A 144179-nucleotide genomic window follows, 5' to 3' on the forward strand; every position below is an offset into this window, starting at 1 on the left:
AATGAATTCATGTCAGCACTGTGGTCACAACTAGTAACAGCAATGGAAAACATTCATCCCCCAGACAGTGGGACTGTGGGACAGTGACATGTGTCACATAGCTTCTGTTAACAGAGAAATAAAAGGTGCTGTGCAGCAGGGACACAGTAAATTATGTGGGAGCATTACACTTACAGATACTCCTTGACAAAGTGCACATCGCAAATCAAATGCATACATCACTGTATCCTTCTGATCTGCATTTCACCTGTAAGTCTTATCACCAGACTCTCTCAAAAGCAAAGATAAGGTTGTGAGGTGAATGTAAGGATGAATGACAAAACAACACTTGATAGCCCTTTTGAAAATAATACCATATTGCACAAAACTGTTTGTCAGACATATAACAGCCTCTTGCAAATTTTACACATAACCCTGCACTTAAAAAGGTGCTGTTAATAGAACATTCTGGATGACTAAGATATTCGTTGGAATGAGATGAATAACCGTGTTATCTGTAAACATGCACAGAATAAGCGTTCATATCAGTTAATAGTTATACAGAAACAAATATTCAACAATGTGTGAAATAAACAAAGATAACAATGATGATATGTTTCCTCTATTTGTCTAAACGTGCGCTAAACTCTTGGCTAGGCTTATAAGGGCCTCAGGGCCAATAGCCTAGTAACCTTCTATGATCCTATGATCCTGTGTGGAGTTGAACCCAAAACACACCAAAGTATAAGCATGCAGGCCAATTTCTTTACAGGACAGGCTAAAAGGCAGCACATGTCTTCTTAACCAACAGGTACTGCATATGTTTATTCATATTCCTGCAGATAACGGATGAATATGGAAACGTCCGACACTAATTGGCCATTATCATCTAAAGAAATAATAGCGATCAACATATACGTGAAAATGTGTAATGGGACTATAGTTAGAATGTGCACTTTATTAAGTGGGATGAAGTAAAGACGTTATTTATGAGTTACTAGTCAGACATATACAGCTAGAGTAGGTGACACTTTTGTAGTATAACAGAGAACTATGAAATGCATAGTCATGAGCGGCCTAGGTGCTATACATCAGTGATACATGATTATAGTGAATTGTGAAATAATGTTATTATATGTTGGAAAACATGCTGTCCATCTACAATGTTCAGTAATAATTTTATTATAAACATCAGTAAATAAATGAACAGCATGGGAATAGAATCCATACTTATATGGAGCACAGTCCTGTTTTCTTTATTATCTAGATCAGCTAATTGTTGGAAGAGCTACTTAATGGTTGAAAAAGCAATGTATCTGATATATTTGGGACACAGCTAAATCTCTAAATTCTGTAGTAATGCTCAGATATACTTTAGATTGTGACACTTACTGTAGGCATCCACTGACTGTCTTCGTACCTTGGTGACCCTCCAGTGAAGTTCTCTGCATCCCTCTGATGCAGGTCATCGTAGCAGTGGTGAACCTGCACTCTAGTCCAGTAAATCCCATATGTCATCAATGTTCCCTCACAGTCTGCTTCCAAATGTCAATCATTGCAAAGTTCTTTGGTCTGCATCTCATCCAGTGCTCCACTCTAGCATAGACAGTCAGCATCTGGATAGTCTCCTACTAAGTCCAATTAGACGGCTGGACACCATGAAGCCTCCTGGAAGTAGCCATCTCAATAATGTGGATACGCCAATGGAAAATGCAGTAAAACTGGACAAATGCTCAGAGGTCTCACTCAGTTCTCAAGTTAGAAATGGTCTGATCTGTAAATGTATCAAAATCAATATTTAAAAGTGGCTGTTATGTCATGTTATCAGATCATTGCAAGATGATGGGTACTTGGTACTGTTTATCAATACGGTGCCATACCTCTCAACTGTACAGATTTTCTCAGAATGTCCAGATTTTTGTCTCATATTTTTCTTCCATTTCTCATAAAATTGTGGTTTTCTGGCAAATCACTGGCAAATTATTGTGGGTTGAAGTCAGAAAATAATGACAGTATTTGAGTTTCAGACTTCACACCCTTCAGAAGATTCATACTAATGCAAAACCCGTTGTTCTACTTTTTAAGTTAGTAAGAGCAATATTTAAAAAGTGTACCTATTTTTGGGTCTTTGTCCCCCCATTATTAATTGCTCTGTCTAGATATCTTGCTATAACAGGTTGAGAGGTATGTTGATACCTATTGGATACTTGCACAGAACACCTTGCAGTTACACTGAGCTATTGGTTAAGGCACCGCATTTTAAGAACTTAAGTGGACGTATGCAAATGGGATTCCAAAACCTGGAATTTTAATGACCTTATTAATTATGTATGGCACAAATTGTACTTAAAAGATGGATGCACATTAGGTGCTCTTACTTTCAGTTATACCTGAGTCATAGGTAGCTGATAAGGTAAATTGGCACATGCTAGCCTTTCTGTTTTGGTTCTTAGGGTTGTAGGCTCATAGGTGTTTATAGGTGTTTACTAGACTAATGACCACAGGGGGCATTTTTAAACCTAGCCATGCATCCCAAAATTCTGACAAGTTCTGGTATCCTTGATAAGTGTAAGCACAGGCTTGTGAGATGAAACATTTACAAGCAGGGGCCTGGGAAATGAACCATTCACAGGTTGCCTGTGTCTATTAGAGACATTGGTGCCAAGCTGTGGTTGAATTTCCTGTTCCCCATCCAGTTGTCCAAGTTACACTTGAACTGGGTTAGGGAGGAACTCTGCTTCACATGGATGAGGAGCCTGTTCCAGAGACAGGGTAGTCTCTGGGATACATACCTGCCTGTGGGATACATACCTGGGGAATATTACCTCAAATGTATCGTGTTTAGATTTATTTTTATGGAAAATGTGTGCATTAAAACAAATGCTTGTAACTTGCTGGACTGCTGTTTGATTTACCTGTATGCATGTGGGTGTTGCCATCTGCATTAAGTACATGCATTCATTTCCTATATGCAGTTGTATAGACAGATTCACATAGCAAAGGTAAATAAAACATAAAGTCAGATTTAGAGCTGAAAGTCCAACTGCATAAAAAAGAATGGTGTACCATTTGTGACTGCAATGTTCATCTTTTGCTTCTAGCATATTACTCAGCATACAGTGTTGAGCAATATACTAACTTTGTCAAAATGTCAAAAGCAACAAAAAACATTAAAGCAAAAAAAGCTCCATATCTCCACTGCATGTCAGAAAAATTCCTTCAAGCTGCAGAGATCCCTACACTTCAGGTAAACCTGCTAGTATATGCAAACATGTCTTCTTGTTACGCAATGATGCTGGAGAGTTTCCACCAATCACAGCTTGCACATAACCAGATCCCCTGATTCATACATTATGGTCATGAGCTTAGCTTCATCATCATAAATAATGACTATGATTTCTTTATAAATCACAGTCAGACAATGGAATATAGTGCAACAGTGGACATCGATGAATTAACGTATGTTTTTTGTACATAGATCTCTGCTGTATTGTAATGACAATATCATGTAAGACAGCACAGTAGAACAGCTGTTTGGCTGTGAGGGTTGTGGTTGGATTGGGAACAGTTGTGCATTGTACCCTGTTGTGTACAATGGAATTTTGTGTGCAATGAACAAACAGAAATAGACATCTGTACACTGCTCTTAGGGACTGAGATCCATGTCTATGAATTACAGTCTAGAACAACAACCTACTAGATGTAGCGCATGGATGACTTGTATACTTTTATGCACTATGTTTAGTGATGCTAAGGGTAAAATTTTTGAGGTTCCTAATAATCCTGAGTGGTGCATTTAAAACCGAGTGTAAAGAAATGTTGATTGTCAGTGAGGATTATATTATTATCTGGGCTTGCAATCTGCTAACTGATAGTGCTTTAGTTTCTAATGTTCATTGAAATTACTAATAAAAGGTCCAGCAGCACTGAAGCTAATTTCTAGACATTTGCTGTGACTCTATGTCACTGCTCTTTTATATCCTTTTATCAGATCATTCTTTCATTGTCACTGAAATGCTAGACTATGCAGTCCTTAAAGAGGAAATGCAAATGGCTGCCTGACAGCCATTTGTTTTTACTTTCCTCCACGGCCGGCCTTAGGCATAGGCCAACTAGGCGACCGCCTAGGGCGCCGATCTAGCAGGGTCACTTTCCCAGTGTTTATTTGGTGTAGGTAGATCAGGATGGGGGCACCAGGTAATGAGTTGGGGGGTGCCGTGGAGCCCTTTTGCCTAGGGCACCAGTTGACCTAGGGCCGCTCCTGCTTTCCTCAATAAATGGTTTTGGTTGTTTTATATGATTGCTGACCTTCTTACCATGAGTGAATAAGGAGTTCACTCATGATACAGCGACAGTTTTCAATCAATGGGATTTACTAGAATAGATGAGCCAGAGTATAATAATATTCTATAATAACTCACCCTGGTTAGTGTCAGGGATTTTAAACTTTTTGGAATCTTGATCACTAAAATGGCTGTTGGAATAATGAACAAATAAATGTATAATTGGTGTTCACTGAAAATGCTGTGATGAACTGTAATCATTTCCAACATTTATCTATATAAAGACCAAAAAGGACGAAATTATTAATGATTATGGTTGATCAGTTTATTTTTCATACACTACAGTAGTTGTGTTATATTCTGTGCATTTCACTGTCATTACTTTGTTACTTGTTTACTTGTTATTTTAGATGGTATCCATTAGTCTACATTTTTGATCTGAGGAGAAAGATTTTATGGCATTCAGTGACATTTGAAAACTGCTACCACTCATAACAGGTAGTAACTGACTTATGCTGCTGGATTTCTCATAAATTAAAGACTCATGTCATTTTCTGGATTTCATCACTAACTTTTAAAATCATATCCCTAAGGCTTGCTGTTAGTTAGCCACCCTACTCCCCTTATGAAAGAATGCCATCACATTTAATTATTACCTATATCACGTGGAGCCATGCTCCATTTAAGTCAAACATTGTTTACTATATTATAATAGCCATATGCCTATTAAAGCATTTACAGCTTGATTTAAGAGATCTTCTTAATCAAGTTGTGTGATATGTTAACTGGAACGTGGTTGTTATAAAACATCAAACACTGCACTTTACAGAAGCTCCACTGAGATGACTGGAATGTGTCCCCACATGATCCAGATAACACCTAATTAAGCATTAACTACTCTCTTCTATAAAGGGGCTTATGGTGGTGAACCAGTGTTAAACTTCATCACTCGGTTTGAGACGTGGAGGAAATCCTAAGATTGCTTCAGTCTCTTACAATGAAAGAATTACAGCATTGTGTGTCTGATGAGAAAAAACAGCTGTAGTGTGGTCAGTGGTTACATTTATCAGAGCATTCTTTTAAGTGATGAGATCTGCTGGATCTTTCCTGTATGGGTAAAGATGAGATTTATTTATTGGGAAAAGGCATTCTATCAAAATAGTGCTTTCTTGTTTCCATTGCTGTGTCATGAATTGTATATTGTAATTTTTTTCCTTCCTTCTTACCATATCCAGGTGACATCAAGCCCTAAAATGACCAGAACTCTTAATACACGAACATCTAAGTATACGCTGTCAATCTGTCTGCTGTCAATATTACCTATCCTTTATCTCCTAACCTACTATGAAGGCTAATACTACCTTGGATTCCACTACCCAAATCATCACACTGTTACCCCCGACTTCTCAAATAAGACATCTTATTTAGCTATCCCCCACACATCTAATCTAACATCCCTTTAAATTACCACCCAATTAAAACCATAAACTCCAACCCCAAAAACAAATGCTATCAAAAGCTTATAAATAAAATTCTAAAGCTCATAATCAGAATTCGCTACAACCTCGTAGCAGACGGGGACATACATCCCAACCCTGGCCCTTCTTCACCTAGTACCACTAACTCCTACAACAACACTCCCACCATTACTCTGCCACTTAATAGAACCACTAACTCTCTTCTGAGCTTTCACCTAAACATTAGAAGTTTAAACAATAAAGTACATAACCTACATGCCCTATTAGCAGTCCATTCCCCAGATATAATGTGTCGCACAGAAACCTGGCTAAAACCTACTACTGTTGATAATGAGTCCAAAGCAGCAAATAAAAACCTTCTCACCAAAGGTTGTTCTGCCAAGACACCAGTACAATTCAGAGCAAAACAAATAGCAGCAACCACCACTCAGATTTCTTGTTTTATTCCAATAAAAAGCGATAAGTACCAGCAAAATACACAAAAGATAAGCGCTTTCAGGCTGTGCCCTTCTTCAGATAAAAATGTTGTATGACACTGTTGTTTAAAAATGGAGCTGCAACCAATCATGTCTTAGTACAAAACCCGTCTTTTCTTGAGTACTGGTTTTAAAGGGACTACCTCATTTAATCCTGGAAACCTATGTGCTGTCAATTCCACTATCCATCTAATTTCTTCCAAGTCTGTATCATTCACTATGTTCCCACCTCTATGTGCCTTCCTTATAATCCAGATAGCCTTAAACTTAAAATAATGAACCTTCATTATTAGAAAATTGCCTAACTAGGACATTATGTTCATTCCATTTTCTTATAGCAGACAGGTGATTTAGAATCCTGACCTTAAATTTGCAGTTAGTCTTGCCCACATAGTAGCATGTGTACAATTGACATGTGACAAGGTATACCAAATTGTGAGTGTTACAGTTCGCTTTTGCCCCAGAATAATATTCCCTGCCTGTGGCTGGATGTATGAAAATGTTATTCTTATCTATGCTATTACACGCTTTACATGTCCCACAAGGTTTAGTTCCTTTACTGATTATTACCTGTTTAGCCACTTTTTCTTTTTCATTACTCAAAATGTCCTTTAGGTTCTTATTCCTTGTAAACCCAAAGAATGGTTGGTCCGCCACACCCTTTCTCAGTTTGTCATCTGACAATAAAATCTTCCAGTTTCTCCTAATGATCTCACACGCCCCCTGAACATTGTTACTGTGCGTTAACATAAGTCTGAGGATATCATTCTCTTTCCTGCTGTTAACCACAGGTCTACTAATCCCCTCTTGTTTGAGCCAAGGTTGCACTTTATTACCCCTAAAATCTCTGTCTCTGGGTAATATTTTTGACTCTATTACTATCATAACCTCTTGTTTCAAAATGTCCTATCATTTTGGTTATCTCCTCCTCGTAATTCGATTCCTCTGTGCATAATCTAGAAATACTTCCCATTCGACCCGTAACAATGTTATCAAACGTAATTTCAAATTCGATCTGCACGTTAACAAAACTATCAAAACCGTCAATAAGAAGCTCGGCTTATTATATAGAAATAAACCTTTTCTAACCCTAATAGCTAGGATTGCAATCACCCACTGTCATCTTCTTTCTACCCTTCTATATGCTTCCCCTATACTCTGTAAGCTAAACAAATCAGAGCTTACCAAACTCTCTCACTGTTAGCACCATATTGCCAGATTCGCCACCGGATCCACATATAGGACACATCACTGCCAAAACATCAGTCTCCTAGGGTGGCTAGAACTGCCAAGCTTATTTCAGTTCAATTAGCTAATAGTAGCACATAATATTCTCAACCAACCTGAAAACACCCCTGCACTTAAAAATATGATAAAACCAAATAGTAACTCCAGACCATTACGCTCATCCAACAAGCTGTTAGTCCAAACACACAAAGCTAATAACTCAGCTGGAGACTCCCTGTCTGTCAACTCTGTTGGCAAAGCTTGGATCTTAATTCCAGTTTAAAAAAGGCATCAAGCAGTATTATAAAATGCACTGGCTCTGTCCATGTACCAACCCCGATTAATCTCCATAACAACCGCCTAACTTAACAGTACTGTATTAGCTTCTTGCCCACAAATGCTTGCTGTGACATTCTTGTTCTGTACATTACTTTGTAAATAATAATTGTTGCTGTCATCCACCTGTTTAATATAATAATTGTTGCTGTAAGCCACCTGTTTAATATTTTATATTCTACTACACACTGTTAAAATTGTGACTCCCTCTTGAGGGACACACCTTACTTACTTTGTAATATTTGCTTGGCATGTATGTATGTTTTTTTATCTGTGCAATTGGAGCTTTTCTCCCCTGGTAAAATTGTGAATTCCTCTTGAATGCCAAACCTTACTGACTTTGTAATACCCTTGGCATGTATGTATGTTTTTATCTGTAGATTTGGAGCTTTTCTCCCCGGGCCTCCTCTGAAAATGGACATGTATCCAGTCAGACTATCCCGGTCAACAAATGTAAAATAAAATAAATAAAAATAAATAAATAAGTATAATCCCATATTATCATTTTGTCTTTGGAGCCACACATAAACCAGCCATCTGATATAATATGAAAAATCAAACACTTTGACTACCATACCTTTCAACCTCTTAAACATCTGGACAAAGCCATAAATAATGGGTGGACAAAGGCCCAAAAATAGGGGCAATTTTTAAATATTGCTCTTACAAGTTTAGAAAGTTGATAGAATAACAGGTTTTACATTAGCCTGAATTTTCTGAAGGGCACAAGGTTTAAATCTCAAATGCATGCCATCACTGAGGATTGAACTCAGAAAATGATTTGCCAGAAAACCACAGTTTTATGAGAAACAGAGCAAAATTATGAGGCAAAAATCTGGACATTCTGTGAAAATCTGTACAGTTGAGAGGTATGTTGAATACACACTGATTTAGCGACAGGTAAAGATGGTAAAGGTAACTGGAATAATTTAAAGACAGATTTAAGAAGGGAGACTCAATTTAGCAGAGACAAATGTGATTGTTTTCAAAGGAAAGACATCTTATTGTGGTTATGTGATTGCAAAGATGATTTACACGAGGTGCAAGACAAATGGGGGGATGATAAAGGCATTATGTAGGACTGGCCAAATGTTACCACAGTTCCTTCTGAAACTTTCAGTAGTGCTATGTCCATTGAATGCATTGTTATGAAATTGGTCTGGGTGGAAATGGACAAATCGCTGTGCATGAGAGAGCATCTTGGCAACCAGAAGATGATAATGTTCTATCACATGTTCTCAGATGGTACTAAAAACATTAGGGCATTTACTTTATGACCACTGAGAACAGCCGGTTATACTCTTCTCCCCTCTAACTCAGTCACTAAGATCCTTTACCTCCTTTCACACTTATAATTTATTTTACTCTAATTTCTCAATTTTTTGAAACTTTTGTACTTATTGTAGATTAGTACATTGGACTTACTATGGATGCAAAGCATTACTCTACCATTGTACTGTTTTGTCAAGTATATGTTATTGTTATCTTGTCTATTTTGTATGTCTGGTCAGTTCTTGACCACAGACTGAGAGTGAAATTGGTCAGAACTGATCAGTGCCCTACCCTGGCAAATAAACTCAGATAATTAAATAAACAAATCAGTCAATCAATCAATCAATCAATCAATCAATCAATAAATAATACAATGACAGAGAGACTGTTCTAGGGGTAAAGAAATGTAACCAATACCCTTATGGAACAAAGCTCACATTAGGGACATAATATTCGGTGTCCATTTTAATCCCTTTCATTACTGATAACAGTAATACACCTGCAATGACAATCATGTTTCCTAGGAGTATATTCATATCATACTGAATTAAAAGGCATCACAAAAATGTTAATTAACTGCCATGCCTATTGATAGCTGAACACTTACCTGTCTTATTGAAATTAAACAGGGAATGATCATCTTCTATTCAGAGAGAGAGAATGTTCTTATCCAAAGGGAGATAGGGAATGATCCTGTTCTGTTCAGATATATAACACTCTTATCCAAAAGGAAACAGGGAATGATCCTGTTCTGTTCAGAGAGATAGCACTCTTATCCAAAAGGAAACAGGGAATGATTCTGTTCTGTTCAGACAGATAGCACCCTTATGTAAAAGGAAGCAGGGAATGATCCTGTTCTGTTCAAAGAGATAGCACTCTTATCCAAAAGGAAGCAGGGAATTATCCTGTTCTGTTCTGAGTAATAGCACCCTTATCCAAAAGGAAACAGGGAATGATCCTGTTCTGTTCTGAGAGATAGCACTCTTATCCAAAAGGAAACAGGGAATGATCCTGTTCTGTTCTTAGAGATAGCACCCTTATCTAAAAGGAAACAGGGAATGATCCTGTTCTGTTCTTAGAGATAGCACCCTTATCCAAAAGGAAACAGGGAATGATCCTGTTCTGTTCTGAGAGATAGCACTCTTATCCAAAAGGAAACAGGGAATGATCCTATCTTGTTGAGAAAGATAATGCTCTTATCCAAAAGGAATCAAAGGTTGAGCCTGTTCTGTTCAGAGAGATAGCACTCTTATCCAAAAGGAAATGGAATGTTCGTGTTCTCTTCAGAGAGACAGCACTCTTATCCAAAAGGAAACAGGGAATGATCCTGCTCTGTTCTTAGATATAGCACTCTAATCCAAAAGGAAACAGGAAATGATCCTATCTTGTTGAGAAAGATAATGCTCTTATCCAAAAGGAATCAAAGTTTGAGCCTGTTCTGTTCAGAGAGATAGCACTCTTATCCAAAAGGAAATGGAATGATCGTGTTCAGTTCAGAGAGACAGCACTCTTATCAGAAAGGTAACAGGGAATGGTTGTGTTCTGTTCAGAGAGACTGAACTCTTATCCAAAAGGAAACAGTGAATGATTGTGTTCTGTTCAGAGAGAGAGCACTCTTATCCAAAAGGAAACAAGGAATGATCCTATCTTGCTGAGAAAGATAATGCTATTATCCAAAATGAAACAAGGAATGAGTCTATTCTGTTCAGAATGCAAAATCTTGTAAAATGATATCTGAAAAAAAATCAAATGATTACCACCCACCTTTGCAGTTAAAAGGGCTCTGTTTCCCTTGTGTCAAAGAACCTTACTGTATAAAACAAAATTCCTTCCAAGATGCACACTGTAAACATTGCACATGAAAAGCACTTGTGAACTGTATTAAGTTTTATACATAATCTAGATACTGAGAAGCAAACTGAGGACTTAGCCAGGAGATGTCCTAGATGCCAGATGGGGCAAATGTATTGCCACAAGTGCCTCTGCTAATCATAAGAGCAACCATCCACACCAATGCAGGCAGTCCAAAGTGATGTCACAGGACCATTCATGGAGTCTGTACTTTCTGTTTGATGAAGATGCACACTTCATGACAACTGCATGTACCCTACTACCTATGAAGAAACTAATGTTAAAGATAATGTTTCCAAGGGATGGTGTAAAAGTACAGCTCTGCATAGACAACTGGCCAGTTTACTTGTGAAGACTTCAAAACCTACAAAAACAATAATGTAAATGTACTGCACATTTTTTTCTCTATCATCCAGTCACAAATAAGTAAGAAGAAAGATTTGTATGATGATTCAAGAAAGCTTTTCAAAGCTATGAGTCTCAATAACAACCCAAAATAGTATAACTTAAACAATTTCCATATAGCACATCAAAGTGTAACTCGTAATCAGTGATTTAAAACCAATAATGTTGATCCTAAACTAAACATTGATGTTGTGCTTGGACACCTGCTATACAGAGAGAGAGAGAGAAGTCTTTCCTAAACTGAAATTTGATGTTGTGCTTAGACATCTGATATCCAGAGAGAGAGAGAGAGAGAGAGAGAAGTACAGAATACGGAATTCAGGGGTCTATATCAAAATCATGAAAGACGGTAACCGTGAATACAAATATGTCAACACGTAAAGAGTGAACTACCAGAAGAGTGAATCACCTATTGAGCGAAAGGCAAAACATTGAACGGATTTGTTTGGCCAGCAGTGCAATTCTGAGGATAAGGGAATATACCCTTTCCCTCACTGTAGTGCAATCTCGGAGTTGGTATATTAAAGTAGGGGGGGGGTGTGGGGGGTTATGTTACTTTTTTGTACTTAGTTTAGGTATACCTGCATGGTGCTGTTGGTTAGGGAAATCCGTTCGATGTTTTGGTTTTTGCTCACTAGGTGGTTCGCTCTTCTGGAGTTCACTCTTTATGTGTCAACGTATTTGTATTCACGATTTCCTTCTTTCGTGATTTTGATATAGACCTGGAATTCAGGCACATATAAGAGAACACAACAAAAAGCTTTACTACTGGTCATACTAATATCTGAGCTAGAAATAACAAATGGCAACCAGGACAAACTGCCTTGAAGACAGGGCTCCCCTATAAATAAATGATATTGAAAGTTGCTCATTAATGTAGCATATGTACCATATTCAAAGTACTTGGATAACAGAAGTCCTTTAGCCTATTGAAAGATATATGAATTTTGACAGAGTAATGGATTTTCATGAGTATATTCCATGATTTACACACCACAACATTCATAATATAAGAGTGATGGATAGCTACTGTTACATACTAAAAGGCGCAACAAACAATACTAAACCCCAAGAATGGCATAAGACCAAAGCCATACCCCCAAGAAGGATGGATGACCCAATATATCTCAAAAAAGATAAATGGTCTGTTACTGACAGATTATTAGTACTATCCTTAAAGGTAAAATATTATAGAGCACTTGTAACAGTCCTCCAACTAAAAGACTCTAAAAAAGGATGATTTTTCAGATGAACGTATTGAAACGACCCTCAAGGTCAACAGAGTTAAAATGATACTAAAAAAAAAATAAAATAAAATAAAATGTATGAGTTGCTGCACAAGGATATAACTTTATTACCAATCAAAATATCAATATCAAACACATTCAAATGCATAAATTGACTTTCTGATTCAACCCCTGGGGGATAAAGTTCTATAATTTCATGTTTGAAAACATTTCCATTAGTTAAACATTTGACAAAACAATTGTTAAGTGATTACATTTTTGTTTAATGATGCGATTAACTGGGTTCTCTCTCATATAAAAGCAAGTAGTGTTGTGATGTCACATCCTGAGAAGGCCGAGGTACCAGATTGGTAATAAAACTATATGCTTGTGCAGCAACCCGTGGATTTTATTTATTTATTTATTTGTTTTTTTTTTAGTTTCAGTTTAATTTATTACTGATGTTATAAAGACACTATCCTGATCACCAGATGAGACCCCAATTCTGAAGTGACTAAGAAAAGAACAGAAGGAAATGAAAGAAAAACAAAATATATTATGATATCCAGAAGTGGCCTCATTATTGAATGACATCCTACTGCACAACAAGAAGTGTCCCCTCTTCAAGAAGTTGAAACATTTGTTAGCAAAGCAGGTCGCTCCTATTATGTTTAACTATTCATGACATATTGAGGTTATAACGTCAATGAGGAAACACTGAAAAGAAGCAAATCAAACTCCATACACAGTATGGCTGCCTTACAAATCAAGTTACTGCTGCATTTATAAATATCCATATATGTACTTTTGAAAATGTACCAAACAAATCAAAAGACTAGTTTATTATGCATATGTGACTGTATGTATCTATTATCTGCGACCAACTATGAATATTTTATTCTGTCGTTTAGGATATGGTGCATTTTGTCAACAGGCCCATACGTCTCGACCTCTTAGAGCAAGAAATCTAGACAAAGCCTAAAATAATGCGGAAAAAATCCTGAAAAATAGGGACATATTTTAAACATTGCTCTTATAGGTTCATAGGTGTGTACTAGGCTAATGGCCCTGGAGCCTATATAAGCCTAACCCAAGAAGATTCCCTGGCATCATGCCACCCAAAGTTAGCTTCCAGTGCCCCTGTCGAGCAAGGCCACTGAACTGATCCCCGGGATGAACTTTCTGTTGTCCATCCACTGGTCAAAATTTTTCTTTTTTTTTTTTTCAATAATTCGACTTTTATTATTTTCCAATTACATAACTACAGACTACAATATATATACAATATGTACATGATTGCTTCCAAAAGTTACACAAACATTGTATATTAACACAAAATATTAAGAAGGAAGTACATCATAAAAAGCCATCAGTCTATATTATTATTATAACCTATATCTAATCTAAGATTGAATCTGTGTTATAAATATATATCCTGAGTAACAGTGGATAAGAACCCCTAGGCCAACACAATATTAAAGATTTGCTCCCATATTTTAACATTATGTATGCTTTTCTTATGGTCATTGATTAACAATTTGTGCGCTAATATGTGTCTTATTGCTAATGTTCTAAAATTTTCCCAAGATGTCTGGGTCGGGTTCAACCAGTTTGAAGCTATGTATAGTTTCATTAATAAACAAATATTCATGATTATGATCTTTTTTGATTTATCTAAGTTATCTGGGGGAATATGTAGGATCATAAATTCCCAAGAGAGTGTTGAGTGTTGGTAGCCCATTTTCTGTAACTGTAGTTTTAACGAATTCCAAAGTTTAAAAATGCATTTGCAACTCCAAAACATGTGAAACAATCAGCTGTCTGGTCAATGCAGTATGGACAATTAGGCGATTTCTTTGAGTCAAATTTATGAAGAGTAAGACGGGTATAGTAGGCATTGTTAAATATCATCAATTGTGTAAATAGTAATTTTTGAAGGCATACTGACTTTAATGTGAGATTGAATGCTTCCAAGATCTTGCTGTCATCAACTAATATTAATTTTTCCCTCCAGTAATTCGATAAGAGAATATGTTTATTATGTTTTATCTCTTTTATCAGTTTATATGAGGTAGTTATATATTTTTTGTCTTGTATCAGAGCATCCCACAAATTACGACATATATTTAATTCCTCTTCTTTAAATTCAAGGTTATTGAACAAAATTTTTCTTAAAGAGGACCAGTGAAGTGTTTTGCTTGTGGTGAATGGGAAGTTTGTTCCAGAGTATGGGAAGTCACTGAGTTAGGAACCTGTCCCTCCAGCATGTTCTATTTATTGTGGTAATGAGGTTTAGGTCCCTTGAGTGTGTGGCATGGAGGGATTGGGATTTCTTTGGGTGTAGCATATCTGGCAGCTCTGGGTCAGACATGGCTTTGTAGGTCAAGCAGAGATCACCTCTAAGTAGGCGATAAGAGACAGAGTATAGCTGGAGTTTTTTGAGTCTGTCCATATAGGGCATGTGTCTAAGGCCTAAGATCCTCTTAGTGAGGTATTTTTGTGGCCTTTCCAGTTGTTGCAGGTGTCTAGTGAGGTGCATACCAAATGAGGTGTTGTATTCTATAATAGGTCTAATGAGGGATGAGTAGAGAGGGATTATGACCTCTTTCTTCCTGGATGAGAAACCTTTTGTAATGAGATGTGCCACATAGAAGGACTTTCTGACTACAGTGGCAATGTGGTTATCAAAGGAGAGGTTGCTGTCAACCTGTGTCCCCAGGTCTCTTATCACACCTTCAGTGTTTAGTGGACTACTGCCTATGTGGTAGTTCATGGGCACCAAATTTTTCCCAAAGGGAATGACAATGCACTTTTTGACATTGAGCTTAAGGCCATGGTTCTGCCGCCAGTCCCTAGTGTCAGTGAGGCCTTTTTGTAGAATGTCTACATCAGTTGGAGAATCAATAATGGCTCCAAGTTTGCAATCATCTGCAAACCTGGTCAGCCAGAGTACCTTTGTTTTGGCTTGAACTTCAGAGAAGTAGATGCCAAACAGGAGAGGGCCTAGGACTGATCCCTGTGGGACACCACTTGTAACTGGTCAGTAGTCAGATTTGGAATCCGCTGCTTTCACAGTGTGGGTTCTATCAGTGAGCCAGTTGGAAACCCATTTTATGACATAGGGGTTTATACCTAGTTTAGTGAGTCTATCTATGATTCCTGCATGAGGGATGGTGTTGAAGGCCTTGGCAAGATCTAGGTAGGCTGTGTGAACTACCTTGCCCACATCCACAGCTCTGGTGACAGACTTGAAGAAGTCTATTAGGTTGAGCAGGCATGATCTACCTTTCATAAACCCAGATTGTGTTGGGTCCAGAGTTTGGAGATTCCCTATGTCCTTATTTATAAGGTCCATGATGATGCACTCCATAGCCTTACATATCAGACTCATCAGGCTAATAGGGTGGTAGTTCCCAGGGTCTGTAGTCGCTCCCCCTTTGTGGAGTGGGATGACCATAGCAGTGCACCATTCGGTAGGAACAAAGCCTGAAATGAGACTGTGATTGAACAGGGTACTCAGAAGTGGTGCCAGTTCACTTTGTAATTCATGTAGAACACAGCCAGGGATATTATCAGGTCCCATGGAAGCTGTATTCTTGACTTTAGACAGTGTGGTTTTTACCTGTGTAGCTGTGATAATAGGGACTTGGCTTTCCTCGGGTATTGTTATAAGCCCTTATAAATTTAGAAGGTTGCTAGAATAATAGGATTTGTGTTAACATGCATTTTCTCAAGGATATTATGTCTGAAACTCAAATGTATCTCATTATTTAATTACTTCAGTCCTTTGATTTGCCAGAAAACCACAAATTTTATGAGGAACAGATCAAAAATATGAGGCAAATATCTTGACAGTTGAGAGGTATGTCAACAGCTAACTCATTGAGCACAATCTAGTTATGTTTAATCTCCCAAAAATACTGATCAGTGATATTCAAGAGCCAGTTGAATGTTTCAGATTCATATTTATCAAGCATGCAGTATAATGTCAAGCTGAAAAAAAGAAAAACAACACTATAAGAAGCAAAAATAACTGTCAAAATCAACCATAGTCAAGACCATCTGTTTCTTTTTATCAATACAATTTCCAGTGCTGAACACAGCTTTCCACTGTAACTGCTCCTTCACATCATCTTAGACATATATTGTCTTAATTTTTGATACTGGTTAAGCATCCAGTGCAAATTAAGTGACTCGTAACACACATATGCACTTGCATTTAGCTATTATAGTCACAACAACAACAACAGTAACAATAATAATAATAATAATAATAATAATAATAATAATAATTGTGAAGATTGGACAAAGACAGACGAAGGCTGCCAGCCTAGTCAAATAGAATTTGATACATAATTCTATCAACTGTATAAATAAATGTAAAATACGGGCTTTAGTTTTTAAATGTAATAAAACACTGTAAAATGTGAACTTCCAAGATTGTTGCAACATTGCCATCTGTAAGGAAAACCAAGCCATGTATTTCAAATGTGTCTTTTAAAGTTAAAAAGATCATATGAATTTATTTAATGTTTTACAAGTCGGTTCCAGTGTGTCTGGATGAAGGTTTCATGCCCATTGTTTTAAGGCTAAAGTTTATGACCAGAATTTACATATGGAAGGTGCTTTATTGCTCTGGTTTCTGCTAGAGTGTATATGTAAAATGCCTTGTATTGTTGTAAGTTTCTGAGCAGGTGTTAGCTTGCTAAATAATGCAGTTTGTGGCCTGGGAACTCCAGACTAAGTGTCAAAAATGATGTAATTTGGGAGGGCCTTAGGGAGCTGTTGGTTAGTGTTTAAAAACTATTGTCGAATGAGAGACTAAAGAGCATTTTGATCTTGATATCCAACTTATCAGCACTCTGCCTTATGCTCACATGTAAGTTTTAGCACTGTGATTTCTTGTAGGAATAGTTAAAGCTAGTGAAGATTAATTAGGCATTTTTCTTTGAAATCAGACCTGTACTACTGTATTATTTTAAGTTTCTGTATGATCTCTGAAGTCTTAGATATCTCTGTGGTGTAGTAGTTTTGTCTTGTGTTTTAATTATTTATTATTAAATATTTTTAAAACCTTCTACCTGTGGCTGGTTTATGTAGAGATAAAGTATGCTTTAGAGTACATTATAAATTTATAGAGTTTATTGTAATAAGCCCTTCCAATAAGCCTTGATACTGATTAGTCATACTACCATTGGCTTATAATATTGCACAGTAATAATTGGACACCCTTTTAAGGGACTTTTAGTAGCTGATAATTAGCTGGGTGGTGGCAGGAATTACTACCGTATGGTCTGGGTAAGGGGCACAGCTGGAGAATCTATGTCAGCCTTCCCCAGGAGTGTCTGTGAAGTTGTATAAATACTTATCTCAAAGTGTGTGTGTGTTGTGTCAGCTACTTAGGCATGGACACGAGGCACTGGTTGGACAGAGAGGGTACTGGTGGTTTTAGCTTGCCCAGCTAGGCTGAGATCTGGACCCTATAGCTGTGCCAGTGGGGAGTCTTATTGGGGACCTGGTGAGCAAGGGAGCAACTAGCCCCAGACTGACTGTGATCTCTGTGTGCACTTAAGGGAAATTGTACTTTACTGTGTGTATTAGTTATCCTTTCCTCTTCTAGGAGACAACCTCCCTGGTGTTAGTGGTGAGGATTGAGGCTCCCTGATTGCTGGGCCAGGGCACGGTCATCACAATAATAACATCCAAAATATAGAACATTGCAGTCACACTGTAAGCACACCAATAACTATTTATAAGATAGGAAATGAGAATGGGTGGAAGGCAGTGGGACAGTGTATTTACTGTCATTGAAAATTTACTAATTTGAACATTTCACACAAAGCTGCTGGCATCCTTCAGGGAAGACTCTTGAAACAGTAAAACAAAGGTGCATAATTTTAAGCAGTGTAGTTCTTGACCAAGCTAGGGTGGGGGACAGTTCGAAACAGAACACCCTGCAGTACTATTCTTTCTTTGTCAGATCTGCCACTACAATGTACTTCTAAATCATAGTATTGTGAGACTGTATGTACAACTGTCCAGGTCAAATTTCTGTATATGTCTTCAACAAGAGGATTTCTGAATTTTACCACAAGAGTACCTACTCTGCTTTAATGCATCCTGAATTTTGTTGCATTTTTAAATAAAAAGCACTATTTTGGCAAGCCATATATGTTCATAGGTAAGTACTTGGCTAGCTGCACTTGCAGGCCATTGTAAGCCAAACCAATTTCCCTTTTTATACTTGAATTACCTTATCCTTTTTGGTATTAGATTGGCTTTAGCCACCCCATGGTTGATAATTATATATTACCCCTAGTGGGAATACAGAATTTTAGGGGACCCATGAATGGGATAAATAATTTAAGAGCTGCCTCCATTCATTTGTAGTATAGGGGACATACCTGGGGTAAATGTTCTAGTACCCATCCATAGATCCAAGTTGTGTTTAAATATGGATAGAGATGAGCCTTGTTTTATGTGGATGGGGAGACTGTTCCATAGCATTCGTATCCTCTGCAAGATATACCTGTCTCTCCAAACTAGTCTATTGATATTGCAGAAGATGTTTAGAACCTTAGACCCAACATTTCGGATGCCATTATGCTTGTTGATATTCAGTAGGTCCATCAGTATTGGGTTGGAGGATGTCTTGTATGGCAGACACAAGTAATCTCTTAGCAGTCTGTAAAATACAGAGTATAGTGACAGGGCTTTGAGTCCATCTGGTCCATATAGGACATATTGTTTAGTATTTATTTATTTATTTATTGACATTTGTTAACCGGGTTACTCCAGCTGGGTCAGAAACCCATTTTCAGTGGAGACCCGAGGAGAAAAGCTCCAGTTATATTTAATGTACATGTTAACAGAGAATACAAGATAAATTTAGTTACATTCAGTTTACCTTTTACAGAGAAAACAAGTTTCAGTTAGTTACATTCATTTAAAATTTTGCAGAAAAAAGATTCCAAATGAATTTACAGTGTGGTAAAAGAAAGCAGTGCAGTAATGGTAAAACAAGGTCAAGTTGCATCTAGAATTCTACTAGCCATATCTAAAGATAAAGCCAAAAGAGGGATAAGATAAATATATAATAGGATGAGCAGAGAAAGGATAAGAGTAGGATAGTATACAAGCATAAGGCATTATATATGTAACAATCTTTAGTGATAAAGAATACCATGTGATTTAGAAACTGTATTAGTTTTATACTTTGAGAGATTTGGTAGGCTGTTTTTTGCAGTCTAGGTAGAATGGGTGGGAGTTATATACTCTGAAAGTGGGGGTTAGGTGAGGTTATGGCAGGGACAAGTTTTGAAGTTGAGCAGATGATGTTTGATTTCCTTTTTAAAGTGAGATGGGTGTATAATGGCACATAAGTCTAAGGGAAGTTTGTTCCAGGACTGAGCTACTGAGCATTTATATAGTAATTTGCCCACATTTTTCTTTGGTGGATAGACTGCTAGTAGTTGCTGGTTTGAAGTGCGCAGGGACCAAACTGGGGAGTAGGTGGATACAAGGATAGAGAGAGCTGGACAGGCAGACGGTCTATATAATACAGAGTGTACAATTTGGAATTGTGATATTAGCAGTAGCTGTGGGAATTCAAGCCATTGCAGGGAGTTTAGGGCAAGGCAGTGATGTAAGGTGTAGTGAGAGTTAGTGATGAATCTAGCAATTATATGATATGTTTGTTGGAGTTTAGTCAAAGTTGTGGCCTGACTATAGGTTAGCAGCATAAAGAAGTGAGGGTTGGAGGAATGTCTGAGCAAGGGAGAGTCTAGCATTTGGAGTTAGAATTTTTTTATTACAGTATAGCAATCCTAGTTTCTGTTTTTTTTTTTTTATATATATTGGAGTAAGTGTAGGTTAAATTTGAGAGCATCGTCTATTATGACACCCAAGAGTTTAGTTTGAGGTTCAGGCTGAATGATTGTTTTGTTGGAGTAAGTGATAGTAAAAGTGGATTTATGATGGGAAAGAGAGAGGAGGAGAAAGAGCAAGAGCTTAGTCTTTTTGGGGTTGAGGATGAGTTGATTATCTGACAACCATTTTTTGGTGGTAAGAAAGGAGTGTTGAGTGAGGCAATATAGTTCTGAGATATTGTTGGAGATGGAGATGAGTGTTGAGTTGTCTGCATATTGGATGAGGGAAGATTTTTTGTAAGATGTGTAGAGCTCATTTGTGAAAGCATTAAATAGTAGAGGACCCAAGATAGAGCCCTGTGGGACTCCAGTAGGGACCAAAATATAGGGAGCATAGGAAGAGAGTCATCTGACAGATTGTTGTCTACAAGATAGGTAGCTGGAGAACCAGGTAAGGGAGGTGGCAGATAGATTAAAGTTTGCAAGTTTGGTAAGGAGGATGGAGTGGGAGACGGTGTCAAATGCTTTGGAAAGGTCAAGAAAGAGACAGGATATGAGTAGATTGCTGTCACGAGCCTCTGCTATGGTCTGTGTGAAAGATAGGAGGGCAGTAGATGTACTAAGGTTAGGGCGGAAGCCATGTTGTGTGGGAGTGAGAAGGTTTTGCTGGAGGAGGTATTTAAGAAGTTGTGAGTGAATACATTTTTCTAGTATCTTAGAGAGGGTGATAGGATGGCAATAGGATGATAGCTAGATGGGTCAGTAGAATTGCCACCTTTATGGAGGGGGATACTGAAGGAAAGTTTCCAAATAGATGGAACTGTAGCTTCTTGGATGGATATGTGGCTGTTCCAGTTGTTGCATTTGTCTGGACCAATACATGCCAAAGGGGACATTATACTTAATGACTGGCCTAATGAGGGCTGAGTAAAGGGGACAATGACATCTAGATCTAAATGCAATTCTCAAACAGCTCAGTGCATTGCTGTGTTGTGCTTCTGAGCTTATAGACATAACTAAAAGAGGCCTTGTGATTTCCTTTGGTTTGGGTAGCTATTTTAATGTCAGAATTGGCTTTGGTGCATTTTATTAAGCTCCTGGGTTGTTTATTTATTACAATGGATTTATCATTCTAGGAATTAATTCTTCTTACTTCTGGACAAAATTCTCTTCCTTTTAATGTAATGCTAGTTGATATTATGGTTCCAGCATGTGGGCTTGTTTCTGGAGTGTTCCCTGTGTTTGCTCCTATAGGGTTCAACTGTATATATGCAGCTGTTTACATGCTGGTATAGTGTGGTGGTGTATATTTATGCATATTGTTAACGGGGTTTGGTGGAAATTTGAAACTTGCTAATGTATCACTTAGGAGTTGGAGTCTGTCTTAGAGAAGCTTCTAAAGGTACTTTGATTGGAAGGGGTCTATGGCTTCAGTTTTATTTTGATGGAGACAGCTTTATGATCAGACCTAACATATGATGAAAATACACAAGGGATGGTGCAAGATGTTATTTTCCTTACTGGCCACTCAAACTTATTGTTCCAGGGTGTTTGTACTGATAAATCCAGGAATCACTGTGCTTCTGCACTAGTGGTGGTGTGTGTTTCCCAATTTATATTTGGATAGTTTAACTCACCTAGAAAAATGGTACTAGGTATAATACTGAGTAATTCCTGTTCCTGTAGATAGGTGCTGCTGCTTTCTTGGGACATAGATGGGGTTTTATAGTAACTAATATGTATTATGGGACATTTCTGATGGTTATTTAGACATGAAGAAGCTCTAGTGCATCATGCTGCTTTACCAGCCTTTATGTGAGTCTCTTCTGGATGTAGACTGAGACACCTCCAGCTTTTTTCCCCTCCTGTGCAGTAGCTGTTTTAAACATGTATAAGGCCTTTTAGCTCTGCACAGCTGGAGTGCTGCCCACTATTTTGAACCTGTCTCAATCACTACACAGATGTCTACATCTCCATGGTGAAGAGGGCTTGCAGGAAGTGGAGTTTCTTGCTTAGGCTCCTAGCATAGATCAGTAACACCGTCATAGTTTCAGTTGCTTGCTTTGTTAGGTCGGTAGGATTGTCGGGTTGGCATTGCCTAAAAAAAGAACTATGAGGGTGGACAATATTTTTGCCAAATCCTAGACGGGAAAGATGCAGGTCATCCCTTGTGAAGCAGGAAGATCTTTTGATCATATCCTGCCATGCTGACAAACATTGAACCCCTTTTGAATGACACCAAAAGTTAAGCCAGTTACTGAAGTCAATTATTTTTTGCCCATACTGAGGCATCATCCTTGGAGAAGGTAGAATGCTGCTCAATCTCAGTATCATACCGGCCTTGGACACATAGGCTAAGAGTTCCATAAATAGTCCAGGGAGGTACAGCTCAAGTCATTGACACCCACATCTACTATGACAGAGGCATACCGGTACTTGTTGATCAAGGACTTGAGTGTGTGTGTCATTGGACATATCCTGGCACCAGACAAGGAAAGTCCAGTTGTATATGCAAACTTACTATAACAGCAGATATTAGAATGATCACCACTGCAGCAACCTAGGCTTTGTGGGTTATATCCTGCATGGGATATAACAGCCAGTCTGCTTCCAAAGCTTCGAGGCACCTTCCATGTGCCCAAACTGCTAGTCAGCTTGAGCTAAAATCTACATGGCTAATGCTACAGCTACAGTTACTATGAAGTGTGTTTTCTGAGGCAGAACTTTTAAATACACTAAAGTAAATGACTGATAACCATTTCATGGTGTGCCGTTTTATCAAATACAAATAGATGAAAAGACATTTCATCATAAGGACAAAAAAAGTGTTTTCTATGTGAAGAGACAACTAAACTTCCTCCCACACCACCATGCAGGAGAAGGAAAGTCCATCCATCCAAGTTTATTATAACCATCTCCATTTTCATTGCATTTCATGAAAAAGTGAAATTTCTCCCTAAGTATCATCTTTGGAAAAAAAACACATTTGAGACATCAGGTGTGATGATCTGGCTTTGATACACCTAGTGTTGATAAATTGTACAGCTACCACAGTATACCACTTGTGAAGGTTTTCACAGACACGTCTGCTGGAATGTGAGGTACAGCGGGTACACATGCCAAAACTGCAGAAAAATTCATTTGAACTGAAGAAGGGAATATTTCATACTTTGACAAGTTGTTGCAGTAGTCCAGGTGCTGTGGAAATAGGTAAACAGCAGGATCCAGAAGGTTGGCCAATGGAATATTTCTTTAAACAAGATCTTCTGGTGCCCTTCATAATAATCAAATGAAAAGATGACATGCTGTTTAACCAAAATAGATGTGATCAGCTTAAATTTACCAGTTTCTTCCTAAAGCCTTCCTTACCTTGAGCAATGCTTTTCTGCTGTTACAGTTTCAGCAACAACCCATCTGGGATTTTTGTCAACACCCTGAATTACATGGAATGAAACATTATCAACTTTGTTCCTTACCTTCCCTAAACACCTTAGTTCATTCCCAGCCTCCTAACTGCCCATCTCTTCATCTTCCTAGCATCATCCTTTTATGCACTTCTCTCACACCCTGGTAACATGCTATTACTTTCAGAGGAATGAAAAAGACCCCCCCCAGTCTGCGCTGCTTCCACCTCAACCTTTACCCCAACTCCCACACCTTGTAAAAGCTCAGTCACAGGTCTCAGTCTTTGCAAAACTCTCTATATTAAAAAAACACGTAGGCTAATTATTTTTCTGATCAGTCCTTATCTTCCTAATAAGCTTAATGTTATGATATCAAATGATTAGTTCTAAAATTAAAATGGCTTTGGAGTCCTTTTCCTGCCTTAACCTGCTGTTAGACTTACCTACATTTGTTTTCTTTATTCCTCTACCATCTGAAGCCTTTTCCAAAGAAGTCCTCTAGCAGCATTTCCTTCTACTGACCCCACAAGCTTACCTCATACCCCTGATTCTCTTAGTAAACACACCTAATTCTCCTTCCTTCTTGTCGTACTGCTCTAATGGCTCTCACTAAAGCGTCTTTCTCTAGCTTGCTTTCTCATGCCCTAACTAAATGTTTTAAAACAAAATACAAGGATATTTATTATTCTTAAAAATGTTTTACTATATTTACAATTGATATTGGAGTCATTCTAGCTATATGGTGACACGGGTCTGTTCTCACTTGGACTAAAAACGTTGGTTTACCTTAAGAGCTTAGATTAAGGACTTTGATCAGATGTAGATTTTTTTAAAATTTCTGGTTGTTTTTTTTTTTTTTTTACATAGTCCTGGGCATTTGATGCAACTTGCTGGATTATAAAACTCTACATATATGATTACCATTCACTGGGATTGATTATGTAGCTGAGAAATCAGAAGTTTTGTTTGCCAAGAAGTTCTTTAAAATATATAAAGCTTATTTCCAGACACTTGTACTTAATGCTGTATTTTACTGCGAACTCTGAACTCAGTTTTTAATCACTTTCTTGATCCTACTGCCTACCAGTCATCAGCCCCCTCCTGACCAATAAACCCATTTGTTCCCCATCACCAGAGCCAGGAGAGACCATCATTCAGGCAGCTATCAGGTTGAATTGGTATTTTTTACTTGCTGGCCATAACCCCCTCCAGAAGTTCCACTATGCTAGGAGTGGGTAATGAGATACCAAGGCACTCTATACTAATGAATCTCATTGCCTATGCCTACCATACAGTGATATTACCCTCGGACACAGGGACATTGTTTCTGGCTAAAATTGTCTGTCACTACAGCTTCATCTGTATGCCACCCTTTTATTGCAGGCAGGCAGCTTACGTGCAGTACCAGGAATTACCTACAGGTAGGGCCATGCAGCTATTCTGCACAGCTGCTCCACCTGTAGGGCAGATGGGAGAATGCAGGCATAGCAGCACAGCAATATTGCTTGTATTCTCCTTGTCCTTGGCAGGAAGTAGACATTCAGGGCCAGTAGCCCAATAAGGCAATACTTCTGTTTTTTTTTTTTTAACTGAAGGATTTATGTGACTGTCCTCACTAAAGTTTGGGGGCAATTCACACACTATCCAACCATGCTTGTTCACAGTCCTTAGCTCTCCCCTCCCCCCATCTACCAGGCACAGCTCCACCCCTATGCAGAATTTGCAATTGCAAACAGATCAGCTTCCCAGCAGGTACTGCCTTCAGTACCAAGTCAAACAAGCAGGTGGAACTTCAGCTTTGCTGAAATGGCCCTTTGAGGTCAATAGACCACACCATTGCTTCAGATTTGTATACTTAAAATCTTCAGTAATGTAAAACAGTGAAGTTTTTTTTGGCAAAGCAAACCAGATTACCAGTTTTAGAACTGGGCATAAGGCTCTAGCAGTCTCATTAGCATGTACTGGATAGGGACTGGTGGAGTCCAAGGTTTTAGACTCAGGCATGGAATAACTGCTCACAGTAGCATGTTACTCCACATCAAAGTCCATTTAGAATCCATTCTTCAGTTTCAAGGTAAGGCATTTTACCTGCAATAGCTAGTTCATTATATACCTTGAAGCAGCAGTTAGCAAATAAATATAGTAACTTTTGTACTGCCGTTGATGGTGCAGTAGAAACAGCATATTACAACCCCCTCGTAATGTCAGAAAAGGGAGGTTAACTTTAAAAACATCTCAGAGACTGTCTTTAAAACCAAATAAAACATGAACTGTATTTGCAACAGAAATATTATAATGCAGCAATCATTGTGGCAAGGGGGTAATTCTTAAAATAAATAAATATGAACTTACTGCAAGAAATATTTTGGGTTACTTTACGAAAAGTAAATGTTTTCAAAAGCTTGTTTTATTAATAATTTGTTTTGCATAATGCTTAGTTAGTAACTTGATTTATTGGCTTAAAATTCCATTTGATTTTGTTATTGATTGCTTCAACATCAAGCTTTTATGGGTGTACTGATATTCTCCACAAATTAGACTTTGTAACATAGACCTGTACCTAACCAATGATGCCAGTGTATTGCAGAAAATTCTCACTTTGAAAATGAAGATATGTGATGACATAACACCAAAGCCGTAGTGTACTTAACAAATAATTTGTTTCTTATTACCAGAATGTTTTACATCTGCTTGAAAATACCTTTTATGACCTGATGGCTGGTTATGATCATTTATAAAAACTGAGTAGATAGTTAAACATCAAAAACAAGCATCATAGTTTTCTTTTTTTAACAAAATAAATTGTAGTATCAACATTCACATTACAGATGGAACTAAAACTTGATTGAGAAACAAACGTGAATGCAAAACTCACCAATATACTTTAAAATTTAGGGCAAGATAGACATTCCCCTGGGGGTGGAGAATTTGTCTCTTTCCTGATGATTTTGCAGTCTCTTGAGTTAGTATACATAAATAGGAGGGAATGTGAGGGCCACAGCTCCCCACATGGGGGTGCAGGGTGGCTTGCCCTCTGCAAAAAAAGCACCATTTTCCTTTTGCATGATCGGAAGTTGTGCCTCAGAGCATGTGCACTACAGCACTGATCTTTTTTTTTTTTTTCACCTTTTGTAGTCAGTGTTTTAGTGTTGATTTACTGTAGCTTATTTTAACTTTTGAGATCCAAGTTAATCTAAACTTCAGTAGACTGACACTTAAAATGTAGACTGTAAAAACAAAATAAAAAGATTGACACTCTAACAAACATGTTCCAAGACAGAACCTCGGACCATGCAAATGGAAATAACTGATTTTGCAGGGGGCAAGCCTCCCTATACCCTCAACTAGTTATATATGCTAATTCTGGGATCATGCAATCCCCGGGGAAGGGGCATATTGTTGATCTTGCACACCCGTTGGTCATCTGTTTTGTCAACCAAAGTATGTCAATAAAGCAGATGCTGACATTCGTGAATTTCAGTTAATGAGTGCTGCCATATATTCCATATACAGGTATGTTCAAAAATCAAAGTTAGAACTTCATTTTATAGTTTGCAAAAGCTTCCTATCTACTAGGAAGAGGATTCTAGATCAGTAAGCAATAGATGTTCAACAAGCTGATCACTGCTGCAGCAGCCTTAGCTGTATGGGTCATATCCTGCCAAGACTATAACAGCTGGCCAGCTTCCTAAGCTTCAGGGCACCTTCCATTTACCCAGACTGTCAAGAAGCTTGAGCAGAGCCGACTAAGAGACAAGACTGGGTGTAAAGCCCTTTAGAGTTTTACTGCTGCAGAAAACTTCTCTCCTCTGAGGATTTTAAGGATCGATAGTCAGCTTGTACTTTCCTTTGCTGGATCTTTAAGTTCTTTTTGGGGGAAAAATTTCCAATTCTTAATTTTATTGATATTTTATTACTTTCTAATTATTTTAAAGCTAGGACTGTCTCAAGACTGAAACATACTTTTAAACAGAACATTCATTTTTTTCAGTCAGTTTAAAAATAGTGTAAATTAACTGCAAACTTATTTTCTGTAGAGAAATTATGTTTACTTTTCTTCTGTAGGGCTGACTTAGTGTTGTATAGTGCTTTTTATTGTTTTTTTCTGTAAAAAAAGTAACTTTTGTGGACTAGTAGTTTTAGCCACGATTGCTGCTTGTCTTCCCTGAGAAAGAGGCACCATTATAGGCTTGACCATGGAACAGACTTCCGCTCCCATCTCCAGCTACAAAAAGAAAAAGTCAAACAGCCTTTACCACCACTGCAGGCTAGAAATTTCTCTCAGCCACAAGTGGGTGACTCTGTTGTGGCCATTTGTTGTACCTCAGACCATTCATCTTTTACCCTGGATCCCTCTGGTATAGAACCTACAGCCACTATGGACTGGGGATTAGCCACATCCTCTGTGGCTGCTGTAGTCCACTTAGTGGGAAGGGGAGACCCATTCTTACTGGTCCTGGGAGAGGAAACATTGAAGGTTTCCCTGTTGTGTCAGAATGTTGTGCCCATCCCTAGGGAAGCAACTGCTGCCATTAGTAACACAGCTTGCCCTATGTTTCTTAACAAAAAAAACAAACGTATCTACTCCTCCTCACATTTCTTTGGATAGGAGTACTTTACTATGTCTGACTTAGGGTGTAATTCAGGCTACTCGATCCTTCTTGTAGAGTAGTTTTTGGTAAAAGAAGGAATGATTCCTAGTTTCCTGAAGATATTCAAAATACTGAATCTGAAAAGGAAGAAACAGGGACAGATACAGGATTTTTCCTCAGATTTCTGATTCCAACTCAGAGGAGAGCCCAGGTTTTGATCCTCCCTGTGAGAGTTTCTCTTTCTCTCAGCCTATTGCTAGAATGTGTCAGTGTTTTCAGTGGGAGAACACTGAGGGTTCTCAGTCCCTCAGAAAATAGAGCTGTTACAGGACAATTTTCCAGAACCTACACCCGTTCCTCCTGTTCTGTCAGCTATAGATGATGTGTATTACTGTCTGCAATTTCCTGATAGTCAGCCAGCTGCCCCTAAAAAGGCAGATAGGATATATAAAGTCCCTCAGTCTTTTAAAATGTAAAACACTGCTCCCAAACCTGACATAGCAGCTATAGCTTTTATTGATCCCACTGCTGCTAAGCACTTAGTTAATGCCAGTCTTACACTTTCTGAAAAAGTGTATACTTCTGCAACTTTGATTTTCAAAATTTTGAATTGCCAGGCTCATGTGTTAAACTTTGTTCTAACAAATTGTGAAAATATGAGGAATGTTTTATTTGCAGTTTCTTCATGTGAGGAAAAATCTGTTTTAAACAACTTAGTTTCTTCTGTTGCACAGTTCACTATGCACTGTTTTCAGTGTGTGCATGGCTCTGTTTGTACTTATTCCAGGGCTATGGCCACTGGTGCCATTTTAAGGAAATGTGCATGGCTGCATTCCTAGAACCTCCCAGATGATGTTAAAATGCAGTCTATGTTATAAGATCAAAACTTCAAAAGAATAAAAAACAAAAATATCTAAAACTCAAAATATATTGAAAATGTGAATGTATCCCTTCTCCACTGTTGTGTGATCTCAGAGTTGGTATATATAATTAGCAGGGAATGTATGTGTGCTTGCCCCCTGCATTAAAAACTGCATTAAAAATGTTTTTGATATTTTGAGTTTTAGATATTTTAGTTTTTAATCTTTTGAACTTTTGATCTTATGACATGGAGCCTAAACTGAGATTTTAAATTCTCCCTTGGATAAAGATTTAGTGATTGGCCCCTCTGTTGCAGAGGCAATTAAATGTGTGATGAAAGGAGCATTCTGATCCAGTGAATCTCTAAGAGATTTCAGCCCTTCTTTTCTAAATTCTCCAAGGGATTTTCTATCTTCTCATTTAATTTTGGAAAAAAAACAGTCTCAACAAATTCAGGTAAGCAGATGTTTAAGAAGAAATGGCAATGGGTTTCCAAAGAGAAGTCTCGAACCTCCCACAACCAGGGACAGTCCAGTGGATCTGAATGACTTTTCAAGAGACCTTGTGACCCCTTCCCACCTTGGTCCCTTTTTTTCTTCCAGAAAGTCTGAATCTCTGTTTTTTTGTTTGGCAACAGATTGTGTCAGACAAATGGATGCTGCAAATAATTCATGGGGGGGGGGGGGGTCATTCCTCTTATCCCAGATCAGACTCCTTTGTTTCCACCTGTTTTTCTTTACATTCTTATTCATCCACACTACAGATGTTTCTTAAGATGTTGTATGTCTGGATCACATTATCAGTTATCTGCCTTATCCTTTGGACTCTTCACTGCACCAAGAGTGCTCACAAGGTGTCTAGCTCCAGTTACACCACATTGCAGGTTACAGGGTATCCATTTTTTCTATATTTAGATGACTTGCTTTGCTTTGCAGAGCATTTGTCAAAGTGTCAGGAATCTCTCTCTTGGGTGAGAGATCTCTTACATAAGCTGAGATTACAAGAGAACATTCAAACGTCTTTCTTGACTCCCTCACACAGGATTGTGTTCCTGGGATGTCAACTAGACACTTCAGTTCAAAGAGCTTTTCTTTCACAGGGGAAAAAATAGGTCTTTATTTAGATCTATTTCTAAGGTTTTCCACTCAGACTTTGGCCATTGTGAAAGAATACCTCAGGATTTTGGGTCTCATGGTATCTATGATTCTCATGCTATCCCTGGCAAGACTTCATGTAAGAAAAATACGGTGGTATCTGAAATCTATTTGATCCCAGTAACATCAGCCTCTACCTTTTCAAATCCCAGTGCTGATGTTTGTCAGAAAAGAGCTCTTTTGGTGGAGAGAGCAGATATCCTTGAATCCATGTTTCCCATTTCGCCCTACCTGCTCCAAAAAAGTCAGTCACCACAGACACTTCAAACTCTGCTTGAGGAGCAGTTTTAGGAGGGATAAAAGTGCAGAGGATGTAGGACAGATGTATGTACATAAATATCAAGGATATGCTTACCCAGATCTAAGCACTGAACTCTCTGAAGCATCTTTGGCCCCTGGGAACTCTTTAAGTGGTTTCAGACAATACCACATTCATGTGGTACATCAACAAGCATGGGGAAATCAGGTCATACCCCCTTTGCAGACTAGCTATGTTAGCTTGGGATATAGTTTCACAGCACAATCTCACACTACAGGCATACTACATTCCATCAGAGCACAACTGTGTGGCAGACAAGCTGAATAGGACTAGGGCAGACCCTCACAAATTGAAACTAGATCAGGGGGTCTTCCAAGATTTGATCCAAACATGGGAAATTCCTCAAATAGACCTATTTGCCTCCTTGCTGAACAATCAGCTGGCAAGGACTCCATGCAAGAAAGCCTGGAAGACAAAAGCCTGCTACAGGAAAATCATATATCAGCAAATGGAAAATGGTTTCTAGTTGGCGCCAACAACATAACCAGCACCCATTCAGGGCTAGTTGTTCTATGTTTTTTTTTTTTTCAGTATTTGTGTGAGTTAACATCCTATGGCCTTTCTTATTCCTCTATCAAGGTTAATTTATTTGCTAGTTCAGCATGTCTACCAATGGAGCCTCCTCTTTCATGGCAGCTTCATGTCAAAATGTTCTTAAAAGTGATTTTGCTTGAGAGGCATCCAAGTAAACTGGTGGCCCCACCTTGTGATCTTAATTTTGTATTATAGGAGTTAACGCTTTCTCCATTTTAACCTACTAATCTAGCTGACTTGAGGCTCTGAACATGAGAAAAACAGTTTTACTGATTTCTCTGACTTCTGTAAGAAGGGTATCTCAGTTGTAAGCTCTTATGATGTCTCTCGTTTTCCATAGGGACACGGTGTCTTTAAGAACTAATCCTTCTTTTATGCCTAAAGTGGTGTTCAAGTTTACTTTAATCGAAAACATGCAGCTCCCTATTTTACTTCCTGAACCTAAAAATAACGGAGAAAAGATACTTCATACCCTGGATGTCCACAGAGAACACAGGTACTATCTTGACAGAACTGAATCTTTCAGATTTTCAGATCAATTGTTTATTTCCTGTGAAGGTTAGAAGGAACAGCCTGTGTCAAAACAGGCTATTTCAAATGGTTGTCCAAGGCCATTACATTCTCTTTCACTCACCATACCAAATCTATTCTAGGTAGGACCAAGATAATTCTACCAGGGCCTTGGCTTCATCTATGTTTTATTGGAAAGGGTGTAGTCTAGAAATATTCTAGAAACTGCTACTTGATCCTCTGTACACACTTTTACAAAGTACTATAAGCCTGATTCCTTCTCTAGGTCCAGATCAAGAGTTGCTAGCCTAGGGCCATTTTCCAGGGGCTCCTGGCCTCTTCTCCTTCCACCTCCCAAATGTAGTTAGCTAAGGTAATTTACCTATATGGCTAAGGCTACTTCAGCAGTGATCAATATGATGAACATAGTACAGCTGTGTAAGTTGAACTTACCGTAACAGTAGATGTTCAAATGATCACTGCTGCAGTAGCCACTCCCTCATCCTTGCTTTTTGGTGTGCTTTTTATGCCATTGTGTGAACATTTATTTTTTGCTGTTCTTAGCATATTCCTTTAAGAGCTCAGCCTCCCTCCCTTTGCTGAAGGGCTTCATGCCTAAACTTGTCTTTTATTCAGCTCAGCACAAGCTGCTTGACAGTTTAGGCATGTGGAAAGTGCCCTGAAGCTTTGGAATTTGGCTAGCTGTTATACCCTTGGTAAGGTATAACCCATATAGTTAAGGCTACTGCAGCAGTGATCATTAAAAGATCTACTGTTATGGTAAGTTTTCACAACTGTACTATCTTTCTTCACCCAGGGGCAAGACACACAGAATGACAGCTCCAATTGCATGTCAGATCTTGTTAATAATGTAGCAATACTAAATCACGAGGCAAACTTAAATGCATTCTGTTCCTTACATTTCCATTGCCAAGGAATCTATGCCTTAAGCAATTTGTAAAACAGTGACAACACAATACTCTGATTAGAGTTCCCATTGCAAAGTCTGGAAACCATAATTGTGATCCTTAGAATAATGATAATTTTAGTGCAAATAAGGGGAATTAATACTACTTTTGAGATTGTGATACCTCAGAGAATCCCCTTTACTCTAAGGTACAGTGATCTCACAGTTATTGTAACAGGGTACAGCACCCCCCCCATGTCAGTGCATGCAGGTGGGCAAAGCTCAGAATAGGTAATGACATTTAATAGCATACTATGTTATGGAACCTTATTATCTGATCAGGACACAGCAAAACACCTTTTTAATCATTCCCTCAGTGCTGTGAGATATTGAAAAGGGTAAACCCCACCTCAGGATGATGTCATTTCAGGAAGACAGGTTGGAGTTCATTATTCAGTGTAGTATGAGTAGAATGGTGATATCATCTCAGGGGGACAAGTTGGAGTTCATTGTTTAGTGTAGCACAAGTAGAGTGGTGACTTTGCCTAAGGGGAACAGGTTGGAGTTCATTGTTTAGTGTAGCATAAGTAGAATGGTGATATCATCTCAGCGGGACAGGTTGGAGTTCATTGTTTAGTGTAGTACAAGTAGAGTGGTGAGTTTGCCTCAGGGAAACATGTTGGGGTTCATTGTTTAGTGTAGCATGAGTAGAATGGTGATATCATCTCAGGGGAACAGGTTGGGGTTCATTGTTTAGTGTAGCATGAGTAGAATGGTGATATCATCTCAGCGGGACAGGTTGGAGTTCATTGTTTAGTGTAGCACAAGCAGAGTGGTGACTTTGCCTCAGGGGGACAGGTTGGAGTTCATTGTTTAGTGTAGTATAAGTAGAATGGTGATATCATCTCAGGGGGACAGGTTGGAGTTCATTGTTTAGTGTAGCACAAGCAGAGTGGTGACTTTGCCTCAGGGAAACAGGTTGGGGTTCATTGTTTATTGTAGCATGAGTAGAATGGTGATATCATCTCAGCGGGAGAGGCTGGAGTTCATTGTTTAGTGTAGCATGAGTAGAATGGTGATATCATCTCAGGGAGACGGGTTGGAGTTCATTGTTTAGTGCAGCATGAGTAGAATGGTGATATCATCTCAGTGGGACAGGTTGGAGTTCATTGTTTAGTGTAGCATGAGTAGAATGGTGATATAATCTCAGGGAGACAGGTTGGAGTTCATTGTTTAGTGTAGCATGAGTAGAATGGTGATGTCATCTCAGTGGGACAGGTTGGAGTTCATTATTTAGTATGACGAGTGTAGAATGTTGGAGACTATTTGCTGTTGCTATGCTGGTATTATGAAATCTGGATCCTTCTTTCTTGGCTCCCGCAAATGTCAGTGAACATTCCAAAACAGAAAATATTTCTAAATACATACTCACCTGTTAATTTCCCATAGCTATGACTATTAAAGCCCCTTTAAGTAATCTGAACCGTCCATGATGGTAGCCTTATCTTCCATTGCTGGACTGGCAAATTCTTAAACTACTCTGCTGCTCTATTATAGGATGTTGCAGCACTTATTATATTCTGTCACCATCCCTGTCTGCTTTTGTTTTTATAATTTTTCAGTGTTTTTAATGTGCAGTTATCTCCTTTTCTAATATTCAAACCATCATTACCTTGCATACCTCTCAACTGTACAGATTTTCACAGAATGTCCAGTTTTTGCCTCATATTTTGGTCTGTTTCTCAATAAAATTGTGGTTTTCTGACAAATGACTGGGGATTCATTGAAGTAATAAATAATGACTTACGTTTGAGATTCAGACTTCATACCCCTCAGAAAATCCATGCTAATGCAAAACCTTTTATTCTATAATCTTTCTAAGCTTGTAAGAGCAATATTTACAAAATTGTCCCTATGTTTGGGCCTTTGTCACCCCATTATTTAAGGCTTTGTCCAGATTTCCTGCTCAAAGAGGTTAAGAAGTATGTTACCCTGTGATGTTGTTTAACTTGTTAGTTCATTACACATCACAACTAAAATGTGAAATCTGTGGAACATATTTACTCTGCTAAGAAAAAAATAAGCAAATCAGCTTCAGTTGAAGAGACTATGCAGGCACTAAAATACAGCACAACCATTTAAATAAGGCAAATATATAAGACGTGCTTCCTTTTTTTAAAATGTTTATTAATAACATATATATTGTACTCCCCAAAAATACTGCTTACAACTAAAATGAGAACAGTAAAATCTGTAGCATGTAAAGCATAATGCACAAGTAGGCACACGATTATGATGAACTGAAGGGCATCTCATGAGGATATCACCTGCGAGGCAACACAAACTGAATTTCTGATTTATGACTTTCAACTTTGAAGTAAGTTAGCTCTCTTGCAAAGTACGTATTTACACAAAAGCTGCACCATTCATTTCCTTTAATCTTCAGCTCCTCGCAGACTCCTGTCTTTTCCTGCTTTGTGCAAGGTGCTACCTTATATCTTGGCCTACCCTCAAAATGTGACTGGAATTCAGCTCAATAATCAGCACTTATCGCTCTAGGGAATTAGTTAGCAATACTGCAAGAGAATTAAGTCACTGAATCAACATGTGACTGTAGGTGCTCCACTTTTATAGGAGTGGTATGCAAGATGCTCTCTGGGCCCATTCCCAAATAGCTGGCAGTGACTAAAGTGTTCAATAAGCTCTGCAAACAGCTGATTGTGTGCTAGACTGAGTGTTCCTATATCCCAGTCATGAACGCAGAAATTTGTCCTGAAAACTCTCAGTTTAGTTCACCAAATGGACTTACCGGTGACCAGGTCCATTCGTGAACAAAGATCTTTGGGATTACAGATGGATGCATGGCCTGCTGTGAATGAACCACCCCAGTAAACAAATGTAAAATAAAAGAAAAAGAAAATTCTTATTTTAGAAAAACAGGAGTATGGCCTGCTGAGAATGAAACATCTTGGTAAACAAATGTAAAATAAAGTAAAAAAATAAAAGTAAATCCTTATTTTAACAGAACAGGAGTTAAAACTGGCAAAGATGTGTGGGTGTCTGTGTGTGCATGCGTGTGTGTGTGTGTGTGTGTTACAAGGATTGAGATAAAGTCCCCACTGGGAATCCCTCTATGAGTCTGAACACTGTTCGTACTTGTGTCACTGCATCCATCTTCATAGCCTGCAGTAATTCTACCAATGTTTCTAGACCTCAAACCATCTCAGGACTGTCCAAAACAGTTATCATGGGACCTTGTCATATGGCTTCTCCTTTCAGTGAGCATGTTTCAAACAGCATTAATTGAATCAAGACAGCTGGGTGTTGCCTGCAGAATTATATAGTCATAGGGATTTACTTATGAGTTGTCACAGCACACTCCTTTGACTCACCAGTTTTCAGAAGATGAATATTGAAACCGGTGAGTTGAAAACCTTAAAAAAGAAAAAACAGACAAAAATCTTTTTCTGATGGGTAAGCTCCCAGCATCCGTCATACCCATCTAAATTACATATATGTATATATATATATATATATATATATATATATATATATATATATATATATATATATATATATATATATAAACTCAATGCATCGTTTCACTTTTGAATTAAAACTCCTCCGCAGAATACCTGTTGTCAACCTGTAGCATAGCCATCAGGGGGTTCCATCAAGATCAACAGTTTCTAAGGGTCCCAGTATGATTAATGGAAAAAGTTAACTAAAGCAGGACTCATGATCATCAGCCCCTTTTTCGTTTTACGTGGGTTTGGGGTGTTACCTCAACAGTCTGAACCTCCCTTGATTCAATACCACTCTCCTGGCTTCTTCAGAAGCCACGCCCAACTGCCACAGGTCATCTGTCATGCAGTCCATCCATATTTTGGCTGGACATCCTCATCTCTTATTGCCTTTTTTCCAGAGCTCAATCATGGTCAAATGGGACCCATGGCAGACTAATGGACCAGGACTCCCAGCCATACCGATATCCCATTACTTGGCTACTTCTTCCCAGTTCCCACAAAACATGATTCAAACATGTCAGTGCGCACACTCTTTTCTTCTTACTTTTAAAATGATCACAACGATCTGCATTTAATTTAAACATATGAAATTTTACAGCAAAAGCACTGCCAGTCATTGCTTAAAGAAAACAGTGTGACCAACAGTAGGCATTTCTTCCCTTAGCACTCACATTTACTGAGTGTATCTGGCAACGTATTAAACTACAGGAAACATGCTGGGAGTTTAGTCCAATAGCATATAGTTTAGCATTAATTAGCAGCTATGTGAAGGGTACAGGAATTCAAAAGACAAATGTGTAACATTTCTGGGACAGCCCACTCTATACATGTGTCTCTTTTCAGAGGCAGCCAAAGAGCACTGTTTGGTAAAGTGGCTTAATCAGTGTCTAACAAAGACAAATAAAGAGTTAGGGAGTCAAACCCTGCTCTACAGAAAGAAGCTCATTAACAGCTCATAGCCTTCATCTGTATTAAGGGCCGGACAAACTGCTGTAGCTAACAGTGCATTTCAAATCTGCATGCCTGTAAAAAAACAAGCTAAATTCAAAATGTGTTCACAGTTAAAATGTTATCCATATAGTCCAGTTTATTCACAGCCAAATTATAAACACACTGTCAGTCAATAAAAAAGAAACAGGGGATCATATCCAAATAACATGGATCTTATGATAATGCTACTATTTACTATTATCAATTTTAAGGATCTGGAAGTGTATTTCAGCTGCCTAGGTCACCTTGTACTGGATCCAGCCCTGCTTCTTCCTGTCTGTCCCAAATCTGTTTACTAAATTACCTTCTGCTTTTCTGCACATGTAATCAAACCATGACAATCTGGTCTCTTTGGCCTTCTCTGCAATTGAAGCTAATTTGGTTTCAGCTCTTCTACTACCCATCTGAATCCATCTCAGGCACTTATCTCCATTGCTTCAAGCTTCCACAACTGCACTTCCTTTGCTGTCCAGGTTTCTGTGCCGTACTGAAGCCCTGGTCACATCACTATTTTGTACACCTTGTTTTTACATTCTTTAGCATTTTTCTATCACTCACTTCCCCTACCACTTTGTACTAGCTGACTGCAGCACCTCTGATTATGTCTGACCTCTTGAATGAGATTTATCTTCTCCTAAATTATACCTTCAAGATACTTGAAACCTAACCTGTTCCACTGTTTTCCCTTCAATCTCAGTTTTCATCTACTTCTGATCTCCCCCCATTTGTTAACATAATCACTGAGTTATCTGTACTCTGTTAAATGCCACGCGCTTTCAGTTTTGCATTCCATTTCCCTGTCATGCGCTGAAACTCCTGCTCAGAGTCTATTTGTAGTGCCACACTGTTTACAGACCAAAGCTTTGCTGATCTGAATTTATCAATCTGTTTGCTGACATAATCCATCACTAGTATGAGCATAAGTGGGTTCAGAGTGGAGCACTCCTGCTTACCAGCTCCCACTGGGAACCCCCCTATGAGTCTGAACACTGTTCGTACTTGTGTCACTGCATCCATCTTAAATAGCCTGCACTAATTCTACCAATGTTTCTAGACCTCAAACCATCTCAGGACTGTCCAAAACAGTTTTCATGGGACCTTGTCATATGGCTTCTCCTTGTCTAGGAATTTTCATTTGGACTCTTTCCTCATCTACAGCTTCTTCTCCAATATCTGCCTTTCTGCAAATATCAGGTCCATTGTACTGTGTCCTGTTATCACCCTTCATCTTACTTTGTACTGCTCTGTGTATTCATCAATCACCCTCTCCAACACTTTCATGCAGTGCAACATGAGTTTGATTCTTCCATACTGCCCACAGTTGTAAATATCCCCTTCATTCTTGAACACTGACACTAGAATGCTTATTCTCCAGTCATCTGAAATATGCTTCTCTCTCCATACCATGATATGTACCCTGAGGAGTCATTCCTGCCCTAATGCACCAAATATCTTGATCATACTGGCCAAGATTTCTTCTCAGTCTGCCACTTTTCCAGACTTTATCTACCTTAGTGCACTTCATACCTCTTCTAGGGTTGGTTCTCATTTTTTGATGAAAAGTTTTACATGTGGTAGTATAGTTTCTGTGAGATTCCCTTAATTCAGAAGCTTCTGGAAGTACTCTTTCTATATGCTCTTGATCCTTTCTGGACTAGTGAGCAGATTGTTGCTGGCATGTGTTTTGAATGGTGTCAGCCATCTATCTCCTTTGCCTTTCTGTTGCTGTCTTGCAACTTGATACAGCTTCTTTGTGCCATCTGCTGAGTTATCTGCCAGAAGCTTGAAGAGGTTGCCTGACACATTGTTCTTTGCCATTGTGATTGCTTTCTACATACTAATGCTATTGTTAACTACCTCCTTAGCATGGTCTACCTTTTCTGTCTTCCAAGTCTTTCTTTTCATAACTTCCTGGACTTCTGCATTCCACCACCAGCTCACCTTATACACTTTACTTCTACTCCAAGGTCATCTGCAGATCCATTCCATCACCTAGGCACATGCTTGGTTGAGATGCTGCTATTCTTCTGATTCTGCTCCACTTATTTCCTTACCTTCTTGGGTGGTTTAAAATCATGAGGATTTCGTTAAGTCCTGTGCTTGTACTCCAGTCAACTTCCAACTCTTCAGCCTAGTCTCTCTTAATCTTAGACCTTCTCTGATCCCTGTTTGCATCTGACTGTGACCATTTCACTAGGGATGGCTTTGCAATCTCCAGTTCAACTCCAATAACCATTTGCTACTAAGAAGAGGTCTACCTGAAATGTACGTTGGCCACTCTTTTATGTAAACTTGTGCTTCTCTGTCCGTAAGCATAGCTCTCAACTTCTTAGCACAAAAAATCTGGACAAAGCCAAAAATAATGGGGGAACAAAGCCTCACAAACAGGAACAAATTTTAAATATTGCTCTAATAAACTTATAAAGTTGTTTGAATAAAAGGTCTTGTGTAACCATGCATTTTCTGAAGGATGTGAAGTCTGAAACTCAAATGCCTGTCATTATTTAGTGAATTCAGCCCTCACTAATGTGTCACAAAACTCCAGAAAATCACAAATTCTATGAGGAACAGACCAAAAATATGGGGCAAAACTCAGGATATTCTGTGAAAATCTGAACAGGTGAGAGGTATGCTTGTAAGCCATGTGTTAGTCACCATTAAGCCATTTCTTAGGCAAAAGTCCAGAATGGCCTTTACTTCATTATTCCTTTTGTCCCAACCATGTAGACCCTAGCAGTATACATACCCGTTCTGCCTGACCCAATGTGAGCATTCTGGTCACCCATTATCAGGACCATCTCATTTCTTCCCCTGTATCAAGAAGGTTCTGCAGGTGCTGTCTGAATCTCTTCCTCTCCTTCCCATTGTAGGTTGCTAAGTAGCATAGACTGAGATCATGAAGACTGCTACACCTTTACACTGTAGTCAGACCGCAATGTGTCTATCACTGATTCTCATGACATCCCTCATTATCTTCAGACCCCCTCTCACCACGATTGTCACATCATTTCTAGTCTGCCCTCTCCCTGAGTAATACAGTCTGGATCTCAAGCCAAGAGACTTTGCTGTGCTGCCCTTTCACCTTGCGTCCTGGATGTACAGAATATTGGTATCTTCCTTATCATCATATGCCATCTACTTCAAGCAGCATCCTATCAATGGACCTATGCTCAAGTATAGCGATCCTTAGTTCATTATTGGCAGGTTGCTTGGTCTTACATTCAGCTTTCACTTAACACAGCTTTCCCAGTGACTCCAGAAGGACTAAATGAGTTAAAAGAGTCAGGGGTCCCTATTAGAATTTATAGATCAAAGGATCAATAGGCTGAATGATAGAAAGAATAAAATGAAGCCAACCTGACTGAGTTACAGAGTAAGGAGAGTCACTATAGGATTAAAGGGTTCATGGGATCAACAGATGGACACATGGAAAGAAAAGAACACTGCAGGATGAGTTAACAGACATGGGTCCTATGCAGATGTAGTGACATCATTTCCTGTTAATCTCAGCATCACAAAACCGAGTGCGAGCTTTGAACTCAGTGGGGTTTTTTTTTTGTTTTTTGTACAGTTAGCAATATAGCAGAATTTTATGGACAGACAGCAGTTGCTAGTGCTTCTTATTCTTTATTCCATAACATCCATTGATAAGCCTATCCTGTTAGTGAATAGCCATTTGTGATTCTGACAAACTTTTTTTTTTTTTTTTTTTTTTTTTTTTTTTTTTTTTTTTTTTTTTTTTTTTTTTTTTTTTTTTTTTTTTTTTTTTTAAAAAAAAAAAAAAAAAAAAAAAAAAAAAAAAAAAAAAAAAAAAAAAGACAAAACAAAAAAAAAAAAAAAAAAAAGAGCCTTCATTAATTCTGGAGTTATCACAACTAATTATGTACAGAATTGTACTCTGAATGGCACGTTTTTCACTAGGCTGTTTCAGAATAAATAATGTATATTATTATTTTAAATTGTTTTACTTTATTACAAAAATACTAATGGTTACACAGGACAAATTATTTCTTTTATAATGCCTGTAAAATTTTTTAAATTCTGTTTTTTTTTTAAATTTTTTACAGTGTTTGATCCTTGCTGCTCTACCTGATATGATGATTGATCCTGATCATTCATCTAGCTTATTTAGTAGCCTGGAATGACTCAAATTTTTAAGTAACTTTCTTGGCTAGTAGTGCTACGCACATTCAATTTTCTTTATTCTTTGTCCTAAAGTAAAAACATTCAGAAGGGCTTCATGCCCAAACTTATCTTTTATTCGGCTCAGCGCAAGCTGCTTGACAGTTTGGGCATGTGGAAAGTGCCCTGAAGCTTTGGAATTTGGCAAGCTGTTATACCCTTGGTAAGGTATAACCCATATAGTTAAGGCTACTGCAGCAGTGATCATTGAAAGATCTACTGTTATGGTAAGTTTTCACAACTGTACTATCTTTCTTCACCCAAGGGCAAGACACACAGAATGACAGCTCCAATTGCATGTCAGATCTTGTTAATAATGTAGCAATACTATATCACATGAGGCAAACTTAAATGCATTCTGTTCCTTACATTTCCATTGCCAAGGAATCTATGCCTTAAGCAATTTGTAAAACAGTGACAACACAATACTCTGATTAGAGTTCCCATTGCAAAGTCTGGAAACCATAATTGTGATCCTTAGAATAATGACAATTTTAGTGCAAATAAGGGGAATTAATACTACTTTTGAGATTGTGATACCTCAGAGAATCCCCTTTACTCTAAGGTACAGTGATCTTGCAGTTAGTGTAACAGGGTACAGCACCCCCCCCATGTCAGTGCATGCGGGTGGGCAAAGCTCAGAATAGGTAATGAAATTTAATAGCATACTATGTTATGGAACCTCATTATCTGCTCAGGACACAGCAAGACACCTTTCTAATCATTACCTCAGTGCTGTGAGATATTGAAAAGGGTAAACCCCACCTCAGGATGATGTCATCTCAGGAAGACAGGTTGGAGTTCATTATTCAGTGTAGTACGAGTAGAATGGTGATATCATCTCAGGGGGACAAATTGGAGTTCATTATTTAGTGTAGCATGAGTAGAATGGTGCATCATCTCAGGGGTACAGGTTGGAGTTCATTGTTTAGTGTAGCACAAGTAGAGTGGTGACTTTGCCTCAGGGGAACAGGTTGGAGTTCATTGTTTAGTGTAGCATAAGTAGAATGGTGATATCATCTCAGCGGGACAGGTTGGAGTTCATTGTTTAGTGTAGCACAAGCAGAGTGGTGAGTTTGCCTCAGGGAAACATGTTGGGGTTCATTGTTTAGTGTAGCATGAGTAGAATGGTGATATCATCTCAGGGACAGGCTGGAGTTCATTGTTTAGTGTAGCATGAGTAGAATGGTGATATCATCTCAGCGGACAGGTTGGAGTTCATTGTTTAGTGTAGCACAAGCAGAGTGGTAATATTATCACCTCAGCTGGTATTGGAGTTCATTGTTTAAAGGTAGCAATGAGTAGAATGGTAAGGGATATCATCCTCAGGAACAGGTTGGGGTCTATTGCTCTAGTGTAGTAATGATGGTGATATCATCTCAGGGGAACAGGTTGGGGTTCATTGTTTAGTGTAGCATGAGTAGAATGGTGATATCATCTCAGCGGGACAGGTTGGAGTTCATTGTTTAGTGTAGCACAAGCAGAGTGGTGACTTTGCCTCAGGGAAACAGGTTGGGGTTCATTGTTTATTGTAGCATGAGTAGAATGGTGATATCATCTCAGCGGACAGGCTGGAGTTCATTGTTTAGTGTAGCATGAGTAGAATGGTGATATCTCAGGGAGACAGGTTGGAGTTCATTGTTTAGTGCAGCATGAGTAGAATGGTGATATCATCTCAGCGGGACAGGTTGGAGTTCATTGTTTAGTGTAGCATGAGTAGAATGGTGATATCATCTCAGGGGGACAGGTTGGAGTTCATTGTTTAGTGTAGCACAAGCAGAGTGGTGACTTTACCTCAGGGGGACAGGTTGGAGTTCATTGTTTAGTGTAGTATAAGTAGAATGGTGATATCATCTCAGGGGGACAGGTTGGAGTTCATTGTTTAGTGTAGCACAAGCAGAGTGGTGACTTTGCCTCAGGGAAACAGGTTGGGGTTCATTGTTTATTGTAGCATGAGTAGAATGGTGATATCATCTCAGCGGGACAGGCTGGAGTTCATTGTTTACTGTAGCATGAGTAGAATGGTGATATCTCAGGGAGACGGGTTGGAGTTCATTTTTTAGTGCAGCATGAGTAGAATGGTGATATCATCTCAGCGGGACAGGTTGGAGTTCATTGTTTAGTGTAGCATGATTAGAATGGTGATATCATCTCAGGGAGACAGGTTGGAGTTCATTGTTTAGTGTAGCATGAGTAGAATGGTGATGTCATCTCAGTGGGACAGGTTGGAGTTCATTGTTTAGTATGACGAGTGTAGAATGTTGGAGACTATTTGCTCTTGCTATGCTGGTATTTTGAAATCTGGATCCTTCTTTCTTGACTCTCTCAAATGTCAGTGAACATTCCAAAACAGAACATATTTCTAAATACATACTCACCTGTTAATTTCCCATAGCTATGACTATTAAAGCTCCTTTAAATAATCTGAACCATCCATGATGCTAGCCTTATCTTCCATTGCTGGACTGGCAAATTCTTAAACTACTCTGCTGCTCTATTATAGGATGTTGCAGCACTTATTATACTTTGTGTCACCATCCCTGTCTGCTTTTGCTTTTATAATTTTTCAGGGTTTTTAATGAGAAGTTATGTACCTACCATAACGTTCCATGTTAGTTGTCTTCTCTCGCCTTCTTTCTTGCTTGATGGGTTCGGAGCCGATCCTCGGCTCCGACTCGGCACCTGCTAAGCTCGAGAGTCACTTTTACCAGCTCGAGGCAGCCCCATATCCCATGATGCAAGGCGGTAAGTACCCAGATCTCGTTTGATGACAAAAGGGCAATAGCACCTAGCATAAACACTTCCCAAAGGAAGAAGGAAGAAAGAAAAACTTGCAGGATGGAAGAAGGACCAGCTCTGTATGGTCTTCAGCATCATAACTCCTTCTAGAGAAAGGTCTGTCCAGGCCTAGGGGAAGGAGGGAGGGTCGCAAGAAAGAAGGCGAGAGAAGACAACTAACATGGAACGTTATGGTAGGTACATAACTTCTCAATGTTAAGTTGTCAATCTCACCTTCATTCTTGCTTGATGGGACCGCCCTAGCATCTCTATCCTGGGTGGCTCAATGGAACAGACTCTTGAGGACTGTAGAGCCAAAACTGGCTCTGTCCCTGGAGGCCAAGTCCAATTTGTAATGGGAAACAAAAGTATGAGGAGTGGCCCAAGTGGCCGCTGCACAAATAGTGTCTAAAGGAAGTCTAGCTTGAAAGGCTGTAGAAGTAGCTAAGCTTCTGGTTGAATGTGCTTTAGGTTTTGAGCACAGCTGTTTTCCCCTGAGCGATAAATTTCAGAGATGACAGAAGAAAGCCATCTAGATAAGGTCACTTTTGAGACAGGAAGGCCTTTCTTGTTATCAGCATAGGAAACAAAGAGTTGATCGGATTTCCTAAATTGTTTAGTTCTGTCCAAATAATATCTGAGTTGTCGGTGGACATCAAGATAATGTAGTTTTTGTTCCGATCTGTTAGAATAGTTTGAAAAAAATACAGGGAGATCAATGGATTGATTTAAATTAGTCTTTGAGGCGACCTAAGGCAAAAAGGTCGGATTAGTTCTCAATGATACTCTATCTTTGTGAAAGACCAAATAGGGGGGGGCGAACAGATAGAGCATGAAGTTCAGACACCCTCCTGGCCGATGTAATAGCTACCAGGAATAAGGTTTTCCATGAAAGAAATTTCAGGGAGCAAGAAACAGCTGGCTCGAAGGGGGGAGGAATCAAGGATGTCAGCACTAAATTTAGATCCCATTGAGGAGTAGGACTCCTGACTGGAAGCTTCAGGAGGAAAATTCCTTTCAAGAAGGCTCTACAAAGCCTGTGGGACATAATATTGTGATCTGCGAACCCGACATGAAAGTTCGAGATAGCAGCCAATTGAACTCTAACTGTGGAAGAAGAGGAGCCTGCATGAAAAATCTCTGCTAAGAAATCCAAAACTGCCTGAACTGGAGCAGTGAAGGGATCAATATTCTTGGCTTTAGCCCAGTAAGAGAAACGCTTCCATTTGCTTGTATAAATCCTCCTGGTAGAGGATTTTAAGGAAGCTACTAGAATGTCTCTAACGGGGTTAGAGATCAAAGGAAGCCTGGCTAAGGAAGGAAGTGGAGCAACCATGCTGTGAGGTTGAGAGAAGGGATAGACTGGTGCAGCTGACCGGATTGGTGAATCAGAAGATCTGGCACTGGGTCCAGATGCCACGGCTGCACCAAAAGGTGACGATGGAGGAACGGAAACCAAATTTGTCGAGGCCAATAAGGAGCAATGAGAATCATTTTGGCTCTCAAAACGGTTGCTTTCTGGATAACTTGAGGGATCAGAGGAAAGGGAGGAAAGGCATAAAGAAGTCCCTGGGGCCAATCCTGGGTCAGAGCGTCTCTGGGGGGATGGCCTGGCAGAGGGAAGAGAGAGAATAAGTCTGGGCATTTGCTGTTTTGGGGAGTAGCAAAATGATCGCAACATGGGCGACCCCATTCCAGAAAAATCTCTTCCACTATAGATTGCTTGAGAGACCACTCGTGAGGCATGAAAATAGCTCTGCTCAATCTGTCCGCTAAAATGTTGGTTTTCCCAGGGATATGCGTTGCTACCAGAAACCGATGAGAGGAGATCGCCCATTGCCAAAGTCTGAGCGCTTCTCGACACAAGGGGTAGGACTTGGTTCCGCCCTGTTTGTTGATATACCAAACTACAGACATGTTGTCTGTGTGGACTGCAATTGTCCCTACGGGAAGAAAGTCGTTGAGGGCTTGCAACGTTAAAAGCACTGCTCTCATCTCTAGGACATTTATGTGCAGGTGGTATTCGAACGGTTGCCATGTCCCATGAACCATCCTGCCCTGATAATGACCCCCCCACCCGATCAGGGAGGCATCCGTGGTGACAGTGGCTACTGGGGATGGGGGTACAAAGTGTCTGCCTTGGTGAATCTGGGGAGAAGTGATCCACCAAGCAAGATGATTCTTGCAAATCTGTGTCACCAGTATTTGGTGATGCATTGGAAGTTGTTGGTAAGACCACTGAGTGAACAACATCCACTGAAGAAGGTGCATGTAGAAGCGAGCCAGGGAAGAAGAGTAATGGCCACAGCCATGAGGCCTAATACCTTTAGAACCATTCTGGCCTGTACTTTCTTGTTGGCTAGAATGATCCTGACATGACTTTGAATGTCTGAAACTCTTTGATCTGTAAGGGTAGCTGACATCCGAACAGTGTTTAAGTTTGCACCTATGAAAGTAATAGACTGGCAGGGCAACAAGGATGACTTTTCGAAGTTGATCGAGATGCCCAAATGAGAACAAAGATTTATTGTGTAATCCCTGGCTTGAACAAGCTGATGCCTGGTGGTGGCTGAAAGGAGCCAGTCGTCGAGATACGGAAACACCTGGAATCCTTGACGTCTCAGGTGAGCCGTGACCACTGCCATGCATTTGGTGAACACTCTGGGGGCTGTAGTGAGACCAAAGGGCAGGGCTCTGAACTGAAATGACTGGACCCCAGCCGAAAGTGGAGAAATCTCCTGGAGCGTCTGTGAATTTTATGTGATAGTACGCATCCTGAAGATCTATTGAGCACATCCAGTTGTCCTTCTGTAAGAAGGGCAGTATTGACTGAAGAGTGACCATTCGAATCTTGTCTTCCTCACAGACTTGTTGAGTCTGCTGAGATCCAATATTGGTCTCCAGTCTCCGTCTTTTTGGGGACCAAAAGAACCTTGAGTAGATTCCGGCTCTGAATGATCTGTTGTAACTGGCTGAATGGCTCTTTTTGCAGTAGTTTTAAGACTTCTAACTCTGCAATTTCCCTTAGACCGGTGGTACATCTGGAAGGGAATTTGAAGGATAGAAAGGACTTTCCTCGAAAGGAATTTTGTAACCTCGGATATGATCGACTGTACCCATCTGTCTTGAGTGGGGAATGCCAGGCTTCTGGGTACAGCGATAGTCTTCCCCGACTGCCTCCAAGGCGGGACAGCCGGGCAACATCTCAGGGATGCTGAAAGGGCTTGTCAGAGAGAGACTCTCTGTTTCCCTGGTTTTGTGGACCCCTCTGCCTCTAGAGCGGGCGCCTGTTGTTGTTACCCCCTCTGCCTCTAGGGGTAAACTGACCACGTGAATCCGGGCGTGACTCCTTGGGATTTATGGAACCACATTTTGCCACCCTTCTGTCCTTTGGGTAAGGTCTAGACGGGGTGGAAAAACGGACTCCCACGGCAGAAAGAGTTTTGCCGTCCTGCTCACACCTGGTCAACGTTTCCTTCACTTGAGGGCCAAACAAAGCTGACCCATCAAAGGGAGAGTTTGTGAAGGACGCCTTAAAGGGATCTGCAAAATTAGAGAGCCGCATCCAGGCTTGGCGTCTAAGAGCCACACCTGTACCTGCGGCTCTACTGCCCATCAGCAGCATATGATATCAGCTGCATGGAGGAGTTAGCAATGGAGTTAAGGGTTCCTAGCTGCAAAGCAATTTTTTCTTGAGCCCCTGCAGCTGTAGGATCCTGTACTACTTCACCTAGCTCCTTAAGGATATCCCTCTGGAGTCTGGTGAAGTGACATAGGTAGTTCAGTGAACGCATAGCAAAGGTCGCTGAAGAAAACATCCACTTACCATATCTATCCATGGTCCTAGAGTCCTTATTAGGAGGATGGACAGGTGTGAAGGATCTGCAAGTTCCTTCTTAGTGGCAGCCGCCACCACCATGGCATCAGCGGGGACACCTTTGTGAGGAATTGCTTGTCCGACGGGCAGTAATAAATTTAGAAGGCCTCCTAGGGACTGGCTCTACAGAGTCAGGAGCAGCCCACGCCTTTCGAGCAATAACCTGCATAAGGGGGTCGAAAGGCGGAGACACCCAGGAGGTGGAGGGCCGAGATCCAAACGCCTCCAGGTATACTGACTCATCCTCAGAGGGATTGTTGGTGGGCCAGTTTCCCCTCTGTCTAAGGAGTTCTACGATGTCTGAGAAGGAGACATCCTCAGAGGGGGATCTTGGGGATCCCTCTGACTCATCTAAGTCAGTATCCGAAGTGATAGACTCGGGGGAGTCTACGTGTTTCCTCTTACAAGTCCTCTTCCGTGGAGGATCTCCCGACAAATCAGGAGAATCCTCGGAAGAGGGGGATATTCCCAGTGGGGAAACCTGAGACGGAGGATCTCTGGGTCCGGGAGCAAGAGAAGTGGCAGAGATGTCAACAGGCACTATAGAGGGAGGAGCTAAGGGAACAGACTGCTGGCTGAGTCTAGTGGCCAGCACACTCTTCATCACCTCGAAGGCTCCCCTCCCAGGGAGGTCCGAGAGAACCCACTCCGAAGAGCTAGGACCTCCAGGACCCACCGAAAAGGAAGGCTCCGAGGCAGATGTCGGAGCCGAGCTCACCAAGGCCGAGGCTCCAAGGGGAAGAGCGGGGTCGGACAAGGGTCCGATGCCACTCACCCCTCGGAGGAGACCAGGAAGCCCGGCCACCTAATCCCTCTAAGGAAGGTCTCAAGAGGAGATAAGAGTAGAGGCTGAAGGAGCAGAAGGGGGTATCTGTCCCTCAACCTTAGCAGAAACTATTCCCGAAGACTCCAACTCCAAACTCTGGGGTAGAGTCGAAGGAGGAACTGCAATGGGGTGTGGACTAATAGTCGTCTGCTGAGACGGACTATGTAGCATTTGGGCCAGTGCCTGTGATTTTAGTAATCTACTGACCACTCTCTCTAAATCATGATCAGAAAGCCTGGATGACCTTGAAGATCGGCTCCGATGGCTCCGTTCTGAGAGGAGAGGCGGCCGAGCCGAGTATCGGCTCCAAGGAAGGGGACCTAGACCTCTTCCTCGAAGGAACCATCGGAGCCGATGAAACCACAGAAACTGTCAGAGCCGACAACTTATCGGCACCGACAGGTAGCTTCGATGCATCGGCTCCAGCCGGAGCCGATACAGCCATAAAAGTAAGGGTGTCGGAGCCGATCGGAGCTGACACCGATGCCTGAGCCACATGGTGGTCGGAGCCGACACCGAAGTGGTCGAACCAGAATCGGCACCGATAGCCATCGGTGCCGAAGGTTTGAGTAAACCAGAATCGGCTCCAGCCGGAGCCGATCTCGACTCTAAAAGAGTCGGAGCCGAGGCCACAGGCTTGGACACAGAAGCCTGGGCCTTGGAAGACTTTGAAGTCTTAGATGGAGCCGACTTGGCCGGAGAGCCCTCCGGCTTAAGAAGGCCCCTCAAAATCAATTTATTTCTTTTTCCTGCAGGACTCTCTGGCTAAAAGAGTGACATATAGCACAGGAGTCCTGCAGGTGAAGAGGCTCCAGGCAGTAAAGGCAAGAAGTGTGACCGCCTGTCAGAGACATCTTCTGACAGCACGAGTCACACTTCTTAAAGCCTGAGACCCTTTCCTTAGACATGGTGAACAATACACACAAACAACACCAGTCCAAGAAATTAAATTATATCCCAAAAAACTATCAATAACACACACACACACACACACCCTAACAAGGGGGGGGGGTGGGATGGGAGAAGTCTCACTAAAAGTTTTAAAGGAGACAGGGAATTTCTAGTCAGAAAGGAACTACAACTGTGTTAAAACTATAAATTTTAAAGTTTTAGAAGAAAAGGGGCAAAATAGTAATGTAAAAAATCACTTACCAGGAGCTGGTAAAAGGAGGACCTCATTAGCGAAGCGGCAAACGAGATCTGGGTACTTACCGCCTTGCATCATGGGATATGGGGCTGCCTCGAGCTGGTAAAAGTGACTCTCGAGCTTAGCAGGTGCCGAGTCGGAGCCGAGGATCGGCTCCGAACCCATCAAGCAAGAATGAAGGCGAGATTGACAACTTAACATTGTGCAGTTATCTCCTTTTCTAATATTCAAATCATCATTACCCTGCATACCTCTCAACTGTACAGATTTTCACAGAATGTCCAGTTTTTGCCTCATATTTTGGTCTGTTTCTCAATAAAATTGTGGTTTTCTGGCAAATGACTGGGAATTCATTGAAGTAATAAATAATGACTTACGTTTGAGATTCAGACTTCATACCCCTCAGAAAATCCATGCTAATGTAAAACCTTTTATTCTATAATCTTTCTAAGTTTGTAAGAGTAATATTTACAAAATTGTCCCTATGTTTGGGCCTTTGTCACCCCATTATTTAAGGCTTTGTCCAGATTTCCTGCTCAAAGAGGTTAAGAGGTATGTTACCCTGTGATGTTGTTTAACTTGTTAGTTCATTACACAACGCAACTAAAATGTGAAATCTGTGGAACATATTTACTCTGCTAAGAAAAAAATAAGCAAATCAGCTTCAGTTGAAGAGACTACACAGGCACTAAAATACAGCACAACCATTTAAATAAGGCAAATACATAAGACGTGCTTCCTTTTTTTTAGAATGTTTATTAATAACATATATATTGTACTCCCCCAAAAATACTGCTTACAACTAAAATGAGAACAGTAAAATCTGTAGCATGTAAAGCATAATGCACAAGTAGGCACACGATTATGATGAACTGAAGGGCATCTCATGAGGATATCACCTGCGAGGCAACACAAACTGGATTTCTGATTTATGACTTTCAACTCTGAAGTAAGTTAGCTCTCTTGCAAAGTACGTATTTACACAAAAGCTGCACCATTCATTTCCATTAATCTTCAGCTCCTCGCAGACTCCTGTCTTTTTCTGCTTTGTGCAAGGTGCTACCTTATATCTTGGCCTACCCTTAAAATGTGACTGGAATTCAGCTCAATAATCAGCACTTATCGCTCTAGGGAATTAGTTAGCAATACTGCAAGAGAATTAAGTCACTGAATCAACATGTGACTGTAGGTGCTCCACTTTTATAGGAGTGGTATGCAAGATGCTCTCTGGGCCCATTCCCAAATAGCTGGCAGTGACTAAAGTGTTCAATAAGCTCTGCAAACAGTTGATTGTGTGCTAGAATGAGTGTTCCTATATCCCAGTCATGAACGCAGAAATTTGTCCTGAAAACTCTCAGTTCAGTTCACCAAATGGACTTACCGGTGACCAGGTCCATTTGTGAACAAAGATCTTTGGGATTACAGATGGATGCATGGCCTGCTGTGAATGAACCACCCCAGTAAACAAATGTAAAATAAAAGAAAAAGAAAATTCTTATTTTAGAAAAACAGGAGTATGGCCTGCTGAGAATGAAACATCTTGGTAAACAAATGTAAAATAAAGTAAAAAATAAAAGTAAATCCTTATTTTAACAGAACAGGAGTTAAAACTGGCAAAGATGTGTGGGTGTCTGTGTGTGCATGCGTGTGTGTGTGTGTGTGTGTGTGTGTGTGTGTGTGTGTGTGTGTGTGTGTGTGTGTGTGTGTGTGTGTGTGTGCATGTGTGTATGTGTGTATGTGTGTGTGTGTGTGTGTGTGTGTAGGGGTAACTTATTAACCATTAACAGAACTATTGAGTAAGGAAATCAACGGTGAACATAGGTATATTGAAAATCTTATGTCTCCAAAATATTAACAGGATAGAACAGAGAATTTGAATCTCTTCTATAAGTAAAGTGGGTAAAAACGAGTCTCATCTTAACACCTCCTTTTGAATTCAGGGGACCCAGATGGACTCAGTCTCAATGCACTGAAAATAAGGTTAACAAAGGGCCCCAGGTTGACTGAGTCATAAACAAAACTACAAAGAGCACCTACAGAATAAAAAGCTGGGAAAGAGCAGCTTCTACAGAATTAAATAGAGAAGATATCTAGTTAGAATAAAAGGTGGCTTGAAGTCAAAGTGTCTGCAGAAGGTTTAACAGAGTGAAAAGGCACCTCCCAAAATGAATTATAGAATCAGGGGACCCACTTCCATGAAGATCTAATGGAGTCAGAGAACATAAAGGAATCAGTAAGTGCCTACCAGGTTTAAGGAAGAGAATGTACTAAGGTAAGGCTCCTTACTGGAAGTGTAAAACTAAGTGGTATGAGTTCCTGTACTCTTGACAAAAAAACACTGGATTATAAAAGTCATATTTGTATGGGCAAAGCCCCCTGTTTCCTTCAACATGGGAGGTTGTACCTCCTCTTCTCTGTTGTACCCCCTCATTTCAACTACTCTCTAGCTATATATATATATATATATATATATATATATATATATATATATATATATATATATATATATATATGTGTGTGTGTGTGTGTATGGATAACATTGCAGTCCATATCATTGAATATCAGTTTGCCAAAATGAAAATCACAAAAACTTAAAAACTTGAATGGCAAACTTTTCCTAGGGTAAGTAAACACTTGCTCTAACTTACACAAAAGATGAACCGAAGTAAGTAAAATCCACCAAGGTGGAGGGCTATGCCCCCCAGTGTGTGGGGCCGTGCTCCACACACAACCCTGATTATATATACCAACTCCAGGATCGCACTACAGTTGAGGAAAGGGCATGTTGGGCAAGCATTTTCTTACCCTAGGAACATTTTGCCATTTAGGCTAAGTTTTCATGATTTTCTTCTTGATTAAATGCCATTTGATGATATGGGCTGTGATGTTTCAAAGTAGACCCATATGTGCATATATATATATATATATATATATATATATATATATATATATAGAGAGAGAGAGAGAGAGGGTGAGAGATAGCCCTATATTCCTATGATCTATGAACCACAAGGAGGCATGAATGCTCTAAGATAGATCTCCAAACTGATATATGTTTCCACTACTGGCACTTAAATTTTTGGTGTTACAAGGATTGAGATAAAGTCCCCACTGGGAACCCCTCTATGAGTCTGAACACTGTTCGTACTTGTGTCACTGCATCCATCTTCATAGCCTGCAGTAATTCTACCAATGTTTCGAGACCTCAAACCATCTCAGGACTGCCCAAAACAGTTATCATGGGACCTTGTCATATGGCTTCTCCTTTCAGTGAACATGCTTCAAACAGCATTAATTGAATCAAGACAGCTGGGTGTTACCTGCAGAATTATATAGTCATAGGGATTTACTTATGAGTTGTCACAGCACACTCCTTTGACTCACCAATTTTCAGGAGATGAATATTGAAACCGGTGAGTTGAAAACCTTAAAAAAAAAAAAACAGACAAAAATCTTTTTCTGATGGGCAAGCTCCCAGCATCCGTCATACCCATCTAAATTACATATATGTATATATATATATATATATATATATATATATATATATATATATATATATATATATATATAAACTCAATGCATCGTTTCACTTTTGAATTAAAACTCCTCCGCAGAATACCTGTTGTCAACCTGTAGCATAGCCATCAGGGGGTTTCATCAAGATTAACAGTTTCTAAGGGTCCCAGTATGATTAATGGAAAAAGTTAACTAAAGCAGGACTCATGATCATCAGCCCCTTTCTCGTTTTACGTGGGTTTGGGGTGTTACCTCAACAGTCTGAACCTCCCTTGATTCAATACCACTCTCCTGGCTTCTTCAGAAGCCACGCCCAACTGCCACAGGTCTTCTGTCATGCAGTCCATCCATATTTTGGCTGGACATCCTCATCTCTTATTGCCTTTTTCCAGAGCTCAATCATGGTCAAATGGGACCCATGGCAGACTAATGGACCAGGACTCCCAGCCATACCGATATCCCATTACTTGGCTACTTCTTCCCAGTTCCCACAAAACATGATTCAAACATGTCAGTGCGCACACTCTTTTCTTCTTACTTTTAAAATGATCACAACGATCTGCATTTAATTTAAACATATGAAATTTTACAGCAAAAGCACTGCCAGTCATTGCTTAAAGAAAACAGTGTGACCAACAGTCGGCATTTCTTCCCTTAGCACTCACATTTACTGAGTGTATCTGGCAACGTATTAAACTACAGGAAACATGCTGGGAGTTTAGTCCAATAGCATATAGTTTAGCATTAATTAGCAGCTATGTGAAGGGTACAGGAATTCAAAAGACAAATGTGTAACATTTCTGGGACAGCCCACTCTATACATGTGTCTCTTTTCAGAGGCAGCCAAAGAGCACTGTTTGGTAAAGTGGCTTAATCAGTGTCTCACAAAGACAAATAAAGAGTTAGGGAGTCAAACCCTGCTCTACAGAAATAAGCTCATTAACAGCTCATAGCCTTCATCTGTATTAAGGGCCGGACAAACTGCTGTAGCTAACAGTGCATTTCAAATCTGCATGCCTGTAAAAAAACAAGCTAAATTCAAAATGTGTTCACAGTTAAAATGTTATCCATATAGTCCAGTTTATTCACAGCCAAATTATAAACACACTGTCAGTCAATAAAAAAGAAACAGGGGATCATATCCAAATAACATGGATCTTATGATAATGCTACTATTTACTATTATCAATTTTAAGGATCTGGAAGTGTATTTCAGCTGCCTAGGTCACCTTGTACTGGTTCCAGCCCTGCTTCTTCCTGTCTGTCCCAAATCTGTTTACTAAATTACCTTCTGCTTTTCTGCACATGTAATCAAACCATGACAGTCTGGTCTCTTTGGCCTTCTCTGCAATTGAAGCTAATTTGGTTTCAGCTCTTCTACTACCCATCTGAATCCATCTCAGGCACTTATCTCCATTGCTTCAAGCTTCCACAACTGCACTTCCTTTGCTGTCCAGGTTTCTGTGCCGTACTGAAGCCCTGGTCACACCACTATTTTGTACACCTTGTTTTTACATTCTTTAGCATTTTTCTATCACTCACTTCCCCTACCACTTTGTACTAGCTGACTGCAGCACCTCTGATTATGTCTGACCTCTTGAATGAGATTTATCTTCTCCTAAATTATACCTTCAAGATACTTGAAACCTAACCTGTTCCACTGTTTTCCCTTCAATCTCAGTTTTCATCTACTTCTGATCTCCCCCCATTTGTTAACATAATCACTGAGTTATCTGTACTCTGTTAAATGCCACGCGCTTTCAGTTTTGCATTCCATTTCCCTGTCATGCGCTGAAACTCCTGCTCAGAGTCTATTTGTAGTGCCACACTGTTTACAGACCAAAGCTTTGCTGATCTGAATTTATCAATCTGTTTGCTGACATAATCCATCACTAGTATGAGCATAAGTGGGTTCAGAGTGGAGCACTCCTGCTTACCAGCTCCCACTGGGATCCCCCCTATGAGTCTGAACACTGTTCGTACTTGCGTCACTGCATCCATCTTAAATAGCCTGCACTAATTCTACCAATGTTTCTAGACCTCAAACCATCTCAGCACTGTCCAAAACAGTTTTCATGGGACCTTGTCATATGGCTTCTCCTTGTCTAGGAATTCTCATTTGTACTCTTTTCTCATCTACAGCTTCTTCTCCAATATCTGCCTTTCTGCAAATATCAGGTCCATTGTACTGTGTCCTGTTATCACCCTTCATCTTACTTTGTACTGCTCTGTGTATTCATCAATCACCCTCTCCAACACTTTCATGCAGTGCAACATGAGTTTGATTCTTCCATACTGCCCACAGTTGTAAATATCCCCTTCATTCTTGAACACTGACACTAGAATGCTTATTCTCCAGTCATCTGGAATATACTTCTCTCTCCATACCATGATATGTACCCTGAGGAGTCATTCCTGCCCTAATGCACCAAATATCTTGATCATACTGGCCAAGATTTCTTCTCAGTCTGCCACTTTTCCAGACTTTATCTACCTTAGTGCACTTCATACCTCTTCTAGGGTTGGTTCTCATTTTTTGATGAAAAGTTTTACATGTGGTAGTATAGTTTCTGTGAGATTCCCTTAATTCAGAAGCTTCTGGAAGTACTCTTTCTATATGCTCTTGATCCTTTCTGGACTAGTGAGCAGATTGTTGCTGGCATGTGTTTTGAATGGTGTCAGCCATCTATCTCCTTTGCCTTTCTGTTGCTGTCTTGCAACTTGATACAGCTTCTTTGTGCCATCTGCTGAGTTATCTGCCAGAAGCTTGAAGAGGTTGCCTGACACGTTGTTCTTTGCCATTGTGATTGCTTTCTACATACTAATGCTATTGTTAACTACCTCCTTAGCATGGTCTACCTTTTCTGTCTTCCAAGTCTTTCTTTTCATAACTTCCTGGACTTCTGCATTCCACCACCAGCTCACCTTATACACTTTACTTCTACTCCAAAGTCATCTGCAGATCCATTCCATCACCTAGGCACATGCTTGGTTGAGATGCTGCTATTCTTCTGATTCTGCTCCACTTATTTCCTTACCTTCTTGGATGGTTTAAAACCATGAGGATTTTGTTAAGTCCTGTTCTTGTACTCCAGTCAACTTCCAACTCTTCAGCCTAGTCTCTCTTAATCTTAGACCTTCTCTGATCCCTGTTTGCATCTGACTGTGACCATTTCACTAGGGATGGCTTTGCTATCTCCAGTTCAACTCCAATAACCATTTGCTACTAAGAAGAGGTCTACCTGAAATGTACGTTGGCCACTCTTTTATGTAAACTTGTGCTTCTCTTCTGTAAGCATAGCTCTCAACTTCTTAGCACAAAAAATCTGGACAAAGCCAAAAATAATGGGGGAACAAAGCCTCACAAACAGGAACAAATTTTAAATATTGCTCTAATAAATTTATAAAGTTGCTTGAATAGAAGGTCTTGTGTAACCATGCATTTTCTGAAGGATGTGAAGTCTGAAACTCAAATGCCTGTCATTATTTAATGAATTCAGCCCTCACTAATGTGTCACAAAACTCCAGAAAATCACAAATTCTATGAGGAACAGACCAAATATATGGGGCAAAACTCAGGATATTCTGTGAAAATCTGAACAGGTGAGAGGTATGCTTGTAAGCCATGTGTTAGTCACCATTAAGCCATTTCTTAGGCAAAAGTCCAGAATGGCCTTTACTTCATTATTCCTTTTGTCCCAACCATGTAGACCCTAGCAGTATACATACCCATTCTGCCTGACCCAATGTGAGCATTCTGGTCACCCATCATCAGGACCATCTCATTTCTTGCCCTGTATCAAGAAGGTTCTGCAGGTGCTGTCTGAATCTCTTCCTCTCCTTCCCATTGTAGGTTGCTAAGTAGCATAGACTGAGATCATGAAGACTGCTACACCTTTACACTGTAGTCAGACCGCAGTGTGTCTGTCATTGATTCTCATGACATCCCTCATTATCTTCAGACCCCCTCTCACCACGATTGTCACATCATTTCTAGTCTGCCCTCTCCCTGAGTAATACAGTCTGGATCTCAAGCCAAGAGACTTTGCTGTGCTGCCCTTTCACCTTGCGTCCTGGATGTACAGAATATTGGTATCTTCCTTATCATCATATGCCATCTACTTCAAGCAGCATTCTATCAATGGACCTATGCTCAAGTATAGCGATCCTTAGTTCATTATTGGCAGGTTGCTTGGTCTTACATTCAGCTTTCACTTAACACAGCTTTCCCAGTGACTCCAGAAGGACTAAATGAGTTAAAAGAGTCAGGGGTCCCTATTAGAATTTATAGATCAAAGGATCAATAGGCTGAATGATAGAAAGAATAAAATGAAGCCAACCTGACTGAGTTACAGAGTAAGGAGAGTCACTATAGGATTAAAGGGTTCATGGGATCAACAGATGGACACATGGAAAGAAAAGAACACTGCAGGATGAGTTAACAGACATGGGTCCTATGCAGATGTAGTGACATCATTTCCTGTTAATCTCAGCATCACAAAACCGAGTGCAAGCTTTGAACTCAGTGGGTTTTTTTTTTTTTGTTTTTTTTTGTTTTTTGTACAGTTAGCAATATAGCAGAATTTTATGGACAGACAGCAGTTGCTAGTGCTTCTTATTCTTTATTCCATAACATCCATTGATAAGCCTATCCTGTTAGTGAATAGCCATTTGTGATTCTGACAAACTTTTAATTAAGATATCAGAATAAAATAATGTACTCTGATTAGACCCTACTCAAAAAAAAAAAAACAGGATAGGGGTGGGGTAGCTACCACGTGATTGAATGATACTTAAAACAGGCTATGACTAAACCTTTTTATAAGATTTGCATCACTCAGGTATGTTTGCATACTGAGTGGTCTGACAAGCTACCTTTGAAATTTACATCTCTGTGAAACGTTTACTGTCAGGCAGAACATGAACTTCCTACTTTGCAATTCTACTTAGATGCATAGTATTTTTTTAACTTTTAAATATATAACCAGATATCTTGTCAACACATAACACATTTTATGCTTATATTTTAAGTCTTTTGGAAAGCCATTCTGCAGCTCTTATCTTGGAAGAGCCTTCGATTAATTCTGGAGAGTTATCACATACAAATGCAATTATGTACAGAATATGTACTCTGATAGTGGTACACTGTATTGCTCTACCACATATTGGTGCACTGTTTCAGAAGTAAATAATGTTACTAGATTGAATATATTTTTAAGATTGTTTTACTTTCATATACCAAAAATACTCAATGGTTTACACAGGGCAGTACAGAATTCTCTTCTTTTATAATGCCTGATACAGAAATCTTTTATACTACATTCTGTTTTATTACATTTCAAAGGTCATATAATCATGATACAGCAATGTTCTGACACTCCTAGGAATGTCTGCTTACTCACCTGATAATGATGACTTGACTCCTGATCATGTCATCTGAGCTGTAGTGTTATGTAGCCATGGAGAGGTGCACCTCAAAAATGTTTTAAGTAACTCCCATTCCTATGGCTATGTAGTGTCTACAGACCACATTTCCACAGTTTTACATTTATTCTTGAGTAGTCAACTAAAGATAAAAGAAAGCATAATGAACAGAACTGTATATTATTTGCAGAATAGTTGCTTTTCTCCCTGCCGAAAGGCATTCAGTATCAGTATTGTATATTATTAAAACTAACAAGTGGTTACTACACTATTATTCATACATATTAAATCAAGGTAGGTAACTTTCAAAAGACAATGTTACATTATATTAAAAAAAAAAAAAACTTTATGACATTAATATCATACCATCACCCTGTGGGTAACGATAGTAAGACACCTTAAGTAAAGATGGTGTGATATGGAGGGCAGCATTCTACATACTAATGCTATCACCTCCGCCAGGTGTACAAATACAAAGTGGCAGTCATTGGCATCAGCCTCTGTCTGGTATTTAGCAAAAAATGGGTTGTGTGAAGCGGTCATTATTTCACTTTCATGGTTAGCAAGGAAGAAGAGTAAAATGACAAGATATTCCCATCAAATATGGACTTTGGAAACAGCTTCAGATAAAGTCGATAATCTTGTAAATGTGTAGATACAAGCAGTGTATTTGCTATCTATAGGTTTAATAATATGAACAATTTGTATCTATGTCCTGCCTAAGAAATGGATGCCACACTGGTTGTGACTCAGGCTGACTAGAGAAGACTTGTGCAGTTCTGCAGATGTCTTCCTCATCTTGTTTGGGACAGAAATTGTAAAGGTGTTTTCATTTACCTTGTGACTTGTATGACGAAGGAGATTATTTCTGATAGGTGTAAGAAAGTGGTTCATTGCAGGTAAATCCGTAATACCAAATTCTTTTCTAAATGCAGATGAATTATCACCTTTTCAACAGGGTCTTGATTTTCAAGTTTAAGGATAGTTTTGTTTATAAGATTAGTCTACCTCAATGGAATATCAGAAATCATAGTTTACAGACAAAGAACGAGAGTTTGTTCATTCCCCTTGGTGAGTAGATTGCTGACATGTACATGACTGCAGCGGACTTCAATATGAATAAGGACTGATGAAGGGCTTGTATTGTCAATGAATGTCCTGAGGTACTAAGAGAGAAAAGATTACTGGTGGTGTCACATATGGGAAATGTGTGATTTTAAGAGGCCTTCGGTTCCCTCCTACATGACTTAAGATAACTAAGCTTTTCTGTCTTTCTTTGTTTAGGAATTAAAGGATATTGGATTTGGAAAGGATCACTCATTGTTTACTTCATCTAGTTCTTGCAGATCGTCTCCTTTATTTTACAGTGTAATACTTTCAGTACCTGAGCTGTTAGGTATAACATGTCAAGGACACGGTATCTTATCTGACCATAGAATTCTTTGTCCAGGATCTGTGGGAATTTCCAGAGGTCTTCTTGTGACACATACACCAGAAATGAGGACAAATATGACCACTATGCAGCAACCATTACCATTGCTGTTTTATAGGTTATAAATCCTCAGGATTCAGAGGGATTACATAGAGGAGAAGAAGCATACAGGTCCTACTATGTGACCATGTTTGAGAAGGGATGTCTTTGGGTCCAGGTTTGTCTGAATTCTGTAGAAACATAGTGGTTGCTTGCTGTTGGATGAGAAAGCTATTAGGCACATCTTCACTGGTTTACATTTGCTTTGTATTGCTAGGGAGAGCTGAGGTTTAGCAGACCATTGTCATGTCTGAGATTAGTGTCTGATTAGGTTGTCCATCCAGAAGTCACATTTACTTTGATGTACACTATGAGGTAATGAGAAGGTCACTGATATCAAAGCACATTAACTTGGATCTCTCCAGCAGTAGGAATGTGTTGCTTGTACCTCACTAGAAGATCAAGTAGGACACTCCTGATGCATTGTTAAATCCAAAAGTTACATGTTCTAAATTCTGAGACCATTTCAGGGCTCACATACACTGACTGATTTGTAATAGAGGCAGTCTCCTTCACTGATTAAATATTAACTGATGATGACTGGACACTACGTCTGTGACCAAACATGGAAGATGAAGTTTTGACAAATACATGTGCATAGTAACAAATAACAGAAGGGCTAGGGAGTATACTACCTACAGTTTAGGAAGGTATTTTGCACAGTCATACATTAGAAAATCAATATGCAGTTTTGTCAGAGATTAAATGGATCCCAGAGAGATGTCTTGGGTTAAAACCTGACTAGACACTAGGATACGGTGGATAATAGAATTTGGTGTCCATGAAGAAAAATGTGAGGTCACAAGACTAGAGGATGTAGTTCATATGTTTTCACAGATAACACAAAGATCTGCAAAACATTCACACCTAAAACTGGATTTGAAGGGAATACAACTCCACAGTTAGTCGTGTGGTAACATTTTTTTAAATCAAATTTTAACCAAATGAATTCACTGGTGTCATAGCATCAAAATAAAAATGCAGTTCCTTGCTGCTGTGGCACGAGTGTGTTAGTTAAATATTCATAAAAACAAAAGCTGCCACACTACTGACCATAATGTTATCTTTTTTTCTAATCTGGTTTTAGAGGAGTGAAATGAGAGGAATGGAGTGACAAAACCCAGTTTCATGTTTCCATCCTGTTGCTTGTGCAACAAATGCAGGGATACATAGTCAGTTACCAAAGTGAAGCTACATCTCAACAACTAATACTGTAAAGAGGTAAGTACATAATATTGTGACATTCTGGTTCTGTGGCAGAGTATCCAGTTATCACCTCACTTAGTTTCCTATTTAGGTCACAGACTAGGTGTTGTTCACCTTCTTTTCCTGAGATAGCAGAACTCCCAACCTTACTTCATACGCATCGGTGTACATAACGTAAAAACAGTGTAATCATGTCTTGCTCTGAACAAAAGATAGTTTTCAATTGATTAAAAGCTTCGTCTGTTTCTGTGATCCACCTAATCTGGATAGGTGCCTTACCTTTTGTAAGGTGTGTTACTGGACAAGCTGTGGTACAAACGTAGGTGCAAATCTTCATTAGTAGTACGATAATACTAAAAATGGTTTCACCCATACAGGCCAGTGTTTGAACACTTCTGTTTTATCGTTTTGGGGTGCCCACTCACATATCCTAAGTATCTGGCTTCTGTCATGCAAAGCTTCTTGGTAGTATTAGTTATAAGATGTATTTATCTTAAATAGTCCGGTACAGTTTGCACTTTAGCTACATGCGACTCCCACTCTTCTGAATAAATGACTGCATCATCAGGTTGCACTGCCGAGTATCTGATGTGCGGTATCAAACCTTAACCAGGACTATTTAAAAAGTAGCAGGAGCTCCATAAAGTCCAAATGTTAACATAGCATAATGAAATATGATCTTCAGTAGTGGAGAATGTGGTCTTCTTTTTGCCTTAATGAATGAGCAGAATCTGTCAATGTCACTTGTTCAAATTTAGGGTGGTGGATAACATTGCTTTCCTAGGCAGTCCACGAGCTCATCCTCTCTGGGTCTTGGGAGAAATCATTACAAAATTTTATGGAGATACCTGGCTTAAGGACCAATACAATAAGATTGTGCCATTCATTCATAGACAATATTTATTTATTTACTCACATTTGTTTACAGGGAAAGTCTGACTGTGGGTGCCTTTTTTCAGTAAAGGCACGGGGAGAAAAGTTCCAAGGTAACAATTTAATACAATCAACATTTACAGTAACAAATTTTATAATGCAGTTTCAGAAGTACATAGAATAGTAGTCAGCATAATAAAATGTGTAAGTATATTAGTATAGTATAGAAGCATTGTATTGAGAATTACAGCTAGAAGACTGGAGTATATGATGGGAAGGAATAGCTTAAGAAATACAGCAGAGTGAGGTATTAGAGGGGATAAGCACGTTTAAGTGTTAATAGAGAAATAGTGATGAAATGGTAATTTGGGTGTGCTAATTAGAAGTAGGTATAATACTTTAAGTACTATGACAAAGTGAAGCATTATAAGGGGGATAATCAGGTTAGCTAATTTAGTACTTTAAAAGGTGGTATAAGAAGGTGATGAAGGATGTTAGGAGAAGCTTTGTCCCAGATGAAGAGCAGAAACAAAGCCAGGAGGCAAAGAGGAAGTCATTTAGTAATGGTTTGAAAAGATGAAGGTGTGAGACAGACCTGATTGATATAGGAATTTTATTCCATGTTCTAGCTACATTACTGGAATAGCGACTGACCCCAGCAGCCCATTGTGATTTGTAGATGGTAAGCAGTTTTTATCATCTGACAGAAGGGGATGATTTGGTAGATAGTATTGGCATTTGGGGCTAATTGCAGGGCAGGCAATTGGGATATGTATGATTTAGTGGATTAAGATGAGCTGAATATAAGATAGGTAGTGAGGACGTCCGAGCCAGTTAAGTGTTTTTAGTGCTAAACAGTGGTAGGTCTGGTAAGGTTTTTTGCAAGCAGCTCTACCAACTTTGTTGTAGTATTGTTCAAGTTTAGAACTAAGTGAGTCTTGTACGTTGGTTATACCTATAAATCCTGGTTTAAACATATTAATTAATTAATTAATTAATTAATTAATTAATTAATTAATTAATTTATAGTATTTGTTTACTAGTCCACTGGGCCTAAAATAGCCCATTTTCAGTGGAGGCCCGGGGAGAAAAGCTGAAATGAGATACAGAAAAAATGTTAACATTAATTACTACAGAAGCAGAAACAGTGTTACAGATAGTAAATATAGTAACATATACAGAATATATACATAAAAGCAGGAATCTAGTTTGTTTGATTACAGCAATATATACAGAAAATATACATTAAAGCAGAATTCAATGAATTCAATCAGATCGGTATAAACAGAGATCAGTATTATTGTACCAGAATCAACAAGTGAAGATAAAAATAAATATGGAGAAAATATCATCAGTCACTAGTAGCAAAAGACATAGGAGTTTAGTAATCATATAAGGAGAGTGAAGAGGTTAAGTTATAGAGCAGGAACATAGCCAGGAAGAGTTGAGATGATTTTTCAGCATTTGTTTGAAGGTGGGGGTGCTGCCTGTGTTTCTTATAGAAGGTGGAAGTGAGTTCCATAGTTTGGTGACAGTGAAGGCATAGAGGAGTTGACCAGCAGGTAAGGTGGGCTTATCTGCTTTTAGAAGTAGATGATTTTCAGATCTTAGATGCCTGCTGGAATGGTATTTGGCAAGTAGAGTTGAGAGAGCAGGACAGTCTGTGGGTCTGTAGATTATTTTGTGCACAGTAGTTAGCTGAGTGATGAGAGATGTTGGGGGAGTTCCAGCCACCCTAATTGTTTCAGTGACTTACAGTGGTGGGATGAGAATGTGGCCTTGGTGGCAAATTTTGCTATTCTGTTGTAACACATAGCAAGTTTGGATTTTGTAGAATTTCGGATATTAGTGAGAAAAGGGGCACCATAAAGGAGAGAGGGTAATAAAAAGGTAGTTGCAAGGGTTTGTCTAGCAGAGAGGCAAAGAAAGTGTTGATGCCTATAGAGCATACCAAGCTTTTGGTGTGTTTTTCTGATGTTATTGTTTATGTGTAGGTCAAAGTTAAAGTTTTCATCTATAATAATGCCTAGTAATTTAGTTTGTGGGACAACTTCTATAGTGGTATTGTCCTGGGCTTGTATAGTGAAGAGTTTTTTTTATCAAATTGAGTGGTTTTCCTTGGAGTAAAAATGACTAGTTTAGTTTTTTTTGGATTTAGGGCAAGATGATTGTTAAGCATCCGAGATTCAGTAGATGTGAGGGCATTCTGGGTAATTTGCTGGAGTTCAGAGCTGGAATTTGCAGTGCATATTATTGTAGAGTCATCAGCATACTGGATTACTGAGCATTGTGGGAGAGTGGTGTGAAAGTTGTTAATAAAGATGCTAAATAAGAGAGGACCAAGTATGGAGCTTTGGAGTACCCCTGTGGATGTACTGAGGAAGGGAGAGTAAGACTGTTGCCATTTGGTGGATTGCTGCCTATTGGAGAGATAGCTGTTGTACCATTGTAGGGTAGGGGGAGAAATGTGGAGGGTGGATAGTTTAGAGAGTAGGATAGTGTGGGAAATGGTATCAAAAGCTTTGGAGAGGTCAAGGAAAAATGAAGCAATTATTTTACCAGAATCCTGTGCCCGGTTAACTGTATCAAGGAAGGATAGGAGGGTGGTAGTGGTGCTGTGTCCTTGTCTGAAACCATGCTGAGTGGGTGATAAAATTTGATTTTCATGCAGGTGGTTGAGGAGTTGGGCATGGATGCATTTTTCCAGTATTTTAGAGAGGGGTGAGAGAATTGCTATGGGTCGAAAGTTTGTGGTGTCTGCGTTGGTGCCACCTTTGTGTAAGGGAAAAATTAATGCTTTTTTCCAGATGTCTGGGACAAAGGATTCTTTAATTGATCTGTTAATGAGTATGCTGATGGGATAAGCTATAGAGTTTGCTGCTAGCTGCAGAAAGTGTGGGGGTAGAGTGTCAGGGACCAGAGTACAAGGTTTTAGCTTAAGTAAAAGTTTTTTTATTGTGCTGGTGGGTATGGGGGAGAGTTTTAGGTTAGGGTTAAGGGTAGACATGTTTTCTGGGATGATTTGGTCATCAGCTGTCTTGGTGGTGGTGCTGTTAACTGTAGGAAAGGTGGTAGGTAGGTTAGCTATGTTGTCAATGAATTAGGAATTGAAGAGGGTAGCAAGTTCAGTGGGAGTTTTTTGTGGGTCAGGGGATGGATTGCTTTGAGAGCTTGGGTGTAATAGTTGGCTGATGGAAGACAAGAATTTTTGGGGATTATTTTTATGTTGGCTTTGTAGGTGAAAGTAGTGGTCTTTTTTATCAGTGGACCTATGAACCTATGAACCTGGTTATTAGATATTTTGCCTGGTTACGGAGTTGCTTGTAATGTAATAGAGTTGAGGGGTCTTTGTTTTTCTGCCATGATTTCCAGATTTTATCCCTTGTGGACATTACTTCTTTGGTGGATTTTGAGAGCCAGTATGCATGGTTATGTTTTATTCGTTTTTGGCGGGTGGGTGCTTGCCTATTTAGGATGTCTAGAAATGTTGAGTTAAAGAATTCAACAGCCTCATTAAGTGGTAGGGATTTGAGGGGTTTCCAGTTTACTTTAGCTAAGGTTTCATTAAATATGGATGATTGGAACTTAGTAAAATTTCTGGTAGATTTGTATTGGTGTTGGCCTGTGGTTGGAGTAGTTTTGTGTATGATATATGCTGGGTGGTGGTCACTAATGGTATTAGGTAGTATGCCTGCATTGATGACATTGAAAGGGTGTAACACTAATATCCAGTCTATTGTGGAGCTCCAGTTGTAATTTTTGTGAGGTCTAGTGATGTCTTCAATTAGTTGGGAGAAGTTGTAAAGATTTATGTTTTTTGAGGGGTTTTTGTGGCCTATATCTAGCTAGTTGATATTTACATCACCTAGAATGATGGTTTCATTATCTATATTTTGGGAAGTCCAGGCAAGTATGTTTTCTAATATTGGTATGTTGTTTCCTGGGGGAATATAAAGAGCAATTATGCAAATGTTTTTATGGTTGTTAAGTTTTAATATAGAGATTAGTATTTTGGCTGGGGAGAAGTTGGGTGTTGGTTTTGAGTAGGGGATTAATGTGTAATTGCTAGGGAAAAGTATTGCTACTCCTCCTTTTCTCTTGTTGGGTCGATCGACTCTCAGGCACGAGTAGCTTGGGGGGAGAAATTCAGTGTCTTTTATATATGATTTCAACCAGGTTTCAGTAGCTGCTATAATATCTGGGTTGTACTTAGAAATCCAGGCATGGAGTTCAGGTATCTTGTTCCTAAGGCTTTGGAGATTTATGGTTGATAGCATAAGAGATTTGCTAGGTTTGCTGAAGCTGAGGGGGGCTGAGCCTGGGTTGGGTTGTACTTCACCACACTGGGAAATAGTGCTTTGGCAAATTGTGTAGGTTATACTTCTCAGTTTTTTTCTAAAAATGGTGTAGTTGCTGCTGGAGGTATGATAAGAGGAGTGTCTTTGGAGAGGTAGAATTTTCACTTTGCATAGTACAGAGGTATTAGCTGTGAATAAGCTAGGGTGGATGTCTGAGTAACTTGATAATTGTGGATTATGGGTGCTGGTTGTACAGGTATGCGCAGGAGGTATGTCATTTCTTTACTCATTGCTTTCTCTGGAACTCTGTTTTTTTACACAGTTCTATGTTTATTTTTATTTATTTTAGTTTTAATGTTGCATTCAGTCTGTACCATGAAGTAGCTCAGAAAAAAAAGAAGTTATGTCTTACCATAACGTTCCATCTGTGATGTTGATCCTCGTTCAGTCTTTACGCATGGGTATTGGTTCCGACCTCGGAACAGAGCCGGCCATTTTCCAAGCTCGTGTCAGCCACAAACATTTGAGCTAAACTTTTACCCATAATTCCCTTCTCCCTGTTACCTCAGATTGAGCTTGCAAGTCAAAAAAAGGTAGAGGCTACCTCTGGTCAACTGACCTATCTGAATCAGAAGGTGAGATCCACTATAAGCCTCAGGAGGGGGATGGAGGGAGGGTCGTAATGACTGAAAGAGGATCAACATCACAGATGGAACATTATGGTAAGACATAACTTCTTTATCTGATGATGTTAATCCTCGTTCATTCCTTACGCATGGGACAGAATCCCCAGCTACCTTATTTCTTGGTAGGCCCTCATGGAAGGACGTTCCTGAGCACCATAGAGCCAAATGATGCTCTTCCCCTCGAAGCCAGATCTAATTTGTAATGGCTGATGAAGGTATGTGGTCTAACCCAAGTAGCAACTGCACAAATGTCATGTAAAGAAGCTCTAGCATGGAAAGCAGCTGAGATTGCTACTGACCGAGTAGAATGAACCTTGACAGTGGTAGTTAACTGAACATTATGCTTGCTGTAAATAAAGGTCAGGCAGTCTTTCAACCACTTAGCCCGCATGACCTTGGAAACAGCACATCCTAATCTAGGTCCAGAAAAAAGCCAAAAAAAAGCTGATCTGACTTGTGAGAAGCTTTAGTTCTGTCTAAGTAGAAATTAAGTTGTCTGTGAATGTCTAGGGTATGTAGGCAATACTCTCCTGTGTTTGAATGATCGGGAAAGAAAGCTGGCAATTTAATGGTTTGGTTAATGGACATGTCAGAAATCACTTTGGGCAAAAAGGTAGGATTAGTTCTCAATGACAGTCTGTCCTTATGAAAGGACAGATATGGCTTCTTGATGCACAAGGCTTGAAGTTCGGAGATATGTCTGGCAGAAGTAATGGCAACTAAGAATAAAGTCTTCCAGGACAAGTATTTGAAGTCGCAAGAAGAAGCTGGTTCGAAGGGTGACGTTGTCAAAGCTTGTAAGACTAAAGCCAAATCCCATGGTTGAGTGGGTTCTCTAAAGGGAGGTTTTAGATGAAAAACACCTTTTATGAAGGTCCTGCATAATTTGTGAGACATGAGAGAAGAATCCTGGACCCCATTGTGGAAATTAGAAATGGCGGCAAAGTGAACTCTGATCGTGGAAGCAGATAGACCAGACTGGAATAAATCAGACAAATATTCTAACACTACGGCATTGGTGCTGAGAAAGGATCTATCTGTTTTTCTTTTAGCCAGATAGTAAACCTCTTCCACTTGCTGAGGTATGTATTTCTGGTAGACGGCTTATGAGATGCAATGAGGATGTCATGTACAGGTAAGGATAGATCATTCTGCCTGGCAATCACTGGAAGTGGAGTAGCCAAGCTGTGAGCTTTAGGCTGTTTAGGTTGGGGTGAATCAGGTTCTGTGGATGGGAGATCAAGTCTAGGGTTGGATCGAGAGTCCATGGTTGATCTAGCAGGTGAGGCCACAGGAAGGGGAACCAAATCTGACGAGGCCAAAACGGCACTAAGAGGATTAATTTGCTCTTCAACCGGCGGGCTTTCTTCAGGACTTGGGGAATGAGGGGAAGAGGAGAAAATGCATAAAGTAGACCCGAGGGCCTATCATGGACTACAGCATACCTGGGTGACTGTCCCCTAGGGGGGAATCAGGGTGAAAAAATTGCTGCATTTGTAGTTGGTTGGGGAAGCAAAGAGATCGCAGCAAGGAAGACCCCAGCGGTTGAAAATCTTCGCCGCTATCAAGGGATTCAGGGACCACTTGGGAGGTCAAAGAATGCACCTGCTGAATCTGTCTACTATCATGTTGGAACTCCCAGGAATGCGCGTTGCTAGAAGAAAGTGGTTGGTAGCCATCGCCCATTGCCATAATCTCATGGCCTCTCAGCAAAGGGGATAAGACTTCGTTCCGCCTTGCTTGTTGATGTACCAGACCACCGCCATGTTGTCTGATTGAATCGCAATGGTCCTAGATGGCAACAGGGGATGAAATGCCTGCACAGCCCTCAACTCCAGAACATTTATATGCAAATGGGCCTCCATTTCAGACCACGTACCTTGGACAATCTTTCCCTGAAATAGGCCCCCCACCACATCAGAGAGGCGTCCGTGGTCACTGTGGCTGTGTGCTTTTGGGGGGAGAAGGTACGGGACCATTGAAACGGATTCTGAGACAACCACCAATTTAAGTCCTGCTTGCACCTGTGAGTTATCTGAATCTCGGCTGAAGGAGGGAGCTGAAAGGGGTACCACTGAGTGAGTAGTAACCACTGTAGAAGCCTCATGTGAAACCTGACCAGGGGAACAATTGTAATGGAGGCTACCATGGAACCCAATAGCTGTACAACCGAATGAGCTGAGGATTTCTCCTTTGAGGGGATTGGAATCAATTGTTGTCTCAGTCTTTGAATTCTGTGCTCCGGAATGGATGCTCTGCAGTTCTTTGTGTTCAGGAAGACCGCTATGAACTCTGTGGACTGAGACGGGGTGAGATTGGATTTTTGCCAATTTATGGTTATGCCTAGCCTTTCTGCAGTGTAAAGAGAGAAAGCCACGGCTTTTTCTAATAGATGACTGGTGGAGGCGGTGATGAGCCAGTCGTCTAAGTATGGCAAAACCTGGAATCCCTGTAGTCGTAGGAATGCTGTGATGACTGCCATGCACTTTATGAACACTCTGGGGGCTGTAGAGAGTCTGAAGGGCAGTACTCTGAACTGATAATGACTGGTTCCCGCATGGAAGCGAAGGAATCTCCTTGACTGTTTGTCCACTTTTATGTGGTAGTATGTGTCTTGAAGATCTATAGAGCACATCCAATCATCTTTTTCCAAAAGTGGGAGGATAGACTGTATAGTGACCATCCGGAATTTCTGTACCTTTACGAGTTTGTTTAACACACTGAGATCCAAAATTGGTCTCCAGTCCCCGGTCTTTTTTGGCACCAAAAATAGTCTTGAGTAGAATCCGGATCCTATCTGGTCTGGTGGGACTGTTTGGATGACTCTTTTGCTTAGCAGCTTTGTAATCTCTAATGCTGCCTGTACCCTTTGCCTGGGTGGCACGTCGGGTAATTTCCTTAAGGTGGCGGGATAAAGATCGAATGGGGTATGTTAACCTATGGTTATTATCTTTTGTACCCGAGAATTGGTGCTGATGGTTAGCCAGGCAGAAGGGTACAAAGAGAAATGACCCCCAACCACTTCCAGAGGAAAGCAGTTGGGCCGGTCCTCAGGAGCACTGGTAGGGTTGGCCAGTGAAAGAATCCCTGGAACCCTGGTTACACGGACCTCTTCTGCCCCAAAAGGGGCGTCTTCCCTGGGAATTCCCCCCTCTGCCTCTAGGAGAAAATTCGGCCTGTGTGTCACGGAAGGAGCCCTGAGATTTTTTTGTGCCATATCTTCCCACTCTTTTGGTTTCTGGAGAAAGCCCATTGAGGGGAAGAATAATGGACACCCATGGCAGAAAGGGTCTTACCATCCTGTTCACATCTAGCCAGTGTGCTTTTAACTTTCAGACCAAAAAACTTAGAGGCTTCAAATGGAGCATTGATAAAGGAAGCCTTGAAGGGTCCTGCAAAATCACACAAGCGCATCCAGGCAAGTCATCTCAGAACAACGCCTGCACCTGCTGCTCTAGCTGCTCCTTCTGATGCGTGAGAAATGAGATGCATGGAAGAGTTAGAAATAGATTTAATGGTGGCTAATTGAAAGGCCACTTTGTCATGGACCTCATCAGACACAGCACCAGCCAAAGTTTCAGAGAGCTCAGAGATTAAGTCTCTTTGAAGTCTGGTAAAATGTGCCATATAGTTCAGAGCCCTGATTACAAAAGTCCCTGATGCAAAGGTACGCTTCCCAATTTTGTCCAGAGCCTGAGACTCTCTGTTGGGTGGATGAACAGTCGGGCTTTCTTCATGTGCCAGGTCCTTTTTAGTTGCGGCCACTACCACCAAGGAATCTACCAGAAGACCTTTGGACCAATGGGGGTCACTTTCAGGAGGGGACAAAATTTTATCTGGCCTCTGGGGAATGGCCTCAACTGTGTCAGGAGCCTTCCATGCATGCTGCATGATGAGCCAGACCAGTTTGTCGGCAGGTGGGGTAACCCAGGAGGTAGGGGGTCGGGCACAAAAGGCCTGTAGGAACACAGAGTCTTCAGAAGTTGGGTTAAAGGGCTGCCAATCACCTCTCTGTTTCAGGATTTCTAGGATATCTCTGAAGTATACCTCAGAGGGTGACCTAGAGGACCCTTCCCCATCATCCAAGTCTGTGTCTTCGGTGAGGGACTCCTCAGTGGAGTCCATGTGTTTCCTCTTACACGTAGACTTTCGATGAACTTCCTCAGAGGGAGGAACTGGGGAAGACAGCTCAATAGAGGCTTCCTGTGGGGGTAAGTCCTGAGGCTCTTGTGCCCGGTGTTCTTGTGTAAAAAGTGGAGGCACTGATAGTATAGGAAACGTCAGCTGATGCAATAGTCTTCTCTCGACTCAGAGTCCCTGGACGGCTGCGGAAAGCTGAAGAAGGGGAGCCACAGTTAGCGTCCTGGGTAGTGGCAAGAGAATCCTGCCACAAAGGCAACTGAGGCTCCTTAGTGAGATCAAAAAGGGGAACTGCAGGTGAAGACTGTGCTATAGTAAGGGGCTTCCAAGACAGTGACGGGGGCTCTGATGAAGAATGGTCACCTCCTGAAGAAGTAAAGGTCCTGGGTGGAAGAATACTTCTAGCTAGAAGCAATTGATCTACAAGACGCAGCACATCATGTTCAGAGAGGCTTCTAGTGGATCTCACAGACATAGCTGAAGGAGAATCAGGTCTATCCAAAGTCGGAACAAGTTTGGTGCTCATAACGGTGGGAGTTTGTACCAGAAAAAGAGGAATTGGCATGGCCTGAACAATAGTAGTGTGCCCCAAGGGAACCATCGTTGCCAAAGGTAATGTCTGCACTGACGAGGTCAGTACTGAAGTGGTAGCTGGTGGTGTGGAGAGAGTCTGCAACAAAAAGGGAATGGTCAGTGCCGAGCAAGTAGTAGGTGCAGAATCGATGGTCTGAACCGAGAGGAGACTGGCGTTGACACACCTATCGGCGCCGTCAAAAACTATATGGACTGTACTGTTGGTGCCAATGAAGGAGTCTGAACCAAGGATCCCCTCAGTTCTGACACTGTATGAGGCACACTACTCGGTGCCAAAAAAGTAGATGGTGCTGATGGACTCGGAACCAAATAACTAGGCTCTGAAATCGAAGAGGCCAAATCCGTAATGGAAAGCTTAGGTTTTTTAGGTCTCAGTTCCATAGGGCCTCCAGCCAGAGAGGATGGGAGAGGCTTAGATTTTTTTATAATCATCACTCCTTTTCTTGTGGGAGCTTGGAGGGGATGAGACCTCCGTCCCAGAAATAGCCTCTGAAAAGGAAGATTTAAGTAGCCCCTTTAAAATCAACTTATTCTTTCTTTCAATGGCAGTCCTATTAGTGAAATTCTTACAAATCCCACAAGGCGGGTCAACTGTTAAATGAGGCACACCCAAACAATAAACACATAAAGCATGTACATCAGAGACAGGCAATTTATGGCCACATTCCACACATCTTTTAAAACCTGGACTGCCTTTTTTATCTGTCATAGTAAAGAAAGGGAAAGAAGGGTTACCAAAAGGGAATTACCCGAAGGTAAGGCCCAGAAAGATTTACCAATGATGGTAAAGGGAAGAAATACCTCATCGGCAAGAGAAAGAAAAAAAAAAATAAAAGCACAAGGAGTAGTCGCTAGGTGTGATAAGGTAAGAGATAACTAAATAACTACTTTTTTCCTCAAAAAGTTTAGTCAAATTTTTGAAAAGATCAAAAATGTGTACTTAGTTCAAGAGAAGTAGCCTGACACGACCTAACTGCGATGCAGCAAATGAAATCTGAGGTAACAGGGAGAGGGGAATTATGGGTAAGAGTTTAGCTCAAGAGTTTGTGGCTGACGCGAGCTTGGAAAATGGCCGGCTCGGTTCCGAGGTCAGAACCGATACCCATGCGTAAGGAATGAACGAGGATTAACATCATCAGATCTCTTTATTTCTCTGTATAAAAACACACTTTGATTTCTTGCCTCTGGACCTGAGACAATGTTCCGTGTATTTAAACAGCAGGAATCGAATTCCCTGCTGCCATATACCACTGATATCTATGCCAGCTTCCAGGCTATAGAAGCTTCAGCTTGTCTCCATGGTTTTACAATATGTTAGTGAGAGATCTGCTCTGTTTTTTCTCTTTCAATTTAGTCTTATCTTGTTTCTCGGTTCATTCATTTTCTTTACCACCCCAAAGGGAGTTGAGTCTTGTTAGGAAATTATAGTGAATAAAGGAACTAATAATAATACTTAACTACAGCCATACTAGTTCCTTAACCTCTGGCATAACAATTTGTAACTTACTTCTAAGTTTGTAAAGTGTGCAAACACACTTTTATTTCTCCAGCCTTCTCCAAAGTTTCCTTTGCTATGTTCAGTAAGCCGCAGCTGCAGGGATCTACAGTAAATTGAATGGGGCACTTATATTATAGCAAAGCAGGTACAGAAGTAACTGGTCCAAGTTCTTGTTATCCTGTTTTATGGGTTTATCTAGCATAGACGTCAAAGTTTTATTAAAACAGTGAGGACTCTGCACTAAATTTATCAACTGTTTACTGAGGGTGGTACACTGAAATTTTTAAACAGCTTTACTTTAAAATACACTCAAAGCTGATATATTGCCCTGGTCATAAAAAGGGATCCCAAGTCCAGGATTATATCTTTGGGAATCCTTCCCTTGTGCAAAGTACCATTAGTTCTATGACTATTGCATTAGCGGTGTTTTTTTTTTTTTCAGGAATACTGTGTCAGGAAGCTTAGTGGCATTGTCAGTAATCTCAATGATGTACTGGTAGCTATTACTGGACTTTATCAAATGGACCTACAAGATCCATGACTATCTTCTCGGATGGGATATCAGTAATAGGCATAAGTATCAGTAGACTTCTGAACCCAGTATGTGGTTCCATTTTTGACATTCTGGGGAAGATGCACAGAAGTTTTCAATGTCATTCATTTTACTAGACTGATAAAACCTAGCTAAAATTCTAGATTTGGTTTTGTTTATCTGTGTGTATCAAAAAGGTAGAGGAACTTAACAGATGGTGCAAATTTCTTCTTTGTCTTTGCTTACTCTGTACAGCAAATTATTCTTTATTTCAGAATATGGGTATGGGACAGGGTCAGTCTGTTGATCTGTTTCACTTTCTATTCTGGCTATATTTTCTCTGGTCCCACTTAATGTATCATCTTCTCACAGTGGTTTCTTAAAATTTTCATTCCTTATTTGCAAATTTGCCAAGTCAGGAACACTTTCGTTAGTGCACATCAGAAGCGTAGCTGGTTCAACGAGTACCTTGGGCCAGTAGTATAAACCAGCACCCCACCCCCCTCAGCTCTTCAAGTGAAGAGCAAAAAAATATTGATAAGCGATCGGCTTATTACAGTTACATATAAGTGCCCCCCCCCCCAAGATCTTGTATTCAAGAACAAAACAAAAGACAACAGACATTCCTTCTACAGGCACACTAACCAGGTGGCCAGATGCATGACATGCCCCCCCCCCCCCCGTTCCAGCCATTTGGGTCTTTTTTACTATATCCTTGCCCCAACCCTCCATCAACATATCCTGCCTACACAGAGTGCTACAGCGCTCATGCTTTAATTAACAAAAAAATTCTACTTGTTAAATTGTAGCAAACTGCTTGTTACAAATAGAGCAAACAGTTGCTACAATTTATACCCTGCCTGCATGGAGCACAACAATGTTCAAGTTTTAATTAAAAAAAAAAAAAAAAAGATTTTTTCTTTTGAACTGTAGCGAGCAGTTTAGACCGCACATAGAGTTCTACAGTGCTAAGGTTTGACTGCAAATATAATACCAGCAAAGGAAGATATGGATCGACTGACTATGACCTCCAAGACTTGGCTCCCAGGGCAGTTGCCCCTCTCACCCTGTTATAATTATGATATTGGCGCACAGACATGAAGTAGAGAGTTTAGCCACTTTGCAAATATAAGTTTATTTTTCTTCTGTTCCTTCCTCTAAAAAGGTAACCCATACCATTGACTTTCTCCTACATTTAGTTTTGGCAATTCCTTTAATTTTTATCTCAGCAACTTCTGCACCTTTAAACACCTGCTGCTGACAGTCCTGTTTCTGTCTCACACTCTGTTTTGACATTAAAGAGGGGAAACTGAGACCTTATTCAGTCTCCCTTTCTTACCCTTGTATCTTTTTTTTTGCTATCGAACTATCCCTTTCTATCTCCACACAGACATCCTTCATTAATGGTTGGAGTCCTCTGACAAGGTTGTACATCATGCTCTATTGGTTCATTTTCAGTTTCTGCACTGACTTAACAACTTGAGCTTTCTGAAAAGACTCAGTAACAGGTTTCTGATGCCCTCATTTCTTCATCTGTCCTACAGTATACATCCTATTAACCATCTCAGGCACTTCACCTCTACCAAGTCAAACTTCCTTAATTGTTCTGCTTTCACTGCCCATGTTTCTTTGGCATACAAAAACACTGGTTGTACTGGTTGTACTCCTTTGTTCTCAATTTCTTTGTCATTCTTCTGTCACGTTACCCATAATACTTTATACCCGTTATGATTCTAGCTTTGCTCTCCTCATTTAAACTCCCATCCTTCTCAACAGCGACTCATAGATACCTGTTCCACTGCTTTCCCTTCTGTCACCTTCTTCTGATTCTCCCATTTGCTTCCATGACCACTGTCTTGTCTGCACTCAGTTTCCACTAGCATGGTTTCAGTTTTGATTTCCAGTCTACTATCATCTGCTACAGTTCCTGTTCAGATTTTGCCTGTTGTGCCACATAATCTGTATGCAACAGCTTTGCTGACCTGTCCCATCTAACCAGTTTGCTGATGCAGTCTGTAACTAGTATGAACAGCAGTAGGCTCAGAGTTGATCCCTAAGTCTGAAAAATAAATGCCAGATAAAAGAGGCCCAACACTGAGAATTCTAGTATACCACTGGTAATGGTTTGCTTTCAGAAATGGCACCTGCATCTCTGACCACATGATTTCAATAAAACAGCTAATGAGCTATCCACCACACAGCATAAGAACTTATTTACAGATTTACAAGTTTATCAATAATACCCGCTTTGGGAATAGAGTCAAAGGCCTTGATCAGGTCCAGATATACTGTATGCACTACATAATTGCTGTCCACTGTGTTGGTGACTTTCAAAGAAATGAATGAGGTCAAAGAAGTAGAACTTTCACAAAGCCAAACTGATAAAAGTCTAGAAGTTACGAGATTCTCAATATGCAGATTAATGATGTCTGTGCTAACATATTCCATAGCTTTACATATGAGACTGGTGAGTATAATGGGTCTACAGTTACTAGGATCTGGGGTTAGCCCACCCTTGTGTAATGGCATTACAATGTCTGTTGTCTGATCTTTGGGAATGTAAGCAGTGGAGATGCTTAAACTGAAGATCTTAAGTAAGGGTTCAGATAGGCCATTTTGGTATTAATGGTGAGTAATCTGGCATGTTATTAGGGCCCATTGATTAGGTGTTCTTAACTTTTGAGAAGGCCGAAAACACTTACTCTATAGTAATTATAAGGGATGGCTGTGACTGTGAAATCAGTGGAACAGCTATAACTGTGGATGGAGTAAAATCTGAACTAAATTTGTCAGCTAGGATATTAGTTATACCCTTTACATCCAAGTAGGCAAAATTATCATGGACTAGTTCTGCATATTGATATGTGTTAGTTCTTAACTTCCTTGCATAGGTAAAGAAATATTTGCAGTCATTTTGGTTTCAATCGATATTTTAAGTTTATATTCATCTTTGAGCTTCCTAATGGTTCTCTTAAGTCTTTATTATTTTGCTTGTGTTCTATTGATGTAGGTAGCATGGGACCTCTTATAAGCAGTAAGTACTTTCTTTCTCTTGTTATATAAGTCATTTACAAAGGTATACCACCATAGGGTCTGTTTTTAAATTTCTGATTACATTTGGTGCCGATAGGGACTGCCCTATCAATGTAACTGTTTAAGTGGGAGTAGACGTCAGAGGCATAGGTGGTAGCTTTAGCAGAGCGTCTGCTAGAGAAGGATTACAGTACAATTTACTAAGGTAATCAAATACATGATAAAAGTTTGCTTTTGAGAAGTCCCGTCCAAAGAGGTATTTGTGAGGGACGTACCAGCAGTTCTAAAGGAATATACCCCTCCATTATTTCATGAGCATAAAATAACTTGTAATTATTATCTTTATAAAGCCAGGAATATGACAGACATATGGATTTTAATTCTAGGCATTTATCACATTTTGTAAAATGTGACACCCATCCTGGCAGCTGTATACAAAGGGAACCTCAAACCACTGAAAAGTAAAATATGAATGTATTTCAACTAATGCGATAAAGCAACATTATTAGAAATTAGTATGTGCATTAAATGAAGTACCATTAGTAACAGTATAGGCAGCTATTGGAGTAGCAGAGCTTAAATTGAAAGAGACAGGAGCTGTAAGTTACAGGAACAGAGCAATAAAGGACTGGGCTGTATACACTCTGGGAATAAGTGCAGACTGCATGAAGTTGTTAATCAACATTACAGTTTTTAATTAATTGATTAATTAATTGAAACAGTTATTTAGGCTAACATCAGTCTAACCATAGCCTTGCACATGATCCCACATTAGATGGATTAAGTAAGAGAAAACATGCTTTGTAGACGAAAGTTGATTTTGTGGTCTAGTTAGTGTAGCTCTTATGACATGAGATCATTGTGTGTAAGCAAATATAAGCAAATGTAATCAGCCCTTGGGCAAAGGGAGAACAATAATCCATAGGTCACAGACCTTTATCCCTAGAATCACAGATAATACCAAAACTAATCAGTGGCAAAGATCCATCAAATCAGGACTTTTACTAGGTTTATACCACTAATTTAGAAAGTTGATTGCATGAAATGATTCATGTTAAAGTGCATTACTGCACTTTCAGTAGGAAATGTAAATAACAAACCCTTGGAGATGGATGTAACCTCTTTACCACATACCAAATTATGCATTTTTGAATGCAAAACTATTTTTGTATTTAATTTTGTTCATAAAAATTCCTGTTGAAAATTTTTTAAGCTAAACAGTATTATTACATAATTATGAAAAAACAGATCCTGTATGGTCTCATTACATATCTTAATGTATAAGCTGCTACATTTCCACATTATTTGAAACAAGAGTCTAATATCTTGGTAAGACAAGCTGTCAACTGAGTCTCACAGGTAAGACATCCTGCATGGAAAATGAATATATGTGTTGATTTATCACTGAAGCCATAATGTAAGTAGCTTCTGTTTTAAAGAAGTATGATTTTTTTGTTGCATTATCCCAGACACGTTGCTGGTATATGTAAATCATTGCAAATATATACATTCATATAATTTTGTTAAGTTGGTCAGAAAGAGAAGACAAGTAGAAGGTGAAAATGAAATATCAAAAACAAGCCATATTTCTTTCTTTCGTTTTTTTTTTCTTAATCACTTGCAACTTTAGCATTAGGAGTATAACCAGAAATGAAATCAACTATAAAACAAAGATACTTGAGAAGTGAAGCAATATATTTTAATAAGTATATTATGAGTAAAAAAAACTTAGTGACTGTAGTTCAGGGAGAATTGAAAGGTATGCAATAATCTAGAGTTTGCAACTTCTCAGTTTGTAATTTCTGCAAGTCTTTTGGGTTTCTAATACCACAATTGGAACAGACACCATTACTATGTCAGGATATAATTAAAGTTTGTTCTTTGAAGTTGGTCAAAAATGCTCTTTGCAGCACCAACTATGTGCCTGGAACTGACTCCTTCTGCAATTCATATGGAGTTTCATGTGCTGGTAACATATCTATCTAAATACAACTGTAGATTCTTTGTTATTAGACCCATTGCTTGTACAACTGTTGGAAATGTCTGGTATATTTTTCACATTGCTCTAATTTCTGCCTGTGCATCCTGATATTTTATTACTTTCTGTCTCTATGTAAGACACTATAATCACTGGGTATAGCAATTTCAATTATCAATGCTACTTTTATCTTTTTTCATGGACTGTTATATCTGGTTTTCTCACATCTATTTTTCAAACTGTTGGTAATGGGTAATCCCACGTGATGTACACTTCATCATTCTCTATAATGCTTTGTGGTCAAATGATCCTTTGTTCCATATGACTTTCTTTTGATACCCTTTTGTTATATTGCCATGACTGAGTTTTCTTCTCTATGACTTTTTGCATCAATGCCAGTATATTGTTTGTACATTGTCAGAAGGCAAGTTATTGGACTGTAGTTTTTAGGATGGCTTACAGTTTCACTCTAAAGGAGGAGTATTGTTTTTCCTGTTGTTAGCCACATTAGTGTCTGTTCAGCACATATGAATAATTCTTACTCAGGGCTAAATCTTTGAGTAAAGATGTTAATACTTTTAGCCAGAAGTTAGGTACTGCATCTGGCCTGGGCGGTTCCGCTTATGAGCTTTTCTTTATTTTGTTCAGTTTCTCTGGCCATTACATTATCCCAGTTCATATCCTGTACATTTGAACTCTTACTGTTTCTTTTAATTTTTCTGTCTGTTCAGCATCTTTGTTATGTCCCACAGGGTCTGGTCTTCATAAATATTTCTTCAAAAGTGTCTCTTTCCTCTTTTATGGTGGTGTTTCTATTCATTTTGCTTTGTTTCCCAGGGCTCTATAAATCTTTTTGGGGTCATCAATGAATGGCTTATTTTGGACTTTTCCTTTATATTTATCTGCATATCTTCTAAGTTTTTCTGCCTGTGCTGATATCTTATTATTTGCAATAGTTTATGATAGGTCCTGGTCAGTTATAATACCGCGCATTGCTTTTACCATGTCTACTTTCTAAGCATTTTTGTTGATATTGTCTTAATTGCTTTATAGTTTTCTCCATACAATACTTCCATGATGGTATTTTACTTCATCCCTTCCTTTCTCTTATCCCTCAATGTTTTTTGCAGTAAGACTTGATCTGTTATTAATTTCTCTGCGCAGCAATGTATCCTGTTTAATTCTGTTATATCGCATGAATTGGTTTGTTTACAAGGTCAACTTGTGCTGAATCTATGGCCATTATAGAGATACAGAACAGGTGCACACAAGTCACTGGCTACTAATTGCAAAGTGTTCTTGTTCTTATTATACTTATGTGTTAACCATTCTATATTGTTGAAATTCATGTGCACAACCTGATTTTTTTTTGAGCTGCACTGTTAGATTTGTGAACACATATTATTCTTACACATCATTGGTGTTTGTATGTATATTGAAATTGCCTTCATATTCATTCCATTTAGGCCACTGACAGTCATACATATACACCTACACTTGTGTGTTGCCTTTGATATGGTATATGCATGTTACATATATGCATTCCATTACATGTTTGCTTGGGTTGTGGATGCCTACTTGTGGACATAGCAGCCAGTTTTCTGATTTGCTACAGTACTGCTGTTTGGCACTGTGCTTAGTTGTTTGCCCCTTTTACATGCATGGTTAAAGGTTCTGTTCTGTCCTTGGTTAGAATTATCTAGTATTTCAAGATCTGCATTTGCTCATCTGTGATGTTGCTTGGCTTACACCTGCACTGCTGATGTACTAATTGGATATGTGTATATTTATCCAATGTGTGCTGTGATCCTTATTTTTTACCTTCCAGCACAGATCTACCATTGGTCATACACATCCAGGTATGACTACTGCACAGTTTGTAACATGTCATAATGTGATAGTGCATAGGTAATAGGTTTTTCTACATTTCCCCATGGCTGGTATGCATCCCCACCCTGTTTGACAAGGTTCCATTGCCCATGTTGTGCAGTGTGCCATCTGTGAAACGTACCTGTCCATACTGGTTTTCACCAGCCTTTGTCTGTCACGTGTTGTGATATTTATTCCGTGGTTACACCTGCTGGGATGGTCTTCTCCTCTTCCTTCCCTATATTTAGCTTTCCTTCTATTCTTAAAAAAAATGGAGGCTATTCCAAAAAAAAAAAATTTACCATTCCTCTCTGACTTTGTTTCAGATTATCCTATTCCAACATCCCTCTTGTGTGTCCCTCTTCTTTACCCATACCCCATGTCTGCTTTTCTATCTCCCAATGTCCTTGGGTGTGTGCGTTACCTGTATTCCCCACACATGTCCTGCCCCCATTATTAACTAATGTTGACTATGGCAACGTGGCCATGATTGTCCTTCACATTTATTTATTTTTTTATTAGAAACTTTACACACAGTGCTAAATTTCTAGTGCAATACTCATCACCTGCAAAAGGTACAAAGCATGTTTGAATGCCACAGACAGATTCTGTTAGGTCAATATATGATGATAGGAATATATATCATAACAGGGAAATACAGTGAGCAGCACATGTTCTCTAGTCTTGTCATAGAATATCATTACAAATTCTCCCTATTGCTGTGTCACACTCGGTAGTTTAAACAATGGAAGAATACTGAACTCAAATTTGAGGACATGAAATTCAAAGCAATAACTCTCAGATATTTTCACACTGCAACCCTGACATTGATGAGTCTATCTATTCCTTCTTGGCTGTGACTACATGGAGTAATTGCAGTTAAACAACTCAAAGGTATAACTGTGCAGGGAAGGAATAAAAACATGGATCGGGGCTTACATATTACAAGATGGGTATACTACAGTACAATGTATACTATGAGTTGTGCATTTGTAATCAAAAACATGCAAGCCTGACTGCATGTCAGCACACTGGTCACAACAACAATGCACAACAGTAACATTTCATAGCTCAGAGTCTCAGATATTGCAATAGAACATGCGGCTGCACTTAAATAAACAGGACTTCATGTTCATCACCTGTGTGTTATAAATCAAAATGTAAGTTAGGTAGGAGGACAGGAAATAACTAACTAGAATGTATTGTGACGAACCAAGTCATACCTCTCAAATGTCCCTGATATTTAAGGCTGTCCCTGATTTTGACTCAAAGTGTAGCTCTGTCCCTGTTAGTTCCCCCTAATTACGCTTGGAGAAAGGTGGCGAATAGCCTACCTTAACATCAGGAAATGTATATTTGTTTCGCATTACTGTGTTATGTCACTGTCATACATGAATAGTATTAACATAGAAAATGTGCCCCTGATTGTCATTGAGTATTTCTGGACTAGTCCCTCTTTATGTTTGGATGTATTTCTGAGTAGTTGACAACTATGTCCCAAGTGTACTGATGAATTATACCTCTATGGTCAAAGCCTTACAAATGCAGCCATATTCACAATGCTATGCTGTTTCCAGAAAATGTCCAGATAATGGATATATTCATAATAATCTAGCAAATAAATGACATAGGCATACATATGTACAAACTAACTGTATACATAAATAAGCAGATATCTCTACAATCAGTTTCCAAATGATAACACAGACAGATCAAAATGCAATCTAATCTACCCCATACTTGGATTCAAACTCACATGTATCTACAATAGATATATGTTGGCCTCTTGCTTGACAGGTTGAGTTAAGAGACGGTACAATACCTTCCTTCATAACAAACTACTGCTGGATGTGTCCATATTCCTGTGGATAATGGACTACACACCCATCTGACACCTAAACCCTATACGCCTTCATACTCGAGACACATTCACAGGATCAAAGGAGGTTACTAGGCTAATGGCCCTGGGATCCTTACAAGCCTAGCCAAGAGTTTATCCCCAGAAAGAAACCTCAGTCAGCACCTGTCACCCCTGTCAATGGGGGATACAGGTGGAACCCCTGGGACAAATTTGTGGTTTGCCATCCACTCATCAAGGTTGCACTTGAAGAGGGCCAGTCAGGTACTCTGTTTAACATGTATGGGAAGTCTTTTCCAGAGACGGGGCAGCCTCTGGGAGACCAATTTGTCTCTCCAGCAGGTTTTATTGATGTCACATATTAGATTCAGGCCTTTTGAGTAGATAGTGCATGAGGAGTTAAACATATGGATATGGAGCATCTGTAGTAGGGCAGGGTCCAAAATTGCCTTGTAGGTGAGATACAGACCACCCCTGAGAAATCTGTATGATACTGAGTAGAGTGATAGTGATGTGAGCCTGTCTGCATAGGACAGCTGTTGGAGGCCATGGATTCTCTTTGTGAGGCATTTCAGTGGCCTTTCCAGTTGGTGCAGATGTTTGGAGAGGTACATCCCAAATGGGGCATTATACTCAATTGTCAGTCTAATGAGGGAGGAGTATAGAAAGATAATAACTTCCTTTTTTTCTGGATGCAATCCCTTTACTTATGAGATGAACCAAGTAAAAAGCTTTTCTGACCACTGCCGCTACATGATGGCCGAATGTGAAATTGTCATCAACCTGAGTGCCCAGGTCTCTCACCACAGGTTGTATTCTTAGGGGGTAGCCATTGATGTGGTAATCAGTAGGGGTCGTGTTTTTGATGAATGGCATGATGACACATTTTTTTGCATTTAGCTTGAGGCCGTGACATTTTCACCAGTCATTAGTTGCTGTGAAACCCTCTTGTAGTATGTTAACCTCATTTGGGTGTCAATGACAGCATCCAACTTACAGTCATCCACAAACTTGGTCAGCCACAGGCCTTTTGTCTTTGCCTGGACCTCTGAGAAATAGATGCCAAACAGTAGGGGCCCCAGGACAGATGTCTGGGGAACTCCACTAGTAACAGGTCTACTATCAGAGGTGGAGGTGCCTATTTTGACTTTGAGGCTTCTGTCGGTGAGCCACTTGGCCACCCACCTGATGAGATAGGTATTTACGCTAAGTTGTGTTAGCTTTTTGATGATGCCTGAGTGGAGGATTGTGTCAAAGGCCTTGGCCAAGTTAAGGTAACTTGTATGCATTGACTTTCCCTCATCCAGGGCCTTGGTGACAGTCTCAAAGAAGTCAACCATGTTCAATAGGCAAGATCTGCCCTTGATGAATCCGCACTGGGTGGGGTCAAGTGCTTGGAGATGGCCTATGTCCTTGTTTATGAGATCCATAATAATATGCTCCATGGCTTTACAGATCAGACTTGTCAAGCTAATGGGGCGATAGTTTCTAAGGTCAGTAGTGGCACCACATTTGTGCAAGGGGATGACAGTGGCAGTTCTCCACTCTGCTGGAATGAAGCCTGTACTTAGGTTGTGGTTGAATAGGGGGCTCAATGGTGAAGCCATTTATTGCTGGAGATGGTGCAGAATACATCCTGGGATATTATCAGGTCCCATGAAAGCTGTGTTTTTTGCCTTGGATAGGGCCTGTAACACTTGATCTACAGAGATGTGAGGTGCAAGACAAGTATTGGGGATGTTGAAAGGGCCTTTGGGGGGACAGGGAGGTGAAGTTTGTGCTAAACCTATCTGCTAGCAGGCTGGCTAGGTCAACGGGATCAGTGTAAGTGATACTGTTAAGTACTAATTCAGAACAAACCTGGGCTTTGCCATGGAGGTTCCTGACATAACTAAAGTAGACTGGGGGGATTGGGTGAGATAGAAACTTCAAATGAGACAGCTCGATGATCTGATCTCACCATGGAAGAACATACTATGGGAGTGGTGCCCCTGTTGGTGAGAACCAAGTCCAGAATGTTATCTCTGCTTGTGGGGGTTGAGACAACTGGTCTAGTACGTTAGAACTGATGAAGTCAATGAATCATTGAGAGAGTGCATTAGTGCAAGAATAGTTCACCCAATCTATGGTGGGGTAGTTGAAGTCACCAAGGATCAGGGCGTTAGGGGGTACCTTGATGGAGTCAAGTAGATCCAGGTAAGAGGAGTAAGAGATCTGTGACAGACAGACTGCATTACGTTTTACAAAGTTCAACATCTAGTAGACATGCTGACCTGCAGTGCTGTTACATTCATGAACACATATACAACAAACATGTATTTAACAATGCTGTTCATTTTATAAAGCAGAGAGGAGTACTATATATAGAGGAGTACTATATAGGTCCGTATGACTCAGTATTCACACATAGAGAATTATAATGTGAGATGATCTCAGAGTATTATGGATAAGGGAGAAATGCTTAGTCATCTGCAGCCCAGGCTCTATAGGCATCAGCATAGCCGGCCTTAGGCATAGGTCAACCAGGCAGCCACCTAGGGCACATCTCTAGCAGGGGCGCTTTTCCAGTATTTTGGTTGGTGTAGATAGACTAGGATATGGGCATTGTGTGGTGTAGTGGGGGGCACCCTGGAGCCCTACTGCCTAGGGCACCAAGTTGTCCTAAAGCTGCTCCTGGACATCACTGAAACATTGCTATGCCAGATGTGTAAAAAGTTGTACTGTATAAGTTGCCAAACAAACAAAGGTCTTATGTTCCATAGTATGTACATAGCAAACACTATTAAAGAAAAACCTACCATGGGAATTAAACCCACAAATAGGGGAAGAGCAGTGACCTTAACTTATTGCTTAACCACATGAGCTAAGTGACAAAACAGCTAAGGAATGACTCTAAAAGGAATATTTAAGATATATGGGTCACAGCTAAATGTGTGATGTCCATAACAATGTACAGCTAAAGTGGTTATTATGATACTTACTGTAGCCATCTGCAGGCTGTCTCCGCACCTCTGTGACCCTCCAGCAAAGATCCTCTGCATCCCTCAGATGTAGGTCATTATAGCAGTGGTGAACCTGCAGTCCAGTCCAGTAGGGCCTTGTCTGTCATTGGTGCACCCCTACAATCTGGTTCCATATGTTGATCATCACAAAGCTCCTAGACTGTGCTCATATACATTGCTCAAGTCCAGTGTAGAAAGTGGCATCTGGGTGGTCTCCTCCTTAGTCCAGTTCAGCACCCAGACATGCTGAAGCCTCCATACAGTAGCCATCTCATTGATGCAAGTCAGGAAAAAAGTCTTCAGAAAATTGCTTACTGAGGTCTTATGCAGATAGCAATGATATGAGCAGTAAATGTATCAAAATCACATGTTAACAATTGTGTTTATCGGATGGTATTAGATCATTGGAGGGTAAAGTTCATGCGCTACAGATGGTTCAGATTAATGATACCTATTGGGCAGTTGCTCAGAGCACCTTCCTGTTACGCCACGCTATTGGTTAAGGCACCAGAGTTTGAAAACGTATGTGGATGTGCACAAATGGAATTTCAACACCTTGAATGTTAATGAACCTCATTAATTAAGTATGGTGCAAATGGTACTTACAAGCTGTGTGCACATAGCTGGTCCTTCTTTAAGGTATACCTGGCTTACAGGTAGCTTCAAAGGTAATGTGACACCTGCTGGCATTGCTGAGGCAGGATGTATTGCTGTTATTACAGACCCATGTTATTATTACTCCTTAAATCTAATTATACATGTTGACAGTCACTTTGTTTGCAAAACTGTCTACAACACAAAATGTCTGTGACATACTGGAAGGGTTTAGGGTTGCCTCTATGCATACAAATGGGTGCATCTGAATCACTGACAAGCAGGGATTCCACATATGCACGTGTACAGATAAATGGAAACAGCCTTACTGACCAGTACTGACAGATGGACTGACAATACATTCACCTGTATTCCTGATGAACCTGTACATTCTGTATAGTTATGGAAATGGATGAGTTCAGAGTGTATACGTACAGTGTGTGCCCATCAATATTCATTGATAACAATATTGATATATTGATAGGGTATTCATGGATAGTCATTGATGCTTAGAAATACATACACAATAGATAGCGCTGGAATGAAAACATATTCTTGTTTATATCTAGTTACCTTGTATTGTCAGTGGTATGCCTATGCATAACAAGGCTTTCTGAGGGTTTCAGTAAATTGCACAATGGCTACTGTACAGATACATTATTATAATAGTATTATAGTGGTGGTTGCTAGTGCATTTCATCCCATGCAGACAAAATGGGGGTGGCATTGCCTGCTCACTGTTTATTGTGTTGATATATAGGCATTCATGCATAACAGGGCATGTTCCTAATACTACTTGTTTTCTATGGGTCTTCTTTATAGCATTGTGTTACATACCATATACTGACAGTATCTTTCATTATTATCATGTGTCTCAGTGACTGCGCTTGTGTACAACAGCCATCCAATATTGCCAGTTTACATATAGCTATCATGTTATGATCTGCATGTTAATGTGTGAACTCCATTCATATCACAATGAGTATGTGTCACAATAGTTGTGCAGCTGTCCTTTCATTTTTCTGATCTTCACTGCAATGGGTTCAAATCCCACATTTGACTTTCACAGATATCACAGGTAACTATGCTGTTCCATATTTTATGTATTCAGAAGCTGTTTTCACATCATGTATTTTTGTTTATATATAACAGTACTATACATGACAGGGACTATTTTGTATAGCTTTGCATTGCACATGACTGGAGAGCAGGTCAACTGACATATGCTTCCAACATCATCATGACCATATGTGGGCCCCATATAAATTACACCATGTGCATATCTCTGTCTTCCAGATGACAAACCTAAGTAGAGGTGACAATTTCTCTCCCTGAAAAAATGACATCATCATTGATGCTCTACATCCATGACCTCTCCTTGTCTGTGCTCCTGACCTTCATGTAACACACACAGTTGGTGAGAAACACGATATGTGGCATAGACAAATGCACAAATGTCAGATACATGACATCTCTGGGAACAGTCACTCTCCTGTAGAGTAGGCAGACACCCACTGGCACATGCCCATGTACACCAGCTACATGCCCACATGCACTGCATTGGGCAGTATTGCTCTGTGAATGGGAAAGAGTCAACCAACAGGCTCAACATGGGACAGTGGTGCACATACACCATCCTGTCCAACATCTCATGTCCCCCACATCATCAGAATTGCTGGACATATTTTCCTCCACAGCTAAGGCTACACAGCTGCCATCATCTGGGCCAGAGTATATCACCAAATCTGTTTCCTGTGTGCCACAGGCCATGCTAGCACAGTGAGGCACATCAGATCCCACCTCATGATTAGGGATGAGCTACTGGAGGAGGCCTGCAGTGGACATGCTACAAGAAGAGACAGAGGACATAGGTCAGATACAGTGATGTGGATTACATGGTCCAGCTCAGTATTGAGATAAGGGACAACTATTTGAATACACTATTAACGTGGCTAATGACTTACCAGGAGGTTATGTCTGGGTGCACTTCACAGAAGCTATATAACAGTAAGATGACATTTACATTACATTTCCAACATATATGAGATATGCAAATATGAAAAAATAAGATACACCTGACATGTCCTCATGGAAATCCACTGGCTAAGGTGAGGAATTAAATGCAACTGTCATAGGAAAACAAAGGTATCCAGACAGTATTAGTAAGCACATACTAGCCATCTTGTACAATTCCAACAGAGGTCTAACACACAGTAGGTAATATATACAAATACCAGTTTGTCAAGGCTGATATGCAGAAGGCAGTTGTCCTATGCAGGTGTAGAAGGACACTGTTTTAAAGGAGGACACTGATAGAAGTATCAAGGCTGACATGTATGAAACAGAGGAAATGTCATATCAGTTACATCCTCCCTTTGTGGTGAGTTTCTAATATGTCGTAATGCAGATCCTGTAGTAGAAAAAAAAACAAAGCACAGCATGTGTGTATGCAACACAGTCATGAATGCAGGCTTAGATGCATGATGATGACATATAGACCACACTAACAGGATATGTAGACACTCGGTGACATATGGGGCACATGTTGTTCAGATGTACCTGTGTATGGAAAACAGCGACATGAATATCATACAGCACAGATATGCTACACAGTGCTGCAGCCTATAAACATGTCTTGTGATGATGTATCTGTAGGTAACAATGACAGGGATACATAAACATGTCAGTATACACCACTGCCATGACAAGCTGCAGAGGCAGTAAGAGCTATTGGACACAGTAACACTATATGGAGATAGTCACCTGATGTGTTACTGCTGTGCAGACATGGCTGGACCTATGCAAATGAATTAAGACAACCTCACACATGTTGCTGGAAGTGTTATAGATGCGCTGCATTTGTATGACAACATGACATACACTTACATTGGGTATTAGCAGCATGTTTGCTCCTACATTCATGGTGCAGTTCTACTGCTGGAACACAAAAATAACAATACATGAATATTTGTGAAACAATGATATGTAACAATATGCAACAGTGTTCTGAAAAGTACAATGTACATGTACATCCTGGAACACCTGCTTCTATACCTCCACCAGGTATATGACAATCATAACGGGTATTTTGCAGCAATGCCAGGAACACTGTTATCTCCCCCAGGGGAGTCAATGGTGGGCCACCACTGGTAGAATTACTCACCACTCATACTGATGTATCCTGTTGACTGCACAAATTGTCAGGGCAGCAAAGCTGACAGTCTTCTTAGGCTCTCATGTGACTTCCCACAGCATTTATCATGTTAGTCAGGTCTGACCCACTTCATTCCTCCACACAGTATTTCCCGCACATCCAAGGAGACTAAGTCCATGCTGTGGACACTACCAAGGTGTGTCACTGTGATATTCGTTATGCTACTGTCTGTTGAGCACACCACTTAACAGTTCAGCAATGGCCACCCTTTTCTATTTATGTACCTTTCTGCTTCAGGTCCCATGGAGGTTTTAATAGGGGCTTGGGTGCAGTCTATTGCATCGAGAACATGGAGGAAGCTTACAATGTTGTTGAAAATGTGCATGACATTTTGTCGCTCCATGACTGTAGATGGGAAGAGGCTTTATTCATCTACATTGATGCACATTGCTGCCAGAAATTGTGACAGGATGTCACTGACAGCTGTCGGGGGCAACCCTAGACTATCTCCCATATGCCATTGGAATGCCCCAGATGCCAGAATACCTAAACTTAGACTTTGGTTTCAGCATGTTACACACACCCTGCACCAGCTGTTTGTCTAAGCGGTACCTGTTGATTATTTCCTGCTCTGACAGTTGGCTTTGTTGCATTCTGGCTTAGTGTTTAGCTGGTTACCTTCTGGGATGCATTGCCTTATCTTCCTATATTGTTTGCAGTACCGAAGACTGTTGTATTTCATTCACTGACAGTTGCATTCTGTTTTTATTTTTCAGTAATGATATGGATTCTTTAGACTTCTGTCAGAGATGGCTGCCTTTTGTTGGGTTGCAATATGACATTCACCTTGGGTTTTCGAAACGCAGTCAGTAAAGCACTTTGTCACATTTAAGTTGAGTTGGACGCATGTTGTGTGTTTTGGTATCTTGTTTCTGGCATGCATTGCCTTCTGAAACTGTCTACAGCTGGTGTGTTGAGGTCACTTTGTTTTGGAGTGTAGCCCATTATTTAAAAAAAGGTAAGCAATTTTGCACTTTCTTAAATAGTGCCATTGTATAATAGCAAGCAATTATAGCATTTGAAAATTGCCTTGACTATAGCATTAAATCTTTATTTATAATTACAAACGATAAAGACAATCATTTTTTAAAAAATCATGTTCGGGCTGGAGCTCCTTCTGTGTGGACTTGGAGTCTGCATGTCCTCCCTGCGGTTGACGTGCTGGTAGGTATGTGCATGTGTGTGCTTTCTGTGAAGGTTGGGCGCCGAGCTGGCAGCTCAACACCGTATAAACACCACTGCCGATCAATCTGCGGACCGGCGATCCGCTGAGGCGACCCCTAACCAGGAAAAGCCGAAAGACATTGCATGCTTTTAGTGCTGTCATATATATATATATATATATATATATATATATATATATATGTAATATAATGTATGATTTTAGACAACAAATTTGTCTTCGCTCCATAGAATACTTGTAGTCAACAAAAATAGCTTCCAGGAGGAGTCACCAGTGCTTGCAATAAGTCAACAAAACTAACTTCACAGGCACACATACTGCTGACCAACCAAACATATTATGGACGTTGATACTAAAGGTTTACAGGACTGCGGTGGTAGCGTTGTCGCCTCACAGTTAGGCGTTGACCGTTCGATTCTCAGAGAGTATTCTGTGTGGCGACATGCGTGAATGGGCGTTCCTTTGTTGAAGCTTGTGCGTTATCCCGGCAAGCCAGCACGTAAAACTCTACTACCAATCAATAGCGGAAGTTCCGCTGTGGCGACACCTAACCGGGAAAAAGCCGAAAGATACAGCAGCATAATAAAGGTTTACAGGATTAAATAAAACATAATCATAAACCAGAAAAACGGGGTGCTTTTCATATACTTCTCAACTGTACAGATTTACCCAGAACGTCCAGATTTTTGCCTCATGTTTTTGGTCCAGTGTTTCATAAAATTATGCATTTCTGGCAAATTATTAAAGATCGAAATTGGATTTCATACCTTTCAAAAAATGTATGGTAATGCAAAAAGAAGTCTGTACGAGCAATGTTATTTTAAAGATATATAGTAGATGACCTGGAAAAGATGAAATTAGATATAAAACAAGAAAACATTCGCGTCTATTTCAATAATACACACTTGAGAGCTTGGACTGTACTAAAAAGTTAATCTTTTAAGAACAATTTGCTCTCTAGTAAAATCATTATTATAATAGACATAGCGTAGAGATATCCACTTCCAAATTTTTTACCATAAATACGCTATAATACACTCCCACGCAAAAGAGAATCAAAATTACTAACAGATTTACACATTTTTATAATGAAAACAAAATATAAACACTTAAAAGCTTATTCCTATAGCAATATTTTCTTATTAATATTTGAGCGAGTAAATCATTTCTTCCAACTCCATATTAAACATTTAGTTATAACCATGTAAAACGTTCTAGTTATTATACTTTCTGCAAGCATTCACGGGAAGTGTGTATGTTGTCTCCAGCGACCATAAAAAGAACTGCATTATGGGTATGCAAATATTTCAGTTGTAGCACATTTTTATTCTAAACAGTATCTTTTACGTCAGATGGTCAAATCGCTGGTACGCCATTTGGCGTAATTTTCCCAAACCTAGTTTATTTTATTTATTTGTTTGTTTATTTATTTAGTTATTCATTTAACATTTGTTTACCGGGGAAGTCCAACTGAATACAGGTCCATTTTTAGCGGAGGCCCGGAGAGAAAAACTCCAGATAAAAATACACAAAAAAATCAAACAGGAAGAGATCCACAGCAACTGGATTACGGATATTAAATTATATACACAGCAAAAGATGAGAAGTGTTAACATTTAGCAGATAGGTATGTATGGTGTGTAGTAAAATCATATGCATTTCCTAGTACAGTGTTTATAATATAGTTACAGAAATCACAGAAATATTTTAAAAATTACATTGTTATATTAGTTTTAAAAATTAGGAGATTAGAGACTTAACCCATTTTGACGTATCTTGACGTAGCAGACTTTTCACACTACATAGTAGTATTACTGGGGTTCATAATACATGTTACACGTTTTGAGGTGGCATGGAATGCTGAAGGTTAGTCAGAAAAAATATTAAGTAGAAGGGGTGAGACAGCGTAAGAGAAGATCTGTTGTGAGTAGTCTAATTGTTACAAAGTAGTAGGGGCAGGAGCGGCCTTAGGTCAACTGGTGCCCTAGGCAAAAGAGCTCCATGGCGCCCCCCACCACACCATCTGGTGCCCCCATCCTAGTCTACCTACACCAAATAAATACTGGAAAAGTGCCCCTACTAGAACGGTGCCCTAGGCGGCCGCCTAGTTGGCCTATGCCTAAGGCCGGCCATGAGTAGGGGTGAAGTAGTATAATGTTATTGATTAGTGGCACCAAATGTTAGTGGTGGAAAGTGAACAACAAGACTACTGGTTTGAAACCAGAGTAGAGTAATCAAAGCCTGTGGGTCTAACCAAGAATTCTGATGGGTTAATTCTACTAGATAGTGAGGTGTTTTGTGTGGCATATTGGTTAAGGGAGGAGCTAGACTGTATAGTAGGTGTTTAACCTGGAGAGTCTCAGGAGCATAGCCAGGTATTTGTATAGTGAGCTTTGAGGAGCTTTTTAAATTGTTAGGTGGAACTAATGGAAGTGAGGTGGCTAAGTAGGGTATTCCAAACTTTAGAAATAGAATAAGCGAAGAGACAGATTTCCTGGCATCATTGTTAAATTTGATGATGTCTAGGCGGTTTTGGCTACTCGATCTTAAGGTTCTTGTTGTAGAATAGGAGATAATTAGGTTATGGAGCACTGGGGTTTTAGCTGGGTAGTAATATAGTTTGTAAGCTAATGAAATTGATTGAGTTTTATTAGCTGAGGAAGCTCTATCCAGTTTAGTTGTCTCAGGGCTACACAGTGATGGGGCCTATATGGGGTATGAGTAGTAAATCTAGCAATCTTGTAACAAGATTCTAAACTGAGTAGATCAGATTTTTGGAGGTTGGTTAGAACTGTGGATACGTAGAGGAGGGTGGACAACACATCTGTCCTGGCTATAGTGGATTTGGTGTGTTTAGTGAGAAATTGTTTGTTCCGTTATAGGAGGCTACGTTTTTGTGAACATTTTTGATAGCTTGGGCTATGTGAATGTCAAATTTTAGGTTGTTATCTATTTCTACACCTAATAGTTTGGTGTGGAAGGTAGGGGGTGATCATAGTTTTGTTACTGGACATGATGGTAAAGTTGTCTTATGGGGGAGGGGATCTACAGGGGCTGAAAATAAGGAATTTTGTTTTATTTGGGTTCAGGATAAGCTGGGAGTTGGTGAACCAGGTTCAGCTAATGAGAAGCAGTTTTGGGTTAGGGAGTGAAGGTCTGCTATTGTGTGAGCTGAGCATATGAGGGTGGTGTCATCAGCATATTGTACCACTGATGCATTGGGTGTAGAGGATGAGAGCTGATTTGTGAATAGAGAGAAAAGTAGTGGACCAAATGAGCCTTGTGGGACTCCTAAGGATACTGGTAAGAGAAGGGATAGTTGGTTCTGCCATTTTACTGCTTGTTTGCACTCTGATAGATAGCTTTTAAACCATGAGATTGAGTGGGTGTTGATATTAAGGGAGGATAGTGTATTAAGGAGTCTATTGTAGCTGACCATATTGAAAGCTTTGGATAGATCTAAAAAAATGGCAGAAACTAGCTGTACCCTGTTTCGGTGTTGGTTAACTGTGTTGGTAAAGGATATTAGAGCTGTTGTGATGCTGTGGAAGGGTGTAAAGCCATGCTGAAATGTATTTATTAGATTGTTTTTTAGAAGGTAGTCCATTAGTTGGGTGTTCTGTTAATTAGAATAGTAACAGGATAGGCTATAGTCTCTGCCACTAGTTGTAAAAATTCTGCTGGTAAATTATCTGTGGCCAGGGTGGTAGGTTTGAGCTTGTGCAGGAGTTTTAAATTTAATTTGGTTGACACCAGGTGTAGGCTAAAGTGGGATGTATTATCTTGTGTATTTGTACAATTTAGTGGGGTTGTTAAGACAGGACAGCAGCTGTTAGACTGGGTTTCTGCTAGGGCTTTAACTGTTTCTGTGAAATATTTATTGAACTGAGTGGGGGTATTATCTTGACTGTTAACTGTTGAAGGTGTTGGGGTGCCAGATTCACCTGGTTGGAGTATAGAGTTTAAATTGGCCCAACATTTCTGAGGGTTGTGAGTATATTTTTCCTGAAGGTTTTGGTAGTAGTTGATTTTATCTAGTTTAATGAGTTTTTTGGCTTTATTGCAGAGTTCTAAGTAATTTTGTTTTGTTGATTGGGTTCTGTCTTTGTGAAACTGAATCCATGCTTTGTCCCTGTCTTTGAGAACAGATTTAGTTGTCTTGGTTAGCCATGGGAATACTTTGCTTTTATTCCAATGGTTCTAGTGGGTGCATGATGGTTTAAGATTTGTAAGAAAGATGTACCGAAGTAGTAGACTGCCTTATCTAGTGATAGTTGTGTTAGTGGTTTCCAATTGCAACATTTTAGGGCATTTATAAAGTCATCTGGTTTGAAGTTCTTTTTGTTTCTTATTACTCTAAATGTTGCCTGGTGAATTTGGTGTGTTCTACCTCTAAGGAGGAATGTAGTTTGATGGTCACTAAGGCTGTCAGACAGACAGCCTGTTTGAGATGCGAGTGAGGGATCGGATATAAGAATCCAATCCAGAATGGCTTGACATTTGAAGATTTTATCAGTCTTAGTAGGGGATGAGATAAGCTGGGTAAACTCATGGAGGTTAATGTGGGTGGATGGATTGTGACCAGAGCAACTGAGCCAGTCAATATTAAAGTCTCCTAACAAAATATTTTCCTCAGGAAGGGAGTTAGAGATCTATTCTAGTAGGGTTTCCATATTGGGAATGTTATTGCCTCATGAACAGTAGCAGCCTATAATATTTATGTGTTTATTGGGGTTCTGTTTTAGCCTAGTAAGGATGACTTCTGCATTATCTATATAACTGACATATCATTGAGTCTGTCTTGGTTTAAGTAGGGGACCTCAGCACAAGAGCTGTAGTAATTGATTGTTTTGGACCTTTTCTAGCTCTTTTGAAGTTCCCTGTTTAAAATCCGCCTCTGGGCGTTTTTTTCTGGCTATACTACTCAAACAAGCTCCTTGTGGTCCTGCAGACTGGTCCTAGCTACAGAGAACTCAGAAAAGTGACTGCTTTCTTGATTTAAGTATCTTTGCTGTTTTTTTACTTGAAATACCTTCTCTAGCTTACCCTAAACAAGCTTAAACTGTTTTTCTAGCTGTTTGCTGCATTATTTAATATCTGCACTTAAAGTTACATTTTAGTCGAAATTGGTCGAAAGTTTGTTTGTTTGTTTGTTTGTTTAATTTAACTGTTGAGGCTGCCCACTAAAGTGTGCTTGCCTGTGTAACTGATTTATTACTGTTTCTGCATTTTCTGTGTATTTTCTATCTAAAAACAAAAAAAAACCAAAAAAATAATCCTTGTTTTCCCGCCTCTCCTCGACTAGTTTACACCAGTTTACAGGCTTTGCTGTATTCTGGGCTGTGGTGTAGTTCCTGTGTTGTCCATTACCTTACTTGGATAGAAGGAAGTTTCTTTGCTCACCAGTGGGAGTGGGAAGCCTTGAGCAGCCTACCTGTCCCTGTAGGAAGTGACCTCAGCACAAGAGCTGTAGTAATTGGTTGTTTGGGACCATTTCTAGCTCTTTTGAAGTTCCCTGTTTAAAATCCGCCTCTGGGCGTTTTGTTCTGGCTATACTACTCAGACAGGCTCCTCGTGGTTCTGCAGAGTGGTCCTAGCTACAGAGAACTCAGAAAAGCGACTACTTTCTTGATTTAAGTATCTTTGCTTTTTTCTTACTTGAAATACCTTCTCTAGCTTACCCGAAACAAGCTTAAACTGTTTTTTAGCTGTTTGCTGCATTATTTAATATCTGCACTTAAAGTTACATTTTAGTTGAAATTGGTCGAAAGTTTGTTTGTTTGTTTGTTTAATTTAGCTGTTGAGGCTGCCCACTAAAGTATGCTAGCCTGTGTAACTGATTTATTACTGTTTCTGCATTTTATGTGTGTTTTCTATCTAAAAACAAAAAAAAACAAAAAAATAATCCTTGTTTTCCCGCCTCTCCTCAACTAGTTTAGACCAGTTTACAGGCTTTGCCGTATTCTGGGCTGTGGTGTAGTTCCTGTGTTGTCCATTACCTTACTTGGATAGAAGGAAGTTTCTTTGCTCACCAGTGGGAGTGGGGAGCCTTGAGCAGCCTACCTGTCCCTGTAGGAAGTGACCTCAGCACAAGAGCTGTAGTAATTGGTTGTTTTGGACTATTTCTAGCTCTTTTGAAGTTCCCTGTTTAAAATCCACGTTTGCGCGGCTTTGCACGATTGTGCGCATAGCGCAGCGCCGGTTAAACAAGGTTAAACTTCTTCTGGCTCCGCCAAGTCTGCTCTTCAAATTTTCCCTTAGGGAAGCTCTACTCTTAGTATAATTAGACTATTCGCTATATTATAAGCCTAGCACTTGTTCTCAAAACTTCTCTACTAAGTAAGCACTCTCATACTAAGTAAGCACTACATCCACCTATCACCCCTGTGAATATCCACTTCCCTTAAAGGCAAAAAGCTTGCTGTGGAATCCAAATAAAGGTACGAAACCTGTAGATAAATCTGGTTTATTCAGAACAAATGCCAAGTAAAAAAATCATTAACGCCACAAAACTGGATACGTTTTCGACATCAAAACTTCCCTTAAAGGCACAGCACTCCATTATACTGTTCTAGCATGTCGAGTGGTAGATTACTGGCGTCCCCTCCAGTTCAGCTGGTTAATCTGGGTATCTTGAGACAATGCTACAATTGTCTCATGTACACAGACAACCCTCTCCTCCTCCCAACAAACACAAATACATGTGAGAGATGCAACTATATAGCCAAACTGGAGGCCGAACTCTCTCAACTCAGGGCTGGCATGACCAGACAGGAGGAGATGGTAACCACACACACAACAAACCCAGTCCCACACAGACCTACCACAACTGCAAACCAAACACATAAAAACACAAAGACATACTCGGAGGCTCTAATAAAAAACTTACCAAAACAACAGAGGCTCCCAAAGCAGACATCCAAAAATCCACCACCTCAAAACAAAACACATGCAACACATACTTCAATAAATCAGTGTGTCAATCAATCACAGCCCTTAAGGCCAAACACCATGCCTGATACACTAATAATAGGTGACTCTATAGTCAAACACACTGATGTCCTGCTTACCAGGCTGAACAAGGAGAGGGTGACTGTGAGCTGCCTATCGGGAGCTAGGATCCGCCATATAACACACGCACTCAGGTCACTCCAAAGCAAGTACAAATATGACTCCATCATTGTCCATGCTGGCGTGAATGACCTGAGACGTACCTCCCTGGACTACATGAAAAGAGACATAGAGGAGCTCTCTGATTATGTAGGCCAGGCTGGTATGACCCTGACCCTGAGCAGCATCTTGCCCTCAGCAAGAATGATGCCACAATAGCAAGATGATCAGCTTTAATAATTGGCTCAAGTACTGGTGTCATTCTAAGGGGATCCAATGTCTGTCTGCTTGGGATGACATGTTGGGCAAGCCATGCTGCTTCACAAGGGACGGCTTGCACCTGTCACCACTGGGCTTCCGGATATTGGCTAAGGCTCTTGCCACCCCCATAGTGCCTTTTTTAGGCAAGGCTCAAAAGACAAACCCACCTCCTTAGAAAACAAAAATGGAAAAAAACTAAGGGTAATGCTGCTCAATGCCAGAAGTCTAAATCTCAAGATGCAGGCACTCAATGCACTCCTCAGTATGGAGAACATCGACATCTGTGCAGTAACTGAAACCTGGTTCAAGGCTCCTGAGAGCACTCCAGTGCTACCAGGCTATACCTCGTATCATGCTTTTCGGCCCCAAAACCCAGGCCGAACCACAAAGGGAGGGGGAGTGTCCATATTCATCAAGGACACCCACACCTCCAGGTTAGTAGCAACACATGAAGCATCGGAGACCATACAGGTGCAACTAACCATAGGCAAAACTGCTATACAACTGGTAGCATGTTACAGACCACCCTCCCAATCTCAGGAACCCCACTCAGCCTTCCTGAAGACATTGGAGGATATGAATGTATCACAAAATACCATCATACTGGGAGACTTCAACTACCCTAACATAGATTGGGTACATTATTCTAGCCCTAACACCCTAGCCCAAAGGTTCCTGGAATTCATAAATTCAAATGCACTGGAACAACTAGTCACCTCTCCCATTAGGGGAGATAATATACTAGACTTGATCATCACAAACATGGGGACAAAATGCTCCACACCGGAGGTATACCCCTCACTAGTGAGATCTGACCACAAACTAATCACCCTGGATATACATATCCCACCTCCACCCCCAGCACAAAAGACCACAGTGAAAAACTTCTCAAAAGCAGACTTCAGTCTTCTTAAGACTGAGATGGTATCCTTTAAGCCCACTGGGCCAGTGGATACCACATCCCACAATGCTGAATCCTTCACAAATGCTGTCTATGGACATCTCCAAGAATGCATGGATCATGCAATCCCAAATAAATCCAAGACCCTCTCCACCAAAGGCAAGCGTCCTGTCTGGTGGACCTCAGCCATAAACAAATTGTATAACAAAAGAAGGAAGCTACTGCACGTCAGAGCAAAATCCCATAAAGGGAAGACATCTCTGATCAACACAAACAGAAAACTACGTTCTCTCATAAAAACATCCAAGGCCAACTTTGAGAGAAAAATCGCTAAGGACACTAAAGATAACCACAAAGCCTTCTTCAGCTATGTTAGAAACCTTGAAGGAAACCCTCAGATATGCTCAGAGTTAGTTCACAACAACAAAAAATACACTGAACCCACAGATATTGCCACCATTCTGGCTGACAGGTTCAGTGCAAATTTCTCCCCTCCCTCACCCCCAAAAGAAGAAATACTTATCCCAGCTGAATGTAATCTCCCTGTCATCTCAGATATCCAGGTGAGAGCCACCCTCAGCAAAGCTAAAAACACAGCATCAATGGGACCTGACGGTATCCCGGGTTGCATGCTACATGAACTCCAAGAGGAGCTAAACCCGCATATAAAAATGCTATTTAACCTTAGCCTTACTACAGGATATGTACCTGAACACTGGCGTGCAGCAACAGTGGTCCCACTCCACAAAGGGGCTACCTCTACAGACCCTGGGAACTACCACCCCATAAGCTTAACCAGCCTGGTCTGCAAAGCTATGGAAAGAATCATTATGGAACTCATAAACAGAGACATTGGGGACCTACAGACACTTGATCCCACCCAGTTCGGCTTTGTAAAGGGCAGATCCTGCCTTTTGAACCTGGTTGACTTTTTCGAAACAGTCACTAGAGCCATTGATGAGGGCAAAGCAGTCCATACAGCCTACCTGGACTTGGCTAAGGCCTTCAACACAAAACCCCACTCAGGCATCATAGATAAGCTCAACAGCTTAAATGTAAACCCTTATGTCACTAGATGGGTTGCAAACTGGCTAAAGGACAGAACCCATAAAGTTAAAATCGCTGGAGCAATGTCAGACTCAAAGCCAGTCACAAGTGGTGTCCCACAGGGATCTGTCCTGGGACCCCTCTTGTTCGGCATTTATTTCTCAGATGTTAAAGCAAACATGGGAGGGTTGTGGCTGACAAAGTTCGCAGATGACTGCAAACTAGGCGCCATAGTCGATACACCAGCGGACACATACATCCTACAAAAAGGCCTCACAGAAATGGACAACTGGTGCTGGAGTCATGGCCTTAAACTAAATTCCAAAAAATGTATAGTCATCCCCTTTGGGAAAAACAAAGTACTCACAAATTATCACATAGACAGCAACCCACTGAGTATGGAAAAAGTAATCAAAGACCTAGGGACCCAAGTCGACAGCGACCTCTCATTTGACACCCACATTGCCAAAGTGGTTATCATGAAAGGATTCACATCCAGATCCAAGGATGTCATTGTACCCCTATACTCCTCCCTCATCAGACCCATGATTGAGTACAGTGCCCCATTTGGTATGTACCTCACCCGGCATTTGCAACAGCTGGAGAGACCACAAAAGTACCTCACCAAGAGGATCAAGGGTCTCCAACATATGTCTTATTCTGCCAGACTAAAGAAACTCCAGCTCTATTCAGTAGCATACCGCCTGCTCAGAGGTGATCTGTGCCTGACGTACAAGGCCATGTCCAATCAGGAACTGATGGACATGCTCCACCTCAAAAAATCCAAATCCATCAGAACCACGAGAGCTAAAGACTTAAACCTTGGCACAAGTATGAATAGGACATGCTGGAGGGATAGATTCATAACCCAGAGGCTTCCCATGCTCTGGAACAGAATCCCAGTTCATGTTAGGCAGAACCCCTCACTAACTCTCTTCAAGAGAAATCTTGATGAGTGGATGGGAGATCGTACATTTACCCCAGGAGTCACATCTGTGTCACTACTAGACAGGGGCACAGTAAACTAATTCTATTATATAAGGGGACCTTCACTGTGTCACTACCAGACAGAGGCACAGTATTCTAAATCTATTCTGTACATTTTTGTACCATTTCATGGGGTGGCGAAAGCCACATCACTATGGCTAGGCTTACAAATGCCCCAGGGCAGATAGCCTAGTACTAAACTATGAAACTATGAAAGTAAAATGAAGCGATTGAGAGATATGCAGATTGCTTTGCATTCTACCACAAATTCCTAGTCAGGCATGACTAAAACGCTTCAGGAAAACAGACACTCCATCTTTTGACACACCAGGCAGGTGCCTAAATACACACCCTGCCCTCTCCTTCCTGCCCCCACCTGTTCCATATGAGAGGAAATGATAAAACAAAGTTCACGATCGGGTACCTGGAGCTTGTGGAATGCAAGAGTCATTCATATTCTGTCAGATCCATCTCTGTGCCCTGTCTGTGACACTCCTTCTTCACTTTTGGTTAAATGTTTTTTTCTTTTAAACTGTAGAAACCCCGCATGAAAAGAACATCATCTAGTAATTATTTCATTTGTTTTATGTTTGAAGTTATTTCTGCTTGTCTTTCTTTCCTGTATTGGTCTCTCATCATCTGTTATATCATGAAGTTATTGAGAATGGCAAGGTCAGGTCACTTATTCCAACTGCAGAACCATTATGAAAACAATGCCATTTAAATATGCCTTATTAGCCACAGATTGCCAGTATCACACCTCTCATAAATAGTGTGCCCTGAAGTCTGAACAAAAACAAACTTTCAAGCTTAATTTTCATTTTCAAATGAACAAGAAACACACATTATACTTTTTTATTGTATTTTATTCTATTTTTCTTATTACTAATTGGTTGTATTTCCCTTTAATCAAACTGCGAGTGCCACAAAGAAAAAAATATATATTCTTACTTTTCTAATTTTATTCATTTATTTTTGTAAGTATTTGATTTTGCATTTTTTTCTACACTTTATTTTCTGCAAAAGTGCATGCTTCTTCTGGTGTGTTATTACATATTTATTTTGCATACGGTGTTTTGTTTAGACAGTTCAGTGGATTTGGTAAAGCTCACGGAATCAGGCGCATTTTGTCAATATCAGCACTAAACTTGCATATAATGTTGTAATATGTAAATATACCACAAGAAACTCAGAATAGCTCAACCCACAATGGAGTATCACAGTATGAAGAGCGCACTAAAGAAATGTGCAAGTACTCCATAAGTAATAAGAAATGGTTGTCCACTGACATTGTCCAGTAACAAAGTTATGGAAAGATGATCACAATTCAAGCACCCTGATAGTTGCAGATGCATATATATAACATAGTATGTACAGTAAGGTTAAGAACAACTAAGAAATGTAATTGAGTCTGTTATGATACCCAAAAGGGGGGGGGACTATCCCAATGTAAGCCACATGGCATTCATAACATACATTTTAAGGAATAGACACAGAAATGTTTCAGATGACTATGGATATTTCTGTAATTCATCCGGAAACATAAAATATGTGCTTCAGATCTGCAATGCTATTTGTAATATAGCTATATACTGACAGCACTCCTTAAAGTAAGTTCAGAGACAACTACGGATATTTCCGTAATACATGTATTAATAAAATATGGTGGTTTGGACTAAATGGGATGCATACATTTTCTAATAAAAAAATTAATGATGAAGGGCAATCATGGCCACATCGCCATAGCTAACATTTGCTAACAGTGGGTTTGGGACTTGTGTGGTGAACACAAATAACACACACATCAAAGGTAAGTGGGAGGCAGAAAAGAAGATGTGGGATGTGGGTGAAGAAGAGGGATACACAAGAGGGATGTTGGTATAGGAAAATGTGAGGGAAAGTCAGAGGGACATGGGCATTTTTTTTTTTTTTGTAGGAATAGACCCCCATTTTCTACCTTTCTTTCTTTCTTTCCTTCTTTTTTATAGAATTAGAAGGAAAGGTAACGACAGGAAAGAGGAGGAGAAGGGTAAACAGCAAGCATAAACATATACATATATCAAAAGACATGACAAACAAATGGAAATAAACATAAAGGTCAGATAAGGTACACAGACAGCACACTCTACAACATGGGCAATGGAAAATGGTCAAACAGGGTAGGAATGCAACATCAGCCGTGGGGACACCTATGCACTACGACATTCTGACATGTTGCAAACTATGTGACAGTCATGCCTGAAAGTGTATGCCTGATGGCAGGTGTGTTGTAGGGGAAGAAGTAAGGATCACAGTACACAATGGATACAGAATCCAGTCCCCAGGTAGTCTGTCAACAGTGCAAGTGTAAGCCAAGCAACAGTACAGATGGCCAAATGCACCCAAAGAAATGTAGCAGAAGACCAGTGGAGGACAGAACAGAACCTCTTAACATGCATGTGAAAGGCAAACAACCAAATACCGTGGCAAACAGCAATACTACAGCAACAAAGGGTCTGCTCATTACACAAATAAGCGTACACAACCTAAACATACATGAAAGGGAATGCATATGCCACAGATATATTCAATGTCAGAGAAAACAAGTAGGTGTTGGCATTTATGTGTGACCTTCACTGGCCTAACAGGAACCTACCAGAAAGCATTATCAATACACATACACAGATCAATGGTATAGGATTATAAATGGTAGAAAATGTATGAAAAATGTTATATAAGGAATGTCAGATTGTGCAGATGAACTATGACCAAATACTCTGGATAATACATAACACACAAGTATAACAGGAACAACGATGTAATGAAAGTCAGCAACTTGTGTGCATATGTCCTGCTTAGGTATAATGCTCAAAAAGGTAGCATTGTAACAATACAACTGTATGATAATGGATGAAAATAGATGACAATGGAAATTAAGGTTAACATATAACATGCTTTTGTACAAGATATACGCCAAACCTAAAAAGGAGGAAGGGAGGTGGAAAACACAGGCCCACATCAAAGAGGACATGCCAGCAAAGCAAAGTAGGCAAATGATAAAGCAGGACAATTCTGTCTAAGCAGATACATTGCATATGCATGTGTACACCACACAGGGTAATGTGGAAGTCCAACCAAGCTATATTAAAGCAAATCCTGAATGTTTGTCACATGAGCAGATTGCACTGCTGGCAGCACTAAACATGGCCATGTACAACTCATATATACACAGTAATGTGCAATCATCAAACAGCAAGAGGCACGGGTACACAAAATAAGAATAAGTATCACATACACTTATATACTGTCATGCCAACGTACTAAATGGTGCAAAAAACACATGTGGTGAATGGTATATATATATATATATATATATATATATATATATATATATACATATATATATATATATATATATATATATATATATATATATATATATATATATTACTGACCATAAGTATGACTGAGCAAAGGACAGTTTTGTGAACAACATGACAGCACAGGAACATGGATTAACATGAATGTACACAGTCCCAAGGTACAATGTAGTTCTTGTATCGATCCGAATATTTGCAGCGACATGAATATTTCATTGCATATGTAAAATAATTGCCAAAATGCATGCAAATATATCCATGCACGTTGTGATATAATAAAAGGACAAAGAAGGCATTCCTGAATGTTTCTAAATAAAGAAGCGGTTCCATAGTGTATACATGAACAGTACAGTGGTGGTCTATGCAGTATGTAAAGGAGGATTGTCCATATATAGCAGCCAGAGTAATGTGATATAACATGGCACCACCATGACCAATACATGCCAAACACAAAGCCAGTATACCAGAGTGACAGCATGATACAACTATGTCAAAGAAAGCACAGGGGCAAGGACATGTCATGTTGGTGAACAGACACCACACAGCAACCCCAAACTTACCCATCTCACTGTGTTATGTGTGAACTATGGGGAAAATGTTGTTTCTGAGATGCTGTCATCCCACGCATGTATACAATGGAAATCTTGTGTTAGTAGTAGCATGATAACTGCAAAATTCACTAGTGTGACATACATGGTCACAGTGTATTGGGCATAACAAGATCATGATGCACTACATGCATAGGAGTACATACATACACAAAGATGTAAGGAGTAGCACACCTGCCCACATGGAGCAATGTATGCATCAAGTACAGCATTTCTTGGACATCAGCATGTGTACTGCATGTTTAATGTGGTAAGGTGTGTCATGCATCAAGTGCAACATAATGCAAAATGTCACATGACATCTGCATTGTACAGTCAGATGTGCATCACATAAGCAAGGCAACAATATGCTATGCATGCACGAGTGTGCCTGTACAACTTGTAACTATACAGCACAGTTGGTTATATTGCAAATACCATGGTGGCAGCAGTTCACAATTGGATCACACAGACAATACTTACAGTCCTGAGAGATCACCTTCATGGGGCTAAACATCACAAATGCTCGACTATTTTCCTGAAGGAATTAAGCATGGCCCACGCCATGTTCTGACAAAAATTCCCTATCAGGTCCCTCATCTGAGTCCAACAAACATTAATTTATAACCTCCTGGATCTGGTCCCGAAAATTGCCTGTGGTGGTCATTGACATCTCCCACAGGGAGTAGCAGGGATGATGGCACATGCAGGTCCAAGTCTGTTCTCATCATCATCATCATCATCATCATCATCATCATCATCCTTGCACTCTTTTATTCAGGTAGTGGTCTTAAATGTTCCTGCCTTCACAGGGGGATAGGAGAGTGGTCATGGATCCCACCTTCTGTCAAGGTGAAACACATAAAAATACAAAAGGTCCATAATACACTTTCCAGCAACTATATGAGTTCGTAACATACCCACTGTGACACAATCCCCAAGCGGAAAATCTTCAGTATGATGCAATAGAATAAGGTATGCCCATAGGCATCTCTGCCACCGTATATGATGTAAGTCATGAATCCAAAGCATAACAAGGAAAACAACTTGTCTAACAGTCCACAGATTCCTATATAAAGCATGGCTGTCATTAAACACAAACTGATGTGCACATAAATAAGGTTTTGGTGTTTAGTATGCCATTTTCATGATCCTTGTATATGAGACAAGAGGTATATCACAATGATAGATGTACATTGGCCTCTTGCTTAATAGATTGAGCTAAGAGACAGCACAGTATCTTCTCCCATAACAAACTACTGTTAGATATGCCTGTATTCCTGCAGATAACAGACGAATACACACCCATCCAACACCTAAGGGCTAGAGGCCTACATGCTTCACATGCAATCGAGATCTGTAACAGTGAGATTGCATTACATTTTACAAAGTCCAACATCTGGTAGACATGCTGACCTGCAATGCTCTTATATTCACAACTGTATGTACAACAAACATATATTTAATGATATTGCATGTTTTCTAAAGCAGAGAGGAATAATGTAGGTCTGTATGACTCAACATTCATGTGCACAAAATATACCGTGCAATGCTCTCAGAGTATTATGCATAATGGAGAACTACATAGTCATCTGCAACCTAGACAGTATACCCATCAGTGAAACGTGGCCATGTTAGATGTGTAAAAACATAAGTAAGTTGCCAATCAAAACATAGGCCTTATGTTCAACAGTATGTACATTACAAACACTATTTCCATGCAAAGGGAACTGAACCTACCCAAATGGGAGGCACAGTCACCTTGCCTTATTGCTTAACTATATGAGCTACATAGGTGCCAAAGTTTTTCTTTAAGGAGAACTCATGCATGCATTTTTCTTTAAGGAAGACTCATGCATGCGCTGCATGCTAACGTGAATTTAAAGACAAAAGTGCACAGAAAATGTTCCTGATCACATCACCCACTGTAAGGAGAAGTGCTCTATTTATTTATGTAGTTATGCAGGATGGAAAGTGCTCCGTTTATGTTTATTTATTATGCAGCAGGCTGGAAAGTGCTCCGTTTATGTTTATTTATGCAGGCTGGAACCGTTTATGTTTGTTTATGCAGCAGGCTGGAAAGTGCTCCATTTATGTTTGTTTATGCAGCAGGCTGGAAAGTGCTCTGTTTATGTTTGTTTATGCAGCAGGCTGGAAAGTGCTCCATTTATGTTTGTTTATGCAGCAGGCTGGAAAGTGCTCCGTTTATGTTTGTTTATGCAGCAGACTGGAAAGTGCTCCGTTTATGTATGCAGCAGGCTGGAAAGTGCTCCGTTTATGTTTGTTTATGCAGCAGACTGGAAAGTGCTCCGTTTATGTATGCAGCAGGCTGGAAAGTGCTCTGGTTATGTTTCTTTATACATGAACTTGCTTACAACAGCAATTACTCAGGTATTATTTTTGTCTAATCTTACAAACTTTCTTTCAGTATGATAGACACCTTTATTTTGTAGTTAAAACTACTTACAGCAGAAAAATGCAAAACCTTGTCAAGCAGGTAGAAAACAACACAGGCAACATGATTTCTGCTAGAAACGTGATCCTGGGTTGAAGAAAATATGGTATTCTTTAACAGAAGGACTGGATGTGCTGGCACAGTCATTAACCAAAGCCGAATATTTTATATTAACTGAAAATCAGAGTTAAATGTGCCAAAAATACACTGTCTTTTTACTATTATGATCATAATATAGGCTAATGTTGATTTGTCTGATATGACTTGAAGTAAACAGTTTTGTTAAATATTAGAAATGCAGTCTACTATATAAACTTGATTAATTAATTTATTTATTTATTGTATTTTGTTGGCCGGGAAAGTCTGACTGGGCACAAGTTCCATTTTCATCAGAGACCAGGGGAGAAAAGTTCCACATAAAATATATGTTGTTGTATCTTTCGGCTTTTCCTGGTTAGGGGTTGCCACAGCGGAACTCCAGTCCGCTAATGATTGGCAGTTGATTTTTACATACCGACTTGCCAGGCCTGATGCACAACTCAATGAAGGCACGCCCATTCATGCATGTCTCCATGCAGAAGACGCTTTAGCTGAGAATCGAACAGGACAACGTCTTACTGTGAGACGACAACACTATCACAGCACCACCACCTCAGTTGTTCCACATAAAATATATATTTACAATTAATAAATGAAACATCTGTGGTAGATACTTTAGATTATAAACAGTCTCAAGAAATGAAAACTAAAGGTCATAGTACTGACATGGCTAACCAATTTACCATGCCATTTAAACAACCGAGTTGTGTTTTCTGTCTTTGTCATTGGTACTAATGCTGCAGATGTTGGTTGCTGCATGACAGTAATTATGCAGGCTGGAAAGTGCTCCATTTATGTTTATTTATGCAGCAGGCTGGAAAGTAGTGGTGAGTGTTATTTATGCAGGCTGGAAAGTGGTGTGTGTGTGTGTGTGTTATTTATGCAGGCTGGAAAATGGTGTGTGTGTTATTTATGCAAATGTGTTTGAAAACAGCCCAGAGGAAAGTGTGAAAGGCACAAAATCATGGGCAAATTTTAAGCTTTACTCTTGTTACCAAAGCAATGGATGAAGGTAAAACAGTTCACACCACATTACCTTGACCTGGCCAAGCCTTTTGACACAATTCCCTAGTCAGGTGTAGTAAAAAAGATGAATAATGTAGGAACAAACACATGCATCACTAGCTGAATTACCAACTTGCTCACAGAATGCAGGAGATCAAAATAGGGAAGAGACCAGTCACCAATGGAGTCCCCCAGGGTTCTGTGCTGAGACTTTTTCTGTTTGGCATATATGTCTCAAAAGTAAAAGGAAATACCAAAGGGCTTTGGCTAGCTAAGTTTGAGATGACTGCAAGCTAGGAGCAATTATTGAATCCCCAAATGACTTCACCATCATGCAGAAAGGTTTGTCCCAAATAATAACTGGTGCGAAAATCATGACAATGCCCTCTGAGAACTGGCCCAATTGTTTGGCATTTGGGAACTTGTGTGTACAGTGACCTAACTTTGACCAACATGTGCTCAGAGTCATAAGAAAGCCTTTCTATATTGCACAGCTTATAAACAAATTGATTGTGACTAAATCTAGAGATGTTGTTGTCCCCCTTTACAAAGCTCTCATTAGGTCAATCATTTTGTATAATGTCAGCTTTGGCATGTATCTGTCCAGCCCCATGCAACAATTGGAATACCTTCAGAGATACCTTACTAAAAGAATTCAAGTCCTAAACAGTAGGTCTTGCATGGACAACCTCAAAGATTTATTACTATACTCAGTATCCTACAGAGTGCTTAGAGGTGACATGTCTGGCATACAAGGCATCTTCTGACCTAATACATATGGACCTACTGAACATCAGCAAGTCAAATGGCAATAGAAATACTCAGTCCAGGTATCTAAACTGAATGTTGTGGAGAGATGGATATATATCACAAAGGCTACTACCACTGTTCCAGAACAGACTATCCATAAAAATAAAACAAAGCTCATCCGTCCATATGTAAATGCAACTTGGATCTAAGATGGGTAATAGAAAATGTACTCCAGGATTGCCCCTCATGCCACTAATGGATAGAGGCAGTTCCTAAATGCTGCATCCCTTACATAGGTCCCCTCAAATTATCTATGGTATGATCACAGTTATTCTCAGCTGTGTTAAATACTGGCCAAACAACTTGTGTGTTTTATCTGATTGTCTCAAGACTTGCTAGTATAATTAATATTCCCAGTTTGTTACCTCTGCATTCATTGCTTGATTTTCCTTGAGTTCTGACTGAGAGTGCTACTGAAACAACTCGAAATATAAATTGAAAAGTATATATTTTTTGGCACTTTTTAAAGTTCTAAAGCATCCTAATTGCTTTTGCTTGATTGATTTAGATATATATCTGCTGGCTTCTGATCTGTGCTGAAAGTGCCATTTTTCTGGGCTGAAAGTGCTATTTTTTCCCCACCCTTATTCCTGCTGTGTTAAATACTGGCCAAACAACTTGTGTGTTCCCCACCATCTCTCCCTAGCTCTTGTTTTTATACTTGGTGGCTTTGCAATTGCCCGCCCCTACTGTATATTTGATCTGTGACACTCCTCCCAGTGTAGTGTCATTAGCTCATTCTACCTAATACAGAGAAAGAAAATGTGCACTTATTCATCTGTTTTTACTCTATTTGTGTTTCTTCCTACTTTATTACTTTATTTTGCTTTTTCAGCTTCTTGAAAGTACTCAATTGTACTTATTCTGCTGCATTTTTTACTGCTTGGTAGAAGCCTGGTTAAATTGTAACTGTCATTCTAAGCCTTTTGGTTTCAGCACTTGGGCTTCAGACTAGTTGTTTTACATTAAGAAGTTTTGTGGTCTGCACTGTTGTGTCAGGACAGGTAGCGTACATCCTGCTAAGTTGGGAATTGCTGATTGAAGGCTCAGTGTCTGTTATTCTAAAAGTGTATTAGTTCTAGTTTAAGCACTTGGGCTTCAGGCCAGTTATTGTACATTAAGACGGTTTGTGATCTGCACTCTTGTGTGAGGAGAGGCTAGAATCTGCCCCACCTATATTCCTCAGTGGATCCTTGTGGGGCGTCCAGCAGAGAATTGCAGCAGCAGAAATGAGAGAGTGAGACTTAAATTGCTAAAAAGATCTGTATTCTGCTTGTTTTTGGTTGCCGCGCCTGGTCGTGTTTTACAACTGTGTTTAATTAATTACTTGCATTTCTGCTGTATTTTCACATTGCACCTGCCAGATTGGTTGTTTGAAATTGTATTTTATTGTTACAGGCTACACACTCATGTGCGCTAGCCTTTTAGAGCCTTGTTAGTGTAATTTGTTTGTGCTTTTGCAACTTCTGTAACAAAAAAAAATCTATCTGCCTCCTCATTTCCTGCCTTTCCTTAAACTAATATAGTCCAGATCCCCAGATTTGCTGATTTCTGGATTGTGTTTTTGTTCGGAGTGGACCAGACCTTGCAGGAATAGAGGGTAGTCTTGTAGCCTATCAGTGGCAGTGGTAAGCTCTGAACAACCTATCTATCACAAGGGGAGTGGTTTCCAGCTTTAGTTTGTTTTACTGTTGGCCATTTTGGGGTGCTTATATGCTTTTCAACTTCCTGCTTTAAAACCCAAGTTTGCCCGAGTTTGCGCACAGTGCTGCTCCGCTCAGTTAGGGTTAATCTACTCCTGGTGCCAAAAAGTCTACTCTTCAAATTTTCCCTTAGAACTTGCTGCTTTTCAGTAGTAGCTCTTAAACCTGAACCCCTGTGACCAGCACTTGCTCTAGTACAGCTAGAAAGCACTAAAGAAGGTAATGAATATTTATGAAGCACTAAAATCAAATCGTTAGTTTAAGAACCTAAGCTGCAAGTACTGTTGCCAAAGTAAGGAAAAACAGCTCTTGTTAATCTAATTGGTATATAAAGCACCATACCAGGCATGTCCAAGAGTCAGCTACCCGTGATTTCTCCTGTCCACCTAATGAATCTGAGATGCAATTACATAGCTAAACTAGAAGCAAAGATCTCCAGCCAAACATTAACCTACGGCTCATAACACCAGTGTGCCACTCAAAAACAGCCCTTAAGGCAAAACAATGTACCAAACACTTTAGTCATAGGAGACTCTATAGTCAGGCACACTAACGTCCCACTTACCAGGCTGAATAAGGAGAAAGTCAGGTGCCAGGATCTGCAACAAGTACAAATATGACTCTGTCATTGTCCATGTTGGGGTGAATGACCTGAGACGTACCTCCCTGGACTATATGAAAAGAGACATGGAGGAGATCTCTGATCTTGTAGCTCAAGCAGGAATGACCCTAGCCCTGAGTAGCATCCTGCCATGACCCAGAATGATACTACAGTACAAGGACAAAATGATTGACTTCAACAATTGGCTAAGCTTTTGGTGTCATTCTAAGGGGATTCAGTATCTGTCTGTATGGGATGACATGATCGACAGACCACGATGATTTGCCAGAGATGGCCTGCACCTGTCACCCTTGGGATTCCGGATACTGGCCAAGGCTCTATAGTGCCTTTTTAGGCAAGGTTCAAAAGACAAAAACACCACCATAACAGGTACATGCAAAATCTGAGGGTAATAATGCTAGAAGTCTAAACATCTGTGCAGTAACTGAGACCTGGTTCAAGGCTCCAGAGAGCACCCCAACATTACTATAATTCATGCCACCGCCACCTAACATGGACCGAAACACTAAAGGTGGAGGTGTGTCCATATTCATCAAAGATACCCACACCTCCAGACTAGTTGCCAAGCATAACGCAGCCAAGGTTATCCAAGTGCAACTAACTCTGGGCAAGACCTCAATCCAAATTGTTACTTGCTACAGATCCCCCACCATGCCACAGGTGTCCCACTCCACATTTCTTGAAACACTGGAAAATATTAAGGTACAACCCAACACCCTAATACTGGGAGATTTCAACTACCCCACCTTCAACTGGGAAAACTACTCGTGCACTAACTCTTTTGCTCAATGTTTTTTGGAATTCATAAATTCAAATACCCTAGATCAACTTATCCGCACCCCCACCAGATGCAGCAATATCCTGGACCTGGTCATTACCAACATGGGCGACCGATGTTCCACACCAGAGGTCATCTCCTTGTTGGTCAGATCCGATAACAAGCTGATAAGCCTAGACATCCACATCCCACCACCACCCCCATGCCAACTTCATGCTTTAAGACAGATGGCAAACTTCATGACACCCATGGCAGGCACTTTACATGAGTACGATCGCATCTATCCTGAACAGAACAGAGATCCTCCAAAAAAAAAAAAAAAGCCAATCCTGGGGGTCCTCTATAAAAAAAAAACTACAACAGGAGAAAGAAACTGTTGCAAAAAAGAGTAAAATCCCATGACTGGAAGAACTCCCTGGTCATCCTCAGTAAGAAGCTGAGATCCCTCATAACATCCTACAAAGCTAGTTATGAAACAAATTAGCCACTGATTCTAAAGACAACTACAAAGCATTCTATAGCTATGTCAAGAATCTCAATGGCAACACTCAGATCTGCTCTGAGTTACAGCACAATGGCACTAAATATACAAAACCAACTGATATCGCCAACATCCTGGCAGATAGGTTCAGTGCTAACTTTAAAGGGCCCATCTCGTTCCTGAAATCAAAAGCTAAGAACACAGCATCCATGGGACCTGACAACATCCCGGGCACCCCACCTAAGCACCATGTTCAATCATAGCCTCACCTCAGGCTTTGTGCCCACAGAATGGTGGACGGCGACTGTTATCCCACTCCATAAAGGGGGAGCCACCACAAACTACCTGCCCCATTAGCCTAACGAGCCTGGTCTGCAAGGCCATGGAATGTATCATCATGGAACTTATAAACAAAGACATTGGTAACCTCCAAACTCTGGACCCCACCCAGTTCAAGTTTGTAAAAGGCAGATCATGTCTCCTAAACCTGATTGACTTCTTTGAAGCAGTCAACAAAGCTGTAGACGAGGGTAAGGTGGTTCACACAGCCTATCTAGATCTCGCCAAGGTTTTGACACCATCCCTCCACTCTGGAATTATAGATAAACTCACTAAACTAGGTATAATTCCCTATGTCACAAGATGGGTTGCCAACTGGCTCACTGACAGAACCCACACTGTAAAAGTAGCAGACCCCAAATCCGACTTCAGACTAGTGACAAGTGGAGTACCACAGGGTTTAGTCCTGGGTCCTCTCCTGTTTGGTATCTACTTCTCTGAAGTACAGGCTAACACAGAAGGTCTTTGGCTAATGAAGTTTGCAGATGACTGCAAACTAGGAGCCATAATCGAAACTCCTAATGATGTGGACATGCTACAAAAGGGCCTCACTGAGACAGATGCCTGGTGTCAAAGCCATGGCCTCAGGCTTAATGCCAAAAAATGCATTGTCATCTCCTTTGGTAAAAACTCTATACCCATGAACTACAACAAAGACAGCAATCTACTTAACATTGAAAATGTGATGAGACCTTGGGACACAGGTAGACAGTAGTCTCTCCTTTGATAATCACATCGCCACAGTGGTCAGGAAATCCTTCTACATGGCATACCTCATCACAAAAGGTTTCTCATCCAGGAATAAAGAGGTCATTGTTCCCCTCTACTCATCACTCATTAGACCCATTATAGAGTACAATGCCCATTTTGGTATGTACCTCACAAGACATCTACAACAACTGGAAAGGCCACAAAAATACCTCACAAAGAGGATTACTGGCCTCAAACAGATGCCCTACGCAGACTGTCTCAAAAAACTCCAGCTTTACTCCATTGCATATCGCCTACTCAGAGGCAATCTCTGCCTAACATACAAAGCTATGTCAAACCCAGAGCTGTTGGACATGCTCCACTTAAAGAAATCCCAGTCGCTCCAAGCTACATGCTCTAGGGACCTAAACCTTGTCACCACAATAAACAGAACATGCTGGAGGGATAGAGTCCTGTCCCAAAGACTCCCCATACTCTAGAACAGGCTACCTATCTATGTCAAACAAAGCTCTTCATTAGCACTCTTCAAGAAAAATCTTGATGATTGGATGGGAAATAGAAAATTCATCCCAGGGATCACTTCTGTGGCTCTGCTTGACAGTGACACAGGAAAATCATTTTCTTGGATGGTGAAAGCCAGGGTACCTTTATGGCTAGGCTTATATAGGCCCTAGGGCCAATAGCCTAGTATGTAGCTATGAACCTATGAACCTATATACAATTATCAGCCATGGATAGGTAAGACCAATCAGAAAATGTTAATTCAAGCTTCAAAAGGGAATTGGCTAAGCTTAAAATGTTCTCCAAGTGAACCTATGCTATGGTAGTAAATAGTTATACAAAATTTCCCTTTTTAGATCACTAAGTGCCCCTCTCACCCTCTGCCCCCCCCCCCCAGTCTTCAACAGCTTCCGGCTGATGAGCTAGGTGACAGAACAACTAAGTAATGACTCTAAAACAAATATGTGATGTCCATAGAAATGTACAGTTAAAATGGTTATTATAGTACTTACTGTAGCATCCACATGCTGTCTCTGCACCTCTGCAACCTTCTAACAAAGGTCTTCAGCATCCCTCCAATGCAGGTCATCATAGCAGTGGAAACCTGCAACCCAGTTCTGTATATCCTTATCCATTGTCAGTGTTCCCTCACAATTTGGTTCCATATGTCAGTCATCTTGAAGTTCCTGGGCCATGCTCACATACATTGCTCAAGGCCAGCACAGACGGTGAGCATCTGGGTGGTCTCCTACTCTGTTCAGTTCAGTGCCTGGATATGCTGAAGCCTCCTCACAGCAACCATCTCATTGATGGTGGTCAGGAAAAAAAGCCTTCTTAAAATTGTTCATTGAGGTCTCACTCCGTTTGCAGGTAGCAATGGTATGAGCAGTAAATATAGCAAAATCAAATTGTAAACGTGGGTCTTATAGGAAGGTATCAGATCATTGGAGGGAAACAGGCATGTGCAACAGATGATCCCATTTAATGACACCTATTGGGCAGCTGCACATAGCACCTTCCCTTTATGCCAAACTATTAGTTAATGCACTACATTTCGAGAACTTACATGGATGTGCACAAATGGGATTTCAAAATCTTGAATGATAATGAACCTTATTAATTATGTATGGTGCAAATGACACTTAAAAGCTGTGTGCACATAGAAGTCTTACTTTAAGGTATACCTGACTTACAGGTAGCTTCAAAGGTATTGTGACATCTGCTGGCATTGCTGTGGTGGATATATTGTTCTTATTGCAGGCCCATGTTGTTATTAATACACCTTATAAATCTGTTTCTACATGTTGACAGTCACTTCTTTAGCAAAATGCTTTGCAATACAAAATATCTGTGACATACTGGAGGGCTGTAGGATCGATCACTATGCATACAGATGAGTACATTTGCATCAATGACATGACAAGCAGGAATTCCACATATGTATTTGTACAGACAAATGGAAATAACCACAGTGATCAGTACATATGGATGGACTCAAAATACTACAGTATGCATTACTGGTGACCCTGTACATTCTGTGGTATACTTATGGAAACCGATGTGTTCCAAGTTAATCTGTACATTGCATGCACACTGATTATGTTATGGATATTCATTGATGCTTATTAATACAAGTGCTATAGATAGTGCCAGAATGAAAGTATGTCCTTGCTCATGTCTGGTTATCTTGTACATTCTGTGGCATGTCTACACATAACAGGACTTTCCATGAGTTTCCATAACTTGTACACTTGCCACTGTACAGATACTTTCTTATAATGTAATTTAGTAGTGGTTCTTAGGACAGTTCACCCCATACAGATGATGAGGATGGTTTATTGCCTTGATACATGGCTACTCATGCATAACACTTCACGGTACAATGACTGATTATTTTCTACAGGTTTCCTTTATAGCATCGTGATGCATATTCATACCTCTCAACTTCTTACAGTAAGAAATCTAGACAAATCCAGAAATAATGGGTGGGTAAAGGCCCAAAACAGGGACAGATTTTCAATATTGCTCGTATAAACCTAGAAAGTTGCTAGAATGACAGATATTGTATTATTATACATTTTCAAAGGATATGAGTTCTGAAAGACAAATTTCTGTCATTATTTGGTATTATTTAGTGACTTTCTTCCTCAAATATTTGCCACAAAACCACAGATTTTATGAGGAACAGACCAAGAAATAACAGGCAAAAATCTGGACATTCTGTGAAAATCTGAACAGTTGAGAGGTATGTACATACCATATATTAACAGTCTTTCATAACTAAAATGCATCTCACTGACTGCAGTTGTGTGCAACAGCCATCCAACATTATTGCTTTACCCACAGCTATTATGATATGATGTGCATGTTAATGCGTGCAGTCCATTAGTATCAAACTGAGCGTGTGGCACAAGGGTTGCATGGTTGCCTTTCATTGCTGTAATGCCCACTGCAATGGGATCATATCCCACATACATCTACAGATGCTGCAAGTGATGATGTTGTCCCATGTGTTAAGTATTCAGAAGTTGTTTTCACATCACTTATTTTCTTCTATATGTAACAGTACTATACACATCTCCATCAGGGACTATTTTACATAGCTCTGCTTTGTACATGAATGGAGAGCAGGTCAATTTACATATGCTTACTACATCATCATGTCCATATGTAGGCCCCCATTTAAATTATGCCATGTACATATCACTGTCTTCCAGATGCCAAACTGAAGTAGAGGTGACAATTTGTCTCCCTAAGAAAATGAGATCATCATCAACGATGCTCTGCGCCAGCCCAGACGCAGTCTCCTTGGATAGGTGGGAAATACTGTGTGGGGGAATGAAGTGTGGGCAGACCTGTCTAACATGATAAACACTGTGGGAGGTCACAACAGATCCTGGGAGGCCTGTCAGCATTGTTATTCTGACAAGATCCATCATGCAGTCGATGGGATACACCAGTATGAGAAGTTGAATGCCACCAGTGGTGGTTCACCATTGACTCCACAGATAAGATAACATTGTTACTGGCATCCCTGCATAACACCAGGTGTGATTGTTGCCTATACACTACCTCATTACATATCGTTGTTTCATTCACATTCATGTATTATTATTTTTGAGATCCAGCAGCAGAACTGCGCCATGAACGTGCGAGCCCAAATGTTGATAATACCAAAATTATGTGTAATGACATGTTATCATACAAATGCAGTACATGCATAACACTTCCAGCAACATGTGTAAGATTGTCTTTATTCATTTGTACAGGTCCACCTACATCTGCACAGCAGCAACACATGTCAGGTGAGTGTCTCCATATAATGTTACTGTGTCCAATAGCTGTTATAGCCTCTAAAGCCTGTCATTACAGTTGTGTATACTGACATGTTTATCTATCCCTGCCATTGTTACCTAAAGATACATCATCACCACAAGACCTATGCCATGTGGATACACCTACAGACAAACCAGGTATGTTTTTTCCAACATGTTTATGGGCTGCGGCACTGTGTAGCACACCTGTGATGTATGATATTTATGTCTCTGCCTTCCATACTTGGGTACATCTGGACAGCATGTGCACCATATGTCATGTACAGACTTCCATATCCTGTTAGTGTGATTTATATGTTATCGTGCATCTCTGCATGCATTCATGACTGTGTTGCATACACACGTCATGCTTTATTTGTTTTTCTTACTACAGGATCAGCATTATGACAGATGAGAAACTCAAATGGAGGATGTAACTGGTATGACATTTCCTCTGTTTCATGCATGTCAGCCTTGATACTCCTACCAGTGCCCTCCACTAATATCGTGTCATTCTACACCTGGATAGGACAACTGCCATCTGGATATCAGCCTTGACAAACTGGTATTTGTATATATTTCCTACTGTGTGTTTTACTTCTGCTGGAATGGTGCATGATGATGAGTATGTGCTTACAATTACTGTCTGCATGCCTTTAATTCCCTATTACAGTTGCATTTTAGCCCGCACTACCAGTGGTGGATTTTCACAAGGACATGTCAAGTGTGCCTTATTTTGTTCTTACTCACATATGTCATATATGCTGCATGTAACGTAAATGTTATCTCCCTTTTACAAAGGTTCAGTGAGCCATGCCCAGACACATTGTCCTGGTAAATCCTTTACCTCATTAACATTCTATCCATATAGCTGCCCCTTATCTCAGTACTGAGGAGCACCATGTAATTCATGTCATTGTATCTGACCTGTGTCCTCTGGCTCTTCTTGTAGCATGTCCACTGCAGGCCTCCTCCAGTAGATCATCCCTTGATCTTGAGGTGGTATCTGATATGCCTTACTGTGCTAGCATGGCCAGGGGCACACAGGACACAGATTTGTTGATACAATCTGGCCGAGATGGTGATGACCGTGTGGCTCAGGATGTAACCTCATTAGTGGAAGAAAACATGTCCAGCCATTCTGATCATGCTGGACATCAGATACTGGATAGGATGACACTTGTGCACCACTGTCCCACATTCAGTTAGTTGGTGATCTTGAGTCTTCTCATGACAGAACGATACTGCCTGGGATAGTACTTGAGGACATGGAACTGGTTTAAATGGGGGCATGTCAGACAGTGTCCACCTACTACTACAGGTAAGGGAACATTCTCAGCAATATCATGGATCTGACATTCATGCACTCGCCTCTGACACAGATCGTGTTGTTCATGAACTGTGTTTGTTATATGAATGTTAGGAGCACAGACACAGAGAGAGCATAGCAGCATTGGATGCACAGCATGACAGTATGTTATCTATGGCATGCTGCATTGGAAGCCTGGGTACACCAGTGCTACAGCAGTGCTGTAGTACTAACCAGGTGCTATGTGCCCTGACTTGTGCCTAGCCAATTACCACATGGGAGCGGTAGGCCTCTGCTCATTAGACCCACACTTGCCCATCAGACATATCTGCTTTTGGTCAATCTATTGTGAGCCCAGCAGTCACAACCAGCCACCTCACAGTCATGTTCCTTCCCACAGTGTGTCTCCACATGCTGGCATCACCACATCAAGCTCCTTGGTAAAGCAACATGGGCTGTGTTTCTGGACATAACAGGGGCAGCCAGGACCACAATGTGATCTGCCAGAGTGGGCACCACAGACTATGTTAGCGTAACACTGACAGTCGATCCAATGTATGTCCTGTAGTGTCATTCTGACCCCATGGCGATGATGAATGCTGTACAAACCACTGACAATTTTATCTCTATGTGGTTGTTTTGAATTCTGATGCCATGGGATTCTGTTATTTTTACTGAACTTGTTGACTACATTCCCTTGTTGATAATTATTCCCTCTGTTACATTGACATATGTTAATAGTGATATTGACAATAGTAATGCAATAGGTGATGACTTGCTTGCATGTTTGCATGATTTGATAGTGGACAGATAGGGTTGGTGATTACATTAATCTTTCCGTTGTTATCTGCCATTCACGCATGTGCCACTAAGACTCTGTATGCATACCTGTGTCACTTGTTCCCTGATTTGATGGTTCCTCTCGTTATTGTTTTGTATAAGTTCCTACTATTACATGTTACAGTTATGTAATGTATGATGCTCAGTGTGCACAAATAAATAGTGGATCATTTCTATTAGATGCAATCTATGCTGCTCTTGTGGAGCAACACATGAACATCAGTGTTTACTCTGTGTACTTCTGAATATGTAGCTTGTCATGACTCAAAGATGTGTTTGTCAGATACTGCCATGTTGCCTGAGCTAGGACTTGTGGTCACATCCTCCATCACTCACGTCTCTTTCTTCTCCCCATATCCTCCTGATCCTCCTCTGACAGCTATGATGTCATCTTCAGACATCTGGGGTTCACACCTGTGGCAGGTAAACCACCATGTGTGGTTGTTAATAAGCTGTGTAGTATGAAGCACATAGTAATAATCTGTGCTGCCTTTTCATATGTGGACTGCAGTGTACCCCCGAGGGGTCCAGACAACTGAATCAGGCTTTCAGCCCACCAAGCAAGCACTCAGTGGTGTTTCTTGTTGCAGTGTGTGCTCTATTGTATGCCTCCTCATCAGGGTTGACTGGTGTTCTGTTTGGCGTCATTAGCCATGGCATGAGTGAATACCCGCAGTCACCTGTTGGTGGGGGAGAAATGAAACTTATGATGTCATCATGCATACTGATGACAGGGAGTGTATTCTGTTTACATCCTAGTTGTGCTCCTCGACTTATCCAGTAGTAGTCTCTCAGGTATTTCGACATGTTGAAAGGCAGCTCTCAAATCACTTTCCCTATAGACAGCAGCATTGTGCACACTACCAGGGTGTGTCGCCATGATATTCATTATGCTTCCACTGCTGAACACAGGCACATCACTTGACAGTTTAACAGTTGCCACCTCTTTCTATTTATGAATCTTTCCACTTCAGGTTCTACAAGGGTTTTAATAGGGATGTGGGTACAGTCTATTGCACCAAGAACATGGGGAAAGTTGGTGAAGCTGCAGAATTTATGCATGACATTTCAGCACTTCATGACTGTAGATGGGAAGTGGATATATTCATCTACCTTGATGCACATTGAAACCAGGAATTATGAGAAGATGCAACTGGCAGCTGTCGAGGACACTCCTAAAGCATCTCCTATATGCCATTGGAATGTTCTGGATACCAGTATACCTAGGCTCAGACAAATTCTGGTTTTGCCAGATATGGGTTGCAAATGTTACACACAGCCTGCAGGAGCTGTCTGTTTCTGCAGTACCGCTGGATTATTTCCTGCTCTGACAATTGGCTTCGTTGCATTCTGGCTTAGTGTTTAGCTGGCTGCCTTTTGGGAAGCATTGCCTTATCTTCCTATATTGCTTGCAGTATCGCAGCCTGTTGCATTTCATTCACTGGTGGTTGCATTCTGTTTTAATTTTTCAGTAACGATAGGGGTTTCATAAACTTCCATAGGAGGTAACATCCTTTCATTGGGTTGCAATATGGGATTCGACTAGTGTTTTGGAAACATAGTCGGTTAAGCACTTTGTATAGACGTGGTGGTGCAGCGGTAGTATTGTCGCCTCCCAGCAAGAGGTTTTCCCGTTCTATTCTCAGCTGGAGCGCCTTCTGTGTAGGGTCTGCATGTCCTCCCCGCAGTTGGGTGGCGTTTGAAAGACGTGTGTGAATGGGCGTGCCTTCATTGAAGGTTGGGCTTCGGGCTGGCAACTCAGCACCGTAAAAAATGTACTGTCAATCGTTAGCGGATCTGAGTTCCGCTGTGGCGACCCCTAACCGGGAAAAGCCAGAAAAGGTCGGTTAAGCACTTTGTAGCATTTAAGTTGTATCGGACGCAGGCATTTTGGAATCTGAGATGTGCGGAGTCCGTGATTATCCTTTGCTGAAAAAAATATTACTCAGACTGATTCTGGCATGCCTTCTGAAAGGTGTTGGTACTTCGCTCTTTGTTAAATAGCATCATGGTATAATAGCAATTATAGCATTTGAAATATTGCTTTGACTAGAACTTTAAACCATTGTTTGTAACTACAAATATTTTTGTTTATAATTGCAAATGATAAATACAGAACATTTTCAGTGTCGTCAAATCGGAAATACTTGGTGTTTATATAATTTTAGTCAACAAATTTGACCTCATTCGATAGCTTACTTTGTCAAAGTATGCTCATACATAACACAGACCCAGAAGCTCTGCACCAACCAGAAACACGTTGTATTAAAAATAATTGAGAAACATAGCAAATATTTTATTTAACAACAAAAATCGTCCTTATGCTACAATTATCCTTTGCTGAAGAAATTATTACTCAGACTGATTCTGGCATACCTTCTGAAAGGTGTTGGTACTTCGCTCTTTCTTAAATAGCATCACGGTATAATAGTAATTGTAGTATTTGAAATATTGCTTTGACTAGAACATTAAACCTTTGTTTGTAACTACAAATATTTTTGTTTATAATTGCAAATAAAAAATATAGAATATTGTCAGTGTCATCAAATCGGAAATACTAGGTGTTTATATAATTTTAGTAATCAAATTTGACCTCATTCGATAGATTACTTATCAAAGAATACTTATACATACATAACCCGAACCCAGAAACTCTGCATCAACCACAATAAATAGTATAGAAGAAAAAGTCTTTCATTTAACAGCAAACATCGTCCTTATGCTACAAGGACGCCAAAAATAGCCATAAGATCTTTTACATCCACGATCGACGAATTATAAAAGCTACATCATATGGTAATCTTATCTTATTAATATTTCACCGAGTAAAACGTTTCTTATATATTAATAGCTAGTATTTAGTTACATTTGTTTAAAACGTTTTAGTATTTTAGTTTCTGCAAAGCATGTACGCCAAGTGGGTATTTTGTCTCCAGCGACCGTAAAAAGAACTGCATTGTGGGTATGCAAATATTTCGATTACAACACTTCTCATTCCAAACAAAGGGAAACCGAAGAAGTTGTCCTACATGTAAAATTACGTAGTTTATTCAAATTCCCGTACATTTGGCGTTATTTCCCTGAACCTATTACAGATACCATTGAGTATATATCTTGTAATAAGTAAAATTAAACGATTAAAAGATATAATGCAGCTAGTCTTAACTTTTTAGTATACCTGACTTACAGGTAGCTTCAAAGATAACGTAACGTCTACTGGAGTGGCATTGCTGTGGGGATTGCTCCTATTACAGATCTGTTGTGTTATTATTACACCTTATAAATCTATTTATGCATGTTGATAGTCATTTCTTTAGCGATATGTTTTGCAATACAAAATGTTTGTGAGATACGCTAGGGGTGTAGGATTCATCACTAATACAGATGGGTATATTTGCATCAATGGCATGACAAGCAGGGGCTCAATATATGTACTTGTACAGACAAATGGAAAGCGCCACAGTGAACAGTACATACCGATGGACTAAAAAATACGACCGTATGCATTGCTGGTGACCATGTACATTCTCTGGTATACTTATGGAAAGTTCCGAGTTAATCTGTACATCGTATGTTCACTGATTTTGTTATGGATATTCATTGAAGTATTAGTGCCAGAATGAAAATATATTATTGCTCATGTCTGATTACCTTGTACATTCTGTGGTATGCCTACGCATAAGGCATAACCAGCCTCTTCACGGGTTTCAGTAACTTGTACAATTGCTACAGTAAAGATACGTTTTTATAATAGTATCATAGTAGTGGTTGCTAGTGCATTTCATTCCATGCAGGCAAAATGGGGATGGCATTGCCCGCTCACTGTTTATTGTGTTGTTATGTGGCTGTTCATGCATAGCAGTTCAAAGTACTTATGACTGTTTGTTTTCTACTTCTACAGGTTTTCATTATATTATATTTTCTTAATGTATTTATCTTTTATATATTGTGTTACATACCCATTCCTCTCAACTTCTCAGAGCAAGAAATCTGGACAAAGCCAGAAATAATGGTAGTACAAAGGCCCACAATAGGGACAGATTGTAAATATTGGTCCTGTAAACTTCGAACATTGCTAGAATTACATGTTTTGTATTATTATACATTTTCTGAATGATATAAAGTCTGAAAGTCAAGCCTCTGTCATTATTTAGTATTATTTAGTGACTTTAATCCTCAAAGATTTGCCAGAAACCACAAATTCTATGAGGAACAAACACTGGACATTTTGCAAAAAACAGGATATTTGAGTGATATATTAAGTCTTTCATTATTACAGTGAATCTCACTGATTGTAGTTGTGCACAATGGCCATCCAACATTATCGGTTTACACAAAGCAATTATGCTATGATATGAATGTTAATGTGTGAAGTCCATTCATATTACTGAGCATGCGGCACAAGGGTTGCATGGTTGCCTTTCATTGCTGTAATGCCCACTGCAATGGGATCATATCCCACATACATCTACAGATGTCACAAGTGATGATGTTGTTCCATGTGTTATGTATTCAGAAATTGTTTTCATATCACTAATTTTCTTTTTATATGTAACAGTACTATACACATCTCCATCAGGGACTATTTTATATATCTTTACTTTGCACATGGATAGAGAGCAGGTCAATTTATATATGCTTACTACATCATCATGTTCATATGTGGGCGCCCATATAAATCAGACCATGTGCATATCACTGTCTTCCAAGTAGAGATGACAATTTCTCTTCCCGAGAAAATGGCATCATCATCGATGCTGTGGGCCAACATTGATGACGTCTCCTATAATGACTGGAAAATACTGTATGGAGAAATGAAGTATGGACAGTCCAGACAAACATGATAAATGCTGTGGGAGGTCACAATAGATCCTGGGAGGCCTGTCAGTGATGCTGGCTTAACATGATCCTTCATGCAAACAATAGGATACACCGGTATGAGAGGTTGAGGAATGCCGTTGCCCACCAGTGACTCCCGGTTAAGTGTTCTTGGCATTTGTGCATAGCACCAGGTGCAATCACAGTGTACCCGGTGGAGATGTAGAAGCAGGTGTTCCATGATGTACATGTATGTTGTACTTTTCAGAACTTTACTGCATACACACTACCTCATTATGTATCATTGTTTCAGGCATATTCATGTATTATTATTTATGTGTTCCAGCAGCAGAAATGTGCCATGAACATGGCAACACAAATGCTGATAATACCCAAATTAAGGGAAATCGCGTGTTATCGTACAAATGCAGTACATGCATAACACTTCCAGCAACATGTGTAAGGCTGTCTTTATTCATTTGCACATGTCCATCTACATCTGCAGAGCAACAACACATCAGGTGAGTGTCTCCATATACTTTTACTGTGTCCAACAGCTGTTATTGACTCTACAGCCTGTCATGACAGTGATGCATACTGACATGTTTATGTATTCTTACTATTGTAACTTAAAGACACATCATTACCAAGAGACATGGGCCAAACAGGTGCACCTACAGACAGACCAGGTATGGTTCTCCACCATGTTAGTAGGCTGCAGCACACCTATGCTGTATGATATTCATGTCTCTGTTTTCCATACTCAAGTACATCTACACAACATATGCCCAGAATGTCATGTGTCTCCATATCCTGTTAGTTTGGTCTATATCATGACTGTGCTGCATACACACATGTTGTGCTTTATTTGTTTTTCCTACTACAGGATCTACAGTGCAACAAATGAGAAACCACCACAAAGGGAAAATGTAATTGGTATGACATATCCTCTGTTTCATACATGTTGGCCTTGATACTTCTGTCAGTTCCCACCATTAATACTGTGTCCTTCTACACCTGCATAGGATAACTGCCATCTGCACAACAGCCTCTACCAACCAGTATGTGTATATATTACCTACTGTGTGAATTATACCTCTGTTGGAATGGTACATAATGGTGAGTATGTGCTTACTAATACTGTCTGGATGTCTTTGTTTTCCTATGACAGTTGCATTTCAGCCCTCACCATTGGAGGTGGATTTTCACAAGGTCATGTCAGGTGTGCCATCTTTTGTTCTTACATATGTCATATATGTTGCATGTAATACCTCTCAACCTGTTAGTGCAAGAAATCTGGACAAAGTCTGACAAAATGGGGGGACAAATACCGCAAAATAGGGACAGATTTTAAATATTGCTCTTATAAACTTAGAAAGTTGCTAGAGTAACAGAGTTTGTTTTAACATACATTTTCTGAAGGATTTGAAGTCTGAAACTCAAATGTATGTCATTATTTAGTCATTTCAGTCCTCAGATCATCCCAGTGATTTACCAGGAAACCACAATTGTTATGAGGAACAGACTAAAAATATGAGTCAAAAATCTGGACATTCTGCGTAAATCTGGCCAGTTGAGAGGATGAATGTCATCTCCCTGTTATGAAGTTTCTGTGAGCTATGCCTGGACATGACCTCTGGTAATTCCTTAGCCTCACTAACATTGTATTCATATAGTTGTCCAATATGTTAGTAATGAACTGCACCATGTAATTTATGTCATTGTATCTGACCTGTGTCCTTATAGTGTTTATTAGGTTAAAGACTACAAGGGCCTTTTTAAGCCTAGCCATGCACCCTAAATCTCTGACAAGTTCTGGTACCCTTGATAAGTGTAAGCAGGGGCTTGGGAGATAAAATATTTACAAGCAGGGGCTTGGGATATGAACCATTTGCAGGCTGCCTGTGTCCATTAGAGACATAGGTGCCAAACCAGGGATTAATTTCTTGTTTCCCATCCAATTGTAGAAGTTACACTTGAATTGTGTTAGGGAGGAACTCTGCTTCACATGGATGGGAATCCTGCTATAGAGAAGTGTTAGTCTCTGGGATACATACCTGTCTCTCCAGCAGGTCCTATTTATATCACAGGGAAGGTTTTAAGTCTTTAGAATGGATACCTCCGGTGCTGCTTGTTTTGCAATTGCAATCCAAAAAAGTTTCAGACTAGTAACCACAGCAAGCCAGGAAGCAATTAATGAAGTCACAGCACAGTTCCACAGAAATTATGTTTATTCACTACAAACAATTCATTAAGCGCTTTCGTTCAAGTGTATACTGAACTTCATCAGAAAAATTAAGTCAATCTCAACTTACTAGTTATACAGTTTCAAAAAATCACATGACCAGCAAAGACTAAACACTTAAAGACACAGAGACACACACCTAAATGTCATAATACTTCAATTTTAAAATGGAGCTAATGAACAACACTCATTTAATCCTGGTTGAACAGTTGCATTCAACTTAATCTGCCATAGCATTTTTGAAATTGTATAACTGCTAAGTTGAGATTGACTTACTTGTTCTGATGAAGTTCAGTATACACTTGAACAAAAGCACTTAATGAATTGTTTGTGGTGAATAAACATAATTTTCTGTGGAATTGTGCTGTGACTTCATTCATTGCTTCCTGGCTTGCTGTGGTTATTGTTTTGCAGTTATACAGGAGGTCCATCAGAGTGAGGTCTGACAATGCTTTGTATGCCAGGCATATAGCTCCCCTCAACAGACTGTAGCAGACAGAATATAGGAATAGGGCCTTGAGGCAGTCTGCATAGGACATGTTACTTACACCCTGCATTCTTTTAGTGAGGAACCTCTGTGGACATTCTAGTCATTGGATATGCCTGGTTAGGTACATACCAAAGGGGGCATTGTACTCAGTGGTAGTTCTGATGAATGCTAAATACAGTGGAACAGTGATTTCCTTGGAACTAGATGCCATACCCTTGTTTATATTTATACGTTGCACAACATAGGATGTTTTCATCACAAATGTAGATATGTGATGGTCAAAGGCTAGATTACTGTCTATGTGTGTTCCCAAGACCCTGACTACTGGGTCATTCTTAGGAGTGTGTTGTCAAACTTCCTGAAGGATAATATTATGCATTTCTTGGCATTTAGTTTTAGTCCATGGCTCTGGTACCAGTTATTTTCAGCCCTTTCTGGAGAATATGTGTGTTGCTGGGTGATTCAATAACAGCTCCTAATTTGCAATCATCTGAAAATTGAGTCAGCCAGAGGCCATTGACATTAGCCTTAACTTTAGAGAAGTAACTGCCAGAAAGAAGTGGTCCCAGGACCAATCCATGAGGGATTCTATTTGTGACTGGCTTCTTTGTAGAGGTAGACTCCCCAGGTCTAAGTTCCTGGGTCCTGTCTGTGAGACAGTTGTCTATCCACCAAGTTATATAAGGGTTTGTGCCTAACCTCTTAAGTTTGTCAACAATGCCCAGTTGGGGAATTGTGTCAAATGCCTTTGCCAGGTCAAGGTAGTCAGTGTGAACCATTTTGACTTCATCCATTGCTTTGGTGATGTTTTCAAAGAAGACCACCAGGTTGGGTAGGTATGATCTGCCCTTGATGAAATTAAATTGGGTTGCATCCAGTGTCTAGAGGTTTCCTATGTCATTATTGATCATTTCCATGATAATTCTTTCCATGGTTTTGCATATGAGACTAGTGAGACTTATGGGTTTTTGTATTCCAGGGTCTGTAGATGGCCCACCTTTGTGCAAAGGGATGATTGTTGCTGTTCTCCATTCATGAGGCATGAAGCTGGTTTGGCGGCTACAATTAAATAGCAATTCCAGCGGTCCAGCTAGATCATGTTTCATGCTACTTAGAAGTCATCCTAGAATATTGTTTAGGCCCTTTGATTTTGGCCTTAGAGAGACATTAAGGACCTGTTCCCTAGTGATAGCAGGAGGAGTTATATTTGATGGTATTTCCTGGGGGAAGGTTGATGGGGAGACAGGAGCATAGTTGGAGCTGAATTTGTCGGCCAGCAGGTTTGCTATATCTTCTAGGTCAGAATATGTGGCTACATTTACAATGAGCTCTACACACAACTGTGTATTGTCTTTGAGGTTGTAGACATAGTTAAAGAATGCCTTGTGGTTTACCTCAAATTTGGCTTTGGTAGACTATTTATTCTTTGAGTTGTTTTTTTAGTTTGATGGGAGTACTTTTATCTGTCTGGTTGCTGCACCTCCTAATTTTTGCCATAATGTTTTTCCTTCCATTATACAGCCTATTGATGCTGTTATCCCATCAAGGGGTTTTGGTTTTTAATTTAGTTCTGTACTTTTGCCTGGTGGTTACAGCTGCCTCTATGCAGTCATTAACATGTCTATATAGGGTTTTTGTGAACAGTTCTGCATAGGCAGCAGTGTTCTCAGGTTTTATGGGGGCTTGAAATTTTGCCAGGGTTGTCACTTACTAGTAGGAAGTTAGTCTTAGAGTAGTTCCTTAATATTCCAGGGTTAGCTGGGGTTCCAGGTTTTATTTTTACTTCCAAGGAGAACATTTTGTGGTCTGATCTTACTAGAGAAGACATTACACTAGGGTATGTGCAGTACTCGCCCATATTAGTGAGTGTGACGTCCCCACACTGGGCCAGTAATCAAAGTTCCTGAATCCTCACCACTGACACAGGAGAGGGACATGCACTTGGATACAGATTGATACACTCAATATTTCCAGATGCAGATCTCTCTGCATCAAGCACAATTTCCCTTAACAGCATACAGGGAACACACTCAGCCCGGGGTCTGGCTTTCTCTATATCTGTCTCCCTCCAAGTCCTCAGTAAGACTCCCTACTGATACAGCTGTAGGGTTAGGTTCTCAGCCGAGTATCCAAGCCAAGTCCTCCAGCACCCTCTCTGTAAACCCAGTGCTTTGTGTCCCTGTCTCAAGTCCCACACACATGTGCACACACACACACACACACACACACACACACACACACACACACACACACACACACACACACACACACACACACACACACACACACACACACACACACACACACACACACACACACACACACACACACACACACACACACACACACACACACACACACACACACACACACACACACACACACACACACACACACACACACACACACACACACACACACACACACACACACACACACACACACACATACAGACACATGCACACACACACACACACACACACACACACACACCTGGAAAAGATCGGCACAGATTTACTTGCTGTGTCCCCTTCTGCCCAGAGTATAAGGTATTTATCACCACCACCAGACACTCCACAATCAGCTACTCTAAGGCCCTTAACATAGGGTGTCCAATTATACTGTATAATATTAATACTAATACAGATAGTAGTAGTTGACCAAGATGGCTAGGCCTTCTGGAGTGGTCCACACAGTATCACCAAATAAATATAAGCACTCTCAAAGGTTAAATACTTTGTGGAAGGACCAGCCACAATAAACATTTTAAATATATTTAATAATAAATAATAAAAGAGCACGAAAATGCCGAATATATATTCACAGTAAACCACAGAGTTTAGATCACAAGAAATATTGAAAAGAATATTGATGGACAGACTCATACGAATAAAGAAAAACAATCTCTAAACTAAGCTTTACTATATTCCTGACCGATCTAACAAATGTATTCTTCCCTAATAACTTATTTGGACAAGGCAAGATGAAATATGTGAGCAGTCTTTTTAGTCAGGCCATTAGGCCCTAAACAGAACACTCTTTACTCAGGGATTACTCCCTGTAAAATATAATATCCCAGATGACTTGCAGAATGACCTCATCTGGTCACCTGACTGTAGGTTCCCACAATATCTCCTTTGAAGCTGAGACAGGAATTTAGCATAGATGGCTGCAATACACATCTAAATGTTTATGGCAGTACCCTGGAGATTCCCCTCTTTTACTGAGCTAATGAGCAAAAGCTTCTTCCAGACGTAAAGTCTCCGGTCCTATTCAGTACTGTGGGGTACCATTTTAGTGGTTTAACAGCTCATTTACATTTCCCTTATTTTTCTTAAAGTTAATCTTTGCTGTCCCAGTGTCCTCTATTAAAGCCTATACATTTAATTCAGTTACAATAATACATGTACATTTCTTTTCATTCTAGCAGGGTGCACTGTTGATACATTTTATTTATTTATTTAGTTTACATTTGTTTACTGGGAAAGTTCGACTGGACATTGGTCCTTTTTCAGCAGAGGCCTGGGGATAAAAGCTCCAGCAATAACAAATACAAACATTGTAACAGTTATATAATACAGGAAATTCAAGTAACATTCACAGTCAGCAGCAGTACAGTGTTAAGCAATACAGTTCTTTAGATGTTACATTAAAACAACATGTGACACAAGAGTATGTACATTTAAAAAAGAGGAAAAGGAAGTTACAATAGAAATGAGTGCACAGATTGGAGTAAGATAGTGTCCAATGAGCAAGATGTGGTTAAATATGTTGAGGTTAGAGCTATCCAGGAGAGCTGCAAGAACAGAGTCAGGTGTCTATTAAGTGAGTAGTTGGGAGCTTTTTAAATTGTACTGTGGAGCAGTTAGAGGTAATAAGGGTTGGCAGTTTATTCCATATTTCAGGAATGACATTTGAGAAGAGAGATTCCCCTGCTGAGTTGTTAGTTTTGGTGGTTTCTAATAGGAGTTTATTACTGAAATGGAGGGTTCTAGAAGTGGTGTATGGTTGTATGAGATTTTGGAGAGCAGGGACTTTATCCAGTTGATGTAGGATTTTGTGGGCAAAGGTTAATTGTTTATAGTGTAGCAGGTGAGAAAGTTCTAGCCATTTTAATTGTTTAAGAGCTATACAGTGATGTGATCTGTGTGTGGCATCAGTTGCAAATTTGGCAATTTTATTGTAACAGGATTCCAGCTTGGTAAGATCAGTTTTATGGAGGTTGGTTAGTATAGCAAATTGACAGGAGGTATGTGCTGGCAATGGTAGCTTTTGTGGTTCTATTTAAAAATTGTTTGTTTCTGTAAAGAAGACCTAGCTTTGTGTGGACCTTCTTAATGGTTTGAGCAATATGAATGTCAAATTTCCGATTATTATCAACTTTGATGCCTAGCAGTTTAGTGAGTGTTACTGGGGTGATAATTGTTTTGTTTTTGGACTCTGTACTGAAAGTTAGGTAAGATGAGGGAGGTTTTGTGAGATAGAAGAGAAGGCGCTTAGTTTTATTCGGGTATAAAATGAGTTGTGAATTGGTGAGCCAGGTTTCTACAGATAGAAATGAATCTTGGGTTATCGTGTAGAGGTCTTGTAGGGAGGAAGTTGTGCATATTACAGCTGAGTCATCTGCATATTGTACACAGAGGTGTGAAGAGTGGAGGTGTGGAGTTGATTGGTGAATAGGAAGAAAAGTAGAGACCCAGTGATGGAGCCTTGTGGGGAAACTAAGGCAACTGGGAGAAGAATGGAGAGGTGGTGTCGCCACTGTACAGCCTGCTGATGTCCTGATAGATAACTTTGGAACCAGGTGATAGAGGTGCTACTAAGGTTTAGTGAGGAAAGCACATTGATGAGTTTATTGTGATTGACCATATCAAAGGCTTTGGATAGGTCTAAGAATATGGCAGATATGAATTGTCCTTGATTTCTATAGTGATTCGCTATATTAGTAAAGGACATTAGGGCTGTGGTGGTGTTATGATGAGGGTGGAAACTGGTTGTTTGATAATAGATTATGTGTGCAAAGGTAATCCACGAGTTGAGTGTGGACAACTCTCTAGGATTTTAGATAAGGGTGACAGGATGGCAATTGAACAGTAATTTGTAAATTCGGTGCAATTTCCTCCTTTGTGTAAAGGTATAATGTGGGAGATCTTGCAGACAGCAGGTACTAAGCCCTCAGTTATTGATCTGCTAATGAGTATTGTTACTGGGTATGCTATTCCTTCTGCTGAGATTTGTACAAAGTCAGCTGGGAGGTTGTCTATGGCTAGGGTGGCTGGTCTCAGTTTCTGCAGTATTTGTTATGGCATCTACAGGCACTGGTTGCAATATAAATTGGTTGGGGTTATTTGGGAGGGTTGCTGTGCTGGGGTACTGCAGGGACAGAGTTGCTGGGTATATTTTGAGAATTTGCAAAGGCTAGAATAGTTTCTGTAAAGTATTTAGTAAATTGGATTGCTATATTATCAGAGTTGTTGTTTGAGATTGGAGTGGTGGTAGTTGGTTTACCTAGTTGGAGAATATTATTAACTGCAGCCCAAAACTTTTGAGGGTTATTATGGTGTTTTTTTCTGCATATTGTGGTAGTAGTTGATTTTGTCCTGCTTTACAAGTTTCTTAACTTTGTTTTACAGTTCTAAGAATGTTTGTCTTATAATTTGGGTTTTGCTTTCGTGATACTGTCCGCAGGCCTTGTCTCTAGCTTTGAGTAAGGAGCTACATTCTTTACTTAACTAAGGTGCATAGTTTGATTTCACTCTAATGGTTCTATGCGGGCATGGCAGTTTAAAATGTCTAAAAAAGTGGTGTTAAAGGAGTTCACTGCATCATCAAGGGGTAGCTGTTTGAGAGGATCCCAGTTACAGCTTTTTAGAGTGGTGATTACTCTATTTGGGTTAAAGTGTTTTTTATTTCTGATGGTGTGATAGGTGGTTTAGTTGTTTTGGTGAGTACAAGTTTATAGGCGGAAGGTAGGCAGATGGTCACTCAGACCATCAGGAGGACAACACCGCTTGAGATGATAGGGAGGTGTTGTTGACCAAAATCCAGTCAAGGATAGACTGACATTTGGAAAATTTGTCAGTCCTTGTGGAGGATGTGATGAGTTGGGTGAACCCATATAGGTTAACATGGGATGTTGGATTCTGAGAGGAGCAGTCTAGCCAGTCTATTGAAATCACCCATGAGGACTGTTTCTTGTGGTAGAGAATTGGAGGCCCAAAGTAGTATGTTTTCTAGTGTGGGGATATTTTTCCTGGTAGGATATAACGAACAATGATGTTAATATGTTTTTTGGGGTTGATTTTTAATTTGGTAAAGATTAGTTCTACATTTTCAAAGTCAGGGATGTTTAGTCCGAAGTAGTCTAGTATTAGGTAATCTTTGAATAAGATAGCTACTCCCCTGCTCTTCTTGCTTTTCCTGTCTTTTTGAAGTATAGTATATCCTGGAGGTACAATTTCATTGTTGTTATTGCTGGGTTTTAGCCAAGTTTCTGTTAATGCAACAATGTCAGGAGAATATAGGGAAAGTAAGGAATGGAGATCGTGAACTTTGTTTCCAAACTTCTTATATTCATATTAAGGAGGAGAAGGGAAGACTTTGTTTGTGTAATGGTCCATAGTTGAATGCAATAGGGTTGCGAGCTGTATTGGGTAGGGGAGTGGGACCAGGATTAGGGTGTATGTCTCCAGAGTCTTTTAATTGGTTTAAAAGGTGTAAAATGAGTTTGATGAACTTGTATTGTAGTTTGGTGTGTTTCTGACTGATTTGGGATGTACTTACTGGGGGCAGGAATGTGTATGCATGTTAATGTATGTCACTGGAATTGAAGAGGGCTGGAGCTATGGTATGGTTTATTGGTCTATTTAGGTGATACCCAAAAATACTGTAAACCACGACAGATAAACCAGCCAAACAATCCACAAAATACTTTAATTCGATACGAAACCTCCTTTAGAACCACAATAAAACAAGCGCTTTCGCCTGATAAATATCAGGCTTTATCAAGATACTTTCCTAACGGATGTGCACAGGCTTAAATAGTACCATAAATTAACAATTAGACAATTATTTACATGCAATTACTCCATAAATTGTTTATTAAAGTGCAAGTGCATTATATACTGAATAAAATGTTTAAAATATACTGTGTTCCATGGTTACTTTACAGATAGTTCAAAATTACTTAATTCCATTTAAAACATTGTTTGAAACGTTGTTTGGAAATTGTTTAACAATTGTTTATGTTTCCAAGAAGTTAATCAACACTGTTGTAAGATTGTGAACAGAAAAATTAGAAAGCTGGAAAGAGACCTTAACGAATACAAAAATGGGTTAGCTTACCAACCCATGCATAAGTTAAAAAGTTTTAATTACACCATGAATAATAGATTTAATGGGGCAGATAACGCTGATAATGTTGAATCTCCAGTTGATGGTCCAAGAAGAAGTGAAAGGCTAGCACAGAAATCTAATATGAATGGTAGAAACATGCAGCAGGTTTTTCAGTTCCCCCCGGGCAGGCCCAACAACAGGGGCCCATTTTACCAACAACGGGGCTGGGGCAAACAGCAGAGGTAGAGCAGAACAATGGGGGTGAACCTACTACTTTAACAACTAATGTTTTTAACTCAGCTATTATTCCTTATAGAGTAGTTTCTAAGAACAACTTTTCAATATATAATTACACTGACATGGAGGTTAGTAACGTACATTTTGACTTGTTCACCAAAGGGTTCCAGTTTGTTCCTACGCGCCCTATGGACGTTACTAAAATGATTTTGGAGTTAAAACTTTTTACTAGGAAGTTAAACTTGAATGTTTGGTTTAAAGGACAGGAGCATGCTCAAGATATGTTTTCAAGAGCAAGCACATTTAACCCACCCATGCACCCAGTGTTAAAAACTTTTGAGGAGTTAGTTGAAGGAGATATACGTAGTCAGGTTCATTCTCATACTTCAAAGGTTCAAAATCTGTCCCCAGAATGCTGGCAATTAATGAATCTTTTGAAATCTGATAGGGTGAGAATCATGAAGCCAGATAAAGAGAGGGGGGGGGTTGTTTTAATGTACGGTTGTAACTATGAGGCTGCTATGTTTGATATCCTACACAACGATGAACAATACATCATTACCTCCATAAATGAAGTGAACATTGCTTATTCGAAGATTAATTTTATATTACATGATAATCTAATGCAGGGAGCTATTAATGAAAAATTATTTAATTTTTTGTTTGTTAACAAACCTGTAACTTCCACAATGTTTGGCATTCCCAAGGTGCATAAAGGGTTGAACCCCCTAAAATTTAGGCCGATTGTTGCCGGGGAAGGTAGTATTACAGAACCCTTGGGCAAATTTATCGACATTTCTTTGAAAAATGTAGTTAGATCTTTGAATTATGTATGCAAGGATTCTTGGGAATTCTTGAAAAGTATCCAAAAAGATTTTTATGAGAAGACTAAATATTTGGTAACGATTGATATAGTGGAACTTTTCCCAAGCATCCCACATGTGGAAGGTTTAGAGTTGTTTAATGAATTTTTAGTTACTACATGTGATTTTAGTGCCAATGTTGTTAGACTGTTGGTTGAATTTATGGAGATAATTTTGAATAACAATTATATATTTTTTAATGGTGAATTGTTTAAGCAAAAGAAAGGGGTAGCGATGGGTACCCCTTGTGCATCAGCTTATGGCAACATTGTTCTATACATGTGGGAAAAGAAATACATCTTCACTTCACATTGGGTCAAAAACATAGTACACTACCAGTGTTTTTTGGATGATATTTGTATGCTTTGGGATGGTACTTCACAAGAATTTAATGAATTTTTTTCTTACATCAATGGGACAACACATTTTTTAAGATTTACTCATAACATCAGTGAGAACAGTGTGAACTATTTGGATGTACTTTTAAGTAAGAATTCTGAAATAGGTGGTTTCCAATCAACAATTTATAGGAAAGCTTCATTTTCAAATTCGTATCTCCACTTTGACAGTAGGCACCCTTTAGCACAGAAAAGATGTATTTTGAAAGGGCAACTAATCAGAGCAGCCAGAATGTGTAGTACTATAGATTTATTTTTGAAAGAAACCCAGTTACTACAAATGTTGTTTTTGGAAAGGGGATACCCCAATCATTTATTTGATAAAATGCTAGAAGGAGTAAACAAACAAATAAAAGACAAATATGCCCCTGTGTTGGGTAAGGGATTGGATAACCCCACAAATCTGAATAATAGAGAGGAACAGGAAACGCACAGCACTTTGGTTCACACTTTTAATAATGATTCGAGTAAGTTCAAAAATTTAATTTTAAAATATTGGCCAATTTTAAAATCCAATGATGACACTAGGAATTACACTGCTGTACAACCCAAATTTGTCAACACAAGAAACATTAATCTAAAAGGTTTATTTGAGAGGCAAGAAATATTGAATTCCATTTCTCACAAAATCAAAGTAGGTACTTAAAAATGTGGGGCCTGCAAACAATGCCCATATATTTTTAATGAAGGCAACCATTACATTGCAGCTAGAAACTTTAAAATAAAACCAACCAAGTACTACAATTGTGGTACAAAGGGCTTAGTATATCTAGGGTTTTGCACAGGTTGTTCTAGTTTTTATGTCGGGAAGATGGAAAGAACACTCCACAAAAGGATATATGAACATTTATATGAAATTAACAACAAAAAAGATTCAAATGCTTTTTATAAGCACTCCTTAGTTTGTCCTGCTATGTCCCTTAAGTTTTTGGTGTTGGAGCAGGTTTTGCAGAACCCTAGAGGTGGGGAATGGGAAGCATCATTAGAATACAGAGAACTTTTATGGCAGATTAAGTTGAATGCGGCCAAACCCCTAGGTATGAATGACACCATTAGTATAAGAAGTGTTTTAAAGATCAGATGGGCACGATTATAATATTGATTAAATATTAATAATTTAATATTAATAATTTAATATCAACAATTTATTAACAAGTTATTGATAAATTAATTAACATAATATAAGCCCATAAAAACACATTGATTGATGGGGTGTAATTATAATTAAAGATTTTGACTTTGTAGCAATTTCTCAACATTGTGGACGTTTTTAACATATAAGGATAGGTCTATATGTAACATGAAAGTAAGTTATTATGATTAATAGTTGCATTTTAATAGTATTTTATCAATTGTTAGGGTTTACAGTTTAAAGTATTTTTACATGGATAGTTTTACATGAATATTTATTTTTTTATCATGTAATTAATTTATTTTGTAATTTATTAATTATTTATTATTTTATTTTCATTTTTTATGTATGAGATGTTTATAAATGGTTTTGGTAGTTGTTGGGTAGTTTAGATGTACAGTTGACAGTGAGATTCATTATGAGATGTTTTTACAAGTACAGCACGTGAGCTTTTACCCAATTCTCCATTAATTTGGTACGCATAAAATGGTGTCCAGTTTCCCTGGTAAACTATTTTTGAATAATTCTTAAACAACTTATAAATAATTGTTAAACAATTTCCAAACAACGTTTCAAACAATGTTTTAAATGGAATTAAGTAATTTTGAACTATCTGTAAAGTAACCATGGAACACAGTATATTTTAAACGTTTTATTCAGTATATAATGCACTTGCACTTTAATAATCAATTTATGGAGTAATTTCATGTAAATAATTGTCTAAGTGTTAATTTATGGTACTATTTAAGCCTGTGCACATCCGTTAGGAAAGTATCTTGATAAAGCCTGATATTTATCAGTAGCGCTTTTATTGTGGTTCTAAAGGAGGTTTCGTATCGAATTAAAGTATTTTGTGGATTATTTGGCTGGTTCATCTGTCGTGGTTTACAGTATTTTTCGATTTCATCGATTCTTTTTGTTTCTAATTAGGTGATACGCTGAAGAAGTTTGCCAGGGAGGTGTGTTGGAGAATAGTAGTGGCTAATTAAAGGAGGTGAGGGAGAACAGAAGTAGAAGCAGTGAAGTAGTGGTGATGTGTAAGACTGCTAGATTTAAGCGTTTCCTATTAAGGTGAAGCATTTTGTTAAGTTAGAATGACATTTATGAGAGTAATTGATGTAATAGGGCTAATATCAGATAGATATTTTGAGTACTGATGTATGTATGGGTAGTGAGTAGTGAAGTACTGGCAGTTAAAGAAAAAGGGAGATGAACAGTTGGATTACTTAATTATCAGACCGTACTGGTTGAATACTGGGTTGTGATAGGCAGTTGTATATTGGTGGGTTGTAATTATTTGTTTCTATTGGCTGATGTCTGGGGTGTGATGTGATGTTGTAAAGTGGGTGGGGTTAGGAAAGTATAAATGTAATTGATGTGAGGGTGAGTGGGAATGGGGGTGGGGGGAGTTGAGTGAGCCCGAGCATAGTGAAGACAAGTGATCCAGAAGGTAGCAGCAGGCTAAGTTTCAAGAGAAAACAATCAGGAAAGCAGAGAAGAAAGTGAGTTACATTGCTTTTAAAGGAAAGCCAAAATCAGTACAGGTGGTTAAGGTAGGCAATATCTCACAGAAAGCAGGTAATAAAGGGAAGGTGAGAGCAAGCATGTAATAGATGAAGCAGCAATTTTGAGTCAGTGCAGCAGTAAGGCAAAGAGAGAGGATGTGAAATTAGAAGTAGTAGAGCAGAGGAGTGGGTTAAATGTGTGGTGATGTGCTAGAAGCTGTTGTTTTAATCAATAATAGTCTAGATTAAGTCGTAGTGTAAACATACATAAGCAATCGCCAATAGTTGCAGACATGAATATGCAGATGTGGGTGCGGAATACTGGTTCAGCAGATTTTGGCAGGGTTCCGGTCTGTTAAGTGATGTATGTATGCCTAGAAAAGAATAAAATAGGGAAAATAGAATGAAGTTAAGTGAGACACAAAAGGAATACAGTCTGAGAATGTACAGGGAATGCACGGAGTACAGATGGGTGATGGGTAATGGAGAGTGCGAAGAAGATAAAGTAATATTTGAGATAAACAGTAATAGGTATAGACATGCAGTGTATAGGAGAGGGTTTACAGTGGGAAAAAGGTGAAGTGAGTAAGAGAAGAGGGAAAGCAGTAGTTGTACTTTAGTAGAGGTAGCAGACAAGTACAGGAATAACTAATTTAAGACATTTACAATTAAACAATCAATTAAGCAGCACATGTTAAACAATTAAGCATCAGTACACATTGCTGTGAGGACGTACAGTCAAGGTAAATACATAGAAAAGCAAAATAGCAATGTATCAATAACAGGATTTTTAACACAAGCAAACCTCACAAATACATTTTCAGCCCAAGCATCTGCACAAATCAGCTTGATATACAAATGACATATTATTATTTACAAAATTCTAGCTAGGTGTGCTGGCACATATCATATATTCACTGCCCTATGTCACCTGGCATCGCTGGCAGTGCCTCCTATCATCACAGTGAGGATGAGATCCAATATGGTTGCACCCTTTGTTGGTGTATTGACAATCTGGACTAGGGAGTTTGTGTTTACATAATCCAGGAATCTCTGTGCCTGTACAATTGGTGTCATATATATGATACACTGAGGAAAGCATTGTAACCATTTGCCGAAACCGGTTTGTGCACTCATCCCACCTGATGGATGTGTAGTTTGTACTACCATCAGAATAACGAAATTTTGGTGCTACAGCTGCTGGTCTCCTTTTTCCTTTTGTCATATATATGGTTCCAAGGTAATAATGGGATAATTAAAGTCACCCATGAATATGATATTGGGTTGGATGGTGAGTGTTTCCAATAAGTTTAAATACATGGTATGGGTTTCCTGGGTATTTGCTTGCAAGGAAGTAGTATTCAATTTTGCCTATTGAACATGGAGAAGCTCAAGTGCATTGTCCTGTTTGACTAGCCTTGAGGTCTATTTATTTTTTATGTATATCGAGACACCTCCACCTTTAGCCCCTGCATGTGTAGTAGCTGTCTAAATGTCTGGAAGGCATTATAACTTTGCACTGTCGGTATGCTGTCCACAGCTTTAAACTATGTCTCAGTGACCACACAGACATCAGCATTATTTAGGGTGAAGATATTTTCTAGGGAGTGGAGTTTTTTGTTTAGACTCCTAGCATTGAGCAGTAACACCTTTAGATTTGCTTGGCTTTGATTTGCTATGTTGGAAGTACTTTCAGTTTGGCATTGCCTAAAAGAGGCACTATGGGGTTGGACAATGTTTTAGATAATATTTAAAAGCCTAGAGGGGAGAGGTATAAATCATCCCTAGCAAAGCAGTGTGATCTGTTGACAATTTCCTTCCATGATGACAAATATTGCACTCCCTTTGAATGACACCAGACACTAAGCCAATTTTTTAAGTCAGTCTTCTTTTGTTCATATTGTGGTATCATCCTTGGAAAAAGTAAAATGCTGTTCAATGCAAGGCTCATACCGGCCTGAGATGCATATTCTGAGAGCTCCATGATGTTTCTCTTCATATAGTCCAGGGAGGTACAGCTCAGGTCATTTACAACCACATAGACTGTTACTGTGTTATACTGGTATTTGAGTCTCACAGAGGGGTTCCCAGTGAGAATGGGTGTCCACCAGCGTTCATCTCAGAGCCCTCTGCTGTTCATACTGGTGATGGGCTACATTAGCAAACAGGTCAGAGGGGATAGCTCAAGAAGTTGCTGTATGCAGATGATGTGGCAGTGCAGGCAGACTCTATTCAAGAACTTAATGAAAGGATAGGGGAATGAAATGCAAAACTGAAGGCACATGGGATAAACCTAAGCACTGATAAGACAGTGGTAATGTCAGCTAATTGGGGAAATCAGAAGAAGATGAGAATTGAGATAGAAGGGAAGATAGTGGAACATGTAAATATGCGGTTAAGGAGAATGGAAGTCAGAATGAAGAGGTCAAAGCTAGAATCAGAGGGGCTGCAGCCAACAAACATAGACTTTCAGGTGTAGTCCATGACAGAAGAAGACCAAAGAAGCAGAAAAGTAAGGTGTACAAGACAGTGGTGCAACCAGTGCTACAGTATGGTACATGGGCAGTAAAGACAGAGCAGATGAGGAAGCTAGAGGTTGTGGAAATGAAGTGCCTGAGAAGAGTGGCAGGATGCACACTCTGGGACAGACAAAGAAATTAGGGCATAAGAGCAGAAGCCAAAGTAGCTTCAACTGCAGAAAAATTCAGAGAGAATAGACTACGGTGGTTCAGACACATGCAGAAAAGCAGAAGACAATCTGGTGAAGAAGATTTGGGACAGACAGGAAGAAGGTAAAGGAAACAAGGGCATTCAGCAAAGAGGTGGATGGATTGTGGGAGAGAAGACCTGTGACAGTTGCTCATTAGTGTCGAAGAAGGTAGGAACGTGGCACTGAATCAAGAGATGTGACAGTTAACATGATACCCCATTCCCATGTAGAAAAATGTGAAAAAGGGGGCTGATGATGATGATGATGATTGGTATTTGTGGTCCAATGATCTGAGTGTTTGTGCAATGTTGCAGATCCTGACCCTAGATAAGCAAATGACTGTGACTTTCTACTTACTCAGCCTGGTGAGAGGGACATCAGTGTGTCTCACAATGGATTCCCCAATGATTAAAATGTTGGATTCTGTGGTGGCTTGAAGTAGAGGCTCCATGAGATGTGTCTGTATGTGTTGATGTGGGTATTGCTTTGAAAGAGTGCATTCAGGGTTGCTGAGGGTGTTTGTCATGTGTACTTTATCTAGGAGGTTTTTGGGTTTAGGAAGGTTACATTTAAGTGCACCAACATATGTGGGTCTATATATCTGCTTTGAATTGTGCATAATGGGTACAGCATGTGTACTACTAACAACCTTATTGACATCAGGAGTACTTTTATGTGAGAGCTTTGCCTCCAATGGCATTGTGTAAATATATCTCGCACACACCTTATCAGTTTGTTTGAGAATTAACTGGTTGTCAGTAAACATGAGACAATTTCTACATTGCCTTAGGATGCTCATATCCTTCAAGCTGGTAATGGAGATAGTGGGAAAGTCCATATCTATGGCAACAGACCCTTTTTGACTAATTAGACAGCTGGAATGAGAATATCAGATATTGTCAGGAGTATCTGGTTTGCTACTTTCTGGACAGTGCTTGTCACTGCTAACTAGTTGTCCTGTGTGGAGCTAGATATTGATTAAATTCTATGGTACATTTAAAGGCAAATGTCAACTCAATGTGTCTGTGGCTATACAGGGCACTGCCAAACACTTAGGGGAAACTAATAAGTAGATCCTGTTGATTTATAGATAAAGTATTTAGATGGATATTCTGAAGTTAGAAGCAAATCAAGCAGTATTGACTGAAAAGAAAAAAAAAATAGCTTGTTGAGAATTATGAAAAGAGGGGAGTCCCCTGAATTGCTACTGCCTGACTACTGCTAGTGCTGGTCTCACCACAGCTTCACTCTACTGGGATACAATGCTCTTTGCTTCTTCTGTCACCAGAAGCAAAACAGTAGCACCAGTCCCAAGATTTGAAGCAGGCCACAGCCTGTTTGGTGATCCATAGTCTTGTCCCAGATGATGTTAGGGTCTGTAGACTTGCTGTAGTCTTTTCCTAGTAGATGCCTTGATTAGCAACCAGGCCAATCAGGAAGCTCAAGCACAGATGCTCACTTCCCAATCAGAAACAGCCAGGAGTCTGTGCAGTCTGCTTCTCTCCCCAGGAGCAAAATATAAGCACAAATTCCAAATTGGCACCTTTGAAGCAGTTACTAGGCTTTCCAGTGATCATCAGTCCCAGGAAATAATGTTCCTATGCTCCTTTTCTCACCAGGAGCAAAACAGAAGTACTAATCTCAAGATGTCTACTGAAAGGCAAAAAGTGGGCTCTCTTGTAATTGGTGGTCTTGGAGTCGATGTTGCAGATTTTAAAGGTAAGATGGAAAAATTGTTTAATACCTTAAGCGCTGCAGTGTGCACTAAGCAGTTAGATATAAAAGAGGGGGTAGCTTAAGCTTTAAAGATCTAAGTGGGCAGCCACTAATTTTAAAAGAGCAAGGCAGATTGGAAGGGTCTGGAATACAGTGGGATAGCCAATACATTTAAATAGTTGAAGGGGAGTGATTTCACAAAATGATAATTTTGCGTTTACTCACAACAGCCAATGAAAGGGGAGAGAGAGAGAGAGAAGGAGATATGTGGTCAAATTAACATAAGGGGTAGGCAACTAGAAAGACAGCTGAGTTTAAAAACACAATAGTGCCTGTTAGACTGAGGGTATTCTTAGTGAGTTCACTATAGTACATTAATGTAGTAGAATAGGCCTGAAAATATAGAGTCAGACGTGTTTTCATGTATGCATTCAGTTTCAGGGAAAGACAGTTCAGTAGAAAGAAAAAGATAA

The sequence above is a fragment of the Protopterus annectens genome, chromosome 9.part0 (assembly GCF_019279795.1).
Source record: "Protopterus annectens isolate FY-2018-M chromosome 9.part0, PAN1.0, whole genome shotgun sequence".
In the NCBI taxonomy this organism is placed as follows: domain Eukaryota; kingdom Metazoa; phylum Chordata; order Ceratodontiformes; family Protopteridae; genus Protopterus; species Protopterus annectens.